Consider the following 144179-nt stretch of genomic DNA (forward strand, 5'->3'; position numbering starts at 1 on the left):
ATTAATATCACCATACTACATGAAATGTTCAAATTAATTATATTTTATTTTCCAACTAAATCATTAACCAGGTCAAAATGGTTAAATATATTTAGTTTATTATATGTTTGTCATTCAAGACACATTCCCTCACAATGCCCTAACCCAGTTCCAGAAGAGCCAGCGATAGCCATCTCTCCTTGACTGATTCCCATACATGGCACATTGCCGGGTACCATTTGCTTTCAGCGGAAGAAGCTGTGCTTTGAGAAATGGAGAATTCAGAGAAGGGTGAGAGGGTAGCAAGAAAGAGATGAAGGAAAAGGGGTCATGCCGGAACGAAAACAGAGCTAGAAAAAGGGGAAGAAAAGGGAAGAAATATAAATGAATGAAAAAGTACAAATGCAGAAACAGAAGTGCATAGAGTAACAACAGGGAGAAAGAAAGTGAGATAAAAAAAGAAGAGGAGAATGTCAGAGTGGTGAAAGGAAACCTCAGAGGTATAACAAAGAAGGAAAACATTGTTCAAAGAAAATAAGAGTGATGAAATAAAAAATGTGATGTAGAAGAAACCCAAAAGGCAAAAGAAGAGGAAAAGAATAAAAGGAGAAATTAATCTTCAGACAATAAAAAAGATGGGTAAAAGAAAATGACACCTCACATTTGGAAGGTGATTGAATAAGGCCCATGTGTTTTGATCAGTAAAACTCAGAGAGTTATGTTATGTTTTGTGGTCTTGTACCGCGCACTGCTGGCACTTGCATGATCTCTTGACGCTCTGGCGGATCTGCAATGGTGGAGGGATGCGGTGATCAGGGGGATTTGATAGTGGGATTGAGAGGGAGAAGCGCCAGAGGGCTTTGATCTGCTGTTGGCACATTCAGTTCGGAAAAACCAGTCACTGAACGTTGGTGCGTTTTTGGTTGGTAGCCATCATGTAGTGCTGGGGTATGGTTATGCATGGATGCTTTGTGTGTGCTTGTGTGTGGTTTCCTGTTGGGTATTGTGAAGTGTGTGCATTTTGTCATGCGGTACAGGTAAAGTTATGTTTAGTTTAGAGTTTATGAGTGAGTATGCAGAATATTGAGTTTTTAGTACTGTTAGGTGCAATACATTTCCTATTCCCCAAAGTCCAACTACAGCGGCACATTTCCTATCCCCAAAAGACAGCTAAGTGCAACACATTTCCTATCCCCAAAAGACAGCTAAGTGCAACACATTTCCTATCCCCAAAAGACAGCTAAGTGCAACACATTTCCTACCCCCAGAATGCATTTAAATGTAACACATTTCCTACCCCAGAATGCATCCAAAATTAACACATTTCCTACACCCAGAATGCATCCAAGAGTAACACATTTCCTATGCCAAGATCCATCTAAGTTCAAACACAGTTCCTACCCCAAAGTACTGCTCCCCCTCAGGTACACCTAGACTCAGTAGATTGCCCACTCTGCAAGTTTGTCTGCAGCATGGCATGACTCTATGGTAGTTTTGAACTCGACGGTTTCTCTTGTTTGTAGTGGGTGGAGTTTTTTTCTAAGGGGTGTTCTTATTTAGGGTTGTTGAAAAGCCATGTTTTTAATGGTTTTCTCTAAGTTGAGGTGATCCATCGTTCGTATTTCCTTTGGGAGAGAGTTCCAGAGTTTTACTGCTTTGCAGGAGAATGCTGATCCTCCACATTTTTGTTTTGACTATTGTTTCGGTTCAACCCGATTGTCGTTGCTGAATCTTAGTGTTCGTGCTGGTTTAGAGATCATGAGGTTTTCCTGTATGAAATCTGCTCTTTGGCCGTGGATCGCTCTGTGTGCTTTGCATAGTGTTTTGAAGAATATCTCTTTTTGTCTGGTAGCCAATGTAGCATTCTTAGTGCCGGTGTGATGCAGTTTCTTCTGCTGAGTTTAAGGGATAGTCTTTCCGCTGAATTCTATCAGTTGTAGCTTTCGGAACATGTAGTCTGGCATTCCAAAGTAGATGCTGTTGACGTAGTCTATTCGTGATAGAAGTATAATGCAAGTCATTATAACATGCTATTGGGGTACTTAGTCCCCTACATAAATGTTATGTTTGTGAACTTTTTACCACTTTACTGCTATTTATATGGTTTCAAAAGGGTGTGGGTTGCATGGTAATTCAGAAGATCATAATCCGAACATTACTTGATAGGCTGTATATTACATTGCAGGGCAATAACGGTTTCTTGGGCAGACATGACTAGTGCTGTAACATTATCTTTAACTGTTATGTGTTGGATGGGAAGTACTGTGAGTTTGACTATGTCATTGAATTAGTGATTGCTGGCATGAGAACCAAATATCGGTCATGGTACTCTGCCATTATTGGGGCACCATGCTGAGAGGCAGAGCACGCAAAATAAGTCAAGACAGAGGGCCTCATCACGAGTTGGGCGGTAACACCGGCGCTATTACCGCTGGCACTATTAACCCTACCACCAAACCCCCGGCACTATTAGTGCCGGATCACAGGTTTGGCGTAACGGTTAGTGCCCATTCCCCATTGGGCCAATTTGGGAATTCCTCATTCCCCATTGGGCCCAATGGGGAAAATTCACGCTATTACCGCCGGCGGATTTCCCGCCGGCAGTAATAGCGCTGACAATCAGCAAATTTGCCGCAGATTTCCCCCCAGCTCAGAGCTGGAGGGAAATCCGCCAAGGCCATGATCTGGCGGACCCTTAAATGCAGCAGTAATAGTGTTACTGCCACATTTAAGGGTTACCGCCAGACTCGTGATGAGGCCCAGACTATCTATCACGGTGCAGGTGATTACAGTATTGTACACCCCAGTCATTTGTACGATTTCACAGTATCGTGCCCTTGAGTGAGGGTGCAATCGCTGCATAGCTCTCGCTTCCTCTACAGCAGGCTGCATTTGTTGCAGGATGTCACCACATAAAGTTATGTTAACTTTGGTGCTTGTAAAACACTGTAGGGTCATCTCACAGCACTGTGGATGTGGAGGGGAGAGCGACACTTTGAGGCTGGAAGCCCCACAATATAACCACTAGGGCAGTAAAAGGTCTGCCCTGGAGGGCCCCCCAGACCCGAATGTCGAGTTTATTAGTAGGGCGAATTGGCTGACCCTGAAGACACTCCCATGTAATAGCGGCTGTGTGTAAGTGACTTCCTGACTGAGAATGCATCCCTGAGGCCACTGTCTGAGCAGTCTTTGTGGGAATCTTAGCAAACCTCTGGGGTTCTTGGGGCATTGTGGTAATTGGGCCCTTTTAAAGCGGGTGATTGTATCTATTGGGAATAATCTGCAAAATGACCACCCTTTCCCATCTATTTCCTTGTTTGGCAGTTGTCTAGTTAGAACAGCTGGCAGATGGTTGGGTAGCCTTGATAACCTTAGAAAAATAGCTCTCTCTACTGGATGTCAAAGTAATAAAATCGGATAGAAACATACATGAAATTGCCCCCAAACAGACCCACAGATTAGACTGTTGCCATCAGAGGAGGAATTACAAACACAGGCACGATTGCATTAATACCTGTCAAAACACACATTATTTGCTCCATAACAAATGTCCAAACTGGGGATTTTGCCAGAAGCAGGTGAAAACGGTATCTGGCCAGGACATACACTTGAAAATCTTTCAAAACCCTTCGAAAGCAAATATCAGATTTCATTAAGCCCGCCTAACACAAAAATCTAATTAATTTGATCCACACGCAACTACCAAAGTAGACACTTTGCTAGGAGCAGGATAAATATGACTTTGATCAGTAGAAACAGATGGAAATCTTTCACAAATCCTAGGAAAGCTCTGGCGGGATAGTGCTAAAACCTGTGAAAACACAAATTAATTTACTTCAAAACTGTACTACCAGATTAGGCATTATTCCAGCAGCAGGGAAAATTGGGATTTGGGCGGTAGAAGCACATGTGTGGGACAGAGAGAATCCACTAAAACCAGTGGAACCACAAATGAATATGTTTCAAAACTGACTACCAAACAATGTACCTTCCACAGCAGGAGGAGACATGTTATGATAGAAGGTATTTGTAAAAGTGCTTAATTGACATTGATATCTATGGCCTCCAAGCACTGTGGCAGTCTGGGCGGACATTAAAGCAATGTATTGCACAATATGGGTGAGGAGTCACAAATCAACACCACCTCTTCAATCAAACTAGTGATGCTGTGTGCAAGAATGATGCATGTGTATTCATGTTACATCCCACCTATCACAGTTATCCCAGTGCAGTTGATTGCAGCTGTGGGCTTTGCGAAATCCATACATATATTTTAGTTAAATCAAAAGATTTCAAAATGCCTCTTTTCCTTTTGGGGATTTCTGGCACGAGCCAGTGTAGTGTGTTATTAAATAGTATTATGTCATCGTCTTCTCTATTGCACTTAGATATTTATTGATATGTACATACTAAAAACCATTGATTATATTGATTTGCAATGATGATGATCGAACACCGTCAATGCATCTTTCTTTGCTGAATGCATTTTTGATTTCCTATCAGGGATCACATGTTAGCATTACCCCGGGTCCAAGCACCCTTCATCACATTTGCCTATAAAGTCTGGAAGAGCGATGCCTCCCTGTCATGTGACCATATGACCGTCACGCTGCACAACCCGCTGACGCGCCACGTGAAATGTTGCTACTTGGAAACGAGATGCAGCAAAAGCACTGTGTACCATGAGCAGTTTTTGCAGCAACCTCTGACCGGCATTTGCATGCTCTTCACATGTTATGTTTGTTATGTTATTAGCATTTGTAAAGCGCGCGTTCGCCCAAAGGCATCATGGCGCTGGAAGGGAAGCTACCCAGTCGGAGAAGACCAGTGGAGTGGTCAGGCTTAGAACAGGTTGGTTTTCAACGCTCTTCTGAATCCGAGATGGTTAACAGTGGCCCTAAGAGGTTCAGGGAGGCTGTTCCAAAGTATGGTCGCGGCAACAGAGAAGGCTCTACCACCAAGCCTTGCCCGGTTAAAACTGGGGACAGTGAGCAGGTTAGAAGTAGCAGAGCAGAGGTTTCGCTCCGGACAATATCGGGTGAATTTAAGCTGCAGAAATTCAGCACCCTGACCGTGAATAGCCCGGTGAACAATGCACAGAGATTTAAACTGAATTCGTTGGTTCACCGGGAGCCAGTGCAGTTGGCAAAGCACTGGTGTAATGTGGGCACCATAAGGGCAGCCAGTAGCCAGCTTAGCAGCCAGGTTCTGCATACGCTGAAGGCGATGGATGAGGCCGATAGGTTGAGACAGATAGAGCGAATTGCAATAGTCCAGTCGTGTGAGGACTAACGCGGCTACCACAGGGGGGCGGAGGGCTACCAGGATCAAGGGCATAACCCTCTTAAGGATTCTGATCTGGTGGTGGGTGGACTGGCACACGGCCGCAACCTGGTTAGACATTGACAAAGAAGCAGAGAGGATAACTCCTAAATTCTTGACTTTGCTAACTGGGTTGGGTAGCGGGCCCAAGGCAGCGGGCCAGAAAGCAGGGGTCCACAGGGAGGGGCTGGGGGGGCAGCCTACCAACAGTACCTCCGTTTTATCACCATTTAACTTTAGCCAATTCTGGTCCATCCAGATCCCGACTGCCCTAAGGCCGTCGTGGAGGCATACAGAGGTCTCTGATTGATCCTGGTCCAGACGGATCAGGATTTTGGTATCATCTGCATATGAGTAGCAGTTTAACCCATAGGAGCGGATGAGACAAATCAGGGCCCAGATGTAGATGTTAAACATAATTGGCGATAGCGAGGATCCCTGAGGGACACCACAAGTGAATAAAGCAAGAGGGGGAGAGAAACGGTGGCATAGCAAGGGTCTGAGTGCGATCCGAAAGAAACGAAGTAAACCAGGCAAGAACAGCACATGGATATTCCAATCTGTGAGAGACGAGAGAGAAGGATGGAGTGGTCTACTGTGTCGAATGCGGCGGAGAGATCTAGCAGGATCAGGGCCCCAACTCCGCCAGCATCAACAAGTCTGGACATGTCGTCCTGCACCGAGACCAGGACACTTTCTGTACCTCTCCCAGGCCTAAAACCCGCCTGGGCATGATTAAATATTTTGGAAGATTCCAAAAAAGAGGACAGAAGCGGTGTGACCAGTGATTCCAGCAGTTTGGACAGAAATGGAAGTAGAGAAATAGGGCGGAAATTAGCCGGGATAGTGGGGTCAAGAGAAGGCTTTTTAAGGAGGGCAATAACCCTAGCAGATTTCAGTTCTGGGGGAACAAATCCCGACTGACAAGAGTTGTTTATTGCCAGTGTGATCTCAGTCAGAATATCAGGAGCAATAACCTTCATAATAGAGGCTGGGATGGGGTCCTCGGGAGATGATGATTTAATCTTCAAAATGGCTGTCAAGACCTCTCCCTCAGTGAATGGAGGGAAAGAGGACCAACTAGCCAAGGTATCAGTAGAGGGCACAAAGCTGGGGGTTTTAGGAGGCAATATTGCAAGAGATTTAGCAATGTTTGCTCGTATAGCATCAAGCAGAGATGGGCGCGCCAGGGATTCCTAGGAGAAGCTTCAAAGGCTACGTTCCTTCACCGATTCCGAGCTCTGTACCTTTCCCCTTGTAGTAGCCCACGGGCATCCCCTCATCACGCAGCCAGGCTGCTGGCAGAGGTACAGCCCTGGCTGTTCTCTGTCTATCAGACCCGTCTCGCTTCCCTGAACAAGCCATTCCTGTGTCAGGCAGGGTTTCCTGTGTTCTCCCGGTGACCTCGGAAAACAATCAAACAATCACTTCCAGTTCTCGACGAATCCGTTCCCTCCCCCAACCAGCAGCCCCTTGCGTTGCTTCCAATGTGTTTGGATGCCAGGCATCTCACACATTGTCTATCCCCAAAACACCTGGGGCCAGATTGTGTAACATCTGCAGCAGTGCTACACATTGAGCAGATGTACTTAGAGCTCTTGCGCTGCGTCTGTTATACAGAATGACGCAAACAGGGATTTCTCCTCGCCACATCACATACATTTTTGCAGCAGAGCACATATTAATCAGTGTGATTCTTGCAAAATGTTTGCAGCCTGACTTAAAAAGAAACTGGAAGATTTGAGCAAATTGCTTCGTGTTTGTGCTTTGTCTTGGTTCAAAAGGTTACGTAAAATGGTCCTACTTAAGTTTCAAGCTCCATTTCCTATCATACTGGCAGAAAAAGTGGACAAACCCATTTCACTACATTGCAAAAATCTCTATGAAATATACATTGGGAAAAACCTGTTTGCTCCATTCTGTATTGAACGAGCTGCGAAACGTTTGCTCTGTGCATTTGCTCAATTGGGTGCGAAGGTTAGACGTTCTGGTTCCTGGTTGTATAATGGCATGTGGGTTGTTGGGTCCGCCAAAATGCAGAAGCTCTAAAGCAATAAACCAATTGAAAGAGGCCAAAGTGTGTCACCTCTCTGTGTTCTTTGGAGCGGAGAAAGGATGAAGTATGTACAAGCCAAACACTACATTAAAAAAGATGCACTAAACATTAATATAAGAAAATAACAATCATACCATCACAGACCATGAAAACGATAATATTGATTCCTGAAGAAATAACAGCAAAGACAGGAGAAAAAAGAAGCATAAAATGTTCAACTCAAGCCAATTAAATGCAATAATGCTGTATCTGAATGGTTTGATTAAAACTATTGGAAAAGCTATTTAGATCGCTAGATATGGCACGTGGTGGCATATGATTCTTCAATCTCTCCACAGTGTCAGCGACTGACTAACCTGATGCTTTCTCCATGCCTTCTCTGAATTCTCCCCAGACGAACATGAAATCTTCTGTTAATATTCAAGCTCTGTGAAGTTATCGACCTTTTAGGAGAATTCTTGACAGCACAGTGTTTTGTTTCCCCAGACTTGGTGTAGTGTATAAGGGAGTGTATCTGGTCTTTTACTCGGTCCAGGTCACATCCAGTCAAGCTCTGCTTTCCAGGTCTATTTGTGTCGACGTCCTCCAATCTCCAATTATGGTTCCTAACCAGGTATTTGGTCATCAATTGAACAGCAACTGGTGAAGTTGTAAAGTAGTAGGGCATAAATGCTTTCCACAAATTGGTCTCACCAATGATCACCCTAAGATTTTTGGGATTTAATCAAATTGTGGCATTTTACTGCACAAAATCTGAGAAAAATTGGTTAAAAAGTCATAGGGCCCGATTATCAAAGTTTTTTTGCTGTACGCTTGCGCCAAAAGAAGTACCAGCCCATTTCACTAAGGGCATCTTAGATGCACTCATTCAGATGCCCTTTTTTCCCCCTTTGTGCATCTGCACACATAAGGGGGCATATAAACCAGGGTAAGGATTATTGCTGTGCCGGAGGTTTATAACAACCGGGTTAATTAATTTAGTAACCCCTCTATGTCGAACCTCTGCCTAATCCAAAAAGGTGGGGGAGAACAAATGGTTAATTGTTTGTTATTTTTCATGCAGATCGCATTCAGCCATTTGACAAGAGGAAGAAAATACCAAGTAGCCGAGAATTCTAAATTAATTCTGTATTCAGTTAAGTAGACAGGGAAATAGCTGTTAAACAAAAACAATGGAACAAATAACAAAAACACATGATCGGAAACAAGCATACAAATTATATGTGTTGGTACATGAAAAATAACAGTTTAGTTAGAAAAGGCAGTTCAAAAGTACAAGCATCTATTCAGAAATCATGTAGTGTTGACACAGAATCAAAAAGAAAAAAGGGAGGGAAAGGAAGGGGGAACAGACAATTAGAAAAAAGGAATTGGTAATTATATGAAAAAACCTTGTAAAGGAGTAGCATGAGCGTGGGGCAGGATCATTCCGTTCTTGCCAGGTTGTGTAAACAAAATACTGAGTTAGTCACTCAATGTGTTTCTCACCATTAGGATTTTCACTGGTCAATCCTGGTTATCAATCCTTATTCTGATATAAATACTAGTACAAAACATACAAATTGTGTCACAATACATCTCGGGAACGGCTTCGTTTCCCGAGATCAAATCTGCCAATGCAGTGGGGGAACTAGATTTGAGGTAGGGTCTTGTGTGCTGGATTAGACGGGAAACCTGCAAGCCCCTCACAAATCTTGCGTTTCGGCGGGTAGAGCCAAAATACAAATAGTAAAAGGTTCAGCCTTCGTCAGGGCAGCAGTCGTGAATTCCTGCAGTATAGAAAGAGGAATGAAAAGAGTGGAGTATAACCAATCGAGTTTGCACTGGTAGGTGTTTAAAACAACTTTTCAAAGGTGAATTTATCTTGATAGAGAGAGGGAAGTATCTCTACAAGAGGCGATAGCGTGTAATAAACTCCATGCTCTTTACACTGTGATGGCCTTGCCCCCAGTGAAAGAGGAAAAGGAAGGAGTTAAAGTTACTTTCTTGCCACCCAAGCATCGGCATCTCACCAGGTGCACCACCCTCCTAGTCTCAATGGTCACTGTGTGCGCGGTCATCCAGAAATAAGGAGGTTCACAAGTACCTATCCAGAAGGTGAGCATCTAGGGGGAGCCGGAGAAGGGGTTCCCACTTGTTGGGATGCTCCAGTCGTGCAATGTCAGGTAGGTCAAATGGGCACGGTCATAGCCCGGAATTGGTCTGGAGTGCAAGTAGCAGTCCTGGAATGGACGCTAAATGCCTACGGCTCGACTTGGGCGTCTGTAGGCAAAGAATTGGGGGAGAAATGACACAGGGCTGCTTGCAGAACCCATTTTAGATATATGTATGCAGAAAGAAATACGGTCTCAGTATTAGAGTGAAAGTACCTTCACATGATCTGGGTCCTTTAGTCCATATCCCTGGTCCGTTTCGCCGGATGGGAATTGTGTACCAGGACCGGCGGAAGAAGTTGTGATCGTACTTAGCGGTCTCCGTGGAGCGAAGAGGTGCACCGGAGCACCGACCTGGCGTAGAGAGGAAACCACAGGTCAAGATTACTTTCTGGTATCTCTGTGTTACGTTGGCTAAGCATGCATACCTGAGGCCAGCTAGATGTTATAATGGTAGAGTTACCTATATAAAGAAGGGCTGGCGAGCGTGGCTAGCAGCTTACTCTACTGGTATCGGGCTTCTTCCAGATTAGAAATCTGCAAAATGCAGGAATAGTCAGGCTGAACGGTGTTTGACTGATAAACTGAGAAGAAGGAGGGGCATTATACGTGTCATGTGCCCGTCGGTGCTCTTTCCTGCTAGGTAGGAGCCAAATGGTGCTTGTTGCTGCTCGGAAAGAGCCAATTGACTCAATTTTCACAGTCCATTGCTCGATTGAGAAGCGTAAGTACGGATATTAACCATTACCTAGCAGCTGGCTGGGAGGGGAAAAACAAAAAGGCGCGGCCGATGTTGCGTGTTGCCATTGGTGCGTGTCATCTATGGGTTGGAGGCGCATGGACGAAAAAAAACATACATGCGCAGCCCATTCAATCTTAGGATACGGGAAAACTGTGCCCTGTACTACTTGCGAAGCAAGTGTACCGGATGGCCAGAAAACTAGTGCACACGGGCTCCATGGTATGGAGAGAACCGACAGTCACGGCTATTCGGCAGCCACCCGGTTATTAATGTGTGTGCACAAAAAGTGTATGCATAAAATCTCCAAAGTGGGTACATTTAAATTTGCGGTAAAGAGCCTAACCCAACAACGTCAGTTTGACTGGGAAGTATGTGGCGTCTTGAGTGGGGGTGATAATCAAACTCCATCATTGCCTAATGTACTCTGGTGGACAGGGGAGTCATTGCTTGCTAGAATGGCCCCAAAACTAAAGCCAGATTGGAATGAGTTCTCCTGCGTGAATGCTGGTGGTCACGTCTGGGGGAGGTATAGCTCGTTAAGTCTATTCTCAAAAGTATCCAATCTGTGAATCCACCTACTTTCCAGATTTGAAAGTCTGGTCTGGATATTTGGGCCAAAGTTGATTTTCTCTAAGACCCACCATAAAAGGTTGTCGGCTGTGTGCCGGGTCTCCAAGTAGTGGGCTACCATGGGTGATGGGGTATATTTGCACCGGATCCTAGATCGGTGCTCGGGGTCCTGATTCCTACCTTCCGCATAGTCTGGTCTACATAGCGCTACCCACAGGGGCGTTGGATACAGTACACCACCTGACAGCTTTTACAGTTTGAATGGTATTTAAGGCTACACTGCTTTTCTCCAATGGGGAATGTTTGAATTTTCTTTGTAAATCTGCAAACAGAGCAAAAATAGAGCCAAAATACAAAGAGTAAAAGGTTCCGCCTTCGTCAGGGCAGCAGTCGTGAATTCCTGCAGTATAGAAAGAGGAATGAAAAGAGTGGAGTATGACCAATTGAGTTTGCATTGGTAGGTGTTTAAAACAACTTGTCAAAGGTGAATTTATCTTAATAGAGAGAGAAGTGTCTTTACAAGAGGCGAAAGCGTGTAATAAACTCCATGCTCTTTACACTGTGATGGCCGTGCCCCCAGTGAAAGAGAAAAAGGAAGGAGTTAAAGTTACTTTCCTGCCACCCATGCATCGGCATCTCACCACGTGCACCACCCTCCTATTCTCAATGGTCACTGTGTGCGCGGTCATCCAGAAATAAGGAGGTTCACAAGTACCTATCCAGAAGGTGAGTAACTGGGGGGAGCCGGAGACCCAGTGGGAAGCCCCACTTGTTGGGATGCTCCAGTCGCGCAATGTCAGGTAGGTCGAAGGGGCACAGTCATAGCCCGGAATTGGTCTGGAGTGCCAGTAGCAGTCCTGGAATGGACGCTACATGCCTACAGCTCGACTTCGGCGTCTGTAGGCAAAAAATTGGGGGAGAAATGACACAGGGCTGCTTGCAGAACCCATTTTAGATATATGTACGCAGAAAGAAATACAGTCTCAGATTAGAGTGAAAGTGCCTTCGCGTGGTCTGGGTCCTTTAGTCCATATCCCTGGTCCGTTTCGCCGGATGGGAATTGTGTGCCGGGACCGGTGGAAGAAGTTGTGATCGTGCTTAGCGGTCTCCGTGGAGCGAAGCGGTGCACCGGAGCACCGACCTGGCGTAGAGAGGAAATACATATTGTCCCTCCTTCACCTCTTAAGGCATCATGGGACTTGGGCAGGTGATACACTCAGGGGGTGTGTGAACCAGTACACAAGCAAACAACCAACACAATACAGTGGCACCAAAATAAAAAGTTCTATGTCATTTTCACGCTTCCTGAAGGTCGCACATAAAAAAGACCGATTTTTTTGAGTCGATTTTGTGCGGCCTTCAGAAAATAGGAAAAGGACGTGCATGTGATTTTTTTTATTCGGGGTGTTTGGCCCCCCGAGCTCCCTTTGCTCCTCCCCACACCACAACCCCACCATCTGCTGCTTGATTACATTGAAATCAGGGGATTTGGCCCTCGATCCCCACTCCCTCAGCCCCTGCCCCCTCCTTTCCCACCCAAGACTCCCCCAAACCAAAACACACGAAGACACACAAAACAAGCACCAACACACATGCACGCACATACCCATTCTCCTCGTACATCGCTTCCGGGTCCTGGTGAGCCTGTCAGCCCCTGCATGCACTTGTGTGTGGCAGGGGCATGACAGTTCGATTTAGAAAGACCGCTCCGTGCGGTCACAGAGCTCGTCTATATTTGAGCACCAGTGTGTGCATTGCTGTCCACGGGTTGCTCGAGGAGCTTGATATTGTACGGTTGGAGGTGGTAGTGTATCCATTTGCTGTGGCTCAGTCTCTTGACAGGTGGATCAAACATGAAAAAGCAGGTGATTTGGTTGTGATGGGTAGATGCAAGAAGTCAGTCCCGAATATAACAGATCAACGGCAAGTGACTTGTACTTCACGACTTGAACTGAAGCTGCTCTGCATCTCAACTTGGCGAAGCATGGCTCAAAGCACAGGTGATGGGAAAGTAGGATAGCATCAGCAGTTTAACAGTAGTTCAGTTTTGTCTCGATCGGCTCAATCTAGCTCAAATCAGGAAAAGCTGGTTTCTGCAGCCAACATTGCCAAAGGCAGCACCTCTGGACTTACATCACAGTTTGAGGCTTTTCTCCTTGAAGACAATTAGGCTGGTTCTGCTTTTTAAGTATAGGGAAACACCTGCAGAATTGTGGCCCAGCCCTGACCAGTCTTCCCTGGTTGCTTGCCGACTTCAAGAGCAGGCAAGCCATCCTTCTAGCGATCACTTTATTTGTCCAACAGAAGTGGATAGGAAGAGAGCTGCCAGCTCTTCTGGAAACTTTATCTTCACCCTGTGCATGGTACCTTGAGCAGCTTTGGCTCTAAAAAAGACTTCCAGACATCTGGATCCTTCTTCTATTCCAGGGTGAGTTCAAATTAGGATTCTTGAAATGGGGGTTTCACCGCCTAACAGGGAATTGGTCCTTTTTCAAGCCTTCCATCGAAGGCCAACCCTGGTCTCTGTTTCAGATTGTCCCACCTTTGCAGTGTCATAACCAGAACACTTGATTTGCCGGAAGTCGGGGAAGTGTGGGGTTAAGAAGGAAGTGATGTACAGTAAGACCCAAGATGGCCAAAGTCTTCTTTCTGCAGGTTTCTGGCCTCTTAGATTTCCTGGACCACCCTCACTCCTGCCTATACCGAGCAAAGTATCTCCATGTAGATTATCCCTTTCAAGTATTTAGGCTTGGTCCTGCAGTCTTTTTTAAAGTGCCTGTTGCCAGCCCTGCACCCCAAGGGAGACATCCTATCCCTCTGGGGGAGATGTCAAAATCCACACTATGAGCACACTGGGTTCCCTGGGTGTAGCTACACCCATGTGTTGTGGGAGCAACTTCCTATGCAGCACCCTGACGCAGATGTCACTTTCATATGTAAGCAAATGGGGAAAGCCATAGTGGGGGAGTAAGTAGGCCAGCAAATCGCTTTTCGCTGTTTAATGTAATCCTTTCATGAATCACCTGATCTTTTAATAGGACATAGTTTTATCTTTACTTGATCAATGTCCCTAAGCTAAAATTGGGTTGGTAGCCTTGCCACCACATTCAGGAATTGAGCATTTAATAATTGAAGACTGTTTGTTTAGCATCATATGGATTCCTGTTTTTATTACAAAAATGGACACTGCAATTTTTAAAACAGATTACTTTACCTATAAGTTAGTAATACACCCTTTAGAACTCACTATCATGATGTGGTCGGGAATGTACCTTCCAATTGCACTTTTGTAGCTGCTGTGCCAAACATAATAGTGTTTACACTTTGTGGGTTAACAATAGGCTGGAGCACTTTGAAATCTAGCCCCATTGGTACTAAAATGAATTTAGTTTTAGCATACTGTTTCTAGCTCCACCCTATACTCCCCTTCGCCCCATAATACTTGATTAATAAGGTGGGATGTGTGAATAGACAGCTTTACGGTGCGATGGGGTTTCCTTACAGCCAATTACATTTCTAAAAAGCAAGCTATATGAGAAACTGTGACTCAGTTTCCGCATGTGCGCCTTTCCTTGTGGTGCATACTTTAATGTTTGGTCCTGTGTGGCCAAACAGCTGCTGGCATGCCATTTGCAGATGCCCAGCAGAAAGTATACATTGCGCGCTTATATATAGATGTTGGTAAATTCAATTATGCACCTAATGGCCGTCAGACCCATCTGGGTAGACAACCCACCCACACCAGTTTTTACAGTGGGCTATGTGAAAGTTACACTGTTTAGCAAATCTGACTAGCATGGCAGAATCCATTTACCCGAGCTCCTGAAAAATCAGCAATCTGGAAGATTTCCCTTGGCAGATGGAAATCCGTCACACTACTGAAGAGAGCGAGTAGGAGAATCACCTGCTGGGGAACTTTACCAGGTGTGATGGTTGCTGCAAATCTCCCAGAGTTAAAAGAGAAGGTTTGACCTTGTGCATCAGACAAGGGCTTGTAGCAGACTCCAGCACAGGAGTGAAGACCTTGGCTAGGTGCCTACATTTTACTGTCTGACAATGACCCTAAAAGGGGATGATTGAAAATCTGCCCAGAAGACCCCATGGCAACATAGTGAAAACATCAAGGGCCTGCCTCTGCAACAATGTCAAGTGACCTCTAGGGAAAAAGGGGGGAATGCTACAAGGTCATGCCCTGGCAGTAGTATTCTGCAAGGTGCATCATTGGATCACCTACTAAGACCACATCAAGAAGGTCATGGGGCCCTTAAAACCAACACCAGACTGTGAGTGGATTGGATGTAGACGCCCTTTAAGTGTACACATTAGGATAGGACAAAAGTATAATGGGGAAGGGCCTGAACAGGTAAGAACATGCTTTGCCCTGGCACTAACGTTCTAACACGATAGTAGGGCAAAACACTTGCTAATTATAAAGTGCACCACATTCAACATTCAACCAGAAGTAAGGCGAAAGGTGTTGTGCCCACTGATTCTGCATCTGTCCTAAGTGGGGACAGAATCAAGAAGACAGGACAGGATGATTTGCTAAATGTCCTTACTTCAAATTAGAGTGTCCTTAGGCCGTGCTGATGTGCTGCCTATCTAAGAGTGGATAGAATAAGAAAGCTTCTTATGGAAGTGGGAACATACAGTCAGATCTCATTATTGCGGCTAATGAGTCTCTTCATTTGCATGTGCCTCTAGATTGCATTGCAAGCTATACATTCAAAATAATAATTAAAAAAGCCATAGGAAAAACTCCAGAGTGGCAAAAACACTTTAAATGGCCGATAGTCTGAGGGTCCCTATAATTCTAGGTCCAAATACTAAAAAGATATGAAGAGGCAAAAAGGTGGGCTAATCTTCAGTGCTAGTCCATCTAAGATCAGAACTGAAATGTAGGCCAAGGCCATGCATTTGGGGCCAGCTCTACAGTATCTGTCTACCGGTTTCAGTGGTCACGTATTTCTTCTACCCACTTTCTTCAGGACTGTCTTCGATGGTATACTCACAGTAACTCTCTATTGAGGCTTATGGGTATTCTTTCTTACCACGTCATCGTGTCACATCCCATTTTTAGATAGGCGGCACGTCAGCGCGGTCTAGGGACAGTCTAATTTTAGGCAAGTAAATTTAGCAAATCATCCCATCCTGCCTTCTTGATTGTGTCCCCACCTAGAACAGATGCAGAATCAGTGGGAACAACACCTTTCCCTGTACTTCAAATTAGGATAGGGCCTGCACTTTGGGAAAAAGTACACTAGATCCTTTTAGCATAAGGCCCTTTTCACTTTCATTAGCTTACTCCTCCATCCTGATACAATTGGTATAGAGTTTCCCTTTTCCGTTCCATTGAGCAACCCTTAGAGCCTATAGGAGTGTTTACAACCCCACAGCACAACTCAGTAACCAGGGCTCATGGATGCCAATGGCCTGGAGAAAAAGGGGACATCTGGGAAGAGAGTAGGAGGAAGGGGAAATTAGGAAAAGGGTGATGGTCCTCCAAACGCTGGGTCAGCGTGTTGCTCACCATGATTCCTCTCTTCAAATAGGATGACACTCTATAGGCTAGGGGACCACCTATCTATTGTTGCCTGTACAAGTACGAGTGGTTGTCACTCAAAGGAGCCTATGTTTCCCCATATTTCTGTCTCTTGAGCCCTTTGTTCTTTTTCCAGTGTGGCATCTCTCAGTTGCGGTCATTTGTCTGCTTCCTGACTCCTGCAGATCTCCTCAACCTCACTCATGCCGCTTTGTAAACTCAGCCTTTCAATGTCAGCCTCATCCTCACAGTGTTCACCAACCGCAGGCTTCTTCTGACTCTCCTCCTTCATACCATTCTTCTAGTTGCCCATTTCATCCTGCTGCACTGGCATGGATCCGATTATGTGGGCACCCAATAGTAAAGAAATTGCTCTCAAGGACTTGTAATTTCTTTGAAAACTTACAGGGCGCATAAGTCATTAAAACAAATCTTTTGTTGATTTTCTAAAAATATGGAGTTCATCCCTGTTACTGGAAGTCAAGGATGACATTATTTTCTTCAATGTGTAGCCTCTGTGCCTTAATGCTCACAGCTTCATCCTCACACAATATGCTCCTGTGAATATACCTGCTCTACATCATTTGCATAGTACCTATGTTAATAGGGTTGCACATGTAAATATTACTGTTGTATGTACTGATGTGAAAAAAGTATATGTAAATATCTTATGCCTGTAAATATGCGTAATATGATATGTGCCAAAGCATTGTTTTCTATGGTTGCCTGTGGTAACCTGGTAATGTGTATTACCTGCTCTCCAGCACCCAGATGCCTACGGGTTTGGCGCGCGATGCAAATGCTAAATAAATAAATAAATAAATAAATAAAGAAAGAAATGCATTCTAAAATATCTGTGAAACACTGAAACACAGTGCTTCAAGCCTTTTGGAAGACATAGCTTTCTTTCTCTAAGATGAAGATGATTTCTGCTCCTGGGGCATGCATCAGGTGCATGTTTTCTGACAGTTTGTTGCTCTATTAGCATGGCATTCCAAAGGTTAATTGTATGGCTCTGTTAACTGTGTTGCGCTGTCACGTCCAAGTCTCGTGTCAGTGTTTCCTCTTTAGAAGAATAGTTCTATTTGTAGTTTGCCAATGTTGCCAACTGCGGGGTTGAGGAATCGTGCCCGTTCAGATTGCAAACCCTTTGACACCTGTGTTGTTGGGTTTCCCTAAGTACTGCTTGGTTTTCCTGCTTGCGTATCTGTGTGACTCTCTTGCTCTTTTCTTGGTGTTCCCTCTGTGAATGGGGGTTTCCTTCCCCATGGTATGTAGTTTGATGAAACGCTATGGTTACTTTGGGGGATGTGGCTGAGGGAGCCATGAGGGCAGAGGACTACACCAGCTACGTGAATTAGGCCGTGCAAGATATAAATGGAGGTTCCCCCTTCCTCCAGTCCAACCATAACCTGTAGTGTTCAAATCACACGTTATAACAGCGAAACATCATCCCAGTTCTGAGCTTTCGCCCTACCCTTCTCTAAAGCTTTACTAACAGAAATATAGCCAATGAGCCTGCAAAGAAAATGGTATTATCTTTTGTGGAATGAGCCCATGGGTGAGCAGCAGCCTGGCCCATGGGCAAACTGAACTGATCATTTTGGACTCATTTGCATAAAGGTCTGGCAAACCAACAGACATACCCCATCTGGCTGGGATCATGGAGGCTTGTGGGTACCACTGCAAAGTAGGCATGGAATGCTCTCACCGGCCCCCAGCAGCCTTAGGAAGTGGGAACAGCCATGCTACACAAGAAAATAGATCCAGGATGGTGGTCCACCGTGATAAGGGCTTGGTCTCTGGGGACACGCTGAAGAGCGGAAGTGAAATTAAGTTAGCTGGTAAATTAGTGTTTCCAATCTACACCCAAAGGCTGTCCTAGTGGACGGCTGAAGTTAATCCCTCAATTAATGGTTTTAGAGGTGAACATGTCAAAATATAAAAGATTTAGGGTGCTGTGGGAGTTAGATGTTGGAAGCGCAGGGCGTTGGAGATTGCAGGTCAGTGGTGCAAGGCGGTTAGAAGAGCTCAAGAGATGGCAGACCTGAGGAGAGAATGAGGAGGAGGAGGAGGAGCTGCAGGAGGAATTAGCAAAGGGAAGGAGAAGAGGTGTTATCAAGGGGAGGGAGAAATATCTAGAGTTCAAGAGAAGAGCAGTAGTGAGGAGATGGGGGAGGGAAGAAGGTAACAGCAAAGAGGGAATGGGAGACAAAAGGGAGGCTGTAGAAGTAAGAACAAGGAGGGAGGATGATTTGAAAGTAGAGTTTCACCATCTGCAGCAGGAGAACATTCATGAGGAGGTGATGACAGATTCCCAGAAGGAAGATGAGAAAAATAAAAGGATTACGGATGGCAGAAGGCTAACATGGGAGAAGTAGAGCTACAGAGCATTGCATTTTGTCTTGAAAGAAAGTAAATAGATCAAGTCAGTCGAAAGAAAGTAGACAGAAAAGATAAACCAGGACAATGATAAAGTGGCCACGATTAAGGGTATAAGCCTGGCATTAAGCTCACAACCCAGGCGCTGGCGGAGATTGTGTCAGGGTCTGGTCTGACAACTGTGCCAAGTAGACTGGGCTTCCCAGTTCTCTGGTCCACGGTGATCTTAGCAAACATCACCAGATGACTGATGGCTGGGCCCCAAGTTGCCAACTTTGTGAACCAGAGGTGGTAGATAATTCTACAAAGGAGAGTGACATCATGACAAGCTTAGTTAAAGACAAAGTCACCTTAATACAAACGCCAAGAAAGAAGTACCAGGGCACTTAAAACCCAGTAGTACTGCCAGAGTACAGTCATCTAGCAGGATGTGTTTGCTCTTCATTGTCTTTTGAATTGCCCTTTAGCTTGTGACCAGTGCAACCCAATCCCTTACCACGTTTACATTGTACAAATAAAACCCTTGAACTTGATGATTTAGGTATAGAGCTGTCTTTTGATTGCACAGCTGTGCCAGTCACAGAGCTCTCAACCATTTGTGCTGCAAAGGTGGGTGAAATCCCCCGATTTTGTTGTTGGCGGGTGAGACAGCCATTGGAATGAATGGGCCTGCAGGAGACTTGGTGGGTGACACCAGCCAAAAGCGTGCGAGTTGAGAGCTATGCAGTCATTTCTTGCCGTGACTGCCTTTGCAGCTAGGGCTCACCTGCCCACATATACATTATATATGTGTGCCGATGGCGGGTCCTGTGTTTTGAATGTTTTATGCAAGTTGTTTTGTTGAAAGCTATTCTCTGCTTCTTCCTCTCAGTAGATCTGCCTCTTTGGTTTAGTGTGGTGACTTTCAGTGGTTTGGCTAACATTCCTATACCTGTGCCATTGGCACCAGCAATGTTCTGCAGATGTTTGCTAGTTGTGATGAGAGGCGAGGTTGGTATTTTCACATTAGGTGGGTACTTGGGAGAAGGTCTCTTTTCTGTTCCCTATAAAAAAATGTTTTTAAAAAAGACCGTCTCTTCTTCTAGCAGGTCTTGTCATGGTACAAGGGAAGAGAGGATTGTGTTTGGCATTCATCCCTGTCCAATATTTCTTCGCATTTTTAAGTATTGAACCAAAATCCAAAGACCTGAGTAAGAGACTCGACATAATTTGAAACAATTATTCATATGCATCGATAGTATTAGACAAATGTACAAACGTAAACACATTTCATCAAAAGCATCACTTTAATGTTAGGGGAAAAGGACACCATTGCTTGTCTAAGTTCTAGACACAGTTTCCTAATCAGGCACACACCTCTGCGCTCTATAAAATACATTTGAGACAAAGAGTACCGTTTTTGAAACCTTGTATCTCATCTTGTCCCCCAATGCGAAATGACATGGGGTTATTCTCAGTTGATGTTAATTGCCATGGGATTATTCAGAGTGCAATTCAACGTGGCATACAGGTATTATTGGGCAATTGTGAAGTGGTCTGGGTTAATTCTGACGGCAACGTGAAAGTGGCATTTGGCGATTCTCGGGAAATATAGTGTGCAGTGGACCGAAGATCGCTGGATGTTTTGTTACATGACTTAATATGAGTGTCAATGTGAAAACTGCCATGACGGTCTGCTTAACTGGGACCAAACTGCAATGGCACTGTTGAAGGAGGTGTGGCAATATTTTGGAGGCTTTGAGATGGGCATTTTGTGACAAGGCTCGGGAGGATAGCTCAGGGGCAACGCGCTCTCCTGGGAAGCAAGATGATGCTGAGCAAACACAGGTTTGATCCCCGGGTCTGTGCTTAGATACGTCTGGGTATTAAGTGCGTTATAAACAACCCATTACAATTACAATGCCATTTTTTGGGGGCAGTGTAGACAATTGCATAACAGTGTGCCCAATTGTGGCAATACTGGCACAGCACTGTGGAAACTGTCGTCTCACTTTATGAATCAACTGTGAAGTTGGAATGAGCATTTTCTGATGGCAAAATGGAGTTGGCATAGTAATCCTCTGAGAGCAAAGTAGAATCCACAACACCAATGTGCTCAACTGCAGCAAAACTGGCTTGACACTGTTGAAACTGTCATAACAACCTTTTTTGGCGGCAATGTGGAAACTAGTGTGCCGAGCTAGTGCAAAACTGGAATGGTGAATAGAAGGAAACCAGTATGACAATATGGTATTTGATGGGGAACTTTGAAACTGACTTGTCAACATGGACAATTACCTGGGGATATTTTAAGCAGCAGCCTGGCAAATAGCTGAAGTCCTGAACTGTCAAGGTTTCATTGAGCAGCATTGAGCCACAGACAAATGGTGCACTGATCATCACGTCACAGGAAGCATGATGGAATCCTTGAGGAACAACATGTATTGCTCAGCTGGTCAAGTGGCACAGCGTGTAGAGCGCTCGCTTTGACACCGTGCAGAGCCTGCTAACGCAGGTTCGAATCCCGGCAGGGCCAAACTCAGCCTTTCATCCACACACCGTGGGTAATAATAAGCAGCGCTCCGATATCTGGATATCTGAGGGTTCGTAGCGCTATATAAATGCCAAATTATTATTATTTTTGAGCACCATGAATTGTTTGAGCAAACATCCATACATGGTTGAGATATCCTTGCAGGGGTAGCAACATCCCTCAATATAGCAGTAACTCTGATTATATTTGATTTTCTAGTAATTCTGATTGGTATTTTATTAAGTAGCACAGGATCACTGATTTGCACTAGGTTTCCTGGCACAGTGTTTAAGCTGGCATCTTCTATCTCCAAACGTTAAAATCAGAAGCTCACTCCCTAATCGTCAGTAGATCAGTGGTATTCAAACTTTTTTATTCCAAGTCCCCCTTTGAGTAAAAGCGCTGTTGCTGCCCCCAGTTGTCATATCTGCTTATATTTACTATTAAAAGCAATTACTGTAGCACCTTTTGAAGTGCCTCATGCCCGGGACATCCTTCGTCCTTGAAGACGCATATCCTCTCTGATTTTTAAGTTAATGTTTACGTTTTTTGGGAATCATGAACTTTTTTTATGTAGTTCATAAATGACAAAGTAAAGATGATGTTATTGTGCATATGCGAAAATTAGCACTTTTTACAGGTTATTTTCCTAGTAACCGTTAAACATGTTTACACCAAATTAGGCAACAACATTCTGTTAAGGATTTTAAAGATGCGGCACCCTCCAGACCATGACTCTTTCTACTGGCCAGGGATGCAGCGCATAATATAAAATGCGTTTATGTTCATTTCCATCAGATTCCATTTTTGAGAAGGCAGCCAACCCGGTGTCAAACCCCCCCTTAACGTACCGCGTGTCGCAATGGACCATGAACCAGGCCGGTGTGTAATAATGAAATATATATTTATTTATAATTTTGAATAAAAATCAAGCACATTCCATATAGGGCAGCAATCACCAGCGTGGTGATAATTACGCAGGAAAATGATAGGACACACTTAGTTTAAAAGTCTAAAATAAGATACACATTGCACAATTGAATGAAAGCAAGATTACTTTTCGGGTATATTTTCAGATACCACCACAGTTAGGCATTCCCCCTGCAACACTCCCTCAAACCGCTGTTAAACACATTTTGTGTAGGTAAAAAGGAGTAGCAAAGAATCAGGTATACTAGGTAAAAATCGACCTACCAAACCTGAATGGGAGGTAAAAATCGGATTAAGCTCCCTTGAAAAATGAACGAAATGGCACTCGGAATTACGAAATGGTTATTTTACATGTGCGGTTGAATGAATAAGGCAAGAATGTGTGTGGCTGTACTAACGAGGCAAGAAAACCTACTAGCTACAAGGCAATGTACTAACAAAAGGCATACAGGTTACAAAAGTGACTTTGGAAGGAAAAAACAGTGCAGCGAGAATCACATGTGGCAAAATTGAAATTGCTTCATTTGACTGGTTTAAAATAGCAAAACGGCTTGGAAAATGAGCAAAACAGACATAATCGTAAATCGGTTTTAATGCTAAGTTACCAAGGCACATAAAAGGTATAATATGAAAGTGAAAGGGTGACTCTTGAGGGGTGATAGTATGGGATTCTTTGTAGGAAGAGAAAACACAGATTTATAATGAAAGCAGTTACACGAACATAATCGGTTTTAAGAGGAAAATGACAGGTTCTACTCAGACTATTTTTTTAGTAGCTAGATTATAAAAGAGAGACACTGCCTGTGAAAGGTTAATTTGCAATGTTAACTCATTCACGCTGTGTGCCTCTTTATATGGGAATTAATATATTCCAAATAGTACTAAGTACTTATGTAGTGGACTGAACTGATTTGGAGAGAATGGGGCTAACAAATGGAGATTAACACAGATTTTCGAAGGACACGATACACAGAGGATTCTGACAATTTTAAGAAGTTACTAGGATACTTATAGGATTTCTTATAGGGTTTCTTATGGGGTTGGACAAATTGCAAGGTAACAAAGCAATGGATGTAGCTTTCTTTGGTTACTGGGGAAGGTTGATACTCATAAAAAACACTTGAATGGAATAGTTTGGACAGCCAGCCGGGTCTTGGACAGTGGGACAGGGGTCTGGTCACTGCGCAGCGGTGGCTCTCCTCTAGGGACATAGCGAGGCAACCGAGGTCTGGTCTCAGTGGACAGCGGGGTGCATCAGCTGGGCAAAGCAGGTAGCTGGGCAAAACAGGTCTGATCACTGGATAATCCAAAAGGGTTCAGCAGCCTTCCCTCTTTCTCCCTGAATTATTGGGATTTTTGTTGGGTTTAATTCTGGATGGTGGTTCTGCCTGGATAGGAGGTACTGTATGGATCAGTATCAGCTACCCCTGGCCTGGCACTGGAATCTGGAATCTTCAGGGTGAATGTGAAGTGTCTTGATCTCTGGATGTTGTGGGTTGGATTTTGAATGCTGGATTTTTTTGAATGTCTGTCCTGATTTTTGAATGTCTGTCCTTATATAGGCCGAGTGAAATCAGAGGAGTTTACTGTGTGGGCATAACTAAGCTGGAAATACCTCTACGATCAGATAGGTAAGCCTAAAGAGGTTGCTGCCTCCCTGTAAGCAGATTGGATTGATGGAAGTGACTCAGTTTTAGTGTGTGTGTTTTTATGAGGTGCTTTGTCATACCACAGTTACTTTTGCCAAAATCAGTTATGAAACAAAACCCTCATATTTGTAAGCGTCCCCCTTATAAAAATTTGTTTGGCAAATATCATGTGTCAAATGGAGCATAGTTTTCCAAACCCCAAGTTTGTACAATGCAGTTTAGTCCTTCTGGCAATCTTATGAAATTTCTATGGCAAATATTTCCCCTAGAAATCTACAAATGGGTACACTGAAGCTTGACAATGTCGGTCATATCTGCAATAAGTTTCATAACTGTACCATGTATGCTTTTTCCAGAAATGCCATTTTACTGGTGTTTGTGTCCCCCACATGTTAGGAAGATCCACATCATCTTATTTGTGTCTTACTATGTCTTTATATGAAATATCTTTTCAATCACATGGGCCGGCTTTGTTCCCAAAAGTGGGCAGGCATTTCAACTCCCCAGCCAAATGTCATGCTCTGGTCAGCTTTGCCCAGAGGTTGCTATGACTCCCCTTTGATCCTAGGCAGTTGAAGCTGAGGAGAGGTGTCAGAGGAATTCACACTTCAGTGACAGGACTGTCCATTATCTCATGCTGCAGCAATGTCGCTAAGTCTGACCAAGTTGCCACATCCCACACCTCTGGGCCTTTCATGTGGAAAAGGAACTTCCTTTCCCATGGGACTGGCACATTATAAGTGCCTGCCTTGCAAAAACAGGTTTTGGCAGCAATTTCCGGGCCTAGCCTTGATGTTGAAGTTCTTTTTGTGGGAAAAAATAAACTACACAGAGTACAATTTATTTATATTTTGGCAGCTTTTCTTCCCAACATATATAGTTTAGTTTCAGGACATGTCACAGTATTATTTCCATTGAGCTTATAGAATATCCACTCACTGCTTTGCACAGCAGTGCAACGCGGGTTCATTTTACTTTCCCTGGTCATTTACAAATGCTATTTTCCTTGCATCTTTATGCTGAACATTTCCACAGCTCTGGTCAATTTCTAATACACAGGAATCTGTTCGAAACAAGGGTTCTTTGGAACTGACATAAGCAAAGGGAGAGAGAGAGCTTCTTGTGAAGAGTTTTGCCTGTGTCACTTTGTTGCAAGAGTAAATGCTTGCCGTACGGCCTTAAACAACTTTCTCTGCTCTTTCACAGTTTTTACTTGACACACAAGGTCTTTCAGGGAGGAATGACCCTCCTTTGATGGTGTTCCTCCTGAAGATAGCTGGGCATGGATATGTTTTATTGGAATCAAACTGTGTAATGTTGAAAAGATGGAAACAGCACCAGTGCAAAATCATTTTAAACCCAGAACATTTTCTCTTTCAGGTGGAAGTCTTGAGCTAGCAGCATAGCAGCACTGAACCAGGCTGCTTTTGAGTTCTCCTTTTTGGTGCACATGAATTAAATACTGCAGCAATTCTCGGGATGTTCTATGTTCCATCTCGCCCATATGTGCTCTGCAGAGCCAGCGCAGCAATTATTTTTAGCAACTGCTAAAAATGCAGTTTTGATGCAAGGGAGTTTGTGCTCAGCCGAGCCAGTGCAGCCATTCTTCTTGTAACTGCTGAAAATGCAGTTTGGTGGTGCAGGGGTGTACTGCTGGGCTTGTAAATGTACCCCACAGAATCCCCCCTGCTTTCCCTGGACTTCTTGGTGAGGGAGAGTAGGGCAAAGTGGTGTTCATCGGGTGGAGTTCTTCTTTCATCAGGGAGCGGTACACCACGATCTTCCCTTCGTCTTTCGTTGGAGAGTGTGGAGCGACACCCCCTTTCCTTCCTTCCCTTTCTGGGTCCCTGGGGAGGTCCACATTGGTTTAAGAAGGAATGGAATTAGTACTATAATAGGAGATAGATAAAACACTGACTCTCTTCCGGAAGGTTGATATCAGTGGGACAAGGCATACATGTATACTTATCAGGGATCTTTGAACAATGGGCCTCATTACGACCCTGGCGGAGGACCATGGTGCAATGTGCACCATGGTCCATGGCGCTAAGCTGCCAACTCCGCCATGGTGGTTGGCGGACTTACCGCCCCATTCCGACCTTGGCGGGGCGGTAAGTCCCATTCCCCATTTACCCTTCCCCATTCCCATTTTTGCCCCATAGGGTATAATGGGAGTGGGGAAGGCTTTAATTACGCCACCGTAATTACGCCTGCAAAAAGCAGGCGTAAAAATCACCATGGCGCTACGGGAACTCGTAGTCAGGCGGAAAGGGGCGCCATGGTTTACGCTGGCGTAAACCCCTTTCCGCCAGGGTCGTAATGAGGGCCAATGTCAGAAAGCAACTTACTTAACAATGCAAAGACATGATTGACTTTTACACCATAGTTTCATTACATATTTTTGCAATAACACTGAAGAAAAGTACTCCCTGTTAGATGGATATACCCATGGACCTACCTCTTCCCTTCTGCTTTTTCTTTTTCTTTTTTCTCATTCTCCAGATGTCTCCTCTGTTTGACTTTCCTTGGACTCCTCAATCATCTGCAAAGTGTGTCTGGATGACAACTTTTTAACTGGTTAGTGTGGACCCATTTCTTATCTGACAGCTCTCCTTTGGGGATGCAAATCCTGTAGGGTCAGGCCTTGGATGGTGACCTCCTCTCCACTTTTGAACTTCAGCTGCCTACATTAGCAACGGGGCTGACTGGGAGGCTTCCTTTAGGATTGCCAGGGCCCTGGGGGTTGTCTCCAGTGGGGATAAGGCTTGGCAATTACTGGGATCCAAATACATTTTGAGTTGGTTGAGGATGTTACTGCTTAAGTAAAAGACAGAGGTAACACCATGCACAACCCAACAATTATGCTCTATGCTTTTGCCATGGATAGACATTTTTAGCATACAACTGCTAAGCAGAAGATGTTTGGAACGGGAATTTCCAGACCCCATAACCACTGATAAACTGACTCAACAGCGGGAAGGGTCTGGTCTGTTGGGAGTTTCCTGAATAACACTTCGTTGATGCAGCTTTCTTCACTATTCAAGCCAACTCTGGCGAGAACAGACTCCATCCCCTCATTTAACTCAATAGGGAAGAAGAACTGTTCGCCCTTCTTCTGAATCTCAGCTGGGTTTTGAGCTGGTTTTTCATCACTTTTGACTACAAAATTTGGATTTTCAGATTGGGGATCGGTATAAAATTTCAAGGTATTTCCCTCCAGTGTGTAAGAACACTTGAAACTAGAGCGAAGGTTGATTTTCAAGAATGGAGAAGAGTTCCCACCACCAATTTGTTGTCCTACAGCAATTATGGTAATGTCAGGTATTTGATTATTTTGGAAATTAAACTCAATCTGATCAGATTGTTGTTCAACCATGTGGCATGTGCTATTTAAACTGACATGGTTGACAAAGTTAGTCTGAGTCCAGAGGACCTTGTTCGCACAGTCTATAAGGGGAGACATCCTCCGCAGGATGTCATTCCCTAATAGACATGGGTTTCCTTCTGGAGGCACAACTATAACCGTGTGCTTCACCTTAAGTCACCCAATTTTAATTTCCAGATCCACAGTCCCCTCGACAGGAAGTTCATTCCCGTCAAAATTCTGGAGTTGTCCAGCAAGAGGGGTGAGGGGAATCTGTTATCTCTCCTCCCCTCCGGAATTTAGCTGCTCAAAGGTCTTTTTAGAAAGAAGAGTGGATTGGGATCCGGTGTCCACCAGTGCTAAAAATGCACATTGCCTTTGCACTCAGACGGGGCGTAGAATCTACATTATTTCTCCTCCAATGGGCAAAGGTAATGGGAATTTTGGGCAAGCTGGGTGTTTAACTCCTTTATTTTGGACTCCGACACTGTGGGATTTTGGACAGTATTCTGTGTCAGAGTTTGGGAATCTGAAAGAAAAATTTGGCATTCTGATGTTTGGGGAATTTCGGGCTCCCCTTTCTCTCTACATTCTATGCTGTCCCCCCCTTCCCAGAGGCAGTCCCCATGATTGGTTTGGGCAGTTTGGGAATACACTTTTTCTGATTCTGGGCTGCCCCCCTTCTTGGAGGCAGTCACCAGAATTGGTTTGTGAAGTTTGGGAATACCCTTTTTCCTTTAGCTTTGTGCTGCCCCCTCTTACTTAGTGGCAGTCACTAGAACCAGTTTGTGGGGAGGATTCCTTCATCAATATTTTGTTCTCAGGATGACAATTATGGGTTTCAGGGATGGGTGATTCTTCATCAGTCCCCACACCTACCCAGTCTGAATTCTGGTTTCTAGGGACCCATTTTTCTTTGGGAGGAATTCCCCTGTCCCTAAAGGAGAATATTGTATTCCCAGAATCCTCCAAGGATTCTTCCCTTTCAAACTGGAGGACACTGATTTCCTCCATAAAATGGGTCTTTTTGATTTCTTTGTTTCTCCTACCCACCCTCTGTTCCCTGGGTTGCAGATTTACGGGGGCAAGAGATTTTAGTTCTGGTTCTGGGGTGTGCAGGGGCTTTTCATGGCTGAGGAAGGAAGCTTGCTCTAGGGCTTTGCACCCCCCCCTTCCTCCCGTTCCTCTTCCTCTGGAACCGGTGGGTTGTTGGGGTTCTCTCCCCGTCATTGTTCCAGGGTGCAAAACCCTTGGTTTGCGGGGTTCTGAGCCACCAGGTTCATCTGAGGGTTCTGCTGAGCCCTCAAAATGCGACTCAGATCCTGAGTGAGATTCTGGACCTGGCACTCAAGTTGGGACACCCGCTCCAGCTGGTACTGGGGTCTTTGGTCAAACCTAGGTTGTTCTCAAGAAGGGTAACTATCCCTTCTCCCGAAGTACCCCGGGTACTGGAGATTCCCTTGGTAATCCTCCACCCTTGGCCTCCCCTCTCTCCCAGATTGGGTGGTCTGGACTCCTGATAGCGGGGAGAGAAAGGAAGGTTGTCCTGTAGGTTGGGGTTTGGAAGGTACCGGAGAAAGAAACTTAACCCAAGATTTGGAGGATTACTGCCCTCCTGCGGGAAGTTGGGAGGGAAGTTTCCTGGGGCAGTACTCACCTGGTTGGATTCCCCCTTGGGATGGCTCTAGATACAAAATGGAGGTAACCTTCACCTCCACCACCCTAGCAGCAGCGGGGGTGTTGGTTGGGTTGGGTTTTCTTGTTTGTTTTTGCTTTCTGCAGGTTTTTGGACCTCATAGATCCGGGTAGCCTGCTCTATTACCCAGTCCAGGGTCAGGTTGTCATGAGAATCCCTTACCAGCTGGGTCATTATATATTTTGGGAGCGCATGAAAACAGGTGGTTATAAATTCTCTACTATTCGTGCGCACCCGCCTGGTAGTCGGCGCAAAGGCACATTTTAGCTCCTGCATAAATTCTCTTGGGGCCTGATCCTCTCCGCACTGCAGATTGTAGGCCCCCTTATAGGTCGATAACCTTGAATGGTTTTGGTCTTCCAGTCCAGTCTTCCAGTCCAGCAAAGAAGCTGGAGTACTCCGGAGAGAAAGTCCATTTGGCATAGTCTATGCAATTCTGGCTATTTATGATGTTAAAAGAGTCCACCATCTGTTCATATAGCTCCAGATGCTCCAAGGCAGAATATTTTGCATTTTTGTGATATAGGGTTATAAAATTCCTGATAGCCTTAATCTACCTAATGGGGTCTTTCACCAGAGCTCTCTTTTGTTTATTGGCCTTCTTTTGCCGCTTCGCCTGAGTCCATCTGCCCTCACACTCAGAGCTGCTACTGTTTGAGGTCCCCTCGTTATCTTCTAGGCGCTCCCTGATTCTTTGAGCTTGTGAGTTGCTCTCAGAATGGTGGGGCCTAGTTCCTTCTCCCCTGTTGTACCTTGGGCTCTCTGGGTCACGCCCTTTGGGCTCCCTCTTTTGCACCGGAGAGTGGTCCTGTGACTCATCCCTACTTCCAGGGTTGGTGGAGAATCCCCCCCCCACTGCTCTGATTGGGTAGAGGTTTTTAGAATGCTCTTTTGGGGCCTCAATTCACGCTCTTTTTGTTCTGCAAAGCGAACCAAATGGTCCCTTTGTACATGATGCTTCTGCAGGTCTAGCTCCCTGAGATTCTCCTCATAGGAGTCTTCCTGACCAGATATATTGGCCATAACATTTTGGAATCTGAACAGGGACGCCCGTCCATCAAACTCTGATGGGCGGCGGCCTGCCTGTTCAATCATGCTGGACCTACTAAAGTCTGGCTGCTCCATGATTCCCGGTGCTTGCGAGCCAGTGAACATGAAGTTAGCAGTACCAGGTGTATACAAGGCGGTTAATGGCTTGGTGGCTCCTAGTACAGAGGGCATCACACTGTGCTCAGGGGTGGCCTGTCCCTCGCTACTTGTTCAAGGTCCATCAAGTTGGGATTCAGCCTAGCATACTCTTTTTCTAACAGATCCAGTTTCTCCCTCTCAGCCCCCATTTCCTGACAATAGGCTAAGGCCTGAGCCTTTTACTCTGCTATCAGGGCTTGACTTACCTTTATTATCTGCTCTTGAGCTGCCACCTAGTTCTGGAGTCCACTGTTCTCATCACAGAGGGCTCCATTGTCTTTTTGTGCTGCCTGTATGGACTGGGAACACTGAGACAGTTTTTGTTGCAGGAGATTCATCTCCTGATTTTGCGCATTTTTAGCTTGGGTGTTCTCTTCTAGAGCACCTTCTACTCCTCCTGTGCAGTGGACCATGCACCAGGCCGCTGTGTAATAATGAAATATTGATTTATTTTTCATTTTGAATAAAAATCAAACACATTCAATATAGGGCAGCAATCACCAGGGTGGTGATAATTAGACAGGGAAATGATAGGATAAACTTAGTTTAACCTTCTAACATAAGGCACACATTGCACAACTTAATAAAAGCAAGATTACTTTTTGGGTAGTATTTTCAGATATCAACACAGTTAGGCATTCCCTTTGCAACACTCCCTCAAACCCCTGTTAACCAGGTTTTATGTGGGTAGAAAGGAACAGCAAGGAGTCAGGTATACTAGGCAAAAATTGGAATGCAAATCCCACCTACCACCCCTAAATGGGAGACAAAAATCAGCAAAATGGCACTCGGAATTATGAAATGGTTATTTTACATTTGCGGTTGAATTAATAAGGCAAGAATGTGTGTGGCTGTACTAACAAGGCAAGAAAACTTACGAGCTACAAGGCAATGGACTAACAACTGGAATACAGGTTAGAAAAGCGACTTTTGGAAGGAAAAAACAGTGCAGCAAGAATCACATGTGGCAAAATTGCAATTGCTTCATTTCATGGGTTTAAAATAGCAAAACGGCTTGGAAAATGAGCTAAACAGACATAATCGGAAATTGGTTTTAATGCTAAGGTACAAGGCACTTAACAGGTATGATATGAAAGTGAAAGGGTGACTCTTGATGGGTGACAGTATGGGATTCTTTATAGGAAGGGAAAACTCGGATTTATAATGAAAGCAGTTACACGGATATAATCGGTTTTAAGAGGAAAATGACAGGTTCTTCTGAGACTATATTTTAGTGGCTAGATTATAAAAGAGAGACACTGCCCACGAAAGGTTAATTTGCAATGTTAACCCATTCTCGCTGTGTGCCTCTTTATATGGGAATTAATTGATTTATTCCAAATAGTACTAAGGAGCTATATAGTATACTGCACTGATTTGGAGAGAATTGCACTAACACATGGAGATGAACACAGATTTTCTAAGGACAGGATACATAGAGGATTCTGACAATTTTAAGAAGTTATTCAGAGACTTTTAGGATTTCTAATAGGGTTTCTTATGGGGTTGGACACATTGCAAGGTAACAAAGCAATGGATGCAGCTTTCTTTGGTTACTGGGGAAGGGTGATGCTCACAAAAAACACTTGAATGGAATAGTTTGGACAGCCAGCTGGGTCTTGGACAGTGGGACAGGGCTCTGGTCACTGTGAAGCGGTGGCTCTCCTCTAGGGACACAGCGTGGCAACTGAGGTCTGGTCTCAGTGGACAGTGGGGTGCATCAGCTGGGCAAAGCAGGTAGCTGGGCAAAGCAGGTCTGGTCACTGGATAATCCCAAAAGGGTTCAGCAGCCTTCTTCCCTTTCTCCTGAATTATTGGGATTTTTGTAGGGTTTAATTCTGGATGGTGGTTCTGCTTGGATAGGACGTACTGCATGGATCAGGATCAGCTACATCTGTCCTGACACTAGAATCTGGAATCTTGCAGGGTGAATGTGAAGTGTCTGGATCTCTGGATGGTGCGGGTTGGATTTTGAATGCTGGATTTTTTTTAATGTATGTCCTGATTTTTGAATGTCCGTTGTTATATAGGCCGGATGACATCAGAGGATTTTTACTATGTGGGCAGAACTAAGCTGGCCATACCTCTAAGATCGGATAGGTCAGCCTGAGGAGGTTGCCGCCTCCCTGTAAACAGATTGGACTGTAGGAAGTGACTCAGTTTTAGTATGTGTGTTTTTATGAGGTGCTTTGTTATACCACAGTTACTTTTGCCAAAATCATTTATGAAACAAAACGCTCATATTTATAAACGTCAACCTTATAAAAAATTACATAGACAAATAGCACATTTCACACACAGCATACTATTCCAACCCCCAAGTTTGTACGATGCTGTTTAGTCCTTCTGGCAATCTTTCGCAATTTCTATGGCAAATATTTCCCCTAAAAATCTAAAAATGTATACACTGAAGCTTAACAATGTCGGAAATATTTTCAACAACTTTCATAACTGTACCATGTATTGTTTTTGCAGAAATGCCATTTTACGGGTGTTTGCGCCCCCCACATGCTAGGAAGATCCACATCATCTTATTTTCATGGCACAAAATTTACATTCAAGCTGTCAAAACTTTACATTACTGTTTTTCTTAGATTGCTGACATAAATGTCTTTATATGAAAAATCTTTTCAATCACATGGGCCGGCTTTGTTCCCAAAAGTGGGCAGGCCTTTCAACCCTCCAGCCAAATGTCATGCTCTGGTCAGCTTTGCCCAGAGGTTGCTATGACTCCCCTTTGATCCTAGGCAGTTAAGGCTGAGGAGAGGTGTCAGAGGAATTCACACTTCAGTGACAGGGCTGTCCATTGTCTCATGCTGCAGCAATGTCGCTAAGTCTGACCAAGTCGCCACATCCCACACCTCTGGGACTTTCATGTGGAAAAGGAACTTCCTTTCCCATGGGGCTGGCACATTAGAAGTGCCTGCCTTGCAAAAACAGGTTTGGCAGCAATTTCTGGGCCTAGCCATGATGTTGAAGTTCTTTTAGTGGGAAAAAATAGACTACACAGAGTATAATTTACTTGTATTTTGGCATCTTTTCTTCCCAACATATATAGTTTTGTTTCAGGGCATGTTAGAGTATTATTTCTATTGTGCTTGTACAATACCCACTCACTGCTTTGCAGAGCAGTGCAACACGGTTCATTTTACTTTCCCTGGTCATTTACAAATGCGATATTCCTCGTATCTTTATTCTGAACTCTTTCCACAGCTCTGGTCAATTTCTAATGCAAAGGAATCTGTTCAAAACAAGGGTTCTTTGAAACTGACATAAGAAAAAAGAGAGAGAGAGCTTCTTGTGAAGAGTTTTGCCTGTGTTACTTTGTTGCAAAAGAAAACACTTGCCGTACAGCCTGAAATTAATTTCTCTGCTCTTTCACAGTTTTTACTTGATACACAATGCCTTTCAGGGAGGAATGACCCTCCTTTGATGGTGTTTCTCCTGAAGATAGCTGGGCATGGATATGTTTAACTGCAATGAATTTGTGTAATGTTGAAAAGATGCAAACAGCACCAGTGCAAAATCATTTTAAACACAGAACATTTTCTCTTTCAGTTGGAAGTCTTGAGCAGGTAGCATAGCAGCGCTGAGCCAGGCTGCTTTTGAATTCTCCTTTGGTGCACATGAAGAAAATACTGCAGCAATTTTTGGGGTGTTCTATGTTCCGTCTTGCCCCCCATATGTGCTCCGCAGAGCCAGCGCAGCCATTCTTCTTGTAACTGCTGAAAATGCAGTTTGGCGCTGCAGGTGAGTTCTGCTGGGCTGGTAAATGTCCCCCACAGAATTCCTACATAGTAAGTCATTTAGCCTCATTACGAGGTTGCCAGCAGCCTACCGGCAACCTAACCTTACCGTTTCTGCCACCTGACATCCTGCTGTTACCTGGATATTACAGGGAGTGGAGGAATGGTAAGTGCATGGAATGGGTACCCTGAAGCACCAGCACTGTTAGTATTAGTGCCGGTGCTTCACTGAAAAACCTGCAGGTAGGGGCCTGACCTACCAGCAGATCAGGCTTGCCGGTAGTTCACAGCCTACACCCGCAAACTCGAATGAGCTGGTCCAGAAAGGGTTCCAGTAACGCTGTTACAAGCACCTTTATTTCCAGACTGGCTTACTTGTACTGAAGCCCAATAATTGTGTCTAACATTCAATGTCGATCACCACAGCCAATAAAGAATAGATAGCATTTGCAAAAAATGAATTTTGAATCAAAATAAAACACTGGTGTTTCATCAAAATAATAATTGATTAATAAATTAACTTACTGCAAATTTGGAACCTGTATTCATTTTATTTAATTTCATGGTTGCATATGATATGCAGCAGCTACCAAAGGGTCTTCGGAGGACAGGACACGATTGCTCCGCTGATTGCCCAGTGAGCAAGTGTGTTGGAGACAGCAAGCAAAATCCGAATCATCAATGCTCCAAGAATGTAAGGCAAGTGGCATAGGGGATTGTGTGGCTGTTTGCAAAGTCTTACATTGGATGACTTGTCCAGGTGAGCTTGTTCACCTACTTAAGCTCTAGGACTTAAAAAAAAACCTATGTGAAACCTTGGCAATCACGAGAAGTGGTTTGACCAGATTCCATGGATTTGCTTGTCCACTGGCACAGGAGAAATGGCCCCCTATTGCAGAATGCCTTGTATATCCTCACTCCAAACCTGAGCAAAACAGCAAGATCTGTGTGCGTGAACACGCCTTTGTAGTTAGTTGTTTATAAGCAGGCCTTTTACACGAGGTCTCAACCACAAATATGAACAAATCTAAATTGACTTTGCAGCGATCATTCCAATTTACAGATTTTAACCAACGATCTTTAGGCTGGCATTCAATTTAATAAAATATATCTTCTCTGTTTAACACATTGAATCTACTAGTGTAATTGATGAAGATTATACCGCTCTACTAGCGAAACACATGTGACATGTTGGCACTGACATGAATTGACAATATGTATATTTGGGGTTTATAAACAGATTTAACTTTCTACTAAGTCATGTCGCCATCATCAATATTCCGAGATATTTGGATAAACATATAGGAGGTCATTTTATGTCAAGTGATGATTGCATACAGGGTACTGCCAATGTTAGCACTTACGTGATGCTGGATCCACTGCAGGCAATCTCCACCTTTTGGCAAGCAGAATGCAAAAGGAAAGACTAAAACCAGGCAAAACAAACCTTGCTCTTTTTTTTATGCTCTGCCTTGCAAACAAGTACATTCTTCCTGCAAATTACCCTTTGCAGATAGCTTTACAATGGATCACAATGGAATCTGCCTGCTTTCAGGCCATGCTTTATGGGAGCGGATTGCATAGAAATCCATTTGTTTTGCTCTTGCATGTAAAACGAGTTTTACTTTCAAGATGGAGGAGGGTAGCACGGCAGCGGTGTTCAACCTGCTTCCATTACTTGGCCACAGGTTCCTCTCCTGCAGCCTTTTGTCCAGAATATGTTTTAAAGTTTTCTCAATCATGTGCTGAAGTTGGTCCAAATAGATATTAGGGACTAGTGGTGTTGCAGGTGGTAAGGAATCAGGCAGAGGGGATTCCATGAGCCTCTACTTGTGATTCCGCCTCTACTTGTGATTATGTTTGCAGAGCATATTGAGTGTGGGGTAGAGGAAACTCTTGCATGATGCCTCTGTTTCCGTTATCACAGGTACCCATCATTTCATCAGATATAATCAGGATGCCAGTGACCTTACCTGAGGAGTGATTCAATGTAAGGGCTGTTTAGATCCTAAAATTGTACTCTGTTTGCATCGCAAAGGATTCTGTTGATTGATCATGCATTACATTCATTAAAGCCTGAGGGTCTTATGTATCCCTGCTCCAAGACCTTTCCAACAGGCTCCTTCTGATTGTCAAGGGGACACATCAATTTCAGGTGATGATAAACAGAGATAGCATTATTTGTTCACTTGCAAAAAGCATCCTACATCTGACTGCTCTAGCCTAACCAACTCAACAGACCTGTCACCTTTCTAGGACATAAGTCAGCAGACCGATTAGAAGCCTGAGAACATTCTGGAACTAATCAATAGGCCTTAAGTGAGAAGTATCCTGCATCCCGTCAATACAATAAATCCTTTCATGCATGCGTAGTCCTTTCTCAGTGTCTACTTACTGTGTCATAGGAAAGATTCCTGCCAAACGACTCCTGTTGAGTGACATAGGCACCCCTCCAATCATGACGACTTCTGCTCCCTATGAACTAGTGCAAGCAGTGCCGTGGGCTAAAACATCCTTTGCTCCAATTCTTGCTCAACAGCATTTTTCCAGTTCTGTCATCTGTGCATGCTCAAATTCCAGCGAAAACAAGTAATAGCAAAGGCACATCTGTACCTATACCACAAAACCCCAGAGAGTTCGCTAGAAGAATTAAGGAAAAGATCATTTTAAGGGCTTTACTGGCAGAATACAGTTTAGGGTGTGGATAAGATTTCATTTATATTTGAACATTTAACTATTGTTTGTTTATTCGTCCTCTTTACTTACTTTATTCCTCTTTCCCCCACACAAGAGACAAAGTGAGATAGTAATATGGTGGAAAGGAAGCGAAATTGGCACCTTAACTTCTCACCTTTAGAAGACCGACAAACAGGGAACTCTGGAGTTTTCCTGGTGGGGCTCTACACTATGAACCACTTTAATGAGGGTACCAATGTTTTCTGTTGCTCACCCTCTCCTCCAGTAACCACACCCACTTCCTTCCATCTCTCCTCATCCCCCACACCCCTTTTAAGCAAATCATTTGCTACACAGCTTCCATTATTATTCCTAGCTGTTAACAAATGTATTACACCAGTTTATAAGTAATCCCTACATAGCAGCAAATGTGAAATAAAATACACTATGCACCCATCTTTCCGGACTTCCTTGTGCGAAGAATGCCCTCCCCCCACCCTAATGTTCGGCCAGAGCCCTTATAAAGGTCCTTTGGTTGCTTACGCCCCAAACAAATGTTGTTTCATGTTGATTTAAGAGCATGCAGTCCCATCCAAACCCCCACCCCATGATTTTTCACCCCACTTGAAATGATGGATAAGGTAACGACATTACCAAGAACTGAAGACCCATTTTCATTCAAACATAACCATTGGCTTACCTGGAGCCTCTGCAGCCCCCGTGGTAAGGGCCCCTTGCCCCCCAAGTCCTAGGGGGCACCCCTTAGGACTTCAAAAATAAATAATTTCTTTTTAAAGTCACTCTGACTTCAAAAAGAAATTACATACATAACGTAAAAACATAACATAAATCATTTCTGTTTTGACTTCAAAAGTAAATTATTTCTTTTTGAGGTCCGAGACGCTCCCTCATTCCGCCGGCTTCTCTGCTCTGCGCATGACAGGAACTCTTCCCGTCTGCGTGGAGCACAGAGCTGAAGGCCTGCCATCTGCCTGCAGAGCAGTGCCTCGGAGTGACGGATTCCCCTAAAAAGGTAAGAACATTTTCTTTTGTAAATATGTGTGCGTTCATGCAAAGGTGTATGCATATGTATATTATGTACTGTTTGGCGAATTAGTGCGTGCATGATGTATGGGTGGGCGGGTGTGCATGTGTGTGAGTGTATGGTGAATGAGTACACGTGTAAATGAGAGTGAATGTATGAGTGCTTATGCTTAATAGTGGGCTAAGCAGCTGATTTTTGGGGTCTGGAAAGTTGGGCGAAAAGGTGGTGTGCAGGGGGGCATTTGTATATTATGTAATATGGGTGAATTCGTGCACGTGTGAATGAGTGATTAAATGGTGGGGATGTGTGTGCTTCTGTTTAAGCTGGGCTGATGAGCTGATTTTGGGGGTTGGAGGAGGAGGTTGGGAGAGAGAGGGGACATGTGGGAGAAATGTATATTATGTAATGCGAGTGTGTGATGTTTGGGTTGCTCGGTATTCGTCTATGTGAGTGTATGGGTGCATGTGTGAATGAGTGATAGCAGGCATGATACATGTAATTAGTTGCTGGTCTGGCATTGTGGTGTAGTCTGTCTAGTCATTTCATACTGTGGCATGACTTTTTCTACTGGCAATATATGATAAACCAAGCTTGATATGTGCTATTGCTTGGCTAGACTAGCATTTTGATGCATCTAATTTGGACATGTTTTCTTATTGTGGTATCACATTTTGAATGGCAAAGCCAACAGGTGTATGTCCTTAAGTGGGTCTACTGCCATTAATTGACAAAGCTAGCCGGGACATGCTTTCTTATAGTATCATCAGTGGCCTTATGCAGAAAGCAAACATGAGTATGTTTTTACATGGGAAACCTGGCACTTAATGGTGCAGTCATCATGGACATGTATGGGCACAGCTAGTGTGAGAGTGTGTTATACTACATATATTGTGGGCAAAGGCATCATAAAAAATTTGTTCGGAAATGCTCCTGTGCACTATTGGTAAATTGTATCTACTGGATTTTTAAATTAGAGTTCCCCCACTATACCAATTACAATTTGTCTGGCTTTTTACCCAATTTTTCACAAAGTGTGCTGTATAATGCACCATTTTAACTTATTATTCTGAAATATTTCTCTGGGAGGACGCTTCCTGCCCCCCCATGCACACACACTCTTGAACTACCTTTGGTTGGTTTGGGCTCCATTGCTCTGCTTGCATGCATAGAACCCAATTTAACTGAAATGCTGGAGTTACCAAAAAATATGCACCCCACAAACTGCCCGGGGGAAATTTTCCCCTCAAAATATATATTGGAACATCGAGAATTGTTTGCAACATTCCTTTGTCGGTTTGTCAGTTCTTCTTTCCGTACTGGTTCCATTCCTCTTTCCATTAAAAATGTGGCAGTTAGCCACTTGTTAAAAAAAAGGGTTTGGACCAGTTGGATGCGGCTAACTTACGACCCATCACAAATACTTTCTTTTTCCTTAAGCTTATTGATAAGGCAGCCCCTACACAGCTACAATCTTACGTACTTAATACCGGCAAACTGCATGTGAAGCAATCAGGTTTTCGGAGCTTCCACAGAACTGAGACCGCACTGTTGGATTTGCAAGCACATATGCTTGGTAAACTGGAACACAGCAAGTCAGGGCTGCTGATGTTATTAGACCTATCAGCAGCCTTTGACTTGCTGGACCATAAAATTATGCTCAACAGGAGGGCGACTGTTGGCGGACTCTCTAACAATGCCATTACTTGTCTCAGATCCTGTTTGGAGGGTCGCCAGTCACGCGTTTACTGGGCGACTGTGCTTCTGAACCACAGACTATAACATGTGGAGTTCCCCAAGGGGCATGCCTCTCCCTCTTGTTGTTTAACATTTATATTCTACCCTTATGTGTTGAGTTGGAATCCCTGGGGATCTTTTTCTGTAATTACGCAGATGACTTTCAGTTAGTACTGAACATAACCGGGAACCATGATGTTGATCAACAAACCTTAAATGTAGCATACCACGTCATAAAACAATGGATGTCAGCAAATTGGCTTTGTTTAAATGCTGCTAAAACTGAGTTGATGCTCTTTGGTTCTCAGCACACTCAATCCAAACTAAATCAAAAATATAATTGCTTCACTATAGAAGGCAATCAAATTAAAATTGTGCAGAAAGTCAAGACCTTAGGCACTTACATGGAGGAAAGTCTTGATAGTGAGGCACATGTCACAGCCATCTCTACCAACACTAACTACCATCTAAAGGTACTTAGACAAGTAACTCCGTTAATATCAGTGGAAAACCGTATAAAACTTGCAAGAGCAGTGATATTGCCAAGTGTGGACTACTGTAACGCCTTATTAGGTGGAGCCAATAAGGCTGATATTCAACAGTTGCAGAAGATACAAAATGCAGCCGTGCAAATCATCTTTCAGATGAAAAGTTCTGAACCCACTAATGCTGCAAGAAAAAAAAAACTCCACTGGCTCCCGGTGGCAGCTCGCATTCAATTCAAACTGCTCACTACATGTCACAAATGTATCTTTGGTAATGCCCCCTTATATCTGAAGGAGAAGATCAACATCTATCAGCCGAATAGATGTTTAAGATCCATGGAAGGCTCCCTGTTGGCACTGCCACAGATAAAAAGATCCCGTGGTCTAGGATGGGCCTTCCATGTTCAGGGTGCCCAAGCCTGGAACACCCTTCCACCTCAGATACGTAAGATAGAGGATCATCTTGCCTTCCGCAAAAAGCTGAAGACAATTATGTTTAGCTAGGATAAATCACCAGTTTCCTCGTCCTACTTCTTTCTTTCGGCGCCTGGATGCCTGCGGGCTTTGGCGTGTTATAAATCCAATTAACATAACATAACATAACATGCTCTGGCATATTTGTGGAAAATGTTTACACCCCTCAAGCTAAAGCATTCACCAACTGCCAATGAGTGAGTGGCTGATGGGTGAATGGGTATGAATGTGTGCGTGCAAGGGTGGGACCATGCAAGGGGCATTAGAGCATGGGCGTATACTTGCATGTTTTACTGGTATTTTTGGAGAAGCCAACTCGATGAATGTTATTACATGGAAGAAGGTCAGGGGTGGAGTTTTATAGCACAGTGAAGCAGTCAGACTGGATACCTTCTTTTTTTGGCATGGCATTTTTTTAGTCAGTCAAGGCGAGTATGATGTGTGTTCTTACATGAGGAGGTTGCAGGTACTTGCGCAGTCAGAAAGTAAATGTTTTCTAACAATGGCATTCCATGTTTTACTGGTGTTGAAGCCAGAGTCAACATGATGAGTGTTCTTACATGTTGGTTGGAGGTATACGTGCAGCCAAACAAGGAAACGGTTCCTTACTACATCATCTTTTACTGGCATTGAGGGCAAAATCAAGCAGAGCATTGTTGCATGGTGGTGTTGGGGCTGGGCAAGCATTTCTGCAGCAGCAATAACATGTTTTCTTCTTCCAGTAGGAGAATGCTAATAGCATCAACGGCAAAGCCAAGAAGATGATCAGCCTCATTTTAACTTTGCCAGTATCCTACCATTTTCAGCACTCGGTCTGGAGGCATTGCTACCGGATTCGGAGTGCTGCAGTGACAGTGTACATCCCCATTCTTGGAGTTCCATAGGACTCCACGAAGGTATTTGCCATCATTTCTGGCACCCAGTGGCAGCCGCTTACATAGCGTGGGCGACACCGCCCCTCCCCAGGGCACTCATAGTGTGCTGCAGAGTGCAGACACTGAAAACGCTTTTTTTATTTATTTTTATTTTTGTTGCAGCGCTGTGTGGTGGCAAAAAACAAAAATATAAATAATTAATGACTGCCGCTCACTCTGACAGACCTAAAGCCGAATTATCAACATTGTAGAGCACGGTCTGACTCAGATCGCTCTCGAATGTTGATGACTGGGCCTGGCTACAACACAGCGGCACGTCCCCTTTTACGCATCTTTTTTGTATTGTGTAGATGCATGGAGCTCGTAGCTCCACACACTCTACGTTGCACCACACAATGTAGGAGACTGGCGGGGCACTAGAGAGCTAGCCAGGCCAGTATAAAATGTGTGCGCAAACACTGCACCACCATCCAGCCTCTTACTTTACAATGGGGCATAGGCTATCAACAGGTATTTTGTATATGTCATTGGCTGTTTGCCAGCCAATTTCATTTATGAGTGTAGATGGGGTTGGGTGACGGGCGCACGCGTGTTAGTGATGTAGGTGTTGCCATCTACTAGAACTTCTCAATCTTTCTTGAGAAGTGGTTCAGGCAGCTGCCCAGCCAGGACCGAGAACAGGACAGCAGAGAGGGCCCACTTCACACTGCCAGTTGCGGTAATCGGTAAGTAAAAGGAGGTCGGCACCAATGGGCCTCTCTCAGCCTGCTGCCTGACTGTTATTCGGAGGGTCGGAGTCAAGTCACAAGTGAGGACGGGCATAGGGGAGAACAGCATAGGGAAATCAAAGACAAGAACAGAAGCAAGCGTTTGTTTCTGGCATGCTATTAGCACCCAACCGTATGTTGCTTTTACACAGTGCCATAAATACTGTGTTGTCAGGCCTAGGAATGCCCTAGCGCTGTACAAGTAGGGAAGCATGCCTTTGTCAAGCATTGAAACTCGAACAGGTAAGCAACCTTTTCCCACATTACCTTTTGTTATGTTTGAGTCTTTAAAGTACATTTTCAAAAACCACAGGCTATTTTTGTTTGTCTTCTGCAGAATTGCATTCTGGTATTTGTAGCCTTCCATTCAAGGTGAGGTGAATAATGCCACAATTGTAAACATTTTGCCTAGCATATTTCTATAAGGATGTATATATTTGTGTGACTACCTTACCATGGTTTGTGTACTTTTCAAATTCTCTTTGTAAAACAGAGTATTGTTTAAAGCCAAACACGGGAGTGTGAAGGGTAGGATTAGAGGGCAAGTGAGTCTTGACTACATGACCAGGATGTGTCAAGAGAGGTTTCACTCCTGGAGACTGAAGGGGTTATATTCTCTGATTCAGGCCCTGTGCTGATTTTCAGGGCACACGGCGAGAGGATATATGTGGGTGGACGGCATCTGCCCACTTTTTTCAGGGGGCAAACGCAACCCCTTTTAGGTGTATTTGAGGCCAGCATTCAAAAAAGTTTGATCTCTCAAGCGTTCGGCTACTAGGATTTTTCACCCCAGGTTAGCATGTTTCTAGTGCAGACGCTTTCCTACAAGACCACATAAAAGTGTTATCAAAGCACACGTCTACCATTTGGATTTTGTTTCCTTGAAATATTTCAATATAAATTGTTGGGTTTAAATGGTGTGCACCTTTTATTATTAGCCAGCATAGTTATTGGATCCCTCTCAGGTTATTGTTCCAGTATTGGTTACTTTTTTTGAAAGGCAAATACTCATTTGTCTTGTGCACTTTCTTCTAAAGGGAAAGATCAATTGACCTAAATGTGTATGTTTCACATTAAAATATGTACACCTACAGTGCATATATATTAATGGGTAGCAGCTTTTGACTTTTGCTACGGGGGCAGAGGTTACGACACATAGTGATGCGAGGGAGCTGTACCCATCCCCCAGTCGAAACAACACATTTTGCAGCAGGAATAGAAAAAAGCCATATGATTTATAGGAAGGTGTGAACATATAACATCTCAGCAACAGTCACCTGCTGAGTTGTCTTTCCAACATTCTCCTATAGGATTGCTCGCCACTCCCTCACCCGCAAAGCAGATTTGAATGATACTCTTGAATTGTAACTGGAATACTTAATTCTTAAAAACTTACTGTAAAATCAATACATTGTTACTCCTTTTCCTTTGAAAACGGTACTGTAAAATGCACACACTTAACCCTTTTTTTCAAAATTATCATACAGGGAAAACCCCCCACAAAACCGCCTATTGTTGTTTCATCGTGCTCATTCCAGGTTTAGCACCCCACCACTTCAGAATTTCAACAGCCGCCACTGCTGGCACCAGCAATGCCTGTGCCGGTAATGAGAGCTTTTTTGCTAGAGGGCACCTGGCTTACCTCCAGCTACTAGCTGGAAGTAACCCAGGTGCCCCACCAGCAAATCCATGGTCGGCCGGTTCAGTAAAGTGCTGGTATCTCCGAATACCGGACTGGCCGACCTAGAATGATGCCAAATGTTTGTACATGGGGATACTGGCAGAGCCGTCATGATCATAATTTGTAATGGTATCATTTCTGTGCAAAATATCACTGGCCATGTGTGATGAATCAACTTCCGGGGCACCAATGGTCCAAGGATGAATATCGGTTTCTAAACCATCAATAAGCCCCACACCTCTAGTACACCAGGGATCCAAACAGATTGGAACACAAGTCAATTATAAACCTCCTTGTCCAATTTTGGTAACGTGGACAGAACGGCAGGCTTATCTCTGCAAGGTCATAGATCGTTGGTTAGTTGCAACTGTCATGACCCTCACCCCAGACGCCCACTGGCAAGCCCACTTGCCAGGTGGAATCAGGGCTCAGGTCTCCATAAGGACCTTGACGACCTGGCATCCACTCACAAGGCTCTCTTGGGGCCAGTCCTGGTGCCTGTGGCACCAGGCTCATGCACCTTGAAGAACATGTGTGCAGGATACTACTTTTTTCATTTGGGGCCTTCAGCCAACATGGAGGCATCCACATAGCTTGGCTCCTAGGAACCAAGCTATGCAGTATAGTGTTTTGGGTGTGGTGGCCTAGGGACTACTTTACCTGGACTACTTTGTTGAGGCTATTTAAACCACACCCGAACAATAAACCACGCTTCGTGTTACTTTGCAACGTGACGCTCACCGTGTCTTGTGGTACCCACGAGCCTCGGAGAAGCAAACCTGCAAGGAAACAAAAGGAACATCGTTACCAGCATCTTACCTGCAATCTCCATCTTATTATCCGCTCGCAGCTCCAGTGAACAGCTTCCTCTGGATTCACATGCCACCTGGACCGAAATACCTGAAAGAGGAAGGGAAAGGACAATATTAAAGAAGGCATGTTAGACATTGCAAAACCACAAACTGCACAAGAAGCTTACCTAGCTGGTCGCCTCCCGGCCGGCATCGTTCCAGAATTCCACACACGCTGGGAAAACACTGCGACCTGCAAGAAAGGAAGAAATCAGGCTAGCAAAGGCAAGATAATGCAGCGCACATCACGCGCCATCATTTAGGCCCAACTCAGCCAGTTCGCCACGCTGAAGCTCCACACACCTACGGGAGAAAAAAAAGACATTATTCAAATAAAGAAGGGCATGCAAGAATAACAACGCTATACAAAAGCTGCAGTAAGACCTACCCGAGAGACACCAAAAGGGCCTGTGGCAGTGAAGTAACTTGGCCGCACATGCCTACACAGACAACGTGTCCCTGCCAAGAAGGCAGGATGGAGAGCACGCCTAATTCCACAACAAGGCGGAATCTTCCCCGCAGGCCATACCTGGGAAAAAACTGGGAAGAGGATACCAGCAACCAACCCGGCTGAGTGGCATCCCCGTGGATACCAGGTGAGCGTAACAGCAACACAGGGAAAATACAATTATTACCCAGTGATAAAAGGGACTGTCCAGTCAAGGTTGAATACAAATATCTACTTTATTATTACTACAACAGACAGTTTTAGCACAGTACAAAATACAACACACCCAGTAAAGGAATACAGAGGACAGACAGTTTCACGAAGGAAAGGTATGCACACTGGATACTGACAGGAGGGTAGTCGGTAAAGTTATCAATCTTACAGTTCAAGGTTATTTGTTTTCAGCACCAAGGGGCAAAGGGTCGTAACTGCCTCTAGGGGCCTTTGGAGAAGGACCAGGGGGGCAGAACGACAATGTAACTGGTTCTTAAGTAGTTCTTGATGCTCGACAGCATTGTGGTGGTTCCAGGGTGCTTTGCAGCTCTAGAGACAGATTTTGAGGTGGGAAACAGCTGCGGGTATCAGGAGGCAGGTAGTTTGGCACGCGAGGCTGGACAACAGCTGCAAGCTGGCCCTCACGGCGGCTCGGGCCAAGAATCGTTGTCTGTGTGCTGGGATATCTGGAGGCTGGTCTGGCAACTGTTGCGTGACAACAGTCAGCGGTGCACCCGGTTGCGGTACGAGGACTCGACTGTCCCGAAAAATGTCCTTAAAAGATGAACGCTGGTTGATGCTTGTAGGGGTACTCCTCCTTACTTCTTCACAGGGCTTGTGTCATCCTTTCAAGCCCGACAGGCCAAAGCTTAGGAGAGTGTTTGCAGGCAAGGGCAATGTCCTTAGTTCAGATACTCTCCGGCACTTCCCAGCTAGGAAGCTTGCTGGCAAAATGTAGCAGAGCACGCTGTGTGCTGGCTGGGCACCAGTTCCAGAGCTGCTGGACGGGTCCTCTGAGTCCGGTATCTCCCTCTGTTCCCTGGGAGATGTTTAGGGGAGGGATCTTGTGGAAGATGTAGGGTAGACTCTACCTTCAGCCCGGGTCCAAATGAGTCCTTCTTTCGAAGTCATTGAATGATCTGCTAAGTGAGGGGTCCAACCCTCTTTTAAAGCAAAATGGGCCGCAGTGATTGGTACAGGCTAAGCCCACCTTAATGAACCAATCCTGGGTCCCCACCAACAATCTTCTGTTATGCATAAGGTCAGGACCAGAGTGCTCTGCAACAGGAGAGGTAAGGGATGACAACATATACCCAAGTCCCACCCATCTTCCTATCTGTTCTAGATCAAAGTGTCTCTCTGGTTAACCCTGTTAGCAAATCACATACTTCTCCCCTATGAAAGGGGTACGCTCTGCAGGGGTGCCTACAGTAAGTGATGGACCCAGACATGATATTTACTGCCTTTCATACAGACGGGTGGGAACTTGCTTCAAGTTGACACATTGCATACCAAAGGGGTGTTAGTCCTGCTTGCCTGTTTTCTGTCCAGCAACCAAGCCCCTTCCAGGCTTGCCTCAATTATCTCTCATTGCACTGCCACCAGCCAGACTAACAATAGGAAAGCAGATCCGTGGAGCCTTTCATATTTTAATGAGGCTGCCCATGGCTGGAGGAAGATGTGCCTTCCCCTTTCTTGAGATGCTTTGATGTACCCGTGGCTGTCACATTCCAGCTGAACATGACGGGGGAAGAAGGCACCTGTAGGCTGTGTCTTCCCGGAGTACACGTGACTATGCGTTTCTTATGGTGAGCAGAGAAAATGTGTATGGAATGGCCTCACACCTTTTCAGAGTTTGATCTCTCATCATTCATTTTCATTTTCAAAAAATCAAAAAGGCCCAGGCGACCGCACAATCCCTGTGCGGATGGTCGAATTCCTCACACCATGCTCAGAGTAGGCTGGTACATTTGGGTGTAGGGAATCAGAGGCCAGGCACAGCCCCCTTGTTTCTACGCTAGGTGAAAGATTTAAGGTTTGATTAATGCACATTCTTCCATCTTTCACCTAGTGGAGTGGATGGTGTGCCCCTGCAGCAAGCAGCATGATCATCAAGCACATTGCGCTTGCGTGGTGGTCCACGCCTGCCCGGGGCGTGAGCAAGCCTGTGCTTTGTTGCCGGACTGCAGGGGGGCCTTCAGCATGGCTCGCAGGGGGGCCCCTAGATTATGTGTTACGCCACTGAAGATAACATAGAACTTAGGTCACAAACGCGCTCAGAAGAATTCCACATAGATCATGAAAGTAAGGGCTCCCTCATCTGCTGGTAAAGCGCAAGAGCAAGGGAAATGAACAACGTGTACAATTAACGACTCTTATGAAGGCGTTGGGCCAGGAGGGTCACATGCTAAAGCCACAGACTACCGTTTTTCCCCAGTTGCTATGGGAAGTTTAGTTTCGCTTATGTGTAGTTTGTGCTGCTCCTGTCTTTAATTGGAAAGCGTGAAGCACAGTCCTCGCCTGCAGTTTGGCCATGGGATTCAGTTGCCCTATTAAAAGTGTAGGTTGTGTGAGTAATAATAGCACAGGCAACTACTCACATTATAGGTCAACTTGTTTCCTACTCCGACATGTTTGAAACTCCTAGCCCTCAATGCAACGGTATCATTATTAGAATTCAAGCTTCTTCCTTGAATTTTACACAGCACTGCGCGCCCGCCTGGTCTTGGAATATAATAAATAATTCATCAACGTATGTAATGATAGGTGAAATCAGTGCCCCGTTACCCATCACAATTGTTCAGACATCCCGCCTGAGTAACGGTGAAGATTTGGGCCTGCAAAGGTACAGCAATTACACAGGGTGGTCTTTCTTCGAGTTCTGACCGGCCCATCTATTGGTGGAGTACTGCTGCCCTCTGCTGGCTGCTTTTATGAATTGGACCTTACAATGCAACATTTTCACTTCCAGAGAAGGCGAATCGACCTCAATCCAGCCACTTCAGACATCTGTGAAATGTCTTTCTTTTCATTACGTTATTCGAAACAATTTGCTGAGTTTATTATGTTCCTGAAACACACAAAAGGAAATGGGTAGTGGTTAACAATCGTGGTTTCTGTTCTTACATTTAATGTATTGTAATCGCGTCATTGTATTCTTATAGCTTTTAATTTGATAGAAAGATCAGGCTAGCGCCTGGAAGAGTAAGGGTCACAACTGTAACTTCTGTCATCCCTTTAGGGTAGAGTGGGCCGATTCAAAAGCCTGAGACCCCCATCGCAAACATGATACCAACAGCACATCAAAGCTAACTTGTGCTTTTCTGTCTCAACCCCAACAAAGCTCCCCAGCCCTCCTTCCTTTTCAAATCCACCAGAGCACAAAGAGACCACGTAGGTGGCAGCAGTTCTTGGTATAAGAACAAATAACATGATACGGAGACAGACGCACAGAGAGCATAACCCACGAGTAGTAAGTAAATGCACTGCGTCAGATATACACAAGCAGTTGCATGTTACAGTGTGCAGTGCTGGAAAGGGACAAAATGTACTGGCGGAACTCCACCCCGCACTCCACTCCCTCACTTCGCGCTCATGGGAGGGGGCAGCAGAGTGGGAGTCTTGTCAGTGGTGCGGGAGGGATGGAGGGGCAAAGCCAGGCGTCGAATAATGTGGGTTCCCTGCATATAGCATGCTGGCTGCTTTGCATAAAAACAAAGTGCATTTTGGGAGCATAAGGATGACCACCAATTTATCAAACATGTCTGTAATAGTCATTCAAAGGTGCACTCCTTTTGAGCATGCAATGCACGCTAGGTATGGTGCCCATTTCATCTGTCAGAATACAGTAACAGAATGACAGTAACATTTGTGCAAAGCATGAGACATATATGCAGCTTTGCGCAATATAATTGTTCGAATTTGACCTGTCCTGGTGAGCAAAGGCTCACTGCATGGATTGAGACTCCAAACGCACAATGCAGACAGGGGCAGAGCGCTTCCTGAACCTGGTGGGGTTTGGGGCCTCGGGTCTACGGGGAACAGCGCTCCAGTTCCTGCCCTAACATTATGGATAGCAAATGTTAATGGGACTATATGCTGGGTGGGGATGGCGCCGCCTTCCCGTGTAAGGAGACACGGTTTCAAGTCCGCTTTGATTTCTGGCACGGTGGTAATGTTTTGGATTGCAAGGGCCTAGGAGCTCTAGTGGGATGGGGCATGGAGGCAGGGTCGGACATGGGCATAACATTGGCTTTGGCTCAAATGAAAAAATGTCCCGCAGTCACAAATGACTATTCAATCCTATTGTGACAGACTGGAGGAATTTGTTTGTCAAAATGTGTTGCAAACTGTTCATTTCATTTTAAGAGAGTATTTTTTCAGTCACACTGGTCCAAACTACTAGTTGTACAATGAAGTAACTCATCAGACTGGCCCACACTGAGCAGGAAACTGGGCCCACAATAGCGTGTTGGGCCTGCACTTTGAGAATCGACCTACTGTCCTAAAAGCCAGTCCGAGCCTGCAAGGAGGTCAAAGGAGTGGAAGCGGGAGTTAACACTTCAGGGCTAGGTACATAGATATGGGGCCTCATTACGAGGTTGGAGGTAAGGAATTACCGGCACCGGTAAGGATGCCGGTGCCGGTAACCCCTTACCTCCATATTCCGAGGTCCCTTAGCGGGTCCCACTAAGGCCGGCTGGTTTTACCAGCCGCCCTTACTGGGAGCCGCTAAGGGACCATGGAGCTAATAACGGGCCAGCTATTTGCGGGCCCGTTATTAGCTCCTTACCCATTCCCATTGAGCCCTATGGGGGCTCGAATGGGAATGGGGAATGGTTTTCAGAATGGGGACTTACCGGGTCCTCCAAGGTTGGAATGACCAGGTAAGTCCCTATTCCGACAACCCAGACCTGGAATGCGGTAAGGGGGTAGCCATGGTGCTACTAGCACCATGGCTGCCTCCAACTTTGTAATGAGGCCCATGGAATCAGTAGCCTTAAACATGAGTAGAAGACATGTAAAGAGATCACTGGTGCATGGAGAGACAGCCAGCAAGGAACCGGTGCAGAGAACTGGAGGGAGCAGCAGAGGTTCTAGAGACCACAAGTAGCACAGCTAAGTGTGTTGGTGAGGGGAGACAAAAGAGGAAGACCCAGCAGCGGGCTACAGCTATAGCCCAGATGAATGAGCACTAGGGTGTAGGTACGCATTTGTATAGTGTGGTATGTTGGATGGTGACAGATTCTCCTTAAGTTAAAAGGTTTGCCTGGCAGCAGTCACAGTAAAGGTAATATATTGGTGATGTTTAAAGTTGCCTTCAAAGAGCACCCCGAGGTTGAGAGCTTTGGGAGCTGGTGTGAGAAGGTGACAGGGGAAAAATGGATGAGGGTAGGAAAGGAAGTATGGTAGTGGGGCGATTGATGAGTTTGGTCTTAGAAGAATTGAGCATAAGACACAGAGGTGCCTTCAAGTAGCGGATAGCAGAGAGGCAATTGGAGAAAGGGAATCCTGAGGTAAAGGAAGGAAATAGTAGTAGCAGTAGTGGAAGTAGGTAGCATTTATATAGCACCGTCCCCATTTATATAGCCTCAGTGTGTTTGTGGTGGGAAGACCGTCGGGGAGCGAAATCCAGGCATGGGAACATTCTTAGAAAAGTCTTTGAATGCGCATGTGCTCTTGCTCAAGATTAGAAATTAGGTGGGCTGGCTGGGCTCCAGTAAGCAACGCAAGAGGTCAGGCACATGCATGGGTGCTGAGCGAGGTCACAATAGTGCGCTTCTTCAAGAGACTTGTTAGGTGTGGCAGCTAGACTGAATTTGTAATAGGTTGTCACTGTATTCTAATGGCAGAGGTGTTGAGGCAAGTCTGGTGTAAGGAGGTGAAGAGGTAAGTGTAAAGACTGGAGGGGGGTTCTGCTCTCTATATGGTAGAGGAGAGGCACAGAGGACCCCAGCCAAGATTCTCTATTACGGTAGCAATGGACAAGCAATCAAGGCCGAGCTTCTCAGGAGGTGATGCAGGCTGGGTCTTAAGTACAGTGTAGTCCCTAAGCACCTACAAAGGAATGTCCACACACTGTATTAGTTAAAACACAGTCTTTATATATTTAAGGTTCAAGGTTATATACACAATCATCATAACTCACTTTGTGCTCAGTAAATCTACAATGGCAAGTATATACAGTTCTAAGTGGTACCACAATTATTATCAGATTTCATTAAAGTGCATCAACTGTACTCTGGTTAAATGATAGATATAGGAGGTAAAGCAGCTGGTGAGAACAATTGGCAGAATACTGGCCCCTATCACTAGACACAGTTCTGTGTGGAGAGCCCCCACATGGGCAACCAGTAAAATAAAGATATATCACAAGCCCAGTCCATATATTGTTCAGTTAGTCTTATTTCATTCTACAATGTTTCTACCACCCCAATGTACCTGGATCCTTCTTGAGCAGCTCCCTTTAAAGCAGGAGCCACGGATCATCGAGATCCCTGTAAGAAAGTGAACTCGGTGTCGAGGCGGCAGCTTCGGTCCCAGCGGTGCTCGTCAGCGATGGAGCGAAGACGTCCTGCAAGAAAGAGGCGTGCGGGGCACCTCGATGTCGGTAGTTCCGGACCGCAAAGAGTTTGTAAAGAACTGTGGCCCAGCAAGGGCGTCGAGTTGTCCAGCTTCTCTATGGTTGTTGGGTGACGGGAAACCCACCGGCGGATTCTCCTCAGCGCATCGACGGCCTGGCCTTCTCCGGTGGGATAAGGCGGGCGGCGGTGTGGACGAGCGGATCTGTGAATCAAAAGTCTTAGACAAAGAGCGTGCGGCTCCGGTCATCGATGGCACGGCGTCAAGTGGTCCCCTCTTCTGGGCAACACGGCTTCGGTGGGCCTCCATCGGTTATGCGAACCTGTGAACCCTGGTCTACGGCAGTGGACGGAATGTCCGGTGCTTATCTTCGTTCTCCTCAGCGGTCCCCATCTCCGGTTAGCAGCCTGTCGAGGGTCTGACTTCCAGGGCGCTTCGGCGAAGGTTAGCAGTGCTCGATGGTCCCTCAGAGCACGGGAAGAGGGCACCTAACCAGGTCCTCTCTTGGACCAGTCTCGACGGCTTTCGGCTTTCGGATTTCGGCAAAGGGAGACAGCAGTCAACCTTCTTCTTCAGGCTCAGCTTCGAGATTAAGCGTCAGTTTCAATTTCAGCTTCTGAACGAATTGTAGCAGTGAGAGGCCCCCAGATATACTAGTTGATCTCCCATTCATTCTGCTCGGTCACACTCAGGCAACCAATCACTCAGAAGGGCATTCAGCAGTCAGTCAGCCAACCAGGCATACAGTGCATTCAGGTCATTCTCCTCCCTCTCAGACACTCACAACAAGGAATGTGTATTGGGACAAGTACCCAGCCATTCAACAATACACACTGCATTCATCCCAGTTTCGGGCAGGGATGTCTCAGTCATTGTATTTCATACTAGAAATCAGACATCCACAACAAGAAGTGCATATTGGTCACACACTCCTTTCACCCAGGTCCCACCCACAGGGTGTACCCACAACATACAGTCACTGGGAAGGCTCCAGCCAGTCTGGCCTGGACTTCACAACAACACCATATATGAAACTTCCACCCAACAGCCAGTCAGGTGGAAGGGACAGAGTCAGGGCTTGAAGTTGAGGTGAGTGTGCTCTACCTTTGGTGGTTAATCAATTACGTTATGTTTTTGTTAATGAGTTTGTAATATTTAGGGTGCAAACCCGCTAAAAAAGAGTCAGGGCTTCCCAGGACTTTGGGAAAACAAGGTAACAGGCAATAGAAAGCAAGAGGCCACAGGGGCCATCTTGTTTCCTATCAGAAATCAACTGATTCCAATGGCAGGGCTTGGGTATCCCAAAATGGAGGATACTCAGAGCACCTGTCAAATTCAGCATGGAGCTGCCACCAGCCCATACCCTGCTCTGTGGGAAACACACAGGTGCCCAGAAACATAGACTAGGGGCACAGGGTTGTACCCCCACCAATGGGTGCCATAAGGGTATCCCATGGGCCTGTACACAAAACCAAAAACAGGAAGAGCTGCACTGCCAGGAGTCCCACATGGACTCCTGGGCAGAAAACCATACAGAACACAAATGAAAAAGGACTAAAGGACAAGGACAGGAAGGCCCTGTCCCTCCAATGCATTTTCAGCATCACAGTAAGTGTCCAGCTAGACCGAATTTGCCGTAGTTGTAGCTGCATCCTAATGTGTGTAGATGGATAGTTGTGCCTGCAGCAGATATCCACCAAAGTGGTGTGTTATACGTACCTTAAGCTCAGATGGAGTTTATCTTTGATCTCGCAGTGTGAGCACATTGCGTGAAAATAGAAGGTACCCCCTAGGCTCTTCTAGGCACTAGGGACAGGTTACCCTCAAAGTCTTCAAAGTGCACTAGACCAGCTAACAAAAGCAAAAGGTGGCTGTACATCCGAAGAAGGAATTCAAGACACAATAACCAACGGGGCAGTGCTGTGATAGGGGAGTTTGAACCATGGTCTGGAATGTGGTCACTTGGATGCAGTCTTCTGCAGCTCTGTGAAAGTGGGTCACACATTATGCAGCACTTAAATGTAAGGTATCTGTAGAGAACTCCAAAGACAGAACTAGTGATGCAATTAGTTTCCTTATACTGCGCAAACATTCCACTAGTCTAATGACTGAATGAAAACCTTATCAGACTGGTGTTCCCGAAAACGCCCACTGATCAATCAGCATTGCCAATTCCATATTCGAGTAACACAAGCCTGCCTTGCAATATTTTAGATGGTATCCATTGAATATTATGGAAACAACATTTACAGAGAGGTATGTTATAACGAAACAATAATAACTAAAAAAACAAAGATTTAAAAAAAAATGATATGTGGTGGGGAAAGGAGTTAAAACTGGTGGGGAGGGGTTGGGATAGGGAAAGAACCATAGGGAAGCAGGGGGTTTGGAGGCTACCCCCAAATAAAAACAAATACAAAATTGATGTTTTTTCGTTATTATAGTTTTGTTATAACCGTTATATGTGATCTTACCGAAGGAAAATTCAGAGTAGTACATTTCATCGCGACCTAATTGCCAAAAAATACAGATTTTACTTTAATTTCTTTTTCCTTTGGGTGGTCCTACACCAGTCCCCGATTGTCTGTCCTTATAAGGCAACCCCAACCCGTCCCGACCCTTTTCAACCCCTTACCCCATTACCCGTTATATATTTATTCAACATTTTCTGTATTTTTCGGTATTATGGTTTTCGGTGAAATGGACCACTCTGAATTATTTTCGGTAAATTGACTGGGTACCCTTATAACCTACCTCTCTGTAAATGATTTCATTGAAATCACATAGAACCATTTCAGATGTATGTTTCTCGTGCTGGTTAACGCGCATAAGACGTGTTATTCTTCATTGGCGGGAACTGAGGGCAAGCAAGGAGACAGGAAAGAGGAGCTGAGCACCATCTGTAAATATGTGGTAGGAGAAGCTGAATTAAAAGAGGAGTCTTCACTGGGAGGATGTGTAGGCAGAGAGGAGTAGTTGATCCTTGGCACAGCCTTAGGGGCACTCTTACTGAGAGATGGGTGAGATTATTGGGATTTGTGTTCCAGGAGTTGGAGAATGATCAAAGTGTGCATTTGACTAAATGCATCTGGAGAGCCAGATACCAGATGTGCCTAAAACTTTCCGTAAATTGTGATTACCTAACTAGCCATAACCCGCGACAGACATTCACCCATAACTTACTTGGCAATGAACAGAATAACAAAATGACAAACCTGCAGGTTCCAGAAAACCCAGTAAGATGCCTTCATAAAGCATAACTGCATTCCTGGCATGGCAATTTCCAGCAAAAACCAAAAGCATGTCTTTGTTGATATGTTACATGCGCAGGCAGGAAACACCTAGTTAGATTGTACATTGTGAAAGGTGGTGTGGAGCTCCAAATAAAGCTTCAGTAACTTAGGGGGTATGGCTCAGGGAAAAAAGTGCTTGTCTTGGAAGCAAGACAACGCAGCACAACACAAGTTCGAATCCCGATCTCGTGCTTAGAAACTAATATCCGGTATTAAGCATGTGATCGGGAAACCAATCTCTAGTATTAAGCACATATAATTGTATAAAAATAACAATTATAATTATAATCACTGCTGTATCCTTTTGGTCTACAGTTTGAGAATCATCATGAGGTACAGCCCCCCTATTTTGGTGTACATAGTCTCATGTGCCCTCTGAAATGTTATGCATGTAGGATCTAAAATGAATGGCTATGTTTAACACACTGGACCTCATTACGATGTCGTTGATGCTTGAACAAAGTGGCAGTAAAATGGAAGTAGGCGATTTACCACCACTTTACCACCAGTTTCCTGTACCTCTGAATTCCAAAATCAGAGGTGAAGTGGAGGATTAACCACCAGCATTTAGCTGGATTCAAAGGTTTCACGTTACCTCTGCAAATCATAGGGTTTACAATGGCAGAACTATTGCTCTGAGGCAATCCCCATGGACTCCATAAATGGAGACCTATGGACTCCACAAATGTGGACTTACACCACCACTACCCCACTCACAAACCCGCAGTAAATCTGCACACAGACTGTTGGCAATGGTAAATTACTAATTAGGCCAAATGTGCTAACATTCACAACTAATGGGAAAGGTATAGAGCATGTAAGTCTGTTAGGTGGTGTGCAACTAGACATGCGGCCCAATTGTCCAATTGCAATTACTTATGGAGAGGCTTCCAAATGGCATGTGTGTCTGGATACACTCAGAACCATGTCATGCAACAAATTCGCTGCCATCTGAAGCCATGACAGGTGCTGCCACCTGCAGCCACAGTGATGTTGCTAGAGCCAACTCCAGTTGGGCTCAGGCCAACACAGCTGTCACCAGATCCCTGCCAAAACCTAGGGAGGGTCTAGGGAGGATAGCTCAGGGGCAACGTGCTCGCCTTGGAAGCAAGACGACGTGGAGCAACACAGGTTCGATCCCCGGGTCCGCGCTTAGAAACCTCTGGGTATTAAGTGCGTTATAAATAACCTATCATATCATATCATATCATAAAACCTCCATCGCCACTGCCACCAGCAGTACTTCTTCTACAGTGACCATTTCTTCCTGTGTCACCATTTCCTATGCCCCAGCCTATGTGCCCATCCCTGCTACTCCAGCCATGGCAGATAGCTAGAGGGTAGTAGTATATGTCTACTTGTTATACCATGAGTTTGGAATTGGGTTGAAAGCAATCCAACCTGGAGACCTTGTAAACATGTATATAGTTAATGTGCGCTCCAGATTCCAATATTTGCCTTAGGGAGAATGTCATGGTGGTTCAGTTGGAAGTAGAAGCTGGAGGAGAGAAGAGTGATGTTTTGCTGGTGGAATGTTTACCCATTACTTGTCCATGAAAACTATGGTCTGTGAGTCTTATTGGTGCAAGGGGCAAGAAAGGTAAAAAGCCTCATGTGGTTGTCATGGTGAATGGGGTTGCATTTTCAATGTTAGTAGATGCAGGTTTGGATTATACAGTTGTGGATGGCCAAGTGTGGGAGGAGAAATTCGGAAGCACAAAACTACAATGTCCTTCAACTAGGGCGAATTCATACGGGGGCTCCCACATATAAATAATGTTTTTGTTAAGCCAAATTAGAGTGGAAGGGCAAGACCATTACTGATGATGTCTATGGGCCTCATTACGAGGTAGGAGGTAGCCATGGTGCTATTACCACCATGGCAACCCCCTTCCCGCATTCCGGGTCTGGGTTCCCGACATAGGGACTTACCGGGTCATTCCAACTTTGGAGGACCGGGTAAGTCCCCATTTACGGTAACGTTATTAGCTCTGAAGTCCCTTAACGGGTCCCTTCGATAACGCCTGGTAAAACCAGGCGTTAAGGAAATGACCCGCTAAGGGACCTCGGAATAGGGTGGTAAGGGATTACCGGCACCGGTGTCCTTACCGGTGCCGGTAATCCCTTACCACCTACCTCGTAATGAGGCCCATAATGTATCCGGAAGGCGTGGAAGCTTGCTGGTTTATTACGAGCACTCAGCGAGAAGGGTGTAGAGCCAAGGAGTGAGTTATTGACGGCAATAATGAATGTGGAGGCCCCGACTAACAGACAGGAGGTAATGTTCTTTCTAGAGCTGGTGGAGTACTATTTGAGGTTTGTTGTGCACTTTGTGGATAGGTGCAGCACCATAAGAGGGCTCTGCAAAAAAGGTGCCACTTTTGCTTGGTACAAGTCCTGTCTAAGGAAATTTAATGATATAAAAGGAGCAATTGCCAGTTCCTCAGCATTGGCAAATTTTGACACATTCAGAGACATTCATTATGACAGATGCTAGTGATGAAGGTCTGGGGGCCATTCTCATGCAGAGGCAGTCTGGAGTGGAACATGTAATAGCGTTTGCCTCCAGAACTGTGAGGGCAGCTGAAGTGCGTCACTGCGTGATAGAGAAAGAGGCGATGAGTGACAGGTGGAGCATCAAGAAATTCAGAGCTTTTCTGTGGGGGAGAGGTTTTGTGGTGCACACAGACCACAAACCCTTGGTCGGATTTTCAATGAGTACGGTTTTGGACGGTGTTTTCCGCAGAAATGTCAATTGGCTGACATCGCTCCAAGGACATGAATTCACTGTGGAGCATGTTTCGGGAAAGGATAATGCTGTGGCGGACTATTTGTCAAGGGTTACACACTAAGGGGAAGGGATGGGAGGTGACGATTTGGATTGTGAAAAGGGTGAGCAAGTATTAATGGTTTGTGAGGCCACCATTGGGAAAGAAGATTGGGATGAGGCAGTTGCGTAGGACGAGGAACTGAGGAAAGTTAGAGATGGTTTGGGCAGGATGAATGAATAATGAAGGTTTGGGGGCTTTTCACAAGGTGAGAGATGAGCTCAGCCATGAAGGGCCAGTGTTGTGTGAAGCGAGGCACATAGTTACACCACAGGGGTGTAAGAAGGAAACTTGTGGAAGCAGGGTGCGAGGGCCACTTGGGTATGAACAAAACAAAAGGAAGACTCAGAGCTGACTATTAGTGGCCAGGGCTGGACATGCAGGTCGAGCAAATGATAAAGGAGAGTGGTGTGGTGAAGCTAATAATATGCTTAGGGACTAGGCCGTTGGAGCTGCCAAACATGCCTTGGGAGTATCTTGCCTTGGACATACTTGAACCCATTCAAGGTGAGGGAGGAAGGAGGAAGTATGTGATAGTGTTTATGGATATTTACTCCAAATGGGTTGAGTAGAGATAGTGCTAGAAGTGGAAACAATTGCTGTAATGAAGTTCTTGGATAGTGCATTCCAGAGGGCGGGCTATGCCAGGAAAACTCTGATGGACAATGGGGTACAACTGACCTCCAGAATGATGGAGCTATTCCTGGATTGTATCGGGGGTGGCACATCACAAAACATCATTATATCATCCTGAGACCTATGGGGACATCGAGAGGTTCAATCGCACCTTGATGGATATGATTAGGATGGCTTCAATGGTGGATATGGCTTGGCAGGAGTTGGTATCGGAAGGAGAAAGGGAATCTGTGAAGAAGCCCGGCCAGCTCAAAAAGGGGAGTAGTAGGTTTTGGGGTTCCCAGCACGTTGAGAAGGTGTTGGATGATGCTGTGATTCTGGAGGATGGTAGGTTGTGGAATAATATCGTTGGGGGGCTAAAACCTCATCGAGCAAAAGATAACTCATATAAGTAAAATGTATATTATAATGATCTTTTGAACCTTCAACAGCAAGGTATTGTAGCAAGCAAAGCGTACCAGAAAGTGACTAGCACCCTACAGCTGTCTTACAATTGTATACCTCCTAAGTGGTAAGTCTAAAGCGCTACCCCCTTATCTTAGACATTTGTTAATTAGATATAGTACTCTATCACAAGTATTTCAAAAAACAAAAAGCACTACTTATTGTATGTAATATCAATCCCATTTAATGTATATGGCCAAGGCACATTTTGACCTGAACTGCACAGGTCTTCTTCAGGGATATTCAAATTGCCATTATCATTTCATAAGAAAAGTTACAAAAATAATGTTATGAACATAATAATGTTGTACAACATACAAAGTATTCCATACATTACCACAATATGGCATATATAATCCCCATTGATAGTGGTATCCACATGTAGATTCGAAGTTGATTGCATCATCAAAACACAGATGGTTTCAGAGTTTGTTGAGAAGAAAGATACAAAATAACGAGCTACCATTAGTTCACATGTCCCCTGGGGCCCGTTCTAATAAGACACAACACTGAACAGAAAGATAGTGGGATTATACTTAGTTCACCAAATATAAATTGAGCATGATGTGTTCATGCAACCCCCACCAACAGGATCAATTAATCCTGGAACCTGGAACAATTAATTAGAAGTGATTGAGTCAGAAGGGTTCAGCACCAATCATCGATCACGTCAACTGTTGAGAATTAAAGGCCAAGGTGGCCGTGCTACCTTAAAATATCACAAACACCTACCCAAAAAATGTGACACATAATCTCAAAATGCCTGAACATTACCTTAATAATATAACACCGGCTGTTGCCCATATGTCTGAAACAGCAATCACAGTAGTGCCAAAGCCGCTAGTCTAGATCCTGTAACCATGAAATTGAAAACATACCGTTATATTTATGCTATTCTTCACAAGTCGATATTCTCTCCAGATGGCTTTGAAATTCCCAACAATGAGAGAGAACCTGAATTAAAGAGTGCTGGTACTCTTTCCACCACAGTAACCAATGACCCCTGATTGTAAATTAGATTAAATAGGACCGTTCCAACAGCCAACACAAAGCTTCTTTAGAAAAGCATGCTCTCATTTTTTTGAGGTGCGAGGGAAAAAATAAAAGACAAGCAGATAGAACTTCCCGTTAATCTAAATCCAAATGATTCTTCATATACGCTTATTATTTAAAGCAATTGCTCTGAAATTATCAAAAATCCACCCAGTCTCCAAAATCTCACTTTAAACCTCCATCCACCCAAAGTGGGTTGTGCGTAGCATTCCGACGTCCGTAATAGCTCCTAATAGGTCAGTCCTGATGTAATCATCTCCTGTGATGAAACACGTAGAACATACAACGCCCAACAACATTAGCATACATAAACACTGTTGCTCTAATAACCCAAGTTGAATAGCTAGTCAATACCATGGTAAGGACGTATCGTTACAAAGTCAAATCGCATCGCTAACCAACTTACAGGGAAGCCAATGGCAATCGGAACATTCTGCCAATATCATTTAGAAAATAAGGACTACAAAGATTGTTTGCACAAGCATATTAACGCTCTAGCGTGGGAAGAGAAAGCTGTCACAATTACGCTAACGTTGCATATTCACGACTGAAATATCTAGCCACAATTGAAAAAGATGTGTATACCCAAAGATTGTGTAGGTGGTGGGTGCTGAAAACACTGTGCTTGTACAAAAATTAAATGAAATATTACAAATTAGTAATGTTTAGCAATGAGCTCATAGGCAGTCACATAATACTATGCACTAATAAGTCAAATCAGCAGAAAATATCCACCCTGTCCAACCATAGGATTCACAGTCTAATGCTGTAAAATAACATGCAGATATACATATTCTACCTCCCCACAGTAGTGGGCACATCCTAAATTATTGATGACCATGCAATGCCCATAGTTAATTTGGCAACATCTTATATACTTGGTAATGTGAGCATATTTGCATATCTTAATATCATGTGCCTCAAAATGCGTAAGGCTAACAATTTGAGAAAGGATAAGTCATGTAACATCTCTGTAACAAGACCCCTATCTCATGATCAGAATTTTGACCCGTCAACGCAGTTTGAGATTTACAGATCAGCCTTGCTTCGGTCTCCTGCAAGATTTTTTCTTTATCCTCCCTCTGGGGTCTTGTCTTATGAATTTAAGGTCAACAAACCTTATGTCGCCCTTACTGTCCATCTGGTGACATACCTACCAGTGGACTGAAAGAGGCAACCTTGATCATCTTTATTTAGAGCACTCAGGTGTTCCCTTATAAATACTCTGAGTTCTCAAATCGTACTCCCTATATAGTATAATACACAGGCGCTAAGTATAGCGAACACCACACATGTTCTAGTACAGTTGATAAACTTAGCAATCTCTAATTCTTCTTCAATGTTGATGTTTACCCTTTTACGTTCACAGGTAAATTAACAGATGTTGCATGTCCCACATTTGTAGAACCCTTTCAGCTTAGTATGCAAACAACTGGTTGTGACTTTGTCTGGCTCTAAATATGATGGCCTTAGATAGTTCTTCAATGTGAATGCTTTGGTGAAGACAAAATCAGTTCTCTTGCTAATATGTGCCTGTAGGTCCGAATCCATAGTAAGTATGTGTCAATGTTTACGGAAAATTCAGAATAATTTTCTAGTCTCTGTTGAATACCTAGTAATCACCCGCACCTCATCAAAATCTGATTAGCACATGGTGTTAGCTGACAGATGTGAGCCCAGAATCTTTCTTTACATTCTTACATTATACTTTTATTCCATGTTCCCCAGGGGTCCCTCAAACATTCTGTTTTGGTCCTGAGGAAGGCGGCACTACTTTGTCATCACCACCGAAACGTATAGCCCAGTGTGATTTATTAAAGAACACAGTAGGGTGGCTGCACAGTCCTAGTGAATAGCACTGAGCCCTACGTAGACCCATGAGCCCATGATTTGATCCATGCGGCAGGATTTTAAGTGTTATATATGCTGTGTCTAGTTAGACAGAGAGGCATTTATTTTTACCTAATACATTGTTCTGATGATTAGGTTAACGCACAGGATTTCTTCCTTTGACATCTAACATTCCTTTGTGTGATGTTAATGATTACTATATATGTTCTTTCAGGTTTTATGTAGGTCCATGTGGAATTGTTCTGTATATTGCTTTAACATTTTTGATTCACATGCAGAGCAACACACATATGTCTGTCTTAGTTTTATGAATATATGTATCATTCTTGCGGGAATAAATGCAGAATAAATAATTTTTCCAAAATGTAAGTTGACAAATATCAACACGTCTGTCGATATATTTTTTTTCAGGAATAACATTTCCCTACATTTTGATTCAAACTACTAGGAAGTGTTGTATACCTTAGAGCACTTTTCAATAACCGACACTGACTAACTAATAGGAATTTATCTCCATCTAGAAATGACTTTCCCTTCAGGACTATCTTCTGTATTCTATTTGATGACTCTGCGGTCCTGGGCAGAGTAGGGGCTAGACCTTATGTGGATGATCACAGGGACGTCATTTGGGGGTCGCCAGAGGTCGCAACTGCGACCTCTGAGGTCTCCCTTGCGACCTCTGTGGTCTCCATTGCGACCTCTGTTTAAAAAAAAAAAATTCGTTTTTTTATTTATTTATTTTTATTTATTTTTTCTTCCGTTTTTTGTAATGCAAGGTCCTGGAGTGGCTTGCTCTCATGTTCAGGCCTTTAAAAAAAAAAAAAAGAAGAAAAATAAGAACAGGAGTGCCACAAGTCTAACACTTTCAGCACTGGCCCTGAATAAGAAAGAATAGGAAACCAAATAATGTGTCTTTCTGGAATTCTGTACAATAATTGCTAGACTCATTAAAGGTTTATTTCAGGCACTCTTCAGGGGGTGAGTCACTACATTTGGTCTGTTCTTAAACGCCTCATCTCAGCCTTTCATCCTTCTGAGGTCGATAAAGGAGTAGCAACACAGGTTGGGTGATATTGGGTGCATATTTTTTCAATATAAAGCGCTTAAGCGTAAGTTCTATATAATAACACATCATTATCATTTGACCTTGGACGTCTGCTTGCATTCACAGTAATTTGGTAATATGGGCCTATACACACTGATCTTAACGCTAAATATGGCGATCCATTCTTGCATGAAATGTACATCACATTATAGTGATATCATAACCATATTTTTCGTAGTGTACAATGCAGTGATGTCACTTCCTGTTTTAGCAACGGGTGAAAGGTCGTGTTCCATAGCTTTCGGGATATCACTTCGGGGTGGGGTCAAATGACATAACTTCCTGTGATGTCATCAGGGGTCAAGGGTCGTGTGATGTCACTTCCGCTACCCCTGGCATTTTGGTGAAATGACGTCCCTGGATGATCAAGCCACAAAAGCTCATTCTGGTGAATACTTAAGCTGCGCTCCTGTGCCCCTGCCATTAACGATGTATGTGTCACAATTTTCCGGAAAGCAGGATTAGACAAGATTATCTGCGCCTAAAATTGTTGTAACTTGAATGTCGTGCAGATATGTGAGACCTCCGTCCCCAAGTGCCGCACAGGGAGAATGATAAATTCACTCCCTATACTACCTTTGAGGCCACAGGTGGAGAAGAATCCGGGACCGCGAAGTACTGGAAGCCCCACGGAAGCTGTAAAGGAAAGCAGTGTTAAGTACCAAGCAAGCAGGGTAAAGCACGGGTAACCAATAAACAGGAAGGATCTTACCAGGAATTGATAGAAGAAGGGATTCTGGGGCTCAAGATGGCAAAAGGTCCCGGGTAGGAGGCACTTACTGGTAGTCACACCAGACCCCACCTGGAGAAGACCTGCAAGCCGGACTGAACCAAATTGCAGGTAAGGGTGGTGATGAGTCGTAGTTCATACAATGTTCCAGATTCTTTGGAGAGGGGTAATCCACAAGAAGTCCGTGACAACAATCCAGGGTCTAGAGCCAAGTGTAGCAGTCCAAGCTGACGAAACAATGAAGAGCGGGATCCAAAGAGAAGTCCGTGACAACGATCCGAGGTCAAGAGCCAAGAGTATTAGTACAAGCCAAAAGCACAGATATAACGTGATCCAAAAGAGTTCCTAGAAGAGTTAGCCGGGTCCAAGATCAAACGAAACACAAGGTGACAAAATGCAGGCCAAACAGGGTCTCCGAGAAAACAGCTGTGAAGCGCGGTACTGAAGTACTCCACTGCTTAAGTACCGTTTGATTCCTGATCACGTGATCGTGAGTCCAGGTCACGTGATCGCGGGTTCCGGTCACGTGACCGCGAGTTTAGGTCACGCGATCGGATAGAGCCAGCAGCACGATGCAAAGAAGCGAAACTGATCTTTTGATGCTTAATCTCCACGGCAGCTGCCAATGAAGAAACGGTCGCAGTCGTGACTGTGGAGTAGTAGCGTGAAGCTGCTGCTGTAGCTGTGTGCGAGCCGGTCTGGACCGCCAAAGTGAGCCCCAGAGGGTAAGTGGGGGGTGAATCCGGGCCGAGGGGGAACTGGGATTACTGGTGGGTCGGATGGAGGGCATGACAGAGCCCCCCCGCAAAGGCCCACGACCGTGTGGGCAGGAAGGATGCTCCCGATGGAACTGAGCAACCAACCGGGGGGCCTGGACATCCGAAGCCGAGACCCAAGACCGCTCATCCGGACCGTAGCCCAACCAGTCTACCAGATACTGTAGCTTGCCCCTAAGGAGGTGGGAACCTAGAATAGCGGAAACCTCAAAGACATCAGGGGCATCCAAGGACACAGGGGCAACCGGGGAACGGAGGCGGGAGGAGGCAGGACAAGGTTTGAGAAGAGACATGTGGAAAACAGGGTGAATCCGCCAAGAAGACGGGAGCACAAGGCGGTAGGCCACTGGACTGATGACTCGGGAAACCACATAAGGGCCCACAAAACGAGGCAGAAGCTTCCGACAACCCGCCAAACGGAGATGTCGGGTGGACAGCCAGACCCGGGAACCTACCGCATATGGAGGGGCAGGACTACGTTTCGAGTCAGCGAAAGCTTTCATGGATGACTGGGCCTCCTGGAGGTGAACCACGGTCTGGGCATGGATAGAGGACATATCTCTAACACAGGCAGCTGCGGCTGGGTTGACAGATGAAGAAGAATCAGGAACCGGGAGGACATGGGGGTGTTGACCATACAAAGTGAAAAAAGGGGAAGAACCAGTGGAGGAATGTACAGCATTATTATAGGCAAATTCGGCAAAGTGAACGACCTGCAACCAGGTTGCTTGTTGTTGCAGCGTCAAACAACGCAGGTATTGTTCCATGGATTGGTTTGTTCTCTCAGTTTGACCGTCGGTCTCGGGATGGTACGTCGAGGAAAACCGTATATCAATACCAAGCAACCTGGTTAAGGCACGCCAGAACCGGGATGTAAACTGGGACCCCCTATCAGAAATGTGCACAGAAGGCAGACCAAAGAGACAGAAGACACCTTCAAAGAACAGCTTAGCCAACATAGGTGCAGACAGAATACCCCGCCAGGGAATGAAACGGGCCATTTTAGTGAAAGTATCAACCACCACCCAGATTGTGTCGTAACCCTGGACCCTAGGTAAATCAGTCACAAAATCCATCGTCAATGTATGCCAGGGCTTGGGTGGTATAGGTAATGGTTGCAAGAGGCCAAGTGGACGACCCCTGCTGTGTTTACTTTGGGCACATACTGTGCATGTGTTTACATAGCAGACAACGTCACATTTCATGGATGGCCACCAACACCAGCTTTTCAATAGATCCAGGGTACGGGCCTGGCCTGGATGGCCGTTGAAGGGTGCGTCAGGAGACCACTCCAAAGCCAGGTTTCTGGTATCAGTGGTGGGTAGAACTAGGCGGTTCTGTACATATGGCAACCCGTCATAGTACACTGGGTCCCATTCGGACAGCTGCTCGGGATGCTGCTGGACCCAAGTACGGATTGCGGCCAGCAATGCCAACGGAGGTGTACATGTGCATACAACGTTCTCATGAGACAAGAGAGTGTCGGGAAAGATAGGTAGCGAAACCCCCCCGGGGGAACGAGACAACGCATCGGCTTTACCATGCGTCAGACCAGACCGATGTTTAATTTGAAAGTCAAAGGCTGCAAAAAACAAGTGCCACCTGACCTGCCTGCTGTTCACACATTTCAGGGAGGCCAGGTCCTGTAGATTCCGGTGATCTGTAAACACAGTGATCTTGTGTTTGGCCCCCAACAGATGGTGACGCCAAGTGCGAAAAGCGTCCATCACTGCCAGAAGCTCCTTCTCAGTAACAGTATAGTGGGCTTCTGCAGAATTGAATTTGCGGGAATGGAAGGCCACAGGGTGTAGATGTCCTGTAGCGGAGCATACTTGTGACAAAACTGCCCCTAACGCAAAAGAGGAGGCATCCGCCTCGACAATAAAAGGTAGGTCAGGGTCAGGATGCTGGAGTACAGGGGCGGTGGTGAAGGCGTTTTTTAGATTCTCAAAAGCCTGCTGATGTACCTCCAACCATTTGAAAGGAACATGTGGACTATTGAGGGAGGTGAGGGGTGATACTATGGAGGAGAAGCCAGAGATAAAACGCCGGTAGAAGTTGTCGAAACCAGGAAACGACTGTAATGCCTTCAGGGTCTGCGGTGTCGGCCATTCTAGGATCGCTCTAACCTTGGAATAATTCATCGCCAAGCCACCGGGTGTGATGTTGAACCCCAGGAACTCGATATTGGTCACATGAAATTGGCATTTCTCAGGTTTCGCATAGAGCGAGTGTTTTTGTAGCCGGGACAATACTTCTCGAACATGCTGCACATGTTCTTCTAGGGTATGGGAAAAGATGAGGATATCGTCAAGATACACAACCACGTATATGTCCAAGATGTCATAGAACACATCATTCATAAAGTGTTGGAAGGTGGCTGGGGCGTTGCATAGTCCGAAAGGCATTACCATATATTCAAAAAGGCCGTATCGTGTATAGAATGCGGTCTTCCATTCGTCCCCCTTACGAATGCGGACAAGGTTGTAGGCACCTCTCAAATCCAACTTGGAGTAGATAGAGGCGTGGGTCAATCGGTCCAATAGCGGAGTGATAAGAGGTATTGGGTACCGATTCTTAGTGGTAATGGCATTGAGCCTGCGGTAGTCCACACACGGACGTAGATCGCCTTCTTTTTTGGGCACGAAAAAGATCGGGCTGGCAGCTGAAGACGTGGAGGGGCGTATGTGACCTAGGCGCAAAGACTTTTCTATGTACTCTTTGAGGGCTTGATCTTCAGACTGTGACAGGGAATAGATACGACCTGAGGGTATGGAAGCCCCGGGGGTCAGATCAATCGGGCAATCATAGGGACGGTGTGAAGGTAGGGTTTCAGAAGAGCCTTGATCGAATACCGGAGCATAGTCCTGGTACTCCGCAGGGATGTTTGTGGTGACTAAACCCACCACATGCGGATCAGAGGACGCCCTGTTTTCTGTGATACTGAGTCGGGCAATAGCGCCCAACGCTGATGCAGGCGTGTACTCCTCTCCATTCATGGGGAGACAAAAGTTCTGGCACAGTTCGGATTCAAAATGCATGTGACCCAAACCCCAATCAATGTGTGGATTGTGATCCCGCAACCATGGCATTCCTAGTATAACACCGAACTGGGGCATGGCTATCAAGTCGAAGTGTATGGTTTCCTTGTGAACGGACTGGATCGTCAGTATGAGTGGTGCTGTTTGTTGTCTGATGGGTCCAGACGCGAGTTCCGTCCCATCAACTGCTTGTACCAGTTCAGGTCGATTCTTGTTAACCAGGGGCAGGTTTAAGGCTCGGGCTAAAGTAATATCAATGTAGTTCCCGGAGGCCCCTGAATCAAGGGTGATAACTACGGGATGGGTGATGCCAGGTGTGGGCTGCAAAGTGGCTTGTACTCGGATGGGTCTAATTCTACCGAACATCGGGATTGGATCCGGGGAGGAACATAAGGAGCTCGACCCCCCCCCCGTGTCTAGGGTCGAGCTGTGTGAAAAACCTGGTTCTTGGGTTTCGGTCTCCGGGGACATTCTTTCACGAAGTGGCCACCCAACCCGCAGTAAAAACAGGCATTCTCTGCTCTTCTACGTTCCCTCTCCCTAGATGTGATGGGGCTCCTGATACCTCCAATCTGCACAGGCTCCCCGATGGTGTCTGAGGTGGACGAAGATATGGCAGGACCTGTGGAATGGGGAAACCCAGCCTCAGCTCTCCGTTCAGAACGTCGTGCGTCCACTTGAAGGGTCAGATCCACAAGGGCCGGGAATTGGAGGGACAGGGACGGGACCACAGCTAATGCATCCTTCATGGGATTACTTAATCATCTGTAGAAGACCACTGCCTTCTTACTTTCTGGCCATGATGTTTCGGCAGCCAGTTGGTTAAATCGAGTAATGTAATCAATGAGGGACCCCCTACCCTGGGTAAGCTCGAGTAACTCTAAATCATGAGACTGCGCCTTATACCTGGTGTCAAATACTCGTGACATCTCTGATACCAGTTGGTCGAAATCGTAGAGAGCGGGGTGGTCATTTTCTAATAGGGGGTTTGCCCATGCCGCAGCTGTACCTGCTAGGTGTGACAGGGTGAAGGCCTCCTTAGTGGTGGGATCTGGGAAAGCAAGAGGCCGGCATAGAAAATGTAGTTTGCATTGATTAAGGAAAGTCCTGAACTTTCTGGGGTCTCCATGGAACCTTTCTGGGGCTGCCAATGGAAAAGGAGATGGCAGAACAACGGGAACGGTCGTGGAGGCAGTCGGAGCCGGGGTTACAGGAGGAGGTGGCACAGGAACTGGAGCGGCGTCTCCAAGCTCCGGGTCCGCGGGCAAGGGATGTTGGGCACTCTGCAACAAATCAAGGCATTGGTGGATTGCTGTGTTGGCAGCGACCACGTCGGCCCGTAATACCGTGATTGCTTGGATTATAGCAGCCATGGGGTCCTCCGCGGTACCCTCCATACCTGACACGACAAGGCTTCACAGACTGTTGTAACTTGAATGTCGTGCAGATATGTGAGACCTCCGTCCCCAAGTGCCGCACAGGGAGAATGATAAATTCACTCCCTATACAACCTTTGAGGCCACAGGTGGAGAAGAATCCGGGACCGCGAAGTACTGGAAGCCCCACGGAAGCTGTAAAGGAAAGCAGTGTTAAGTACCAAGCAAGCAGGGTAAAGCACGGGTAACCAATAAACAGGAAGGATCTTACCAGGAATTGATAGAAGAAGGGATTCCGGGGCTCAAGATGGCAAAAGGTCCCGGGTAGGAGGCACTTACTGGTAGTCACACCAGACCCCACCTGGAGAAGACCTGCAAGCCGGACTGAACCAAATTGCAGGTAAGGGTGGTGATGAGTCGTAGTTCATACAATGTTCCAGATTCTTTGGAGAGGGGTAATCCACAAGAAGTCCGTGACAACAATCCAGGGTCTAGAGCCAAGTGTAGCAGTCCAAGCTGACGAAACAATGAAGAGCGGGATCCAAAGAGAAGTCCGTGACAACGATCCGATGTCAAGAGCCAAGAGTATCAGTCCAAGCCAAAAGCACAGATATAACGTGATCCAAAAGAGTTCCTAGAAGAGTTAGCCGGGTCCAAGATCAAACGAAACACAAGGTGACAAAATGCAGGCCAAACAGGGTCTCCGAGAAAACAGCTGTGAAGCGCGGTACTGAAGTACTCCACTGCTTAAGTACCGTTAGATTCCTGATCACGTGATTGTGAGTCAGGTCACGTGATCGCGAGTTCCGGTCACGTGACCGCGAGTTTAGGTCACGCGATCGGATAGAGCCAGCAGCACGATGCAAAGAAGCGAACCTGATCTTTTGATGGCTTAATCTCCACGGCAGCTGCCAATGAAGAAACGGTCGCAGTCGTGACTGTCGAGTAGTAGCGTGAAGCTGCTGCTGTAGCTGTGTGCGAGCCGGTCTGGATCGCCAAAGTGAGCCCCAGAGGGTAAGTGGGGGGTGAATCCGGGCCGAGGGGGAACTGGGATTACTGGTGGGTCGGATGGAGGGCATGACAAAAATGTAATATTGTACCCACAATGGAGATTGCTGGTGCTCGGCAGAAAAAGTCAACCAATGAAAGAAGATGCAGAATATGCACTGCGGAAGGGGTTGAGACTTCAAAACACCTGTTGCTCTACTGTAGGGATCTGGAATTTTTAAAAATGAGACACCTAAATGAATACTACCCCCAATATCTAGATGGTTGTGCCAGGGCGAACATCTGGATTTAAACTACGCAAGGTAATGACTGTTATGTAATTCACTGAACACTCACAGATCAATCGCAGGGGAGAGCAAGGTATTACCCAGCAATGGCACCTGGCAACCTTGAGGCAGCAATGGACCATAAACAGTAATACATAGGAAAGAACAGGGATATATAATATATCACCAATACCTAAGCAGGACTACGCCCGCCCCCTGGGTGTACCAAGCTCAATAACTTAGCTGGAGGCCAACCTCATCCCCCGGCCCTGATACTAGACAGTCAGGAAAGGGAAGAGAAGTTAAACCACCCAATGGACCACCGACAGAAAATAGATAGAAAGTAGCTGATTAATAATAATAATAAAACACCACCATCGATCTATCTAGGGACAATGCTCACTGAACCAGAGGTACCATGCCAATTAATCTGCTAAACCAGCCACAGTATGACCATAAAAACTAGACAATCAAGCAAACCTGGAGAGAGAATTTACCAACCCAATATGACTACCTGATCCATAAACTAAACTACACGCATTATGAGACATACAACCCACTAACCAAAACCTCTCATTTCTGCTGACTTAATGCACACAAAACCCACACAACCACCTCTCTCACAGCAAACCACACGGACTTCACCACACCGCAATGACAAACAACCAAAACATAAATCGCAACAACAGCACGCGAGGACCCGCTTCGATCCTACCTGCACACCCAAGCTCAGCTCATGGTGAAAACCGAACAGAATCTGCCAACAGTACACCACCTCACACTTTCGTATGCCCTCTTCACCCACCTACCCACCCCGTCCACCTTTATTTACAGAACCGCCTGAGCACCTGGAGACCAACTCCGTTGGTGACAGTACGCTATACAAATACCTTTAACATTAACATTAACATTAATCCGACTTCGGTATGTTTTTGCAACATTTTTTGTCGCAAGTGATGGGTAAACTTAGTTAGGGGGCTGCTGGGCCCATCCTTTCTTTTTATATTTATCTTATGTGTGATGACGTGTTGAGACATTATTGTGTTTTATATCATGAGTTAGCAAATGTATGTAATCCTTTCTTGCTATGTCATGTATAAAAAGCTATGATTAATTTCTCTAGCTATAGACACTAAATGCATGTTTTTTAAACGATCACTATATTGTGCAATAGGCAGCGCAGGTTGATAAGCTTGCCAATATTCGTGTGGCTGTACAGGCAGGGGTGTTGCTAGGTTTGGAAAAGATCTGGGGCTACACTAATGTTGGCACTGGTGGGACTCAGGGCTAGCTAGCCTTTTGGTTGTAGACCCTGAGATTCTATCCGGGGCTACAACCAAAAGACCCGGGGATATAGCCTCCTAAATCCCATGCCCCTCCCCTAGCAACGCCTCTGTGTACAGGACTGCGTGTGCTTTTCAATCCTGGCACTGGAATTGGCCCGTCAAGAGCCCAATGCCCGCTCCATGGGTGCATGGGGCCGGATAGGTGTGCTGTTCTGGTTTTCCTCAGCCCGGGTTCTGGGGTCACGAATGGGCGTTACGATGCCTGGCCTGCATGAACACCTGGCATCTCTTGAAGGGAAGAATAGACAGCAGTCATGGTGATGCCAGTTTGAACACACGCTCCGTACATTACTTTTACCCTAGCCCTCATGGTCTTGGGACGGATGGACGCACGGGTTGGGAACGTGTGCAAGGAGGTGAGAGGTATGGGAAGGGACTGCAAGTGTTGATAATAGTGGGTTCCTACTGCAACCCACCTTGTAGCCAGTTCAGTGTTTGACCAAATGACCCCATGAATCTGGGCAGAGTCATGGGTTGAACCGAGAAAGTGGGCACAAAAGGGTTGGGGCTGTACTTTTAATTCTGGTTCCTCTGTGCCAGCTCTCGTGCATAAGGTCATACCAGGGTATCACTGGTGCGCCTTTAGCGTTAGCAGGGCAGGCCGTATGCTGGTGCTTATTTGTATGTCATCCTCAGCCTGAGGGTGGAGGTAACGTCTCCATGTCCAGCCTGTAAAAAGTCAGTGTTGATTTGTCATGGAGATGGTCTTGGCTTTGGGATGTGGGCTCTCCACCTCCTCCTCATTGGCCACTGAGCTAAGAGTCACATCTTCACGTTGATTGGCCGTGGCGCCCACAAGAATCATCGTCAGCTCCTTCACGCGCCTGTTGATGAAACCGGCCGCATACATGTTGATCCACGGAGGGCTCTTTGGGCCTCTGGCTTCTCATGCCCATTTCATTTGATTGCATGCACCTGGGCCTTGTTTGATCTCATCTACCAGTCATGGACTGCAGATGTTGCCTGCTGCTTCATCTATCTGGTGGCATTATCTTTCAGATGTATGCCATATGGGTTTCTGAGCATATGTGGGGATGTCGTGTGCTAACGGGTGCTTTGGTTTTTCCAATATGCATTTGTGCACATCGTTTGTTTATTCCCTGATATTGGACTTTGTACTAATTGTACTATTTAAAATACCACATGTTTTTACCATTCCCACCACCCTCAGAATGTGGCCAAAAAGGTCCCTGCTTTAGAAATAATAAACGAACATTGGAAAAGCCAACAGGTTTGGCCTCTTCACACTGCACCACAAAATTGCCCAAACCATTGCTACAGAAGAGAAGGAGAGGAAATGGGGGTTCTTAACTAAGGAAATCTGGTTGGCATATCAACTGGCAATGCCACAGCATGAAACTGCCAAATCACTAAAATCTCTTTTTCCAAACTCCTTCGCCCTACGACCTAATGAGGCGTTCCCTAACAATATTTGCTCCATTCAGCAGCTTTGTAAGAAGCGTGTTGGGTGCCAGCTGTTTGGTGGATGTTTGACGGCAGATCTGTTTCTTTGTGCTCCTGATGCTGCCTTTCTACACCCACCCACCCTTACGCCCACTCTCTACCCTCACACACCCCACTCTGTCCACATTCACCAACCCCACCCCCATTACATGGGCTTGTTGGGTTTTGTTTGGGATATTCTGGGCTACATTTGACAGTCCTCCCCGGGCTCCTTTGTTCTTCACGTTTCTTGCCCCAACCAACTACCATCACCCAACTTCCCCCACTCTCTCTACCCCACCCACTCACCCACCCTAGCCCAACCTTCTGTACCCTCACTCTCTCGACCCCCACACCCGCTACCACTACTCCCTCTATCCTACCAACCCAACCTACCCCCACTCTCTCTACCCTGACCCACCCACCATACCATCACTCTCTCTAGCACCACCCACCTTACTGCCACTCTCTCTACCACACCCATCCTACCAACACCTTCTACCCCACCTCCCTACCATAACCCCACTCTCTCTAGAATCACCCACCCTAGCCCCACTCTCTCTATCTGCATCACCCTACCCCACCTCACTCTCTCTATCACCACTCACCCAAACCTATCCCCACTTCCTCTCTTCCCCCAGCCAACCCTAGACCCACTCTCTCTACCCCCACAGATCCAACCCTACCCCCACCCACCACACCCACACTCTTTATAACCCCATCCACCCACCCACCCCCATTCACTGTAACCCCACCCTACCCCACCTTCTCTACCCCATCCACTGCCACCCTCTTTACCCCCAGCCATGCACCCTTCCCCAATCTCTCTACCCCTACCCACTCTACCTCCACTCTCCCTACCCCCACATACCAACCCGGCATCCACTCTCTCTACCCCGCACCCACACACACCCTACCTCCTCTCACTCTACCCCAGCCATGCACACAACCCCACCTTCTCTACCCCCACCCACCTCATCCTCTTTACCCCCACCCATCCACCGTGCATCCACTCTTACTACTCCCACCCACTCTACCGCCACTCTCTCTACCCCAGCCACCCCATCTCCATTATCTTTAACCCCAGCTACCCTACCTCTACTCTCTCTACCCCCACCCCATCTGCATGCATGCAACACCCACCCTACCTCCACTCTACCCCCACCAGACCTCCACTCTCTCTACCCACACCCACCCACCCTATCTCTACTCTTTCTACCCCCACCCACCCTAACACCACTCTCTCTACCCCTACCTACCCCACCTCGACTCTCTCTACCCCACCCTACCTCCAGTCTCTCTACCTCCACCCACCCACACTGCCCACCTCCACACGCTCTATTCCACCCAACCTCCACTCTCTCTCTACCCCCAGCCTACCTCCACTCTCTCCAGCCCTCAGCCACACACCCTACCTCAACTCCCTCTATCACCACCTCACCCACCCAACTCCCACACTCTCTACCCTCATCCCACTCACCCTAGCACCTCTCTCTACCTCCACCCCACTCACCCTACCACCTCTCTCTCTCTCTACCCCCAGCACCCCCTGCCCCACCCACCCTATCCCCACTCTCTCTATTTTTATGTATTTTTTATTTAGTGATTATTTGTAAGGCACACTATACAGCAAATGTGTTTTTCCAGGAGCCACAAGACAAAAAAAGGGTGGGGGGAGCAAGGGTGATGAAAAACAATAACGGTCCTACTAGGCCTTGTGACATTCAGATCATGCAAGTGCAGTAACAAGAAGTGTGGGGGAGGTAAGTGACAGTCAGGGGAGGATGGAATAAAATGCATGGGGAGGAGAAGAAGAAAAAAATGGCTCATGGGCTAAACAAGTGCTGGGGGACTCCAGGGTTGCAAGTGCCAGAGGATGCCGGGGGCGGGCCACTGGCTAAGTTACCACCGTCTCTACCCAATCCCAAACACCATACTCCCACTCTCTCTACCAAATACCACCCATCCTACCCCAACCTCTCTACTCCATGCACCACACCTACCCCCACTCACTGTACCTCCACCCACCCAACTCTCCCTACCCCCACCCCACTGCTCCCCTCTCACTACCCCCACCCATCCTACCCACCTCCCACTAACCACTCGCTATACCCCTACCCACCCCCACTTTCTCTATCATTACTCTCCCAACCGCACACTCTCCCTACCCGCACCCACCGTATAACCACTCTCTGTAACCCATATCCACCCAACTCTCTCTACAACCCAACCACCCCACCCACACTCTCTACCCACACTCTCTACCCCCTCTCATCCTTCCTCTCACACTCTCGCTGTATTTCTTATCCTCTCACTCTCAACCTTTCTCACTCATATTTCCTCTTGCTCATCATCGATGGCACTGTCTCTCAATTGTTTCCTCCCTTGCTCTGTTCTGCTTCCTTCTCATTCTCTTGCACACATGCGCTCCTTATCACATCCTACTTAGAAACTTTGCACTCTCCTCCTTCTACCCTGGTGCCTATAAATGCCAAATGCAAAGAACAGCAGTAAATGCCAAAACGTTTTGCTTTGCCAATGCTTGTTGTAGGGTGTGACAGATGTAGTGTTGGTATAGTTCTGTAAAATGTGTGATTGAAGCAGCTAGAACGTGTGGGTAGGGATATAATGCCCTGGAATCGCCCTTCGTTTTTAGCATCCTGTGTAAGCAATAATAATGCACAGTGTTGAACAGTGTGAAAGTTGGCAGCAATTTTAAGCAAGGTTTCTGTACTTACAGTATAAACCCCCAATACTCAGCAGCGATATTTTAAGTTTACTGCAACCTAAAGACCCTTTTCAGCTTTGTAATTGTAGTGGGAGCTGTGTTAGAACATTTCCATAGGGCTGCTATCCTTTCAAGGTTGGGGTAATCCAGCACTTGAGATCAGGGCTGTTATATAGTATTAGAGTCTCTTGTTGGAAATTTAAGCAGAGACGCCAAGTACGAAATGACATAGAGCGCAAAACGTTCGTACTTGTACAGTTTTAAGCGCAAGATGCCCCCATAGCATTGCACCCCTCACCCACAGTACATCATCTCAGCACCATCTGGCTGCCCAAACCCACCCCAGCACATTACACCCTAGTTATCATGCTGTCTTCTTACACAGCGCCATATCTATCAGGTTGCACCAAATACTGAACCAGAAGCAACCGCACACCAAGAGAATCCCATCCAGGCCTGACATGGGGAGTGCGTGCAGCCTTGTCATCAGGGGAAGGCGTGTCAGAGCGTGACATTGCTAACAGTCTTCGATTCACCTCTGTCTACATACTACTTGTGATCCCCAGCTTGTGAAGCACTGAAACTCTAATAGGGCTCTCCAGTTCGCCTACATCATGCATGAGGAAAACTCAATGTCTGATGTTGGTGCCTCTGCGATCAGTTCCCAGAGAGCAGCCATGGGTGCACAGCAAAGAAAGACTCAGACACCTTGATCTTTGCTGTTACCTCATAAGGATTCTCCTCCTCGAATGCAAGGGATGTGCTCTGTATTCTGGAGCAGTGTCGTATGCATTACTCATGACAGCGCCCATCCTGCCTACAGAAGCTGCATGGGACCATGAGGAGTTTGGGACACAAGTATCTCAAGACATGAACAAAGAATGGGGCACTTGGTATCAAATGAGCAGGTGCTGCCTCAGGGTGACAGCGCCTCTTTTTACTTGCTGCGATCATAGTCCATATGCCGTGCTGGCACGTAGCGGTCTCAGTGTACGTCCTCCCTGAATTCACTCTTTGCAGCATTGTGATCAGTGACAGTTCTTTCAGCTAGACTGGCTTCTGTCTCAGTATCATTTAAGTGCGTGTCACTGTCAGGGTGTGAGTCATAGGAGCCGTCTGACTTGAGGTGTTTGTCATCTTCACCCGGACTTTCCTCATTCGCGGGTGTCTCTGTTCTTAGCTCTTTTCATAGCTCTCCTTCCAGTTATTTGATATGAGGAGTGTTTTGGTTAAATGGATCATCCATCCCGTGCACCTTTACCATTATACCTCACCTTTGGAAAACTATGGGTTTTGGCTTCTAATTGAAGACTCGTCTTTCTCCCGGCTTGTCGATTCCTCACAACCACCGGATCTACAGACCCTTGTCTGGCTCCTATGCTTGCCTCTTGGCACTCATGTGGTCATTGTTTTCATGCCATCGCGATTCCACGCGCCGGTGATCTAGATCTTTGTAAGATCATGATAAGTGAGTAGGAATGTTTTACGTGATCGAGTGACCTGTCAAGATGGAAGCAGGAGAACCCCCGCCCATAGGCATGCATGGAGTGGTTCCATAGTTCTTCAGGAATTGGCACCTCTCCACTTCTGCATCACTGTTTGACTGGTGCCAGCATGAAGTGATCCTAGCATGCTGGCTCAGAAGCATTACTATCAGAGTGGCAACACTATCAGCCTTGGAATGGTGGAATGCTGCAAAGCCGGAATGCTGGAATGCTGGAATGTTGGAATGCTGGAATGCTGGAACGGTGGAATGCTGGAATGTTGGAATGGTGGGCTGGTGTCCTTCTTCAGCTCACGATGAATACTGAGGCTGTCAATGTTTTTTTCTAGTTTGGGTATTACTGTGTCTGCGGGGGTGGACCTTCATGAATCCAAACTAAGAGTATTTGGAAAAATGATCAATTTCTACCAATAGGTATTTTCTTACCGGCAATCACTCCGCGCTCACTTTGAGCAATGGTCAGCTGCCCTTTTCCTGAGAATATATAGCAGTGGTGGGTCAACAGCACCCACCACATGGCACATGAAGCATGTGGCCATGACAGTTTCCACTCGGTCATCCCTGTTAGAGAAGAGAGCCATACCTCGTTCTTGAGCCTGGCATTCCAATAGCCATTTTCAAGCTTTATTTCGGCATCAAATCACTAAATAAAATACAAAATACAGTATCATCATAATAACAAATAACACAGCTAATAAAAATATGATTTTAAAAAATCAAGAAAAATACAGATCATTAACAATCCCATCTTTGCAGCTATTAAGTTACTCCTCCTGAATTCATCAGAAAAGGCCTAACATTGGCAACACTAACTTCCAATTAAAACTGAAGTATAGAATTCATGAAATTAAATGACATAATATGGCATTCAAACCTGATTTATAGAGTGCATGTGCAAAGAAATAAAAATAAGTCTATGAGACAATGTAAATTTCACTTATAATTGCAGTCATTACCTTCGAGCATTCACATGTTAAAATGGCACATTAGTCTATCAAGTATCAATCTTATGCAGCATTCATTCTCCACATAAAGGGTATATGAGGATGCCGGCCTCGTACCATTGAGATGTTGTTTTTTCCCATAGAGCCATGCTTTATAGACATCGATAGATACAACAACCACAGTGTGGATGTGCTTGGTGGATCTGCCAAGTTTTGCCGCTTGCAGAATAAGGACCGGTTTCAAACGTCACCATCTTAGGCCATCATAAAGGGGGGCAACAGAGCATGAAATACTGCAAAATGTTATCACCCTCCTCACACCATGGGCAATATCTAGGTATTACCTCGTGCTAGCTTCTCATGAAAGAGCCAGTGGAAGGACACCTAGCCTTAATGTGATGCATACAATGTTTCACAGACTCCAGATAGCCCTCGTGTCCTGGTTCCACTTTGATAATGCAGTGCTCTCAAGCTAGATGGCCCTTGCTGCATTTAGCCATAATATATTATCTCCCATTATCATAATGGAATGGACATGTTTGAGTCTTGATTTTGTAAAGTAATTCATATTTCCTAAATGTTACAATAGATCAAATCATTTGTAAGCAATTGGTGGTTTCTCAATGTGGAAAAACCAGGGAAGTGGCCTCACTCTAGGCTGATGGAATGTGGCAATGAGAGGCTCTTGAAACATTGATCATAAAAGGATTCGATCATATGAGGATCCAATATAGAGCAGTTTTTAAGCCAATTTATCATATCAATACCCTCCACCCTGGATCTCCAGAATTAGCCTGAAAGTGGGCTTGTTAAATACACACTCGATGGGTAAACATGCAATCAATGTTAATGAACTCATCCTTGATAAACAATACGATATTTCTTGTGTAACAGAAACTTGGCTTAAAGACCCTATTGGGCCTACATGTGAGCTGGCAGTACCTGAAGGCTATATTATTTAAAATGTTAATAGAGAGCAGGGTCTGGGTGGTGGGGTGGCAATTATTGCCAAGGAAATCTTAGATTTTTTAAGGGCAACCTCAGTTGTAGTGGATGCGAAGCCATCCAATTGAAGCTGGCTTTCTCCCCTAATAATTGTTTTAATCGTATTGTATTATACAGACCGCCGTCACTGGTTTCTGAATTTCCTAATGAACTTTGTTCACAACTGGCCAACCTGAGATCCACTAATGTGTCGACCTTAGTGGTCGGGGATTTTAATTATTGGCGCGGGAACAAGAAGGACAAAGAAGCGGTTATGCTAGAAAAAGCATTAAATAACCTTGATTTCCATGTTATTAATGAGGAACCTACAACCCCACAAGGGAACCAATTGGATTGGTTGCTCGCCTACAACATTCTGACACAGAAATGCAACACTGTACCTTGCACCTGGAGTGATCACTATGTGGTCTCCCTGGATTTAAAATTGCAATTACCTCCCCCAGAATACAATCCCCATGTCCAGGTGGACAGTAGAAATTTTAAAAACCTGAATCAAATACAACTTCAGCCATGCCTCGACAAAATCTTGCTCTCCTTCCAGGAGGAAGACAATTGTGCAACTTTGTTAGAGAAATATTCCTTGCACATTCCAGAGCTAGTTGAGGAAGTGGCGCCACTTAAAAGGAAGCTAGTTAGGAAAGATAACATTAACCAGAAATGGTTCACGGCAGAACTTCAGTCTATTAAAGTGGAAAAAAGGGCCCTTGAAAGGAAGTGGAGACAAGATAAGTCTGCAGAAAACAAGGCTAGTTGGAAGCAGGAAAACATGAAGTATAAAGAAATGATAACTACAGCGAAAGCTAACTTCTTTAATGTTGAAATCGAAAATGCTGCCAATAAGACCAGCAAACTTTTCGATATCCTAAAGAGCATTGAGAATCCCAAGAACCTCACTCCACCGTTTTGCCTACAAAGGTAGACTGTAATATTGTACAGAAGGCTTTTTAGCCAAAATTGAGAAAGCCAGACAAAACATTATTAAAGCCAGACTAACATCAAAGCAGATAATGGTTCCCGAATGGGAGAATCACTGTCCTAGTGAAGATATCTTCACTTTTCACCCCATTACTGAAGCAGAGCTGCTAGAGGTGCTGGGTCATATGAAACCAACATCCTGTGCAGAAAATGTGTTGCCCTCCAACGTCATTCTTCAACACAAGGACATTTTTGCCCCCATCGTTTTGAAAATAGATAATGCCTCCTTTAAGGAGGGATTGGTCCCTAAGGAGCTCAAGAAGGTTACCATCACTGCGCTGGTCAAAAAAGCTGGACTGGACCCTAAGGACCCGGCCAATCCCCGTCCCATCACAAACTTTGTTCTTAAAATCCTGGACAAAATTGGCACACAGCAATTGCAAAATTATGTGGAAGAACACTCAACATTACATAAACAACAGTCCGGTTTTAGATCATCACACAGCATGGAGACGGCCATGTTGGACCTCCAGAATCATATGTTGAGTCTGGTGGACAAAGGGAAAGTAGGAATTTTAATGCTGTTAGACTTAAGCGCTGCTTTTGATTTGGTTGACCATCAGCTATTAATTAAAGCACTGAGAGATAATGTTGGTTGCTCCGATCTGGCAATTAAGTGGCTGGTATCATTTTTATCTGACCGCCATGCCAGAGTACACTGGGGTAGCAGTTTCTCTGACCCTTGTTCCATCATGTTTGGTGTACCACAGGGTGCTAGTTTGTCGCCCATGCTCTTCAACATCTACATGCACACTCTGGGCCTCATTACACGGATGGCGGTAAATCCTTACCGCCTTACTACGAGGTCCCTTTGTGGGTTGGGGAATTTAACGCCTGCTTTTTGCAGGCGTTAAAAACCAACCCGCAAAGGGACTTTGGTGCTAATTACGGTACCGCAATTTGCGGTATCGTAATTAGCGCCTTCCCCATTCCCATAGAGCCCTATGGGGCAAAAATGGGAATGGGGAAGGGGGAATTACCACCCCGCCAACCTTGGAATGGGGCGGTAATTCCCCTTTCCACCAAGGCGGTGCCGGTATTTTACCGGCATGAACCATGGCGCTAATAGCGCCATGGTTCACTGCCATCCGTGTAATGAGGCCCTCTGTGTAGTATTTTGGTGGAAACTGGCGTGTTTTTCACAAACTACGCAGATGATAGGCAGCTTATTTTTGAGCTTGAGAGCATTTACAGTGCAGACAGTATTAAGATCAACAAAGTCTATAGGGCGATAGATGAATGGATGCAATCCAACTGGATGTGTCTTAATGACACTAAAACCGAACTGATGCTGTTCGGTTCCAGTCGCCAACTAGCCAAACTTGGGATAGACTTTGAGTCCTTCCAGGTTAAGGAAGCTAGAATCCTAGTATCATCTCAGGTCAAAACCCTCGGCATGATGGTGAACTCGACTGTCGACTCTGAAGCCAGACTAACTATTTGCAAAAAAATACAGCATACTATTTACAGCTCATGAAGGCTATCAGACCTTTTTTTAATGAAGGTAACATGGCAACTATTGCTAGAGCCATTGTGCTGTCAAGGCTAGATTACGGAAATGCCCTTTTGATTGGGGCTTCTGCTAAGGACGTGGCTAGATGCCAAGTCATTCAGAACAATGCTGTTAGGCTGTTCAAAAGTCACAAGAGAAGAGACCACGTAACCAAGGACAGAATATCCCTCCACTGGCTTAGTGTGGAGGAGAGAATAAAGTTTAAATCTCTGGCACTGGTGCACAGATGCCTCTATGGTAAAGCCCCTAGCTATTTAAAGAGTAGCTTGGTTTTACATGCACCACTCAGACAGCTTCGGTCCGAAGGTAAGAGCCTTTTGACCATCCCCAAGTACAAACTCAATTCAGGGTTGGGAAGATCTTTTGTGGTGTTGGCAGCTCAGCTGTGGAACAATTTTCCTTTTCCTTTGAGAATGGAAAGTAGCCACTCTGTGTTCAGAAAACAGCTTAAGACTCACTTATTTAGATAAGAAAGGAGTTCGTAGTCTTCCTGGGTAGTTCTTAACTCTGATCCTTGAGGCTGATAGGTAGTAAATGTTTGTCTTGTTCAAGCGCCCTGATGCCCACGGGCTAGGGGCGCTATATAAGATAAAATACATACATACATACATACATGTACAATGGTTTAGTAGGAACACTCTTGGAAAGCCTCAAAATCTTTCTAAAGATCAAGCTCTACCTTGTCGCCAGCTTTGTGATTAGGTGGAGGCCGGATTGGCCCATACTTTGTACACTTACTGAGTTGTAGAGACCGCCCTACTCCTAAATTGTTTTGAAAACCAATAGACAACGGAGTGTTATCATGCCAAAATTGCTAAACACCTACCAATGCACTTGATTACTCCAAAGGCAATGCTTTGTAAACCAGATCCCCAAGTAATCGAACATCTACCTTTCCTCTATGCGGCAACCATAAGTCGCTAAAGAGATTTTCTTACTACCCTCTTCTTGCTGGAGAGGAGACCTTGAGTTTCATCTTGATATAATTTATTTTCAAGACCTTTATGATGTCAGAAATCATTGAACGTATTCAATTGCTTCCTAACTCCACTTAATGGTTTAAAACCAAGGACTGTGCCATTCACAAAGGGCAGAATACCAATCTTGTCCCTGCCGAAGCAGGGCAGGGATGAAATCTGCTAAGCCAGATTATTGATATAAAGACACAAAAGGGCTGGGGCCATCACACATCTCTGTCGTATCCCATTTTTGGACAGGGAGTGTGGCTGTAGTTTATCCACCCATGCACCATCTTATTGACATTGAGTAGCCTGTATATAAATTACAGATGGCAGTCAACAATGGTACCGGGTCCGGCATTCATTTTCACTATGCTTAGTTGCCCTTTATGGGCAAGTAGGTCCGCTCCATCTGATAGAGATTCAAGGAGTGAAGTGTTGGTGCCTCACAGTCTCTCTTAAGCTGTGTAAAGTTTCTTACGTATTATCATGATGGCTGCTAGTCACGTCCTGAGCTCTGCCGTCCTGCGTGCATTGAATTGTAGATTGTTTCTCCATTGCCCTGACTATACTCCCTACAAGTTGACTTACAGGAACTCAACCCTGTCAATTATTACTCAGCCAGTTCCACAATCATTTGTACATGTTCTTCTGGACTGCTCTGTTGCTTGATTTGTCCCAGGAAAACATGCCATGTTCGTGCCACTGAAATATGAATCTTTGTTGTTCTTTATTGCCTACTGATATCATTACCCACCCCCCGCCCACTGCCATTTCATGTGTGATTTCATTAGGTCTCTCAGTGTCTCGGTGGTCATGACCAGGGGTGAAATAAAGCATCCACAGTAGTTGGGTGTGTCAAGGAAAATTGGCACACTCCTGCCAATCTTCTGATCAAGATTGGCAGGAGTGTGCTGCCTTGATGTCTCTGACTTTGGGTATGTTGTTGCTGTAGATGGACATCTTCATATGTGCATTGTACATCAGGGATCACAGCATTGTGCTGAGACCTTCAGGCTTACATCACATTGACGGATATCATAGCATTAATGACAGCTGACACTCTGAGGCCATTGATGCGTACCTTGCATCTGGGTAGCTTTGTTCTTACTTGATGCTCCTTGTGGTGTTCAGGCCTTCTTTTGGATCATGGGCAACGCCACCAGAATGGGAGTAGTGGAAGCATGTGCATCGGTTAATATAAGGGACACCATCAGATGCAAGCTGTAGCATCTTAAGTGCATTAGTAGAATGTACTGTGGAACATGGAACCTGGAGGTGTTGAGATTCCAGGTCTGACCGTTGTACTGGACTTCAGGATGGGAGCTGAGACTGAGTGGCAGCTACTTCATTACCCTCCTGCTCAACCACTATACATATGACCTGTAACCAATAAAGATGTTTCCTTTTGCACTTACCCGGCCCCAGGGAGCTTCCTGCTCCCTGAGTGACTTACCTGATGCCCAGGATCCTACACAAGACAGGAAGTGGACGTGAATAAGGAACTGACAAATTAGGCTTTAGCATTGTCACAAGGAGAGTTCCTGTAGCTTTGGAGGAATTGGGGCTTTGGCTAGCCGTATACATATTAAATTGGAACTATGACTAACAGTGCCTTGTGTTGGTGGGAACATCTCTTGTCATGCCCGAGTTTACCACAAAGAGGTTTGGATTATACTGTTCTATGTTTTGTATGCGTTCCTCAAACTGTCTGTTCAGGATCAAGACTGCACCAGAAAGTTGTTGATCTGACATTGCATCACTGATTCCTTTTTCACAGATTCCATGAGATTTGTCAGAGAGGATGAGCTAAAGTGATTGCATCATTGGGCAAATATTATTGACCTGAGAAGTGTCTGGCGTGCCATAAGCAGTTTAATTAACATTGGAACCTTTATAAGAGGCATGGCCTATGCAACTAAAGCAGTGGCCTAAAAGACTCATTTGAGTTTTCGATTTATTACAAAATATACCTGGTATGTAAGGTAGAAAAATCTATAAGACAGTGTGTGTTAAATATTATTTAATCAGTAGCCAACAGATCTAGAAGAGTGTGGCAGGTCCAAGTGGGCTTCTTTTCTGGACCTACAAGGCTATCAGATTCTATTGGGGGAAGATAAAAGATACTCCGTGATAGCTGTGTTGTGCAGAAGCGATTCTTGTGGTGGAGGTAGAATCGTGAGATTAGGAAAGAGTCTTTCATGGTTCGGTCCACGCTCGGTGGATTTGGTTCCGAGTGATTTTCTCAGTCTCTGTCCTCTGCCCCAGGATTCACCATATATCTGCAAATATAGCATGTGTGCAAGTTGAAAACTAGTACAACCAAAATGTTCTTTCTGTATGTACCAGAGCATATTGTATTGGCAATATGCTGCTGTACATTTATGATCTCCTACCATCTCATGTGTATGTTGATAGGGAATAAACATGAGGTATGACAAAACATTGGAAATACCAATGGAAAGTTAAAAGGCTATATTACAGGCGGGTTCTAGGCATAGATGGTCTTTCTGTTTAATAGGAAACTTTCTCTGACCAGTATCTAATAAGGAAAAGTGTGCCAATGGACATTTTTATAGTATCAATTACTCTTTCTGATGTCACTAGGCCCCTGAAGAAAGATGTCATAAAGATGCCATAAAAAGCTATTAAACACTTTTTCACGAGCACATCTCAGGCTTGTATGGAGCTTGGTTTCTGGGACGCTGACTTTTCATCTTCCAGCTCCTGGTTTGTCTTTGGGTTGTGCAGAGCAGCAGATCACATCGGCGTCATCTATATGGATATCAGACAGCCAGTTAGGCAGCCCAGACGGTCAGTTTGGGTTTAACCATTGACTTTATTTTCTATATACCGAGCATATGAGGAAAAAGGGGATCATTAGCACAGCATATTTTCCTGCAGTATCCACCTTGACTTTGTTTTTAAAAATGTGTTAAAACTTGGGAGAGAACATCTTACAGATGGTATTCTGCCACACATATCCAGCTTTCATAGTAATGGGGAAATCATTTTTTCTCCAGTGATTGTAAAAGCAGAATAATTTGCGTGGGCATCCCAAGTCACAATGGCACGCAGCATGTTTATTTTATTATTTATATTTTATTGGGCATTTTCAAGGCGCTTATACATCAAGAATTTGTGTTTCATAAATGTTTTTGAAAGAGAGCTGATAGGGTAGCCTTCAACTCACCTCTTACATGCATATGCAAACTGCCTTTACAAGTCTGAATTCGACTCAAACCTTGTTTCTTCACAGGTCCATACATTTAGCCTGATTACTTTGCAGGTGAACGGACAGAGGTCTACATCAGCAAACAGTTAAGAGGCATTCAAGAACTCAAGTGGTGTGATTGTTCAAAAAGAGTCTTCAACTTCAGCAATCAACATGGAATAGAACGATTTTAAGGGACTTCCTGAATTTGAAGTGGTCAGCTTCAAGTCTGAGAGCAAGGGGAAGCTTGTAACATTATTCTGGGCCTGTGAAGGATAGCAGCATTTCTCCAATTCTCTTTTTCTGTAGGCTGGGTTGAACAAATCCATAAATTGATTAAGAGTGGAGGGATCGGAATGGGGTGTACCTATCAGCCATGTCTGGAATTCACTGTGTGATTTGTGGTGAACCAGAAGAAGGAGTCGGTCTCAAAAAGGACATTTCAAGGGTTTTTATTAAACTAAAAGAAAAATGCCTATCTGTTCCTACTACCAAGAGGGATTTCCCTAGCTACAAAACTAAACTAAGGGTGCTTGTAGGTCGTCCAAATCAAAAATAGGTCTTCGTCCAAAACCTAGTCACTATCTAACCCTACCACTATAATAAAACAAAGGGAAAAATAAGTCAGAGCATTAAGCCAAAGTCACTGTAATATTCTTCTGGATAAGGGTCTCCATTTCAAAACAAAAAGTTCTTAAAAATTTACCAAAGAAGTTCATGACAGAAATCCAATAGGTGGGACGTTTCCCTTATCCCTTTGCCACTGACTTGGTTGAATAATGTCACTTGTTTCTATACGGCTCTCCATGCCCCTTTGTTACTTGGTCCTCTCCTCCTCCTGGTCTTTGACTGCAACCTCACAGCCACGATCTTCCTTCCTGTATTCTTTGTTTGTATTGTCTGTGAGCGCTTTGAGGCCTGCGGTGCGAGTTGGCGCCTAACAGAAATTCTCTAGTATAGAATGTTATCTTTGGCTTTGACCACTGTTCATTAGTCGGTTTTCTAGGGATCCCGTAACCCGCTTTGTCTTCCTTCTTTCTTGTAAAGCACTATTTAAGAAGAGGGATACTTCCCTTATCCCTTCTCCACCAGGTTGTTCTTTCCCTCTTGGGCCTTTGATTTAATGTATTGAACCCTCCAGGTTTGCTTCTTTTTACAACTCAGAACATGTCTCTTGTCTCTCTAGGCCTCTACATACTCCTCTGGCCCTTTAGCTTGAGGGGTATCTTTGGCCCTGGACAATGTTCAATAGCCGGGTTTCTAAGGGTCCCATAACCCATCTTGTCTTCTTTCTCTCTTCCTTCTGCATGCCTCCCTACACCCTGGGCAACCATGGTACCTTCGCTTCCTGTTGGGTGTGTTTCAGTGGGATGGCGTCTCAGTAATCTCTCTCAAACACCAGCATCACTTTGACATCTTTGACCTTTCTCATACCCTTTGTCAGGATATTTCCTCCACTTGGCGCTTGTTTGAGTTTGCCTGGCCATCACTGGGTCCTTTGATTATAGTTTTTTCTATGTTTTCTTTGCCTTTACAGTGTATACCATCTATCTTTAAGTATGATATAAGGAGAAACTGAGGATCACCATGTGTCACTGTGACAATTAATTTGGACGCCCCAACAGTTTGCGGCCTGATTTTGACAATAGAGCCATTGGGACTCACCTTCAAGCCATTACCGCCAGCCACACTTTTTCTATGGCAAGATTTTAGAATTATTTTTGGTGTCATTCAGGTGGTTTCCCAAGTCATAAGAGGTATACACCATGTGTAGGTTTCCATAAATAGCTCATGCTGTATTTAATGAATGTAGTATCTGCCAGATTCTACCTGGAGGGTTGTATTAATTCTGCATGCAGTAAATACCCAATGAGATCATGGAAACAGGCAGCATTTAGAGTAACACCCCTATTTACGATCTTTTCGTAAGGCTTTTACACATTTCCTTCACGCCACACCACACTTTCATTCATTTGTATGGTGGAGGGGAGTGGTGGGGAGTAAATCCTTAGGGGAACCATTGGAAATGCTGCCTGCCATGCTCGCATTTGTAGGTAGCGTTTACTCATTTGCACAGCGGTGTGCAAATGTGCAGGGCAAAAGGCGGCATACACGCATGTACGCCACCTTTTGACCTGTGCATTTGCACGGCGCAGTGTAAATGAGCAAAATCTAGTGCCGTATGAGTGTTTTGGTAGGCCATGCTTTTATGATTCTTTCATGTCAGCTGACATTTCATAACCCCTAATTTGGACAGGGAATTGCATTCTCTTTTTTCTTTCGAATCCCGACCCTCAGCATAACTCTTAAGGGTTCCATGGGAGTTCCACGGTGCTTAGTGCACTTTTTTATTTTGGTGCGTGCTTAATGATTTTTTCTTTTTTCTTTTTTCCTCTGACTCTTTTCCCTACCTGTTTCTGTTTTGCGTGTGTTTTTAATTTGATTTGATCTTCTCCGTGTAAAACATGTACCAAAATAAATGAACTGGGTTCTAAGTTTGCCCCAGAAGTAAAAGGGCATAACAGGGTCTCTGTGTCTCTGAAATATATCATGAATAATGTGAGAAAGTCCCACTGGCTGGCTCTTGGGTTCAAGGGTAGGATAGCCCAGGGGATGGTCCTGCACTGGCTTGTTACTTAATGTCACCAACCCACATGCAACCCAGTGGCAGCATTGCTCCCAAAGTTTTCCCCCTGAAATGGTTTCTGGAGCTCCACCTCCCTCAGGGAACTTGTGTGTGGCACTTTCCAAATCAGATGGTGTATAGAGAATACTGCCAAAGGGATGCTGGAATCTAGAAAACGCATGATGTATACTGGAAAATGCAGTAACGAAGCATATGTGAGTATTGTGGATCACTGCCTTGTGCAGACCCAAACCACAGAACTCCAAGTAACTAGTGCCACGCAAGGCAGAGACAGCATAGCAATCCAATATGTGGTGGCCAGCCTTATTCAAGGTGTGGGCTGTACCTCCACAAATCGAGAAGCAGGGAAGTTAGAGCGGTGGAAGGCCCATTGTTAAGGTTCTGAACACAGAAGGCAGGTAAGACAGGCACAGGTTTTATGAACATAAAAAGTCTTATAATTCCAAATAATGAATTGCTCCTGTGAGGAAGGCATGGTATCAAGTAACAGACACAATGGATACATGTTTTGAAAACCTTTATTCAAAGTTGTAGTTGGGTTGGTTGAATTCCTAACTTGCCCCAACTCTAAAATGGGAGTAGTCTCGACCATTAAATAATAACAAACACGTCCAAGTCAGTCTGATCAAAATAAAAAGGCCTATACCAAGAACCCCTAACCTTGCGCCCCTTCACAAGATAACACATGTGTTAAGGGAATACAAAAAGGAAAATAGTGTTTAAAAAGAAAATGTCAGAATGGCTACAGCACCATCTCCCTTCCCCAGGTTTAACCCAAAAGGGACTAGAGAGTCCCTCAATGAACAAAGGATAGGTGGATAGCATAGTCATATCAGTCGTGCACACTTTGGCTTACTGGTACAGTTCAACAGTTCAATCCTAGGCTTTCAATCTCTGGTGGTTCAATCACTTCATTAGGCTTCATGCGCCTTGTCATCAATACTCAGTTCATATACTCTTAATCTCTCACATTTCTGTACAGGCTTCCCTCAGCCAGGGTTGAGCCTGTCTGGTTTCACTCTATCACACAATTTCTTCACAGTACTACACAGGTTTCTCTCTGCCGGGCTGGAGCCTGTTGTGTCCATCGTGGGGGTTCCCTTTCCCACATTTTATCTTAGATCTCTTTCACTGTCGAAGACTTTCAAAACTACAAGGAATTTACATAGACCATATTTCTTCAATTAACAATCTTCTCTTGCAGCATCAATACCTCTTTACACTTTACTTTTGCCACCTAGCTTCTTTTACTTTTGACGTCTTGGCATGTTTCACATTTCTTGTTTTCCTCTTATTTAAGTTTCCTTTGATCTTCACTTGTAGTAACTTCTTTCAAAATTTCATAACATTTCACAGAGACATTCGAATGTGTGAGTTCCTCTTGCAGGATCCGTCTTCTATTCTGTATCCTCTTATTTTAACAATTGCTCTCTTCATTCGAGTTTTATCGGCACACGCGTAACCTTGACCTTTCGAATCATGGTCACTTTCCTTTTAACATCAACCAGACTTCTGCTGTGCTCGGTAACTCACTGGTTGTGTTAAAAGAATGTCTTTCATCATTCTTTCGCAGTTCAAGGCAGTTACCAATGCCTCCTATGCTCATCCCCAAATCTGCCATTCAACCGGGAGGATTGTGGGTCATTTGCTGGCACCTTGAAGGTTTCTTTCCTCCGCTCGCTCAGCTCTGCCTTTCGAACACTAGCGTCTTTTCGAAAAGCTCGGAAATATTTCCTGTCTTTCTCTCGATCTTCTCCATTGCTGATCAGGCCATTGGCCTTCCAACTCCCATAGCCTGGTTTGCTTCAGCCTTGAAAGAGCTGTTCCTTCTCTGATCCAGCCTCGCTCAAAGCATGTCTGTGCGCGCAACCTTTTATTTTCACAGGGAGTCTTAATAAGTGGCAGGTGTACATTATTAATGCTATCTGGCCTCATCACCGGGACAGGGTCAATGCAAGTCAGGGGAGGTAATCCTTCTGTCCTCATTTCTCATCTTCTTTAGTGCAATACTTTTGTCAAGACAAGATGGTGAGGAATTATGGGAGTTGTAGTTTCCCATACAATAAACATGGATAGGGGTTAGATGGGTTGTGGAAAAAGGGGGATACCATGTCTCACAATTGTGTGCTTCTCCCCAACGCCCTGAACACCCCGTACCAAGGTGATCCTCCCTTGCTTGTCCACCCACAGGGTCGGGATCCAAAAGCGATGGCTTTTCCCTGGCCACCTGAGTAAGGGATCCCTGGGGACTACATTGTGAAACACCCTCTTGTTTTTCGCACTTCCCCTTTACAGTCTAGACTCAACGCCTTCAAGTACAGCTCACAAGGATTGGGGAAATCGCCCTGCCACACTTACAGTCTTAAGATACTGGTTCTGGGCAATAGGTGTCATAAGGTCTTTGCTACTAGCTGCAGATACTAGTACAGTCTCATTTCAGTTTCCAAACTCAGGCTTGAGAGGTTTCCGCTCCCCTTCTTTCATCATCACTGCTGCTTCCTAGCTTGATCTTAGTACCAGTTAAAGGGGTGTGTTCACCCTTTTATCTTTCTGCTCATTGGGTGCTGAGGGTATCTGTCACCTCCCTGACCTTGTATCCTGACTCCTGTCTCCTTTACCATCTCACTATTCTTGGTTCTGCATTGTTTGTCCTTGCTGCACACCACATGCTCATTCCTCCTTCTTTCTTACACTTGACCCCAATAGATCAAGGTCTTAGCCCTACCTGCTGCCCCGGATCAAGCGTGCCCTCTTAAAACCTCTGAATCTGCCTGCATAGATTCTCTTTCATGATGCTCTTCAAGGCTCTCCTCAATTTCCCTCCCCAAATCCCTCCCATTTTCACACAAATCTCTCTCCACCTCCTACGGATGCTCCTTTACTGCTTCCTTCAAATTTCGCTCCACCTCCTTCAGATGTTCCTCTTCTATATCTTGATGTTTCTTTACCAACTTCTCTCCTGTCTCCTGCCTCCTGTCCCTCCCCAGTCTCTTCATCTTTAATCTCCTATTTCTATACACTCCTTCTTTTCTTTCCCATCACCACACAGCTATTGCTCCTCCTTCCAATCTACTCCAACCTCTCCCTTCACTCTCCAACTTTCTTGAAACTCCTGCTACCAACTCTTACACTAAACACCAACACTACTTGACTGGCTAAGCGGGCTTCAATTGCCATGTACCTTCTCCCTTGAGGTTGTTCTCTTTGAGAGGATTGGCATAGATTGATATACCTGAGGGAGCATAATTGCCTCACCTATGAATGTTCTTTGGGGTTGGACCAAACTTTGATGAGATCAATCAGTCACTTTGAATTCCACTCCCACCCCCTTGACTTCTCCCATTTTCCTAATTTTTGTGTAAGCGTGCTGGAACGTAAGTGCATGAAGCTCACATGTCTTTCTAATGGATATGTGAAGAGACAGCATGCTTAACTTGGACGTTGTTTCTCCACGTGTGCCCTGTAGGTTTGTGCCACTGAGGAATAAACACTGGGTCTCCAAGTTACATGTGCTTGCTGTTTGCAAAACATGTAAGACTATCAGAGAGCTCCCTTGTTGGATAGGACTGGACAACCTTTAAAAAAATAACCCGGTGGACCCCACAAATCTTTTAGGAAAAATGTCTTCCTACTGGGGGAATGGCAGAGGTTTTTGGCAGTAATGAATCGCAAACTCTCAGTGGACCTCCGGGTATTGCATGATGATTCCTCATCCAATCATGAACCTTGGATCCCAGCTCGAGTCATGGGTTTATTTGTTGCATTAATCCTGCCAATCAGAGCCCTTTCGGTCTAATTCAGCAAGTTCCGTCGACCAATCAGAGGCTTAGAATCTCCTAAACGAAGTTCAACTTTCTATATAAGGCCCAGCTCATTTCCTGTTACTTTTTGGGTTTTGGTAGGCTATGAGGAAAGGAGTGCACATGACACACTCACACTTAGATGGTTACTAGGACTTTGGTGCAGGGTATTGAGGAATTTTTAAGATGTGTAGCTGTTTGGTATTGGTCTTTTGTCTATTTTCTTAGCCTTAAGTGTGTTTTTGTCAGACATTTTTATACCCCTTTTTTAAGTTTTCTTTCAATTTGTTGAAAGTGTAATGTTAGATTGCTACAAATAAAAAAGAAGAAACTTAGTTGCCTTTTCCCTTTGTTGTCAGTTTTAAACGCCAAAAGAAAGTTTCCTGACTCTAATCCCATTGTATGCATCCTCTAAACTGTGTGCATTTGCGTTTGCCCACCTCCATCTGGGTGCTACTCAGAGGATCAATAGCAGCGCACACAAGCAAATGCCACCTTCTGAAGCATTCATACGGCACAGGCTGCAGCAATTATCTGTAATTTGCTTTCTCTGTTAAGAAAGCTTAATTATACAAAATAATCTCAATATTCTAACACAGTTTACATAACTCCCTACGCTCTAAGCGAGGGTGGCCTTAGAAACCTATGAAGTCTGCCCTGTACGAATGTGGGTAGGCAAACTTCGTGCTCAGACAGCCTACTTTAGCAGTGTTAATATTACCCTATTTGGGGAGAGCAACAGTGCAATATTTTTTGCTTAGCCTACCACCATTGTGGATATGGAAATATTCCTATCAATACTCATACATAGCATTAGAGCAACAGATATTCCGAAATCTACAATGCTTTTCAGATAATTGCCAATGCTTCCAGGTTTTCAGAGCTCCATACCAATGAATACTCTGGTAACTCTCTCCTATATATTATTGGTTTAATTAAACACTTGTATCATATGCAACATACTAGTGGTGGGGGATGTTGCAAACAATCTTCTTTGTACTGCACAATAATGGTGTGTATGCAGAGTCAATTGTCCAAAATATAATGGTGAGACTTTGCATATATTTTGCATGCCAAGTATCCTGGGTGTGCAATTATCCTAGTCAATGGTGCACGGCCACAATCCCCAGAGGACTATACTTCATTTAGTCCTGTACTAATATTGGAGTCCAACACAGGTGTCCAAGTGGGGGCGGGGGACCTGCAGGATCACATTTTTTTGGGGGGTGAGGGGGTGAAGGACAAATGAGCCACTTCAAAAAATCAAATGAGATGTTTCAGCAATACAGGACAGTTCTGTGAAGAAAATGAACTGTGTATTTGCACTGAAAGAAACAACCTATTGTAACAGACCGGAAAATGTGCCTCTGTTTTTTTTTGTAATCAGGAACTGAGGGCTTTTCAATATTATTATGTCTTCGGTGTTTAGAACCTCTTACTCCCCTCCATATTGTTTAACAGTTAACAGTGAAATGCAAAAGGAGTGTGGCTAAGCAGCTATGCCATTCTTTTGCAGCTCCAGTTTATCCACTATGAATGTGATCCTGTCCTATAACACCGGCCCCAGAGCTTGTCGACCCCTATCAGCGCTCCTCCAGATGGATGAATAGTGTGGGCACAATCAGATGTAAGCAGAGGTTTATGGTCATAAGACCGAAAAAATAAATCTAAAAAAAATATATCTTTTTTTATGACGTTTTTTATTCGAAATGGGGGGGTTCCCCCCAACCCCCCTTTTTTTAATTTTTTAAAAAAATTTTTACCATTTTTTTTTTAAAAGAGAAATTCGACTTTTTTTCGGTCTTTTTTTTCAACCTTATTGTTAGTCGAGATTTTTTTTCGAGATTTTGACCGACCACCGTAAGCAGAACCTTGGCAGGGCGCATATTTCAGAGTTCAGGCATGGGAAAAGTGAGACCCGGGCCAGCATTGGTGGAAACAAGATGGCGGACGTGTGACAATAGCCTGCGTATGCAGAAGAACAAAGTGATATAGTGTGATGGCAGATTGATGATCAGGACCCCATTCGCTGACTGGTTCCATTTTCGGATCCATGGCAGGGTACGGTCTGTCAGACGAGGACCAGAGGCGGGTGAAGCGGCCACTGTGGTGTGAGCAGCCACACTGCACGGAGGAGGGCAGAGGAGCCCAGAAGCCGGGAACAGACATAAAAAGCATCAGCGACTGCTGAGGGCTGCCGGAGGTGCTGCAAACTGAGCACTAGGTCGGACTGGGGTGGCAGAGGCCCGAAGGATATGCGGCCCTGTTCACAGCGGCGAGGGTAACAATCATCACAAGTGCTGGGCAGGTCCCCAGAAGCGTCCTTCACCCAAGAGTGGATTTGTTCACGGATACTAGCTGTTAAGTATCCGCCTGCTGCTTTCCAGTCACCAGGACAAGCAACTGGGGCAGGGGTGAGAAGCAGGGATGACTGAGCACAAGGTATTGAGCTGGGCAATTGTTGGTGGGGAAGAGGAAGGGAGTTGCCGTAGTTAGTGGGGAGTTAGCCTATATATCCACACAACAAATGTATAATATGCACATCGGACTGTCGAGGTATGTAGGAATGTTTGGGATGGGGAGCTTAGAATTGCATTGTGGAATGTCGAGGAGATAAACAGTTATATTAAAAGAAACAGGATAATTACAAATTTGAGCCACCAAAAAATGGACTTAGCACTCCTTCAGGAAACGCACCTCGCAAGGGAGAAACAAGCTGCTTTAGTTGGAAAATGGAGTGGTATGACTTTGGGCTGTCCATAATCAGCGTTTACAAGAGGGGTTTTGATATGGGTGGCGCTGTCTGTGCCATTCAAGGTCCTTAAGACTTTTAGAGCTGAAGAAGGCAGGATGATCATAGTACAAGGACTTGGAACAGAGAGAGCTGTGTATTATCAATAAATATGCGCCAAACCATGACACAGCAGCCTATTTCCATTTGCTATACCCCCAAATAGGCGCACATAGGGATGGTACATAAGTATCAGGAGGAGACCTTAATTGCACTCTGAACCCAGAACTTGACAGATCAGATGATACATTCGTGCATCCAGGCCCTTCAGCCAAAGCCTTGAATACACTACTGCAAGCATTCACATTTACTGACATATGGAGAGCCCTGCACCCGAATGCCCGCGGATATTCTCAATACACCGCCCCTAAGATCTATATATCAGACTGAACTATGTCTTCACAGGGGAAGAGACACTAGGAGAACTCAAAGCGGCAGAATACAAAGCATATGTGCTCTCAGATCACGCTCCCCTAGTGGTTATATGGCACAACTTCTAGGGCATGCATCCCGACCTAGAAGCTTAGAAGCAAATCTCTCAAAGATGCAGTGTTCTAGGAACATTTGAGAGAGGGGGTGAAAGACAACTTCAGAAACAATACAAGGGCCCTCATTACAACTCAGGCATTAAGGGTTTAACGCCTGATTACAAGCGTCCCTTTGCGGGTTGGTGTTTAACGCCTGCTTTTAGCAGGCGTTAAAAATCCAACCCGCAAAGGGACTTTGGAGCTAATTACGGCACCGTAATTTACGGTGCCGTAATTAGCGCCTTCCCCATTCCCATTATGCCCTATGGGGGCAAATATGGGATTGGGGAAGGGCAAATGGTGAATGGGGAATTACCGCCCCACTCACCTTGGAATAGGGCGGTAATTCCGCCATCCACCATGTTGGAATCGTAACCTTAGTTGCATGGACCATGGTGCTAATAGCACCATGGTCCTCCGCCAAGGTTGTAATGAGGGCCAAGGAGTGTAAATTCAGCGGGTACACTGTGGGAAGCCTTGAAGGTAGTGATTAGGGGGACAGCGATATCTAAAGCAAAGGGAATGCAAACCAATATAGAAAGTGATCTATGTAAAGTGGAAATCAAGCCAGAGGCCATAGATTGCTCGGGTGGCACGTCCAGCGATCTGGCCCTAGCATTCGTCCGCCTGCAGCAAGAATGTTTGGGACACTGGGAAAGATTGGGCAAACTGAGCTATAGGAAATATGTAGAACGACAACACACGGAAGGGGATAAGCTGGGACGCTTGCTAGCCTGGCTAAATAAAAGTGAGTCTAAGAGGGATAAGATACGAGCGGTTGCAGGGAAAAAATACGGAGCAGTTTGTATGACTCAAGAAAGTATAAACACTTTTTTTAATGATTATTATAAGGAGTTAGATGTAGAGACATCAGTAACACAATCGTCAGAAATAGACAAGGCTCTTGTGTAGATGGATCTCCCCAAGCTGGATGCAGAGGCTGGAGTCTCCAATAACCATAGAGGAACAAGAAGCTACCATAAGAGGGTTGCCAACTGGTAAAGCCCCAGGGGCAGATGGATTGCCCAGTGAATTTTCTAAGGAATTCATAGCAGATGTGGTGCCCCCGTTGCTAGCCATGCTGAATGAAGCGCTAGACACGGGCACATTACAGTTGTCGCTGACAGAGTCCATTATTGTCTCATTACTAAAGCCCAACAAGCGTGCCACTGACTGTGGATCTTACAGACCCCTGTCGTTGCTTAATCAAGATGGGAAAATACTTACAGCACTCATGGCCAATAGGCAGTGCTTTAAGTGGGGTAAGAAATTGAGGGGGGGCCCTGGTTTGGGGGCGTGGCTTCCATTGTGGGAGTGGCCTAAAAGTGCACAAATCATAGTAAGGTGCGCAAACAAATATATAAATGTATTTGAGCATTTATATATTTGTTTGCGTACTACTATGGTTTGTGACTTTTCAAGCCTTCTTTTATATACATAGCAATGTTACATATTTCTATGTTTATAAAAGGTGGCTTGTAAGTGCACAAAGCATAGTAAATTACGCACACTTGTGTGCTTACCTTACTATGGTCTGTGTACTTTTCAAGCTGCCTTTTATAAACATAGACATTTGTAACATATGTCTATGTTTATAAAAGACGGCTTGAAAAGTAGGCATCTTTTATAAAGCGTTGAGGACGGACAAAACCCAAGGTGGCTTTGTCCGTCGACAAAGCTTTATAAAAGATGCCTTGAATTGTGTACGATTCAAGCAGTCTGTTATAAACATAGAAATATTGCTACGTTTATAAAAGATGGCTTAAACGTACACAGTTGAAGGCATCTTTTATAAAGCCTTGCCAAAGGAGAAAGGCGCCTCGAGCTCAGTGATCTCTGCTCTGAGCAGAGATCACAGACCCTGAGGCGTCTTTCACCCTCTGCGAACCCGCGGGCTCCGTGATCTAATCTGCATATTTGATCATGGAGCCCGCGGGTTCGCTGAGGGTCAGTGACCTGGCGAGGGAAAACTAAAGGACTCTAGCTTCCTCTGATGGCCCCTCAGATGAGGGGTCATCAGAGAAAGTTACAGTGACTGACGGAAGTGCCAGCCAGGCACAGCAACGGTGTGCCTGGCTGGCACTTCTGTCAGCTTGCCTGACGTTAAAGTGGTGGGCGCATCTCCCGTCGCGGCTGCGGCCGCGGCGGGATAATGCGTCCTGCCATGGCGTGATGAGGTCGGGGGGCCCCGGCAGGGCCCCGGCTCAGCCCCACTTTTTGGAGACTGCCGGGGCCCGGCCCCGGCAGGCCCCGGCCCACTTAAAGCACTGCCAATAGGCTTAAGCTGGCTATATGTAAACTTATACACCCGGACCAGTCAAGATATGTTCCAGACAGAAATATCATGTGTAACCTAAGGAGGCTACACCATGTCATTGATCATACCCAAGCCAGTACACATAAATACGCTGTGGCCTCGCTAGACGCGATCAAAGCTTTTGACTTGGTTATATGGCCATGGCTTCTAGCGGTGATGCAGATGTTTGTCATGGGGCCAAAATACATAAAATGGGTACGGCTACTGTATAGCAGTCCAATAGCAAGAGTCAAGACAGGCACCTACATTTTGGAGCAGTGCCGTTGGGAAAAGGCACCATACAGGGCTGCCCATGGTCTCCCATGCTATTTATTCTAGCCCTAGAGCCATTAGCGGTGTATCTCTGGAAGGAATATCAAAATGTGGGCATAGTTATACATGGCAGTAGTAATTTGATCTCATTATATGCAGATGTTATGTGTTTATACTTGCAACACTCAGAAACCAATATACAGTATATTTTAGATGTGTTTGAGCGCTATGTAGATCTATCTGGCATTACAATTAACGCACAGAAATCATGTTTGTTCCCTCTAGCAGGGTACAGGAGAAATTCTCCTAACACATTAACTGCACTTCCAATTAAGTGGGAGGGGACCACATTCAGATATTTGGGAGTGGATATTTTCCATGAACCCAAGACAGAATACTTACAGAACACACTGAAAGCGGTAGATAAAATTGAAATGTCCATGGGCCTCATTACGAGTTTGGCGGCAGCCATGGAGCTATTAGCTCCATGACTGCCACCAAACCGGGCTCCTTTACCGGGTTCCCAGAATGGGCAATTACCGGGCTATTCCGAGTTCGGAGGGCCCGGTAATTTCTCCCTCTGTGAACCCGGGCCCGGACCCTCCCCATTCCCATCTGAGCCACCATAGGGCTCAATGGGAATGGGAGAGGGAGCTAGCAACAGGCCGATTACGACCGGCCCGTTGTTAGCTCCCTCTTCCCCTCGCGGGACCCGGTAATGACGCCCGGTTTTACCAGACGTCCTTACCGGGTCCCGCGAGGGGACCTCGTAATTTCGCGGAATGGGTTTAACGGGTCCGCCTCCATTAGCAGAGCCCGTTAACCTGTTCCGCGAAGGTCGTAATGAGACCCCATGACTTTCTGGGCCAGATTGCAGCTCTTACTGATTGGGAGGGCTGTGCTGCTGAAGATGGTGGTGCTCCCGAGGCTTCTCAATTTTTTCATCAATGTCCTGTAAAATATACGTAAGGGTTTTTTTAATAGACTTTACACTATATGTCGTAGCTTCTTATGGCACAGCTCGAGGTGCTGGATAGCACTAACGAAATTGCAGAGGCCGTACAAACAAGGAGATATAAAAGTGCCCAATTTCGAAGCAAACATGATTTCTGTGCGTTAATTGTAATGCAAGATAGATCTACATAGCGCCAACGGCAAATCATCACAAACTGGCTATCAAATGAGCATACCCAAGACACCTTGTTGCTACAGCCATAATGCACCCCATTCTTCTTGAAATAGGCAATTTGGACTGTGGTGCTGCGTGTCCCAAAGCCCCCGCTGCTGCTGACGCTGGGCAGGACGATATGGCATAGGGCTTGTCACTTTCTGGAGAAAAAAATCACCCTACTCCCCTCAGGTCCCATTGGTGACACTAAAGGGGGAGGATCCACAATTTAGACTAAAAGTAAGGAAGTATTGGGAACCTATGGGGTTAGTGGAAGTGGGAGACTTACTACGACAAGGCAGACCAATGGACTACAGTACACTTACCTCAGAAATAGGCATACATGAAGGACAACACATAATACATGCTTCATTCCTCACCAGACTAAAACAGAAATGGCCGGGAACAGAAGGGGTACTGCAGGAAGATGGTACAATAGAAACACTTTATGATATTTCAGAGGGTGGGCACACAGTGTCTAGAATATGCAAGTTATTAATGTCACATCCGGGGCATATGCTTGTGCAGACCAGGCGCAGCTGGGAAGCAGACCTGCAGGAGCAATTGTCAAATGCAGTCATGGGTAGAGCGTTAGCTTATCACAAAAAAGTGTCCAGAAATGCAGAACTCCAGTTGATTCAGTAGTACCTAACTCATAGGGCATATCTAACCCCAAAGAAGATCACCAAATTTAGCAAGGCAATGAAACAGGCCTGCCCAAAATGTGGACTGATTAATGCGGACCTGGTACATATGTTCTGGGCTTGTACGAAGATCCGACAGCACTGGGAAAAGATAGCCCAGGACTTAGCTAGGGCAGGTATTATATTTGACACAAATTTTCCCACAGTCTGTATGCTCGGCATTTTTGTGCGTCCGAAGCAGGCATGACACGTTAGTAAGTTGAAAGACCTAGCATACATCCTGGCGAAACGTAGAATAGCAATGGGTTGGAAAGTGCACAAGAGGCCAGAGGTGCGCCTGTGGTGGAGTGACCTCCAAAAATGGATGCAGGCAGAAACCTCAGTGTGGCAAGAGGCGGCCTGTCATGGCCAAGCAGACCAAAACATAGACGAAAACATAGACCGAGATTCCTGGAAGCATATGGTGCAGGAATTGATGGCCTCGGTGCACAGTGATGCCCAGGAGGTATAACGGCCCATCGCAGTCGGCGGACTAATGCCAATGTATAAACTTAATACAGTCGGATGTGATGTGTTTGAACTATGTATGCGGAACAGGCTGGGATGCAGATGGGGGTGCTGGGGAAGGGGGACACACAGACACAATCGGCTGTAAATTGTCATGCAACGTATATAAGTCTGTGTGGGTCATTATGACCCAGGCGGTAAACATGGCGCTAGTAGCGCCATGGTTGCCGCTGGTATTTTACCGATTGCGCCATGGTGAATGGCGGAATTACCACCCCATTCCAAGGTTGTCTGGGCGGTAATTCCCCATTCACCATTGGCCCTTCTCCATTCCCATTTTTGCCCCCATAGGGCTCAATGGAAATGGGGAAGGCGGTAGTTACGGTACCGCAAAATTGCGGTACCGTAAATACCTCCAAGGTCCCTTTGCGGGTCCAATCCTTAACGGCTGGCAAAAACCAGCCGTTAAGATCGGGACCCGCAAAGGGACCTCGTAATTAGGCGGTAAGGGGTTAACGGCGCCGCCACATTTTACGGCGCCGTTAACCCCTTACCGCCTGGGTCGTAATGAAGCCCTGCAAGTTACACTGTTGTTAATAAATCAATAAAAATATTTAACAAAAAGAAAACAGTGAATTGCAAAAGAGGGACCGCTAGCTACAGGAGAAAGGTTGCAGATCACAGCAGATATTAGACAGCAGATACCACTGACACAGTGTTAGAAATGCCCCATCTAGAGCACTGCTTTTAATTTCAGTAATCTGTGATGGTGTGCACAGTTCGTGGAGCCTGTGCAACATGTTCAAAGGAAGAGTTCCAGAGGGTGGTGACAGTGGTCTTTAAGATGTGAAATAGTAGTTTGGGTAATGCCGCAAATTATCAGGAATAATGCGTTTCTGCTGCGCATTCGCCACAAATGGAAATGCAGAATCCCATAATACCAAACAGGGGTTCGTTTTATGGGTTCAGGGGCTGCATGGGTGTCGCCCACTTCCAATGAAAGGAGTGTAGCATTTCCAATTATTAAGTAAAGAGAAAAGAAGAAAGAAAAAGGTTCCTGTGATAGAAGTCCCTCCCCACTTTAGGGATAGGAGACTTACGTCGCAGGGAGACGGGACAGTGGAGGTTCCGTCCAGGGGGAAGGTAAGTATGAGGAATGTATCAGGCCATCGAGGGTAGGGGGAAAGTGGCACAGTGGCATTTATGCGCTCACTGCATGCCTCTATTTGTCAAAATGGAGCACGCAGCGATCACGAAGGTCCGCAGTTTACGGTGCACCAGCGGTCGGTGTAATTCATTGTTGGCTTGGTAAGGCCAGCGGAAATGGGGGCTGACCTCCTGGCCCACCACCATCACTTCTATCACAGGCTCACCACTGCTGATAAAGTGTGTGGCCCTGATGTGAAGGACCTGCACAAAGAAGGGGACGTGCATTGTCTTGCGAAAGGATGTTTTATCCGTTGACTGCTGAAACAAAGCCTGAATGCAAACTATGAGGCATGTATAAAGTTGCCTTGTGCCAAACTACAGAACCTTTTGTCCCCTTGAACTACTCCACAAGCCTCTTTGGCTGTTAGAGAAAGCAATGACCACCAGTGTGTTGTGACAGCCATGTAGTCAAGGGTCTGACCACTGGCCAAATATCCATGTTGAAGTGCTGTAGTACCGACCCCACTGTAGCCATACACGTTTTGTACAATTCCGGGACTGCTTTGTGGGAGAAAAAACATCAGTTGGGAACTATCAATCAGTGATCAGCTTTTCCAATAAGCCACCAGAATAAAGATGTTGCCACAAAAGAATAGGGCAGGATGTCTATTGCCAACATTATAGCCAGGTCAGCATTGGGCAGGCATTTTCTGTCATGGGACTTGTGATATGTCTTCCACACTCAAATGCTCTCCCAACTCTGGAATGACACAATGAGGATCACTGCTATATACTGTTGACATACAGGGGTAGAGCTTGGTGTCCCCCTCCCAAGCACTAATACAGCTCTTGTATTTTCAGGGGTGATTGTGCGGACTGGTGGAACTAGTGGTATGCTGATTGTATGATGCTGTGAGGAGGGGAGGACTTTTTCCCATGTCTGTGCAAGATACCACTGCATATGGGACCGTGTAGATGTGATACCCCAAGTTGGTCCCTGCCTTCCCTTGGCAGATCTATTTGTGGCACAGTGTGCAAGTGTCCAGATTTGGTTGCTGGTTATTCTTTAACTGGGGGTGGAAACCTGGTATTTTCCAACTCCTCACTGAGTTGAACTACAGAGCCTCCACCTTCTGCCCCTGTGATAGTGGACAGAATTGAATGTGCAACTTCCTCTGGAGGTCGTGGAGGATGTTCATCGGTGTTGTGTAATTCGTGCACTTACGTGCACTGGTAAATGTACCCAGAGTAACTTGTGAGAACGGTGTGGAACATGAGTTGGATTATAACTTCAATTGGACGCATGAAATTCTGACCTCACCTGTGCACAAAGCAAGTGCTGCTGCAGGAGTGATAAGACCATGAGCGGCATGTCTTCCCCTGCCTGTGGCTTGTGTGGGTGCTACCATGTTGTTTCAAATGTGTCACACACTCAATGACTTGTGCGTGGCCTGCCTCTCCAAATCACTATTGCTCCCTCCTAGCAAATCTGGTAAGTGTGTTTCTCCCACAAGCTGCGATCATGTATGTCTCCCTCCTCTGACTCCTTTCCCAGGTGTCACTCAAATGAATCACTTGAGACTCGAGTTGCAGGTGGTGGTGTGTCGAGGGCAGCCGCGACCAAGTGTCTGGCATGGTGGTAGAGAACCAAAATGGAGCGTAGAGCTGTGATCTTAGGGGCGTTGTGCGCAGGGTGGGGCCCGGCTGTGTCGTGTCCGTCACAGGTGCCCAGGCAGGGATGTTCTTGCACATCTGGATGGGGCAGTGACTGTCCTTGGACTCGCGGACCGCCGCTGGATGCTCGGCCCCTTGTGCCCGGTTCTTGGTGGCGCTGCCCTTGCCATGTGGAGCCTGCAGTGTGGAGTCTGTGGTAGCCTGTGGAGTTTTCAGTGAGCCGGTTGCGTGGCTGTGCCATTGCTGTGTGGAGCCATAACTGTGTCGGACTCTAGGTCTGTTTTGGTCTCAGGAGAGTAGCGGCAAGCCGGAACTGCTGATAGCAGTGTTTTTTTTATTAACTGATGACTTTTGTATGGCTTCTTTCCTCGCCCTGGAGTTTCGCTGCTGCTTGGAGTGACTTTCTCCAGCTGTTCCCTGCCATGAATCTTTTGATGGCCGTTTTCCTCATTTGCCTCTTTGTATTTTTTTACTGGGAAATCCTTTTTTTTGTATTTGCTAGGCCATCACTTTTACAGCTTAGTGCAGCATCTTTGCATTTCATTTTTCTATGGTTCACTTTTGTCTTGTTCTTTTTCGTGCTGTTCTTTTTCACTATTATGTTGTCGTCATATCTCTGTTTGTACCATCTCATTAATTATGTACAGCGCCTTGGTGTTATGCGCTTTAGAAATGTAATAACATACAAAAACCCAGTTCCCTAATTCCTGCTTCGCTTGGCTTCAAATAAAATCACCTGTGTTCTCAAAATCAAACTTGCAAAATCAAGTGTTTCTTTCCACTTTTGGCTTTGCCCAAAAGGAAACTCCTAGAAGCTCGCTGATGACCGCGATCATCTGAGCTATTGCTCCCTCCCTTTTAGCAATTGCAATTTAGGATTAGTGCTGTGCCGCTGCATCGGCATAAACGTGAGCTCTATAAAATGAAATGACGCTTCCCTGTGATAATGTGGCCTGGAAAAAGTCGCCATGTAGGTGATTATTTTTTCCTGACCCCTGAAATACTTTCCCCAAATATTGTAAGGGTATAATTCTATATTATAAACTCCCATCATAGAATATTTGAGGAAAGTGTTTGATTTTAATGAGGGTGCGTTTTTGGGGAAATGTCGCCCCCTGGCAGCCATTTCCCAGGCGGCGATTTTTTTTTCCACTGGACACCGAAATGGCATAACTAGGATCCCCCTCTGCCTGTGTTTGCCTGCCACCAGCAATGACTCACAGACTACTGCTCGGGCTCGTGCTGCTGAAGGAAGCCTGTCTTTGTTACTGCTTTGCTCATTCCTTCCCAAATGAGATGCAGCAGCACAGGAAGGTAAACACCTTGCTGTACAGGCTTATTTCCTTTTATTGCCAACCCTAAGAAAGGAAGCTAAATGAAACGACCTGAATAATTCACGTTCAGTACTTACAAAAGAAAGTGGTGTAGGCCATTAACCCCCGTACAAGTTAATCCCACATAGAAATGTGTCCCACTTCCTGTTAACACGGGTGACCTTGGAGCGCTCATTAAATAAAAAAGATAAAAAAAGTGCCAAGATAAGTGATTTTTGTGTTAATAATTTAACAAGGAAACAGAGCTTGTAATTAAAACAAGTTTAAGGAAACCGCTAAGTGATTTCTATAATTATTCAAGTGCCAATTATAAGCAAGGGAAGCTGCTCTCATTTTCCTAATTAAATGAATGTGGGCCAAAATGGAAGGCTGGTGAAATCAGTCATTTGTTGTACTCAGAGGGCAATGGCGTGCCATTTGCCACGGAGTGCATTTATGTGATGATTTCCTTCTGGTTTCCACACCTCTTGTTTTCTTGCTTTTACGTCTGCTGCGCGTGGCGCGTGGCGCGTCCGCCTCTTTGAGGGACCCACCATTGGTCTATTAAGTTCGGTGTGAGGCGAGCAGTGATCCTTTATCCCTGTCCTATTCCATCCCCACCAGCCTCTCGGCATCCTTGATATGCATGTAAAAACAGACAAGCAATAAAGAACATTCTAGAAGGAAAAGGTAAACCCAGGAAAGAGGTCTAGCAAAGATGCTACAAAATGAAAGGTCAAGGGGGAAGTGGCTTCCGCATCAGAGGTACCCCACTCCAGAATGCGTGACCTTGACCGAACATAAGTGTGGCATGCAGTAGTTGGAGGGCACCAATGAGACACAAGAAAATATGTGAGTGCATGGTGAGCTCCCAGTAATGGTGTGTCTGTATAAAGGAGTGTGCCAATATTGGGCAGGGCCTTGTGAGGAGGGGACATGCAAGCATCCAATGCAGCCCTCCAGGGGGGGCCCGGAATAGGCCAAGTCAAGGCAAATTTGGTATCTGTCTAATATCCAGCCGGAAGCACCATAAAACAAGCTTTGGCCAATAGTTTTGGCGTTTACTGCTGTTCTTTGCATTTTGCATTCAATTTGCATTCATAGGCATATGGGTGCAAGGAGGAGAGCACAGTGTTTTGAGGGTGGATGCGAGAAGGGATGCAGGTGCGCAAAAGAACGAGAAGGGGGCTAGAGAAAGGGAGCAAGCCATTGAGAGAGGGTGTCATCAATAATGAACAAGAGGAAATATGAGCGAGACAGGGAGAGAGTGAGAGGCTAAGAGAAAAAACAAGCTTGCAAGAGGAAGGATGAGAGAAAAGGGAAGGGCTGCGAGCAAAGGTGAGAGTTGGAGAAGATGGCAATAGGGTACAAGAGGGAGAGTAAGGGTGAGAAGAAAAAGGGTGCAGAGAGAAAGATTGATAGTGCATGGTGAGAGAGTGTGGCAGTGCAATGCAAGAGAGAGAGCGTGACAGCACAAGGAGAGAGTGACAGTGCAGAGAGAGAGCGTGCAGAGAGAGAGAGTGTGTGACAGCACTCTCAGAGAGTGAGTGCCAGCACAGAGATAAAGTGAAAGCACAGAGAGATAAAGAGAGCGAGAGAGAGAGAGGGAGAGAGAGAAAGTACATGAACAGATAGAGTTCTGCTGCTGTCCCCCTGCTATGCATGAATTTCTGGCACACTGCATGTCTGGTGATGGTATATTTCTGTCTCTCAAATCAAGTGATGCAGCACTGAGGGAGGACCAATGCAGCAATAATGCAACGCAAGGTGCAGGCATTGGGGGCTACTATCTGAGGAACCTAAGGGTGTAACATCTGGTCCCTAAAATCATGAAATCTGCAACATTGTTAGGGTGTCTTTTTTTGACATAGTGTGAGTTAAATCACTTATAAGGACTCTGTGTGCAGTTACATCAGAGAAAGATTACATATTTTGCCCAGGATCACACACTTTGGCTAAACAATGAAGTGGGGATTTTAACCCAGTCTGCAATTTAAGCACTTCACAGCACAACTTCCAAGCTTCACTTGGTACAAATATTTAAGTTTTGGATTTCAAGGCCTACAATAATACTGTATGATAGAGTTTACTTGCAAAATACGCTAATTACAGCAACCTGACAACATATAAATCCTTGAAGAATCATGTTAAGATAATAGAATATCACTGTAGCTTTGTTTAACCTCATGAAAGGAAAACTATAAGTCCCAGTGTAAGGTAGGCCCAAAACGCACACAAATAAAAAATCAATCCAAGAAGGGAAACAAGTGCACGCCTTTTGTAGGAATAACAAAAGTTTATTACATGCAGTCTCGGCAGGGAAAAAAGACCAGCTTTATTCAATGCATCATCATTAATTGGCGGTATATATAGGAAAAGAGACATGACATGACTTTGTCATTGTTTCAACTACATGTAAATCCTTGCACATTGATTGGTTAACAGTCTAGATCCCCTGCATAAATCTTTAAATGAATGTGCTCTTTTGGCTGAAACCTTCCCCTTGTGACCGGACCAGTACCATCCATCTAATTATGACCTAATGTCCATTCTAGGTACACTTTTTACTCGCCAGACCCTTCTCCATTGGTTGTGGTGTCTCATAGTGTGCTTCACCCCTTATTCATGACCAATCTCACAGAGGTGCAGACAGTGTGACATTTTACGACCCCAAGACTCCCCTGCGAAACTCCTCAAAAAGGCACTCTCCAACCTAGGCTTCGCACATTCCATTTCCCAGCCCACACACATCAAAGGACGCACCCTTGACTGGGTCAGCCATCATAACTGCTCCCTCCGTATCATGGACAACAACCCTATTCCCTGGTCAGACCATCACTACATCCAATTCAACCTCGGAACCAACAAAGTGGCCCGCTCTCTGCCACCACCATGCCCCGCCGCCTTCACCAGGAGCTCACACCTTCTCACAGCCGAGAACCTGGTACCTTAACTCCATAACCCAGCCCTTCAGGTCCCCTCTTCAAACAACCCTGATACTCTAGCTAACATCTTCAAGGATCTCATCACGTCAGCTGTGGATGCCATTGCACCCCTGACTCTCAAAAAAGCTAAAAAGGCCAAACATGCCAACTCATGGTTCTCTAAAGAACTCCTTGACCAACGTGCGCAGAAGAGGATTGCACTATCCACATGGAAAGCAAACCCTTCTGAAGCAACTAAACAGAAGTTCAAAGCCATCTCCAAATCATACAAGACCAACATCACCCTGGAAAAGGCTGCCTCCTTTAACACTAGGAACGCTGATGCCAAATCAGGATCTAAGGAACTGTTCACCATCTTTAGGGAACTCGAAAAACCATCTGCCCCCCCCCTCCACAATCATCAAAGACGTCAAATGGTGCAACAGCATTCAATCTTCCATGCTAGAGAAGCTTAATACCCTCCAAACTAAAATTCGCGGCCATCCAAAAGCTCTCTCCGACATTATAGCGAAGATGCACGTCAAGCCACCCACCAAGACCACGTCTTCCCCCCTGTTCGAATTCAAAAACATTACCGAGCAAGAGGTCATCACCCTGCTCAATTCTATTAAACCTTCCAATTGCAAAGGTGACGCCTGCCCGGCCAGCCTCATCAAAGACTCTGTTCGCAAGCTAGCCCCCTTCCTTACAGCCTTTATCAACTCATCCTTCCAATCAGGTCATGTCCCATCAGGACTAAAGGAAGCCTGGGTACGCCCACTCCTCAAGAAACCCTCTCTCGACCCTACTCTCCCTGGGAATTACAGGCCCATCACGACTGTACCTTTCCTACTCAAAATCTTGGACAAAGCAGCTTACCTGCAAGTCCAGAAGTTCCTAGAGGACAACCGTCTCCTCTGCCTACGGCAATCTGGGTTCCGCCCCCGACATGGCACTGAAACAGCCCTCCTAGACCTTAAAAACCAAATGGATGATCTCAGAGACGCAGGCAAACCTTTCCTCCTATTGCTCCTTGACCTTTCCGCAGAGTTCGACTTGGTTGACCATAATATCCTGTGTCACCACCTAGCCACCCAAGTCAACTTCTCCCCTAAAGCCTGCCAGTGGATCACTTCCTTTCTTCAAGAAAGGGCCATGAAAGTCTTTTCTGAAGTTGCCACCGCCACCCCGAGCCTCCTCACCTGCGGTGTCCCCCAGGGATCCTGTATCGCACCTACACTCTACAACCTCTTTTCTAGGCCCCTGTTTAGCATCCTGGACTCCCTTGGAATCTCATATACCAACTATGCGGACGATACGCAGGTACTCATCCCACTCACAGGGGACTACCTAGCAGACTCCAACACCCTCTCCTCGATCTACTCCACCATCCAATCCTGGATGGCGGAGAATTGGCTTTGCCTCAATAGCGAAAAAACCAAACTCCTCCTTATTGGCTCACCGGCCACCGTCGGTAACCTTGGAGTACAGTACGCCTCTTTCACTATTGATAACATTCCAATTACTGTCTTAAACCATGTTAAGACACTCAGAGTCTACCTCGACTCCGACCTGTCCATGGACAGACAGGTCAATGCCATCGCCACCTCCTCAGCCTACTACTCCAAAGTACTTAACACAGCCAGACCTTTCTTGGCCCGTCAAAGCTGCCTCACGATTGCCAGGGCAATCATCGGGAATAGACCCGACTATTGTAATGCCCTTCTTGTGGGAACATCCAACAAAAACTTGGCCAAACTTCAGCTAGCCTAAAACAATGCACTAAGGGCAGCCACCGGTACTGCAATAAGAAACCATATCTCTGAAATCAGAAGGCAAGTACACTGGCTCCCTGTCAAACAGAGAATTGTCTTTAAAACTCTTGCCCTCACCCACAAATGCCTTCACGAACTTGCCCCCCCCCCACCTGACTAACAGAATCAAAAGGCATTCCGCCACAAGACCGCTCAGATCCATCTATGCAAACACCATTGTTACGCCTACCTCACGGAAAGTGCGGGCCGGTGGCTCCAGCTTCCCCACCTTAGCAGCCAGGCACTGGAACGCCCTGCCTCCTCACCTAAGGCTCATTGAGTCCCACCTAGCCTTTCGGAAGGCTATCAAAACCAGACTGTTCGTGTAGATCTAAATCTGTATCCTCCATTGCCTATATGCCTGCCAATACTGTAACTAAGAGCCTTCTGGCCCCTGCATGTTATCTCAAACCTGCGTTTCCTCTGTAACAGCGCCTCGATGCCTTATGGGCTGCAAGTGCGCTTAACAAATGCAAATAAATAAAAAAAAATAAAGAAATAAATACCTCATCCCTTTCCCATGCGACCAGAACGTTGGCATCCCCTGATAGTTCCCATCCTTACAACTGAACAACTAACGATCTAATTTGGGACTTCTCATTGGACACATGTGGCACCATCTTCCGTCTTCCCATGGGAATGAAAGATCTCCTAATGAGCATTACTTGACACTGCTTGTTTGGGGAATAGGTTCCTTTTTGTGTGTATTTTTAGTTTGCGTTGGATATTCTGGCAGCATTCATTGCGAGTGGGTCAGGAGTAATTCTTATTTTAATCCCTTTCCTCGTGTATCCTTATTTCTCTCTGCTGTCATATTTCTTAGTGCCACTGTTCATTTGTTAACGACATTTCCAACTCCCTGCCTCCAGCTTCGCTCTAGGTGACAAATTCCCGCCAGGAGGCAGCGTGTTTATAGCCAGATCTGTTCTGCCTAGCCCTAATTCAGCGTTACCATGTTCTCACCAACCTGTGTCCTTCACCTGCTCAGGTCTTTGCTCTAAGTTGCATCATCTAATAACATTATTGTTCCTCGCTCGAGGCCTTAGAACTTGCTGCGCCTTTACTTCCTGACCAATCCCTGTGCGGCTCTTAACCATGTCTTCTAACGGCACTGCCCTTGTTCGTGCTCCACCTAAAATGGACATGAATTAAGTATGATTTACTGAGAGGAAAAATCCATGTGCTTCTGTGGCCTAATAATAGTAGACGGTTCGGGGAACTGCTTTTGCAATGGGGCCTATTTTATGTATGTCTAATCTACATTGCATGCAATTAATAGGTGGCAAAACGTATTTATTATAGTTTTTAGCTACTACCTGTGGCTCTAGTAAAAGAAAGCGTCCCCATAACTTGTGGTGCCCTTTCAACGTATTCTGCTTATGAATGTGTGTCAGCCAATGCACAATATTTGCCTGCTGCGTTGTGTCACATGGGCGGTGCTCCCAATGGGCATGTCTTCTGTATGTTGCTGCTTTGCATTTCGTTCTAGACTGCTCGCAGACATCTATCTGTCTATCACCCTTGCTGCTCAAACAGAGTGGGAGGGTGTACCTGCAACTAAGGCCACTGGCATTGTTTGCAGGCCCAAAGTTCACTCTATAGTAATTCCCTTAATGTGTTCTTCTTCTCGCGTTTGGGGTGTTGGAATTGTAGCCCAACACCAGACTGCAAAATATTGAAAGCCTGAAACATTATGTCTTTCTTTATGTATTTATTTATTTATTTATTTAAGCGTTCAGTTTAAAATACAGACTTCTACTTTATTCTTCCTATCCCTGCCCTGCATAAGCCGGGCACACTGTACTTTCATCACTTGTAGACACACACTGACAGCAGTTGCGTAATTAACTAAATGACTTCTGGAGATTCTTTGTCACAAACTTTCAGCTCGTTGTTCTGAATGTTCTTAAGATTATTTGACCATTAACATGAAGCAAACCTTTTTTGGCGTGTGAAGCTAGTAGACATCATGGGTATAAATGAACCTTTAAAAGAAGGCTTTAATCTACTACTCACTTTAACTGATTTTGAAGTGGCTCCAGATTTACTGCTATTGCCTGACCGCTCTGTTGGAAAAGTCCTATCACGCATAGGAAAGGCTCTGCTGCTGATAACAAAAGAAATGCGCTTTGAAGGTCGTTAAGTTCCTGGATGCCGAGTCACAATGCTGGGTGCTTGTCTCGGCCAGACTGTGGGGGTCATTACGAGTGCGGTGGTAAGGGGTTAACAGCGCTGATAAGGATGCCGGTGCGTTAACCCCTTACCGCCGCATTCCGAGGTCCCTTAGGGGGTCCTGCTAAGGGTGGCTGGTTTTACCAGCCGCCCTTTGCGGGAACCGCTAGAGGACCAGGAAGCTAATAACGGGCCGTTAAAAACGGGCCTGTTATTAGCTCCCTCCCCATTCCCATTGAGCCCTATGGGGGCTCGAATGGGAATGGGGATGGGTATTTTGAATGGGGACTTACCGGGTCCTCCAAGGTTGGAATGACCCGGTAAGTCCCCATTCAAGGATCCCGGACACGAGTTTGGAGGCAGCCTTGGCGCTAATAGCACCATGGCTACCTCCAAACTCGTAATGACCCCCTGTGACTTGGGATATGGCCAAAGTGTGCTTGTCTGAGCTGCCAAGCTGATACTATATATAGAAAGAACATGCACCCAGGATGCTTTCCGTGAGCCTTTTCAGTAAGCAGGTGCACTTTGAACTTGCTAATTGTTTTACACGTCCACTTCTGGATACATATGAACAAACAATTTATTTTTAAAATACGCTGACGTGCTGAGTAGCCCACAATAGCTCAAAATAGCCCAGAAACCCCAACCCACACATTGCCATAAATTCCTGCACAAACGTTGTGGTGAAGCCCAATTGTGCAGGAAATAGCCCACCCTGGCAACCCTGGATGGACGAGGGGTGAGCAGGCAAAGGATGGAGCCGTGCATTCGCTTGGGCTTTCCAACAAGGCTCCTGATTGGGAGAATAATTGGAAAACACCCATGCATTGGCTTGCATGGACCAAGAACACAACCAATAACATTTTCTGATGTGGTGAATTCATGCCTGAGCATTTTCAGTTACCTTGCCAACCAAGTATCCTGCTACTTAAACACCCATGCTTCTTTATTGTGTTGGCAATGCTTTGCCACATATGTGGTGCCAGTGCCACCACATGGGCCGAAAGCAAACATGCCCAGAGTTCTATGCAAGTACAAAATGGTGGACCTGGGAACAGCAGCGGGAAGATACATTTCTGTTGGACGCTCCCTTTCTTGATCTTTTGCTGAAGCACTGGTATATTAACTGTGATTACAAGAGTGGACACTTCAGTGATGACTTGGTGTCGCTGTATACAAATCTTTGAGAAGATGAGCAGTGCTTTCTTTCTTTCTGTGCTCCAAAGAGAGAGGAGAGCCCAAAAACACTGTCAAATGAAATGTGTAACTATGATTTTAATTGGGGAGGGCAAGGGACAGAATAATTAAATGTAGCTATTCATGTATTTCTTCATACTTGTCAGCTTGCTCTCTATAGAAGGGGCAGTTTTGATATTCAGACAATAAAATGAATGCATTTTACTTTATCCAGTTTTACCCTAAAATTAAGAACAATGCATTGTACTTGTAAATTGTTCATTGTCCCTTTGTACCACCCTAAAATCTCAGACTGTTCAACTCTCTAATGTGAGGCATGCTTATTGTTGTGGGAGACACAATCCTACCTCACAATTGCAAAACATGTGTTGTATCGTGCTTGGTGTGAATGCAGGTGCTAGGGAATGCATGAGAGAAAGGTGTTCTGCCTGAGAGAAGGTGTGGTTGTGGTTGTAGGAATGCCTGTCCTGAAGGTTCCAGAGTATGATGCCATTTGGAGAGGTCCAGCCCGGGTGATGGGAACCAGTGGTTCATGTTTAGCATCTTAAAGAGAAATTGTGTAACATGGAATAAAGCTGATTTATGGAACCTTCCCAAGATGACTAAGGATCTTTGATTATTACAAAATTAAAAAGGTAAGTTTGGGTACCAACATGTTCAAGCTTGTTTTTATTTTGTTTAAGTGATCAATCCATGGTGTGTCAAAAGTCGATAATAACAACTGCAGAAAAAACTCTGTCTAAAAAAAAAAATTGGGGTGATGAAAGTTTAAGTTGGCCCTCCAGTAATTTAGCCCACCATCTATAGGGTACATGCAGATGACTGCACCAAACACATTACCCCCCAAAGCTATTTTGTTAGGATTGGAACGAATTTTGTGCAGGCTACACAGATATCTCTGCAGCAGGCACATTAACCCCATACGTTGGGACAGGAACCTCTCACCTTCCTGTCACACGCACAACCCTGCAGCAAGTTAGTTAACCCTTTAACCATCTCACTCGTATTGTATTGTGCAGCCGACAGGTGATATGATATTTTATGTTTTATTAAGTGCAAGCGACCACATTCTTGCAGTTGTAGCACTGTAAATAACGTGTTATTATTTCCCGATTTTCGGTACTCTAATTCTGACCTCGGGAGGTTGAAAGGCTGAGTCGGCCGTACCGTGGGAATCGACCCTGTGAAGATCAGGCTGGCTCCATGTCAGAAACCAGGCATTTACTCCACGAGCAATCTGCATGGGAACAACCCTCACTGCCTGTACAATAGGTATTAGCTCAAAAGAACTTTTTTTTAAAAAAAAGAAACAAAAAAATGGATTTAGAAAGACCGCACGCGAGTTAGCGCAGGGGCTGAGAGGCGCGAGAGTGTCGGTTAAGTGCATGTGGGGCTGTGTGCGTGTGCGTGTGTGTAGTCATGTGTGTTGTGCTGGGAAGGGGGTGATGGGTGGGAAAAGAGGGGATTCGGGGGGTGGGGTTTTAATCACCCCGATTTATAAAAACAACAGTGGCAGAGGGCAGGGAAGGGGGAGGGGTCATATGTCATATTTCTGCATTTTAAAGCCGGCACAAAAACGGCTGGTAAAAAGCTGTATTTATTGTGTTCGGTCTTTAAAATGCAGAAAAATGACATAGAACCGCACAAAGCTCTTGCTGCGCGAGCCCAGTACACACAGAAGGTCCCTTCTATAACGTTGCGCAGTTTGGGTCCAGTTCTGGAGATCTGTCTACACGTGGGATTATGGCCAGTCATGGAGGCCTCATTTGGAGAATTGTTCAAGGTTTTACAGACCACGAAGCCCGACAGATAAGGACAGGCTGTGGGTCTGGGACCCTGCAGGCATTGGCCATCCAACATAGTAAATGATTCAAACAACAAGAATTCAGGGACTGGCATATGAAATGAGACATGTACACCACGGTGAAAATAGAGAGTGAACCGAAATGTACTGTAGTCTTGGCAATGCCTAACGTGGGAAATGGCCGGGAAGATATCATGTCCACGCCCACTGACTGCTCGCGGGGGCGAGATCTACGGGTGGAAAAAAAAAAAACATGTTCCACGTTAGAGGCGCTCTGCGTTGCTCAGGAAGGGAAGCAGGCATGTTTTAAATGTTGCGTCTCTCACACAGGGGAAGACGGATACTGGAAAACGTGGGGTAAAGTGTGAGACTGGCCCCAGAGCCCAGAGCCTGTGCAGTGGGCAGTGAGAGAGGTCAGACGAGTGTGCCGGGTCACACGGGGATGCAATGAGGAGAGGGTGGCGGAAGGGACCTAGTTGCCGTCCTTAGGACAGAGAATGGAAACAGTGCAGGTCATTATTAGCGCTTCACAGGGCCCAGACTGCACAGTTCAGGAGGCACTAGTTCTTTGCATCAGTGTGATACAAAGCAGACACTACATTTTCCTGGAGAGATGGGGGTTTGCAGCATCCGTGTCACTGCAGGTAGGGCTTTGAGTGGGTCCCGGCTGAGCCCCGGCAGTCTCCAAATATTACATTGGACCATTGACTGTGCCGGGGTTCCCTCACTAAGGATTGTTCCTGAAAATAATAGTCTGCATGGTATTCTCCTGCCACCATGTGGCTAAAGTTAGAAGTGCACTTGCTTTAGTCGGTGCCAAGTTCCTTTGAAAAATGTCTGTAAAGAACAATGAGACAGAGAGCACATTCCAGACAGAGAGAGAAAACGGGGGAGTCAGGAAGATAAAGCAAATGAGCATCTTCTAGAGGAGGTACACTTGCCTGAATGTATTAGAGTGTTCTCTAAAGTAGGTGAGGATGAATGTGCCAATCCCCGCAGTCAGAATTAGGAAATGTTGTATTCACAGGTGTGCCACTGATTGGAAAGCGTATGAATAATTGTATTTTCTTTTTATTTATTGATGTGCCTGAAATAATTCAACCTTACGACACATTTTCAAAATTCATACTTTTTCCTCCAAAAATATTACAACAATCACAAGTTTTGTTTTTCTAAAACTCATGATATAAACAACAATTATCTACAATTCCTCTCAAACCACCTTCTAAGAGGAGTCAGCTAAAATATCAATTGCAAGAAGAAATCTAATGGTCGTTAAAATTAAAGATATGTATTGGCCGCAAAAAATTACAGCCCATACCTATTCTTCTGATAAAATTCTATACTGTTCAAAGTATTTAGTCAAATATAACTTCCTTTTATCCAACAATTTTGGGCAATATACCAACAGGTCTGTCAACGTTTCAACTTCCACACGGATTTCACAAAAACAACATCATCATTTCAACCTTCTCCCTCTAACTTCCCTAGTAGGACAAAGGTTTAAACGTAATCTCAAAAACCTGTTGCGGAACTTAGAGCACGGGAACTTCCTTGAATATTTCGGCAAGGAATTAACCTGCTTTGATTTGTATCTAAATTTTTCAAAGATCCTATAACTATTGATGCGCCCTGATACCTGCGAGATCCGGCGCAATATAAATATATAAATAAATAAATAAATAATATTACATTGATCCAATGTCATACACCAGTCGGTTCCATGTCATTTAATTGCAGAAAAAACTCATCTAATTTCCCCATCCCCTTTAATTTTGTATATATTCTCGAACACCCACGCCCAATTTATATATTTTTGTAACCCTCCCAAAAAAATGAGATGAGTTTTGTTTTTGGTAAAAAATCTGTGGTAAAAAACCCTGCGAAAAAAGCATCCTGCGATGAAAGGATGCCGTACCCGCCAGTCAAACCACCATAGTTTCTGTTTTGCTTTATAGGTGTAGAGATCATGGTCTCAGGAGAAATGCCCACTGCAGAAATCAAATCCAGACATTCGCCCTTCCATTCCATCATATACAGATCCGCCTCCTCTTCTAGCAAATCTCTAACAAAAGGCAGAATATCATTTGATTTTACTGACAAGGATTTCACTTTACCACAACTGACAAAGAAAGCAACCCCAGCTCATAGTATATCATAGTATATCACCGGCACTGGGACTCCACTGGGAGGGCAAAAACACTTTTCCAGAAGAGTCCCTCTATGAAGTTCCAGTTCAGATTCCGGACAACAAGGGTTGGGACCACCTTCTGCTTAGAGCAGGGTTTTCCAACACAATGCCTCGAGGGCCGGGATCCTGATGTGTTTTCAGGATATCCCACATTAATATTCATGAGGAAAAAGGTTGCATACATTTAGAATCCTTGGATGCACATTTATCTCATGAATATTAATGAGAGGTATCCTGAAAACCTGACATGGATCTGGCCCTCAAGGGCTGGATTTGGAGAACCCTGGGTTATAGAATATTATCTGGGGATCACATGAATACCTACGGAACCTTCGAAGGATAATGATCCCTTGTCAGCCGGCTTTTTTATCCTTTTATATTAGTTCTGCTATGTAAGGAACTTCTGATAAATTGTCATTAGTGCAAACCCCCAAATATCTATATTCATTCTCCATTATTAAAGCTGAATTATACAGTCACCACTTAAAGGTGTTTTTTCTATGTTCTAGTTTTGCTTTAAAGTTCATCACATTTGATTTCTAGATGTTAATTCTAAAGTCTTTGGGCCTCATTACGAGTCCAGCAGTAACCGAGCCGGAAAAACCGGCAGGTTACCGCCGGACTCGTATTACCATTCCGCCTCCGTGATTCCCGGAATTACCAGGGCATTACGACCCCGGTGACCCGGGAATTCTAGAGGCGGAATTGTGTAAGTCCCCATTCCCAGGGAGCCCCATAGGACTCCATGGGGATGGTGACCATGGAAACACTGGTTCCGTCTATGACAGATCCGGTGTTTCCATGTCTGCCTGCAGACTCTTAATCAGCCAGTCCAGAAAGAACGATGGTGGCGGTTTTACCACCACCGTTCTTTCCGGACTGGCAGGGTCGTAATGAGGCCCTTTGTCTCTAGCATATAATTCCAACATCGTTAACTGTCTCTGGAGCCCCACAGACATCTGGTCCTAGAGGAACAGATCGTCTGCATATAGCAATCCTGAGAACAGGAATTTTTAGAATTTTGGAGGGAGAGATCGGACCTTAATCAAATAAGTTCCCAGGTCAGCATTGAAGAGGTTAAACAAGATAGGGGCCCAATTGCACCCCTGCTTTAAACCTCTTTAGGTGGAAATAGATTTTGATAGCTGACCCTGGTGATTAAACTGTACCTGCATGGATGTTTGAGAATAAAGATCTTTTATTATAGCCAGCAAATGAGGCGGACAACCCCATTTCTCGAGTTTAGTCCACAACATTACTCGATCTACACAATCGAAGGCTAGCTGAAAATCAATAAACGCCAGGTACACTGGTTGACATGTAAGCAAAACTTTCCTTTTTACCAGAGCCAAGACAAACAAGTTAACCTGGGTAACCAGCCCTGCTATGAACCCTGATTGGAAAGAGTCCAAACTTGCTGGTCAGTAATTCTGTGGCTCGGTTCGGTCGCCCTTCTTAAAGATTGGTATAACTACCAATCTCTTCCATGAGGGTGGGATGCATCTGGTCTCCAAGACCCACTTAAACAAAATGTCCAGGATCTCAGCCCAAGCCTCTGGATGAGTCTTGAACATCTGATTAGATAACCCATCCAGGCCCGGAGCTCGAGAATTACTAGATTTGGCAATTATCATAATGATGCCATCCACCTCAAAGGACAATATCCATTCTCACAGATTTGAAATGTCATTTACCGGTCGACTTTCGGAACGCAGAGCAAATAGATCAGAAAAATAAGTCACCTAAGCTTCTTCAGATATAGTATTAGCTTGTAATGCAATTTGGTGTATGTTATTGTCACTTTTTAGGATAGACCAGATCTACGAAATAGTTTTATAAGCTAAAGCTGCCAACATATGTTCAGCGTCTCTTTATTTATTTATTTATTTATTTATTTATTTATTTATTTTTTATGCTTGTTAGTCTCTTATACAATAGGAAAATACTGCTTCAAAGCGCCCACAGGGCAGGGAGGGAGCAAGGGTGGGCAGTACATTAAAACACAAAATTTAAGAGCAGTGGGGGGAATATAGAAGGGATGAACCTACTATGCCTTGTGAGTATTCAGAACGTGCAAGTGCAGCAAGGAAGAGGGAAGAGGGGGTAAGTGCTGAGGAGTCCGAGCTGATGGGTGAGCCACAGATGAAGTGCTGTACATACTGGGGCTGCAGGAGGTGTAAGTGGGAATCTCCAGGGTGGAGGGTGTGCAGATTCAAGTGCAGTGGGTAGACATGAGCTGGGGAGAATTGGTGAGGAAGGTCAGGGCCCAGTGGATGTGTAAGGGCCCAGGACACTGATTCAGCAACTGTGGGATTAGCAGAGGAGAGAAGAAGGGAAGGAGGAGGAAAAGAGGAAAGTTTTAAGGAGCTTTCAGAATTTGAGAAGATCCTGCTCAAGGCTCAGGGAGAAGGGAAGCTATTCCATAGGAGGGAGCCCGCTGAGGAAAGTGAACAACCACCTGCCTTCTGTTTAGCAAAATGATTTACACACAAAGAGTTGGTGCCAGAGGAACATACTGGTCTAGAGGGAGAGTATTTAGAGAGATATAGTTGAAGATAGTGTGGTTCACGGGCCCAGACAGCCTTGTGGATGATGCAGAGGAAGTTGAATTTAATCTGTGCAGCAACCGGGAGCCAGTGAAGACCTTTTAGTGCAGGAAAGATGTGGTATCAGGGCTTAAGGCCAAGGATTAGTCTTGCTGCCCTATTCTGGATTAGCTGGAGGAGTCACAGAGTGAAGCCTAGAGAGATCCAGGGCTTGGGTCCCATTGAGCTTCTGAGGGAAAGTGAGAAAAGGTCAAATTCCTATGAGAAGGAAGAGCTAAAAGTGGGACTTCTTCGCAATGTCCTGAGCATGAGGAAGGAAGGAAGAGAGGAGTCAAAGATGACACCAAGATTTCTGGCTTCAGTTGATGGTGCAGGGGGAGATGCCAATGAGGAAGGCCAGAGTGAGGGGAAGAAGGAGGGAGCAGGGGTCCCAATGGGAAGGATCTCAGTTTTATAGGCGTTGAGGAAGAGATCGTTCGAGGTACACCAGGACTGGATGGCAGAAAGGCAGTCAGGGATGATGGAGGGTGCAAGAGGGTCAGCAGGGACTTTTAAAAAGAGCTGTGTGTCATCTGTGTAACACTGGAAGTTGGAGGAGAAGGAGGATATGAGAGCAAGGTAGATGTTAAAGAGGGAGGGGGAGAGTATAGAGCCCTGGGGGACACCACATGTGGATATGATATGATATTTATTTTATTTATATCGTGCTCGTACACTAGTGTTTCAGAGCGCGATAGAGAAGGAAGTAGGAGAGGAGACGCTGCCCAGGATATCGTGGGAACAGCTGTTAGTGAGGAAAAAGGTCAGCCAGTCCAGTGCCCGTTCAGAGATACCAAGGCTATTGTGGAGCCTTTGTATGAGGATGGAGTGGTTGAATGTGGCAAAGGCAGAGGAGAGATGGAGAAGGATAAGGACTGCTGGGGAGTTGGAGTCCAGAGATGCGAGCAGTTCTTCACAGGTGTTCAGGAGAGCAGTTTCCGTGCCTCTGGATGCTCGGAATCCAGATTGATGGTCATGGAGACCACCAACAACTTCAGTGTGAGAGTTGAGTTGGGGCAAGGCCAGCTTCTCAAGCAGTTTCCCCAGGAAGGGGGGATGGAAGTAGGGCGGTAGCTGACAGAGCAAGTAGGGTCTGAGGAAGGTTTTTTCAGGAGTGGGCGCACAAGGCAGTGCTTAAGGGAGGAGGGGAAAGATCCAGTGACAAAATGGCAGAAATCAGCGAGAGCAGGGGCAAGAGAGCTGATGCTATCCTTGCTGGTCCAGGATGAGCAAGGGGCAACCTGTTTAGAAGACACCTTCATAGAGCGGACAACTCTGGTAACTTCTTCAGGTGTGACAGGTGAGAAGGAGGAGCAGGAGGAAGTAGGAGGGAGGGGTGAATGGAGGTGAGGGGGTGTGGGGTGGGTTGTGAGGGAATGTAGAACAGGTGGTCAGGATGTCCTGAGTTTTGGTGGCAAAGTGTGAGGCCAATGCATTGCAGAGGGCCTGGGACAGAGAAGGGGAGGAGGAGACTGCAGAAGGGTTGGCTAGTTCCGTGCAGATCTTAAAAAGTTCAGCCGTGTTATTGGATGCGCCGGATATGCGTGCATGAATGTGGGCTATTTTCTTTGCACAGATGGCGACTCTATTGCCTTTGGAGCAGATGGCAGGTCAGTTTGGCAGAGGATGAACCTGGGGTTAGCCCCTGCCATTCTGCCGCCCAGCACTTTCGTTTCAGGGCCTCAAGTTCGGTGTTGTACCAGGTGTTATGCTTAGAGGCAGGTTTCAGGCGGAACCTCATGACTGGGCCAAGAGTGTCAATAGTATGGGTGATGGAAAGATGGAGGTTGCTTCCGGGCAGAGTCAGAGGTAGAGTCAGAGGTGGGGGGTTTTGGGAGATGAAGGTGGAGGCGAAAGCAGCCACAGTCACTCGGATGCTAGTGAGCGAGATTTCTGGGACTTTTGGGGGGGCCAGTCAGGGAGCCAAAGGGACCCAGGTGGGTGGAGAGAATGGTCTGGCCAGGAGAGAGGAGTGACTACTGGGGGAGAGTAAGGACAGAGTGTATGTGGGCATCCAGAGTGTGTCCAGCTGAGTGGGTTGGGCCGGAAGGGAGAATGGAGAGAGAAAGTGAGGTGCAGAGGTTAGCGAATAGAATGGACATTGAGTCCAGTTGAATATTGAAATCACCCAGGAGGAGGAGGTTAGAGGTGGATGAAAATAAGGAGGAGCAGACGTCAGCCCATTTAGAGAGGAATAGGGTGGTCGCACCTGGGCACCGCTAAATGGTAGCAAAGGTCAGGGTGGAGGTGGGAGAGAAGACCAACTTGCAAACCAGGCTTTCAAAGGCGGAATAGGGTTGGGTAGCTAAAATGGAAACAGGAACTCACTCTGGGAAGATTAGGGCAACATCCCCCCCCACCAGTGCAGTGAGGTCGAGGCTTGGAGATGATCTTGAAGCCATCATGGAAGAGGGAGTCAAAGGCAGTGACTGAGGTGGCATTGAACCAAGTCTCAGTAAGAGCGAGAATGTCGAGGTCAATGTCTTCAAGAAGGAGACAGATGTCAGAGGAGTGTTTGTTGGCTGGCCAGGCATTAAGAGTCGCCAGGTGGAGGAGGTCAGTGCCTATGAAGGTTTTCTGAGGTGAAGTACAGGGGCTAGGGTACACTTCTCAGAGGAGGGAGAGAGAGAGTAGGCGGGGAGATGCAGGTGAAGGAAGGAAGTTAATGAGAGAAGGCAGGATCCAGTCAAAGAGAAGGAGGTTGGGTTGTGGACCCTGAACTAGGATGGTGCCAGTGTGATAGACATTTACAAAGCAACGTGATGGTGAGAAACTGGCCAAGAGGACTTCCCACTTGGTGCCACGGTTAATGGAAGAGCATGTGGAAGGAGAGAGAGTAGAGATGAGATGGGGGTCCATAGATCTGAGGAGGGGACAGAGAAGAGGATATCAGTGAAAACCTCCCTAGACGAAGCGCTGACATAGGTGTCTGCAATAGGAAGTCCAGGGTTTGCACTGAAGAGGTCTATTTTGAGCTTTTTCCTACCGGACATTTAAGAGAGAGAGGGGATAGGTGATAGTGTAGCAGTCAGAGAATATAGGAGAAATGGAGAGAGCCATAGGTCGGCAGAGATTTAGACATGGAATGAAGGAGGAGTGGCTGCACAGCACAATTCTAGCTAAACTCACCCGGAGGCCTAGTAGTTGAAGTGGGAAGGCCAATATGCTCCTATGGCCTCAAAGCCAATTTGTATATTTCTGCTTAAGGAGTTTTATCTTTAGGTATCTTACGTCCGAATCCAGATCCCTCAAATGTCTAATTTCCACTCTCAAAGATATTTTCCAAGCCTGCACATCAGAATCAAAAACATGTTTGTGTGAAAAAAACAGTCCTTTGGGGTCACATTCTTTACTACAAATAAATTCAGCACATTAGTATAGTCAACCAGGTGATGACTTGGACCACATCCATTTGTAGTACAATCTTCCAATCACGGCGTATTAATGGCAGACAGAGTCTGCTCATTCCATCTAAAGCGGTTTCTGCCTGTACCAGCCAATAGATTTCGACGATAGGCATCCTTATTTTGTTTAGATAGTGCAAATCCCCATTTGGAGACAACCAGATCGTGGTCACTCAGTTTTTGAGGTAGCACTTGTAAGTCGCCTGTCCACATAAAAAACATCACTGGAGACAGAAAAATAGTAAATTATGGCTGACTGATTATCTCTACGCCAAGCAGGTTTTGGAGGAATGTCCCCCTTCACACTGCCATTACCGATATGGAACCCCCTCTCCTCCATCAAAGCTAGCCATTGTTTTGCTTTCGGCCGCATAATGGAACCCTGCATAGTCACACACAGTATATTTAATTCTCCTATCAATCAATCTGGTATTTCTATAGAGCACTTACACCGAAGGCATCATGGCGCTGCGAAAGAGATACTAGGGAGGAGACTGAGAGAAACCCACTCACATGAAAAGAAAGTTTTAAGCCCTTGTCTAAAAGTTGCAAAATTTGTAGTGGTTCTTAACTGCAGGGGCAGCAAGTTTCAGGGCCTAGGTCTAGCCACAGAGAAGGCTCTACCACCCAACTGCTCCTTCCTATATCTGGGCACGCATATAAATGCTGCCTTAATGTATCTCAGAGCCCAGCCCAGGGTATAACTGTAAAGTTTCTTCCAATACCATTTTGTGCACGATGAATCAAGCACAATTATTCAAATTTGACCCTTGCTTCAACAGGCAACCAATGAAGGGATTGGCGAGCCCTCGTTACCCCCCTACCAAAAGGAATATGTTTCACCAGACACACTGCTGCATTTTGTAACACTTGAAGGCGCTGGATGAGGTAACCTGGTTGTGCCAAATAAATTGCATTGCAGTAGTCAATGATCCCGTTTACACACGCTGCCACTGCTTGACAGTGGAATTTCTCGGGGACGAAAGGGAGAACGATCTTTAACTGCTTCATTTTAAGGAACCCTAGGCCACACACAGAACTAACCTGAGCCTCCATAGACAGCGAGTCTGGTATTTTGATACCCAGGTTTTGGACCGTTTTTGCTGGTTCTGGCAAAGGACCAAGCGAATCTGGGCAGAAATTAGAGGTCCAGTCATTGGCCGCTTCTGGCGGGCCAACAATCAGGATCTCAGTCTTCCCGCCGTTCAGCTTGTGCCAGTTTTCCTCCATCCAATTTCGGATGGTGTCTGGGCAATTTCTTTTTATCTCTCACCTAATCCTGCCTGGTCCTGGTGAAGTTTAAACAAGATTTGGGTATCATCCACGTACGAGAACACCCTGAAGTCAAACGAGTGAATAAGTACCATCAATGGGCGGATATATAAATTGAAAAGTAAAGGGGACAAGCTGACCCCTGCAGAACCCCACAAGTCACTGCAACCAGCGACGAATGGTAAGGTGAAAGGTAGACAGCAATAATTATACCAGAGACCAGAGGATCTAAAACACACAAGCTTAGAAGATTTGTTACAACATCCAAAAAATAATCTGTGCTAATACCATCTGAATTCCAATATATCTTGATTAATGCAAATAGCCCCAGTGCCTCCCCGTCTTTATTATCAAAAAACAATTTTGTCAATTGAACAAACGGGTTGGGTGCAGCCCTTGCCTCTAGGGTAAACCCATGTCCATTGCGACAAGCTGTTAATAACCCATAGGTTGGGCGGCCTTGCTGGCCTCCAGTAGCACAAGACAAAATTAGTGTTATTCATCTGAAATGGGGGGAGTCATAAGCAAGGTCTCCTGGAGAAAGACAATATCCGAAAGGCCCAAAGGGTTGTCTTCTTGATTTAACAGATGGTTATAGCATCTGGTATTCCAGGAGCCCATTTCTATATGACTAGGTATACTCAAAGAGTCTAGCTACTAATTTTTTGATCTGCTAATCAAGACTCCAGGCAACCAAGACCACCCCCCCCCAGCCTCCTGGAGTGTTGGATTAATAAGTTCTATCGCTCTGCTCCGCATATGATCTATCTGGGAGCATATCACCCTCAAGGGTAAAAAACTCAAAGGGCCTAACCTTATTATTTGTAGGGGTGGGAAAAGATTTAATTGTTTGCAAAATGTCTATCCTATCCACTTCGAATATATCATAGCCTAATGGGCAGAGCTGCTTCCTTGCATCCAATTTGGCTTCATACACCAATTTTGATGGAACATCCAAACTCTATCCAAGTCTCTCTCATTAATAAATTAAATCTCTCTTGATTGAATCGAATGTAGACTTGGAATAATGTAAAATAACCTCAACACGTTTGCCATATTTAACACTAGCAACACATTTGAATCCACCAAACGTTATAATAAAAGCCATCGACTGGACGTTAAAATATCTGTGGTTGATCTCGTGATGGCAGCCTAGGGGCCTCTCCTATGTGTCGAATTCTGAGCCCTCAACGGTAAATCACAGTTTATTATCAGCGTCACTCGCTCTAATGGGTCCTGATCCATCTCCCCACTCTCGTCTGTTTGCCTAGCCTCCATCCTACTTAAACAGAAAGACTGTCATAAGGCAGGTTGATTATTGTTCATGTGCTGGTTAAATGACCTAATAGCAGTCTCCTCAGTTCCACATCGAGCAAAATTACGGGAGGCTCAACTACTTGCTTAGTCTGATTAGTGGCCAGTCCACAACTATTTTCTGTCATCAGAGCTCTTGCCAAAAGCGCAGAGTCTGCTAAGTCCCTAAAGGAAATTAAATGCTTTGTAGGATGAGCTATCAACGATTGCTGACTCTCCATTGATGTTACATTTAACGGAATTGCTGCAGGGTTTCCATCCACTGGTGTCTGAAAATAAAGCGGATATCAGAAGCAAAGCATTGTGGGATTATGGTCGAAGAAGCAATGATCAGCTGCAGAAATTAAACAGGTGAGGTCATGCCTGGGAGGGGGTGCGGGGGGGCATTAACTGTTTTGCAGCCCCAACTGTCTGCAGCGTTCTCCATGGAATCTTGAACTTGCGTACGACATCATTCAAAATCATCATTCAAAATCCCACTGACGCAATGTCTATATAAGTCTCTGGTAACACTTACCCTTGTCGCTGTGTGTCGTCTTTGGAATGTTAACTTCCCAGAGTGTTTTTACACAAGGCTATTAAGGGTTAGACCACACTCGTCCATCTCTGTGCCTAACAGCCCAACAGGACTCTGAGAACACTCTTCAAGTGTGTGCGTGCGAGTGCGCACGGGCAGGTGGTTTTATGCAATCCCACGTGATTGAAGGAGGGTCTTCACTGGGCTAATCAAAAGATACAAGTAATTTTCCAAAATGTTGTAGAGCATCCATCAAGGGAGAGAAATTCAACTTTTTCTAGCAGCCACTGATTGCATACAACCCAACAGCACTCTGAGAGCACTCTTCGAGTGCATGCGTGCGGGTGGCTTTATGCAATTCCCGATGATTGAAGGAGGGTCTTCACTGGGCCAATTAAATGATAGGCGTTCTTTTCAGAAACATTGTAGAACAGTAACTCGGGGAGAGGAATTCAACATTTTCATGCAGCCACTGAGTACATACAATCCAACAGCACTGTGATGAATCCTTTGGAATCATCACTAATTCCCCAGTGGCGGTCTCCCCCTCAATGGCCAGGGAAAGGCAGCCGCTACCTGATCCTGACTCTGGCGGTGGTGTCAGGAGGGATAAATACTGGGGAGAGGTGATGGCACCAACAGGAGGTGCACAGTATGTTCCCCCTTTTGTTGAGGTGGAAAACCTAAGTACAGAATCTTTAATGGCATATTGTTGTGAAACATCTGATGTTTATGGTAATTGTCATGTTGGTGCAGCTGTTCAAACGTGATGTAAAATCCACTAAAATCTCTTTGGTTTCAAAGTCCCAGGAATCCTCAAGTACCGTGACATGGAAGAGGAGCAAGGAGTGTATGTGGAGGACATGTGACATTAATAACAATGTGTGGTCTAGTTGTCACAAAGCTAATCAGCTGTGTGGGACTTTTAAATGCCCAAGTCACCTGCAGCTGGAGAGACAGAGACAAGGACAGGAATGTGAAGGTGAATGGAGAGAGAAGACAGGTTGCAGGGTGCGCGGAGCAGGAAGCGGGGCTGGTGGCAGAACAAATCCCATGAAGGACTGTGGGGAGAGAAGCATGCCAGAAGTCATCTGGTGGTGTTCCAGGCATTCAGAGAGGAGCTCTCATCAGGAAAAAGCAAAGGGTGCGCAGTGCGGCCGTGTGTGGAGGCGCAGTCCTGAAATGCAACACTGGTCTTGGCAGCGAGGGCTGGGCAAGCCAAATCGGAGACCGAGCGGAACTTAGCCCCTCGTGAGCATCTCTCAACCGTAGCACGAAGAGCTGGTGAGTCAGCCTTATAGAGAAGGGGGCCCTGGAACATGCAAATATGTTGATAAGCATATGAAAAGTCCTTTTGAGTACCAACCTAATAGAACTAAATGGAAAAGGTGAATGTCGTGCAATTTCCCTGACATGAGATGTCAGTTGGGGGAAACTTGGGACCACCATTGCCTAAGTCAAGAGACATTGCCAAAAGAACGAAACAGACAACTATAGTGTAATTCTCCTTACTGAAACAAGCATTAACAAGAGTCAAGCAAAATTGTTAAAAGGAAAGGCTTGGAGAAACCCTCAGATATTTGATGTCAGTTTGGGAGAAATTGATACGAGTAACAGTTAATGAGAAAGTGAATGCGCAGAGAAGCCTAATAAGGATATCAGGTAGTGAACCTTTTTTGACAGGGATACCTGGCAGGAGAGTACACCAAGGGATCTTAGTGGGACAAAGGGGGATATTCCAGGCAATAAAGTAAACCCGAATTTCAAGAGTTTATGGTTTATGAGTTTCCTGGCAGGAGAGTGCACCAGGAAACTCACTTTGAATTGGTATGTTGAAAAGAGATTTGTTCATCTTAATTTATTGTTTTCTTTGAATATTTTGTCAATCAGAAATCTTAAAAGACATGCCTTTAGCATGTTTGAACTTCTATTCTACAAAGGATAATTAGTTTTGCCATCCTGAAAAATGATAAAGACTTTCCTTTATTCAAAAAAACACTATCGAAAGAATTATTTTTTTTGCCTTTCTGAAAGATCAGGAGATGCTTCCTCTTTTTACATATCAGTTTCATGGAAAGAACATTTGTTTAATCAACTTGAGAGTATTGGGAGAATGAGACATGTGTTATGCCTTTAAGAGAATGGTCTTGACACAGAATATTGTGAATAGTTTGCTTCAAATAATCTAGGGAAAGAGAGCCATTCCCTTGGATGAAAAAAAGTGTTTTTTTAAATGTTATACGTTGGAATTAATGCACTTTTCTGTTGAGTTGAACTTTAAAAGAATTACCTTGCACATTGGGTTTGTATATTATAGTGTGAGGGTCAGATTGAGTTTGGACACAAAGTCACCCTGTTTTAGTTTCATAGGAAGGGACACTCTTTTTCGGATAGGAAAAGTTAGGCCTTTATCCAAACCCTTCTCTATTAATTAAATGGCTAATGTTGAAAATTATATCTCTTTGTGTCTGCCTCTCATTTCTGACCTCTGAGAGCACTCTTCCTGGTAATGGTATTTGTAATTGTAGACTTCTAGATGTTATTTTACAGGAGAAATCCACAAAGACTGCAATGTGAAAAAATGTGAAGTCTGGAAAATGAATACGCTTTTCGTAAATAATAATGATTGTAAAAAAAAGCGCAATGCTGTTCTAAGTGTGGGCAATTGTTATGAAGAGGCCCGATGGGGCACAATGGCAGAGGTGCTCGTCTCAGACCGCAGTGCGGCGAGAGCACAGTGGGATGCTTTTATTCCAGGCAACCCTCAGCCACCTGATTACAACCAGTTCTTGCATTGTAATCTCTCCGGTAGATATCCAGCTCTGGTCATAACAAGGCTGTTTACTCAAAAGGGAAATCTAACACCTTTCGGCTGGTAGTGCCCCCTCACAGGTAGAGCTGGATCCTGGACGAAGTAGCCAGTCAAAGAGTTTCCTGTGGTGTTGGCAGCAGGTCCACGCTGCTCCTGCTGTCCCGCTGAATGAGATGAAAATCCTGTACAATGTAAAGATTAAATTGGGAAGAGAGGCTCTTTAATAAACCAGAACAAATGCCAAGGTCGTGTTTTGGCGGGATGTACATTTGCACGTTCAGTGATGCTGGTTGTTGACAGATAGAGAGGTGTGAGGCATTATGCAGCCATGTGCGTTCATTTTGACAAACACGCGCGCAGGCAAAGTTATTGTGTAAAATCTCTCGTGCTCACACCCATTTTGACACTTCCTAGGAAACGGACCATTGCTGCCTGGGGACAATATGCATATCAGGAAGTAATGTAGCTTCTATGCGGGTCCCAGCAGATTAAGTTAACAATATTGGTATATGAGCGGGAGCAGGAAAAACATATTTTTTAAAGGTCTGGGTTAAGTTGCTTAAAGTGTTTGCAACATCTGGAAAAACAACATATTTATGTTTCAGGAGCTAACGTCATGCCTGTTTTTCACTGTTTTGCAAACAGCCAACATCATACCGATTTTCAAGCTTTCAGAAATGTAATTTTAGTTTCTATTTAAAGGTTACTCCTATCCATCACGGGGGACGTGTAAAACATTATAAAGTGTCTGTTCAATGCTTTTCTACGCTATTTACATGCATGCCAACGCAACCGGTTTCAGAGAGCCTTGCACTTTTTTCAGATAAAATGTTACTCGTTCTCAAGTTTTTAATTACTTTCTCCCTCTTAATGAATTGCCATATTTTAAGGCCTCCGAGAGCATATGAAACTCATCCATGTTCTGCTGCAAAATGTCCTTCTTGGTGTCCTGAAAGATTGGCATCTATGTATTAAAGAATTTGTGCAATTTGGCAACGGATGAATGCTTTGCCAAGCCGTAGGCCACAGACCCAATTCATTTGCTTTTTGGTTTTGGTGCTTTGGTGGCATAAACCACCTAATCGGTAAAACATTGTACTGGAAATGTAAAAGAAAAGGGGAAAGGGGAGTTAGGGAGCAGTGTATGGCGCTGCCATCCCAACTTGCCGATGCTTGGCTATGAGATGGCCGAAACACCATTCGGGCCTTGACCCTTTCGCTCACGTCTGCAGGCCTACTGCTGTTGCTGGGGAGCTGTGCACGCTCTGAAGTAGGAGCAAAATGACTGCACTTAACTAAATGTCGGTTATTTTTCTCATTTGTATGCACCAATGATTTTATTCCCTTAAACTCCTGTTCCAAAAGTCCTCCGTGGAGTGATCTGTTTTGGAGCTGAACGCCCGGAGACAGTCTGTGATGGCACACCAAGCAGTGGGCTCACCGGTCTCCCTCTTGCACAGAAGGACGAACAGACGACGGACAGTCGTGTCATGATTTGTCGTGGCTCTGCTGTACCACACCCTCATGTCATCATGCAGTGCGGAGAAGCTCACCTGACAGCTCTTTCACCTGAAAACATCAACACTGCTCAGTGCTCAATGCGTTCCAGCTGGGAGGGAAATATCCATCGCTTTGAGCACATGACGCCACCCTCTTTGTGATTTGTGATGCCTGTTGTTGATAGGGCAGCGTTGCACATCGAGGCATCGCTTGTACAGTGGACTGGAAGCAAGTGGGGGAGCAATTCCCCATCCCCCAGCAGTGGGCAGCAATTATGTTACGTTCTTACAGAAATGGAAGCCAGATCTGGAGTAATCACTGACAATATATTTTTGCAACAGAGCATAGGTGAAAAGTGTCTGTTTGGAAACCACCTTCATGCTACATGGCAGGAAAAAACAACAGGATAGTATAGATGGATAGAATTATGTCACAGGTTTTTTGTGTCTCAAATAGGCTCAGAACATTGCGTTCCAAAGTTGGATGGGCTCACTATATGAATAATGGGGCATGTTAGAACTTAATTAAAGGGAATTAACTTCTGAGCTCAACATAGCTGTGAACAACTCAATTCCGTTGCTAAGGCAGTCAGTAGAGTAAAACCTGCTCCCGAGGACACTGGTCAAGGGGCTCCTCTTTCGAGGAAATGTCAGAGACAGGATCTACTATGTGTCTAGGTGGCTGAGGAAGTTGTGCGTTGCTGATTTTACTGCTGCATACTTGCAACATTTGTGGAGTCTGAGCCAGTTTTTCATACTTAAATGCAGCTCCGTTTGCAATGGGATTTCTAGCCACGGTCTGGCACCTGCGGCTACGCTGTTTCTGGCGCGCTCTGTGAAAAGGGGTGTGCCCTTATGCTCTCCAATCATTAGATGAATGTGATTGTATGGGACGAGATAAATCCCACTTGAACAACTTTTAAAGTTATTCACAAAGGTAGAAATGCACGTCTATATTTCAGGCATGTACAGTACAAAGGAAATGCCACACACAGCACAAGGTACCTAGTGCGTCTTGGATGCACAGACACCTAGCCCGCCGCGCCCCTAGCAAACGGCGAGAGGAGTAGACTACACTTGCCCATGGACTGTTTTACATTCTTACACACACACAAAACGTGCACACTACAACACACGCACACCCACTGCAACACAACACACACTGCAACGAAACATGCACAGACACTGCAAAACACACACTGCAAGAAAACCAATCCATCCCTCCTCTCTGGCTATCATTGCCTTGTGTTAATTTCACATTGCAAGGACTGCGCACGCTCATGATTTAGACAGCAAGTCTATCTAGTCTCGGGTTTACTTACTCCTCTCAAACAGCGGTTGTGGCTATTGAGTGGCTGGCTGATGGCAGTGACAGCATGTCAATGCCTTGTCATATTGATCTAGCAGGCTTCTGCCTCTAGTGTTGCCGTCATCTCTCAAGTTCACAGCTGTGATAGCAGAGCTGCCACTCTTACTCTCATCACCCAGGCTCCCTTCTCATTCTATTGCTCATCATTGATGGCCCCCTCCAGCAATGGCTTCCTCCCTTGCTCTATTCCCCTGCTCATTCCCTTGCTCATCCTCAATGGCACCCTCTCTCAATGGCTTCCTCTTTTGCTCTATTCCCTTCTCATTCTATTGCTCATCACTGATGGCCCCCTCTAGCAAAGGCTTTCACCCTTGCTCTGTTGCCCTTCTCATTATCTTGCTCATCACCAATGGCCCCCTCTAGCAATGGCTTCCTCACTTGCTCTATTGCCCTTCTCATTCCCTTGCTCATCATCAATGGCACCCTCTCTCAATGGCTTCCTCTTTTGCTCTATTCCCTTGCTCATCATCGATGGCACTCTCTCTCAATGGCTTCCTCCTTGCCCTATTGCCTTCTCATTCTATTGCTCATCACTGATGGCCCCCTCTGGCAAGGGCTTTCTCCCTTGCTGTGTTACCCTTCTCATTCTGCACCTCTTATCACATCCTCCTTTGAAACTTTGCACTCTCCTCCTTGCACTCAGGTACCTAAAAATGCAACATGCAAATAACATGAGTCAACTCCAAAACGATTGGCATTGCCAATGCTTGTCTAATATGGCTACGAGTGTCTGCCACCGGAAACACAGGTCTGCCGAATCTACGTTCGACTGCGTTTTTCTCTAGCGTGCTGTGTGGGATATCTCTGGATGCAAACAATAACATCCCGGACCATGCAGAGTGGCACAACAAAGCTTCCTGTCACCCCCTGAAAGGCTGTGTATTGTTTGGGCCAGGCATCCTTGGCCAGTGCCCTCTTGCTGAACGCTTAGGCTACGGTCTTGCAATAGACCCCCCTCCTCCACCCAAAGCACGGACTGCACATCACCTTTGGCTGTGTGCCGTGATGATCCTCCTAGTAGCATTGCTGTAGTTTTTCAAGTGATTGACATTTTCTGTGTTGAGGTAGTATAGAAAATAGTAATGGTGGCCAGATTAGGCTGTTCCAAGACCGAGAGAGACTGGTCCTGTGCCAACAAGAAGTTGGGTCAATCACTTGAAAAACTACAGCAATGCTACTAGGAGGATATGTTTTGTTATGAAATATTAATGTACACACCTCCTACCGACTTTTTCTAAAAACACAAGAAGTTGGGACACACTGTATATACCGATCTATGTAAGGTTGAATTTGGAAATTGTATACCTCCTCTTTTGTTAAAAAAAAACACAGTCCTAGACCAGCCTTTTGACTAAATTATGTATATGTTAAAACCCTGGTACTTCACTGTACATTTCCATGCTTTCACGTGCTAGTTCACTTTTATTTTGGATTTGAACTGAATGCTTGCTTTTTCTATAAATATTTAAAAAAAGAAGAAAAGCCACTTAAGAAATAAAAAAGGCTACCATAAAAAACCTACTAATTGTTTACGGTTATTTTCTCACCTCATGTTAGGGATCCACTGAGCCTTACATGAGAAACCCAGGAAGGTTAAAGAATTTACTGCCCTAAACCACGTGCAGTACCCCAAAGCCTCAGATGTGAGACCAGGCACAACGAAGATAAAGTGAAGGTTGCGGTGTCATGGCATAGAATGGACCGGATACAGGACAGTACAGGTCTAATGGCTTTTTTACATGATGGCTGTGCCCTTCACACACTCCCAAATGTACCAAGCAGCATTGCATCTGTATGGAATCATTGGTGCTGCAGTTCTGGGTAAGGCTACCATATGTTCCTGATTTTCAGGGACAGTCCCAGATTTCAGCCACTTGTGCCCGTCTGACATGTGTCCCCAAAAGTGTGCCAGATTTTTGCAGATGTTTGCCAACTGTCCCATGCTTTTGGGGACAGCGCCTCCCATTCATCTGGGGCAAGAAATGAAGAGAGTGAGTTGTTTAAACTCTACTGCCGGCCTCCATTGACCTCACTGAAGTCAAAAGGTCATCGTCTTTGGTGGCCCTACTAATATGTGGTGCGCTCAATGCTGGATTTCTTCTCTCGGCACATGTCCTACAAGTGTCCATGCAGTGAAAAACCTTTGTTTCCTATGTGGATGCACGGCTTACTTCACTCCCTCCGCTCAGTCACATCTCGCCTTCCTGATGGAATTATCTTTGTCTTCTCCCACAGATTCTTCCTTTTCTTTCCCACTCCGCCAGCATTTCGGCTTCTTCTGCACTTGTCCATTCATGTCAAGACTGTTGGACTTCTCTCTATCTTGGCCTGGTGCCAGCTCCAAGGACTCCAAATTCTTCAAACTTCTGATACCATCTTGTTTTTGGCCTTTGCCGCTCCGCGCGGATCCAACTCTGGCTGTTGCAGTGGCATGATGCATATGGTATGACCGGTAGTATCTCTAGGTTGATGGCCGCGGCATTGTGCATCACTGGTTCTCAAGGTTGCATGAGGTGACAAGTAAATTGGTGTTTTCTCAGTCATCACATTTCTTTCCATTCATTTCGAAATGGTGTGACTTCCAGGTGGACACATGGAATGGATTGTCATCCGAATTCCTGTGGCATTGTTGAGGCCGAGCCAGCAAGAGACTTGCCATCAACAATGGTGCCTGTGTGTGAGCCTAATGATGGCTTGCAACTCATGCACTACCTTCAAATCTCGCAGTACCCATGATGCACTGTTGTGCTAACCTGGTTCACCTTTGCTGCCTGCTCCCACCTCTGCTGCCCCTACTCCTTTGATCCCAGCCATGTGCATTATGTTTGCCGCCTTCTCCTCCCAGGTGGGTGCAGCAGCTCTGCTGTGTCTCTGCCAGTGGCAGACATCTTGCGGCTGCAATTGGCGAGGATACTACAGATACGCACCTTGAGGTCTTTCCACCGCTTCCGGCAGCCTTCTACCTCTCTCTGCACAGTGCCCACTGACAATACCTTCTCTCTCATTTCATTCCATACAGTGGTATTAACGTGGATGGGTGTCCTGTGCAGCTGATTGTCCACCACCTCATCTGCAAGAACCTGCAGCTCTGTCTCACTAAATGTGGGTTTGCAGACCCTCAGTTCAGACACCCCTAATTTGCCCTTGTATCCTGGCATGCTTCTGCAAAGTGTCGTCATGGGATCACTATGGGAAGTGCTGGCTTCAGGATGGATTGCGTTTTTCAAGAAGGCCACTGCTAAGATTACTGGTTTTGCAATGACACTATTTCCTCTCTGTATTAATTCTGCCAATGTAATTACCATTCAGTAATTCTTCCAAATGTCCAGCACTAACACTAATTTCTCCAAAAATGTGAGGAATTACTTATTGTTCTTGGGTGCCTATTTTTCAGAACGGAATTACCATTGCTGCTGATGGTTGAGGCGCGCACTCATGGCTAGCACTCATGGAAATTCAGAGCAACAAAATGAGCACCGTCTTTAGCGCCATACTTGTAATGAGGCCCATTGTCCTTCCCCAGGCTTCTACCATCTGACCCTGTAACGTCAGCCCAAGCCTGCACTACTTACGGTGCATGCAGCCTGTTTGCAAGATATAAATCACTAATAACGCTGCTGTGCTTTGCTTTTGCGCAGGAAGTGACATTTTGTGAAGCAGTGAGAAATCACATGGAAGAAATAACTTGATTCAACAAAATAAGAATATTTAGCAGGGATTCCAGAATCCACCCAAGTTAGGAGGAGCCGGGTCAATAAAACTCCATAAAGTGGAGGGAGCTGGATGCTTCCTCCAGGCAGACCCAAACCATCCCAGGGCAAATATATGTTTTTCTTTAAGGCAACGAAGTTACAACATTATAACAATAGGGACAATGGGATTGTCACAATTATCCCTCAGGCAATGCTGCTGAGAAATTGCTTGCTACAGTTTGCCGGTCCGGCGCTCTTCACGGGATCGCCATGAATACATTGGGACAAATCCAAAAGGGATTAAAGTAAGAAAAACAAATGCATCCGCCACACAAAAGGTAAAGCCAAACAAGAAGTGTCCTTCTGGTGCAAAGAAGATTACGAATGAAGGCAGCGCTTCTATAGCAAGCCCCAGCAATGCACTCCGAGCCATCTTGCAAATGGGACACCTCTGGTCAGAAGGGTCACTACCACTGTCCCATAAGAAGACGCTGAGTAAAAGGCCTAGGAGACATCTGTCTGGCCAGAAGCTGTGAATCTGGGACGTAGGGGACCTCCCAGCCCAGACGGGAGGTTTGGGGTTCCATCAAACGTGTTACCCAGAAGCCTCAAGTAGCTACAGATGCCCTACTTGAGGAGGAAAGACTTTGATGAAAACCTCTTTTGCGTTTGATATATGGGAAGATGTGTGGGGACATTATGGCTGGCACCAACCTGATTTCATTCGTACTGGACTTTGTAACACTTAGCAACTTTTGGAGAACCCCTTTGAAGCAAGTGGGTAGTCCAGGTTCTGGGGTACATTTGAGCACCCTAATGGCCCCTTCTTCACAGTATGTCTGGACATCCAGAGCTATTATCTTGACCACGTATTTTGCTGAGTTGGCAAATGTCCTGGCATCTACGCTACCTTATTTCTGTGATAAAAGGTTTAAACTCCTATTTCTGTGCCTGAGTCTCGGTTCGGGGAGCACGGGGCTGTCATTCAAGTAGGCCATCACACTGTGCAAATATTACTGTTAGAATTCATTGTTATTAGTAATATTTTACGAATGTTTCTAAAAACAGTATTGTTGGATGGAAAATATACTAGTTTGTATTTGGTCTGTGATCATTTGTTTGTGTTGCAGAAGGAAGATCACGCAGCTGAAAAGCAGAACCATAGGGGCGTCCGTACAGCCAAGCCTCCTGACAGTCCTTCATTACTTTCAATTGCACAAAAACAAAGTCATTATAGTCACGTCCAAGGCATCTTCAGGGCCACTTCCTCACTTTTCTTCCAACATTGGCCTGGACATGTCCACTTAATGTACTCTGATGTGATAGTTTACCTGAGAGAGATACAAATGTTCTCAGAATGAGAGTAACATTTCACTCACTGAGATCTTTTGGTTATTTAAAAATGGCTCCCATTAAGGCAGTTGTACTTTTATGTCCAAAAAACATGGCACAAGATCTGCGCCATATTTGTAGTACTTTGACTTGTCCTCCTTACACTTGGCTACCAAAGTGGAAGGGTCAAATGGTGCCAATTAGTGGTGAAGAAATCCTGCAGTGGAGTCAAATCCTGAATTGATGACGCTAGGAGAGGGGTTTTGACCCAGTAAAGGCTGCATATGGAAACCCCACTCTGGGGTATCAGAGGAGAACGGCCTTTCACTAGGAGTGGAAGCATTGTGAGCAGGGGAGCTTCTGCTGCAAGGGATTTGCACTGCTGGGGGGTTGGACTATTTCTATACATCGCTTACTGAGGGAGCGGCAGGGTTGATACTACCCCCATAATTTGTTCTTGGAGGTGAGTATCAACTAGTATAATTAATGAAGATTTATACGCACAGTTGATCTGTGTTTAAAAAATTAAGAGGTTGGTTAGTAATATGTTGTGTACTGTTTGTTTGTTTGTAAATTCTTCCAGAAGACATCTTCCACTGGACAATGTTTTCTGGATTAGGCTATATTGAAGACCTACCCATACCCTGAAGAAGGTCGAGAAATACAAGGCTAATTTGGAAAAGCCCTTCTGTTACAACCGAAACATATGTAGATTATGTTAATAAGCCGAGGTGCTATTGAACTGAAATACATACTGGAAGTTGATACAGGTGTAATGAAATGATACACTGATGTGTTTTTTTATGAAGGGTCCTTAAAAAATGTTTTGTTTAAATTCATCGTTGGATGTGTATGAGTGAGATTGAGTATACATGGTGGAATGAAGTTGATGATGTTTAGTGTATATGGAGTTATGTGCTCTGTGAGCAAACAGTATTGATACATTCAAACTATTTTTGTTAATAAATTTGTTTTTGGAATATTTGTGTATGATAATTTGTTACTAACAATATCTTCCCAACCTCATTTACCAAGGTCCATTTTGGTATATAGAAGTTTTTAATCCGCCAGCAGAAGCTAAATGTAAATTTAATTGAAACAGCATAATGACAGGCCCTTCCGTTTGCATGTTCTTCTAGCTTGCATGCTTTTTACCGAGGGGGAACACATATTCATACCTATAAATGTAAAAGGCAATAAACAACTGCAAAAGCCAGAAATACTGGCTTTGGACAATACTTTTTCGTACCCCCACCTTGTTTACCCAGTGATTTCCTATGTAATTCCAGATGCACATTCAGACCATAAGCACTTATGGGTGTACTCTAGGAAGGAATCAGAGATGTGAAAAGGAGAGCACACGGATAAAATAATAACCACAACATTCCCTCTCTTGAAGCACTGGCAATATGTGCACTTCCTTGAATAAATACTCAATGAGGCATCAAGGCACCTCTGTGTCATGTTTGCTGCCTCCCAGCAAAAACTTTAACAGAACTATAGAAAAAAAAACACTGGTTGCTCTGGAAATCTAGTAAGGCAAATACAAAGAGGTCAAATTAAAATCGCTCAAAGTACTCTGAGCTGCAAAAGCACACTATGGAAAGAATTACAGGTTGAAAACATGCACAGGTCAAAAATATGTCATAAATTTAAAACATTAAAGAAATTGATGCCTCTGCCCTTCCACCGCACGCTTTGTGTACTCACCCCCCACAGAAATCATCAAAGATCTGGAAAGCACCAAGAGAAAAATCCAAGTATTCAACTATCAATTATGTCTATGACCAGTCTGTTTGTGACATACCACTGCCTGCTACACATTCTCACCACCAAACAACTCTGAAATCCCCCTTTCAGGAACCCATCAGAACACTCAAGAAGGCTGATCATAAACCAAAATATTTTAGAGTCAACACCATTGCCCAGTAAAGTGGCTGCACATGATGGAGAATTGATGTGGTGCCTGCGGTGACAGAGAGGACCTGCAGGCCATTATGTCGGGGGCAGTTCCACGTCTAGGTATGCTGAACATTTTGCATTTGCAGTAGGTGGTAAAAGGGACCCCAGCTAGTAGGAGGCCACAAGGGCATGTATTTCAATGCTCTTCAATACAGTGGCAATGTTAGCATAGCGTGGGCACATTCACTAGCATTTAAATGTGCTCTACAGTAAAACTGACATATTTCTGTGTGCCAGGTTGGCAGCATCATATTAGGGAAGTTACAGCATTTTGTGTTGACAGGACTCCTGATCTGCCAGCATAAAGATGTGTATTTATAGCAGTAATGCAGAAATATAATGGCCACAACCAACATGAAAATGTGTTTTACTGTGGCAATACTGTCATATATTGGGCACTGGCAGCATGAAAACATGTTTATTGACAATGATGAGTGTGGGAGAGGCATAGACGCATTTACAACAAGGCCGACTAGGCCCAGACCTAGGGCGAAAGACTGACAAAGGAGCAGCATTGTATTACAGTTTATTTAATTCACTGGTTGTCTTTTTTTAAACATAAAGCCAATGTTTTTTCCTCGAGTTTGGCTGATCCACAACACTGCAAGTAATTATTAGCGGTTAGCAGTCATTCCACTCTGACAGCTGAAGTTTTTGATGGCCAAACTTGTACATATGCTTGATATTTACAAACGCTTTATTGTTAGGAGGACTTTTGTTTTAAGAAAAAACAAAAAAGCAGCATGCTTTAGGTATTTAGTGATTCAGTCACACAACACTCACAGACACATATGACAGATATGAAGCTATTTCGTCATCCTTATCGTCCCAATATTTAATTTCATTTATTTGAGTATTTATTATGCGCCTATACAGCCAAAAGTTGTTTCAAGGCGCATCAAGACAAAAAGGATGGGAGGGGAAGAAGGGAGAAACGTTCCTGCTAGGCCTTGAGACATTCGGAATGGGGAAGTGCTGTAACAAGAAGGCATCAAGACGAAATGCGGCCAAATGCTGAAAAAGAAAGTATGGGGGAGGGGTGAAGTGGAGGTACAAGTATGTAAAATGCATATTGGAAAGCCAAACACGCAATTATGACAAGTAGGTATGAAAGACTGCCGACTGGAAAAGCATCACCTAATGGCATGAGGGGCTACTTCAGGCATGCAGACAAGCAATGATGACAAAAGCAGGTATGAATGACTGCAGACTGAAAAAAGGCTCACCTCAAGGCATGAGGGGCTAGATCAGGCATGCAGATGACAAGTGAGACAAGAAGGTGAGGGTTAGAAGAAGATAATACAGCGGGTGCATAGGGCTGAGTGAAGAGTCAGGAACAGAAGTTACAAGCACATACAAAGCAATGCAGCACAAGGCTGAGTAATAGTCAGAGTCATACATTGCAGGTAGGAAGGAATGCAGATGCCACGAAGGGCCAATGAGGGAAGTCAGCGTGGTGCACAGGCTGTGCAAAGTCCGTTATTGGATCGTAAAGGTGAGGTGAGTAGTAGTCCATAAGGTGCTTACACACGCCACCTGTTGGGAGTGACTAGAAGTATTGAAGGCGGGTGGGAGAGCAACCATCAGTGCAGTGGAGGAGTAGAGCCGTTGTGGCACTCTAATGCTCTTTAATATGCAAAACAGCCAGACCCCCATTGGTTTTATTGGTGCCACTTGACATTATCTTTGGAGTGCTTTCTAATCAATACACACATACACTGTGTTAAGCAATCACTTTTATATTCAAATACACAACATGCATTTTTAAACTGTTGCAAAAAGTAGGGTTTTCCCTTCAGATAAGTTAAAGTTAGAAATGATGCATCATTTTACAATATTGATTGCATGCCAATGCTTAAGTCAAATACAGAGTTGGCATAACTGGCACTAAAATGATGTTCAGAAGCAAGCACTCATTTCCCTTCCTGTGCCCACATTTCAGAGGTCTGTGGCCGCCCAAAAGGTGCAAGCATGAAATAGATCATAGAGAAGTTCAAATGGCGAAGAGTAAATCTGAATGCACAAGTGCATCAAGAAACCTATGAAAGAATACCAAAAGCCATATAAGGGTGAGAACAAAAACTGTGTGGCAAAGGTGCACACTGTTTCACAGCTGTAAAGGTGTCCTGTAAAGATATCCATTCAGCCATCTCTACAGAAGCTGCCCATTGCCAAGCAGGCAAATGGCATCCCGGATGGGCTTATCATGTGTCTTCGATGACATTCTGCTGCACGCTCAGTACTACCAGGAGAACCAACTGCAAAGTATGTACACAATGCATAACTGTGATGCTTTTAAGAACTCTTTATATTAATTATATTTTAAATACAAGGTAGTACTTTAACTGTGAAACAGTACTTCAAATGGCAGCAAGACATCTATGTCTATACCTACAAATGTCAAATGTTCCTATGTATTGTGCAGTCCAAACAACCCTACGGAGTTAACAACAATTTTAAATTACCTTAAACGCAAGCTGGCAGGGCCCATAGCTTAAACCACACCCACAAAGGTATTATTGTGCTGGAACACCCGATCCATTGCTCACTTTTATTCTTAGAGTGTTGGGTATTTTGAACAGTTGCACAAACATCCATGATGTAAACAGTATGTACCACTTCATTTGTTATAAAAGGTGCCTGCACTGTGCAGCTACGAGGAATGCTGTTGCTTCCCACACCTGAATGTTCAGGGTCGCCCTTATCCATTAATCCACCATAAGAATGCACAAAGATTCCAAGAACCTTCTCCAAATGTCCTGACTCTACTGAGGTGTTCATGCCCAGGTAGAGTTTACAAAGTTCACTTGTGATTTTGCCATATTTTAATGGTGTTCCAGCCCAAGGAATTGGGGGTACATTGGCTGCAGCAGGAAACTTGGCTTATTTCCATTTTGCCCCCTGCTAACACCAGAGCTGTAACCATGACAAAGGGGGTTGAGTTGTTTTTATTCAACATTTTTATAAGATGTGCCAGTACCACTTGCATATGTTTCATATACAAACATTACCATTTGACAGGACCGGAAATAGAAATGTAATTATGTTGCATTAACATTACAGACCAGTCTACTTGCTTCTCATGGAGTGACAGCAGGCAGTGTGTGAGAGAAACCAGATATTAGCATTGAAACCAAAATTCCTCGTTCCAAACTTCTCACTTGTGTCCAGTTGGCAGGCAGCTTATGTTCTTATCGCTTCCTCTAAAAGATTGTTTTCAGACCCAACCAAAAGTAGACAATTATCCGTAACTCAACTGTAGAACACACTGCCTTCTCCAAATCTTTCAAAATAAGGGATGCCTAAACTACCAAAGGTCCTTTAGGCTAAATATAACGGAACAACAAAAAATTGACCTTGGCATATGAGATCAGAACATTTCTTAATGTTGACAACACCAACTTTTGTCAAAATATATATATTTATTTATAGGAAATCTGTAAAACTCTATTTTGTTATTCTCAACATCCACATTTATATACCACCATTCATTCCATCATTCATTCACAACCTCACTAAATGTTTCAATCTTTCACAAATAAGGTAATAAATACATCCACCTAAAAACTCATATTTTCACACAAATCACAACATACATTTGTTGTTCTCCAAATCTTGGCCAGCAGAGATCTGTGTACATATACCATTAAAATACATCATTCAATCGGTATTTCCTAAAATGTATCTTGCTTGTTGTTTACGTGCTTTTATCAACAGTCAAACCCGCAAAATGTGTATGCAGATACAGTGGGATGGGGAGGTCAGGCAAAATAGGGAGTGGGTTAGTCCTTCTTTTATGTTATTGGCGTCCCGTCTTTTTGTCTTGAAAATCTGGTCACCCTAATCTAGCTCTACAAAATTGCAGCTGGCTCTACCCCAAGCAATAGATGATGGAAACAAAAATAATGGCAGATTGCATTCTTGTGAATCTATCGGTGTACCAAGTGTAATGCCAACAAATACCACAAGGTGGCAGGAGAATCCCATACTTGAAAACTACAGGTAAACTAATAGGCTCAACTATGCCCAGAATCAACCAACCTTTGGTGCGCCATCCAAACCTACGTCAATCTCTACTTGTAAGGAACTCAGCGCCCATACCGCTTCCTTACGTAGCTTTCTTTCACGACGCACAGACTCGACATGGGCTCCATCTTTGTCTTTGCTTTTTCAGTATGTGTGCTCCGATTGTCTGTGTAACATTTATACATTCATGCACTATTTTTGATGACCACTTTGAGTAGTCAGTAATTTCATTCATTCACTACTCTTGTACTAAAGGAAAATGCCCCGATATTGTTCCCGAGCTCCCAGCCCCCCATCCACTTATTGTGATCGGTCATTATGGGTACAGGCTTTGGCTGAAAAAGCTTGCCAGTTGGAGGGTGTTTTTCACTTTAAATTTGAGAGTAGAATGTTCCATTTCAGATAGAAATCCACAAATGTCACAGCGTCACCTACTAGACATCCCTGTGAGTTCGTCTCCAATTACGAGAAATAGTGCAAAGCACAATGGGTATGAAGATTGAATGAAAAGCTTGTATTTTAGCTGCGTAGGATATTAATGTCATTGTTTTACAGGCTGGATTTAACTGCATCCGTCATCTGCCATCCCACGTCCCTCTACGGGAGTGTGTGAGGTTCGTGCTGAGTCACGTGTGTATGGTCACATGTGAGTGACTGTGTTAATAAAGAGACCGAGTGGTTTCCTGCTCGGCAGTTGCTACACCACTAATCTCAGGTGTCTGTGTGGCTTATTGCAGCCAGGGAGTACCGGCTGCGTCATAGCCCAGTCGTGCCGCCCTGCATTGCAAGGCACCCTCACTACGGTGGGGCCAGCACCCCCATCCCCATAACATCTGGCGACGATGGGGTCCACTGGCCTGACCCGCGCAGTTGTGCCGGGCACCATCAATGGCCGCCATCATCTGCCCCGCCTTGGAGGGCGGGTAGGATGCACACTGCTGCCGTTGCTGCCAGTGGGATCCTGAGAGGTTTGCTGCTCCCGCTGGGGGAGCGAAGAGATGGCCAGCGGCCCACTGCCTGATAGCCGGAGGAATGTAAGGCTCCCGCCTGGGGGAGCGTGGCCGTAGGGCGAAGACCAATATCGTAACCCTGCAAAGGATCTACCTCCCACCCGGGGAGGGCGAGCACACGTTGCGTCACCTGTGGGCGCCATAGCAGAAGGAAAAAAAAGAAATGTTCCCGCCTGGGGGAACGGAGTAGTGCAGAGAGGACCACTGCCATATGACTGCAAGGCTCCCGCCTCAGGGAGTATGCGGTGCTCCGCCGCGCCCCAAGGAAGAATAAATGTTTTTTTTTTTAAAAAATACATTTTTCAAATACTCCCCCCTGATGGAGATCGCACGTTGCACACAAAGAACATGGAAGGAATGTTCCCGCCTGGGGGAATAAGGAGGGATGCCGTGAGGCCCTCTGCAGCAAACTGATATAGAGAGCGCATGCGGCTCGGCTGCAGCTGGAGCCGCAGAGAATAAAAAAAGTATGTTTCTCCCGCCTGGGGGAGAGCATGCAGTGTGCTTGCCACCATATGCAAATATGCAATAATAAAGCAATAATAAAATCCTGCCTGAAGGAGAGGGCAGCCATGCCAGGGCCTGCTGCTCCTTCAAAGTGAATCACTCCTACCGGGGGCAGGGGGATGAGGGCAGCAAGTGCTGCTGCAGCAATGGGTCAAGCTCCTGCCAGGGGGAGAGCAAGTGGCCCACGCCGCTACAATGAATTTTGGGCCTCCTGCCTATGGTAGAACAGGCAGCCTGTACTGCCACAAGGACGTTATGTACTCCTGCCTGGGGAGATCAGGCGGCCCATGCTGTCACAGGGACTATTGGACTCCTGCCTGGGGGAGAACTGACGGCCCACGCTGCAACAGCTCTACAGGCCCCTGTCAGGCGCAACAGCCGGAGAAGTACCCTGGCCCATTGGACACTCAAAACAGGCACCCCCGTCAGAGGGGAGAGGTGCACCGACTCTCAAAGCAAGTGCTCCAGTCGGGGGAGAGGGGCACCACCTCAGACACTGCACT

The sequence above is a fragment of the Ambystoma mexicanum genome, chromosome 3p, assembly GCF_040938575.1.
Source record: "Ambystoma mexicanum isolate Mex_15411 chromosome 3p, UKY_AmexF1_1, whole genome shotgun sequence".
Lineage (NCBI taxonomy): Eukaryota > Metazoa > Chordata > Amphibia > Caudata > Ambystomatidae > Ambystoma > Ambystoma mexicanum.